The 144,179-nt window shown below is 38.9% G+C and overlaps 1 protein-coding gene across 1 annotated transcript; it reads left to right on the top strand.

Annotated features, from left to right (window-relative positions):
- Nucleotides 1-49,249: 49,249 nt before the first annotated feature.
- On the top strand, nt 49,250-122,279 carry unc5da (unc-5 netrin receptor Da). Its single transcript, XM_056242211.1, has 16 exons — nt 49,250-49,459; nt 63,699-63,842; nt 64,560-64,663; nt 74,558-74,738; nt 79,789-79,956; nt 82,355-82,519; nt 84,247-84,282; nt 85,853-86,041; nt 93,890-94,294; nt 96,059-96,143; nt 104,922-105,093; nt 108,315-108,542; nt 111,772-111,921; nt 113,111-113,275; nt 115,094-115,272; nt 121,349-122,279. Exons 1-16 carry the CDS (start codon nt 49,282-49,284, stop codon nt 121,587-121,589), a joined length of 2,790 nt encoding a protein of 929 aa, XP_056098186.1. The 5' UTR covers nt 49,250-49,281; the 3' UTR covers nt 121,590-122,279.
- Nucleotides 122,280-144,179: the final 21,900 nt, after the last annotated feature.

The following is a 144,179-nucleotide window of genomic DNA, read 5'->3' as shown; positions in this document are numbered from 1 at the left end:
GATGGTGTTAAGTACCTCAGGGGGTAAGTCACCTAGAACCTCCGCGTCCCGTCCAGGGACCAGACATGGAGTTTCCAGAGGTCTGGACGCGGGTGCCATAGGGTGCCCCGTCTCTGAGTCAGAAGATCCTTCCTCAGAGGAATGGGCCAGGGAGGGACTGTCCCAAGGAGCATGAGTTCTGGGAACCAAGTCCGGGTGGGCCAATAGGGAGCCACCAGAAGGACCTGCTCCTCGTCCTCCCTGACTTTGCACAGTGTCTGTGCAAGTAGGCTCACTGGGGGAAACGCATATTTGCGGAGGCCCCGGGGCCAGCTGTGTGCCAGTGCGTCCGAGCCGAGTGTTCCCTCGGTCAGGGAGTAAAACAGCTGGCAATGGGAGGTCTCTGAAGAGGCAAACAGGTCTACCTGAGCCTCTCCGAACTCTCTCCAGATCAGCTGAACCACCTGGGGGTGGAGTCGCCATTCTCCCGGAAGCACAGCTCGTGATAGCTCGTCGGCCACACGGTTGAGCACGCCAGGGACATACATGGCTCGAAGCGACCTCAGATGCTTCTGACTCCAGAGGAGGAGATGGCGGGCGAGTTGCGACATGCGACGGGAGCGTAGACCACCTTGTCGGTTGATGTACGCCACGGTCGCAGTGTTGTCCGTACGGACCAGCACGTCCCTGCCCCGTAGCGGCCTTTTCAGGCGGCTCAGAGCGAGATGTACTGCTAGCAACTCGAGGCAATTGATGTGCCAATGCAGTTGGGGAGCCGTCCACACCCCTGACACTGCATGCCCGTTGTACGTGGCACCCCAGCCGGTGGCAGAGGCATCTGTGAAAACCACAGCATGCCTGGAGACCTGTTCCAAGGGGACTCCTGCCCGAAGGAACGAGAGGTCTGACCACGGGCTGAAGGTCTGGCGGCAGGCCGGTGTGATTGCCACCCGGTGAGTGCCATGATGCCACGCCCATCTCGGGACTCGGCCGTGAAGCCAGTGCTGAAGCGGTCTCATATGAAGCAAGCCGAGCGGAGTTACCGCTGCTGCCGCTGCCATATGCCCCAGGAGCCTCTGAAAAAATTTCAGTGGGACCGCTGTCCTGCCTTTGAACGTGTTCAAGCAGTTCAGCACCGACTGAGCGCGCTGCTCTGTGAGGCGCGCTGTCTGTGCGACCGAATCCAACTCCATACCGAGAAAAGAGATCCTCTGCACAGGGGCGAGTTTGCTCTTTTCCCAGTTGACCTGAAGGCCCAACTGGCTGAGGTGCGTGAGCACGAGGTCCCTGTGTTCGCATAACTGATCTCGAGAGTGTGCTAGTATAAGCCAGTCGTCGAGATAGTTGAGGAGGCGAACGCCCTGTTCTCTCATGGGAACAAGGGCCCCCTCCGTGACTTTCGTGAAGACACGGGGAGACAGGGACAGCCCGAAGGGCAGGACCTTGTACTGATATGCTCGACCCTCGAACGCAAAGCGCAGAAACGGCCTGTGTCGAGGAAGAATCGAGACATGAAAGTACGCGTCCTTCAGGTCGATCGCTGCAAACCAATCTTGGGGACGGATGCATCCGAAAATGCGTCTCTGCGTTAGCATTTTGAACGGTAGCTTGTGGAGGCTCCGATTCAAAACTCGCAGATCCAAGATCGGTCGTAACCCACCACCTTTCTTGGGTACAATGAAGTAGGGACTGTAGTGCCCTGACCTCATATCGGCTGGAGGGACCGGCTCTATCGCGTCCTTCGCCAGTAGGACTGCGATCTCCGCACGCAAGACATGGGCATCGGCTGCTCTCACTGTAGTGGAGTGGATGGCCCGAAACTTGGGGGGACGCCGGGCGAACTGAATCGCATAGCCGAGCCTGATGGTCCGAATGAGCCAGCGAGACGGACTGGGGAGCGCTAACCAGGCTCTCAGAGACCGTGCAAGCGGGACCAAAGGGACTGTAGGCGTACCCGGAGTGGGGCAGCGAGGTGGAATACAGGGACGCGGCTCGGGAGGCTCTCTCTGGGAGGCGGCCCGTAGCAGGGTCTGTGTGTGCTGTGCAGCACTTACCTGGTTCCACGGGGCAGGAGGTGCAGGAGGCGGCTCGGTGGCGTTCTCGAACTGCACACTGCTGCTCACTGGCGACAGAGGAGGCGGATGAGAGTGGTGAGGATTCTGTCCCCCCACTGCTCTCCGGGTCCTCTTCGGACCCAGAGATGGTAGAAACTGCTCTTTTATTGAAATTTTGGGTACCGCTGGTTTTAAGGCCAGCGGCGGAACACAAACAAAACGAAACACAGGATTTTCCACCCGGCCCTCTTCCGGGGGAGGGAGCGATGCAGTCATCGTCTCCTGGAGAGCAGTCCCTTCCATCTCCGGGTCGCCCGTCCTAGGGCCGCTTACCCCTGGCTTTGCCGCCCCTCTTGGCGGGGGCCTGGACGGGCGGGGCGCCCTGCCTGCGACTGGCTCCACGGCGCCGCTTAGGTGGAGGCTGCTGCTGCGGCACGGGAGCAGGGGCAGACGCAGGCGGACGCCCTCGGCGACGAGCAGACTGAGGTGCCGCGGGCGGCGGGGTGGAGGCAGCAGCTGGCCGCCGCGGCAGGATGTGTTTGATGGCCTCCGTCTGCTTTTGTACAGCCGAGAACTGCTGGGCGAAGTTCTCGACCGCGTCGCCGAAGAGGCCGGTCTGGGACACAGGGGAGTTGAGAAACCGGAGTTTGTCAGACTCCCTCATGTCAGCCAGACACAGCCAGAGATGGCGTTCCTGGACCACCATGGTGGACATCGCACGACCCACCGACCGCGCGGTCACCTTCGTCGCACGAAGCGCGAGGTCCGTCGCGATGCGAAGTTCCTGAAGAACTTGGGGATCATGACCACCCTCGTGCAGGTCCTTCAGTGCCTTGGCCTGATGGACCTGCAGCAACGCCATGGCGTGCATGGCAGAGGCAGCTTCCCCACAGGCCTTGTAAGCCTTGCCGGTTAAATCCGACGAGTACTTACAGGCCCGGGAAGGGAGACACGGTTCTCCACGCCAAGTGGAGTTAGGGCACAGTTGCATAGCAACGGCCCGTTCCACTGGCGGGATGCGCGTGTATCCCTTAGCTGCCCCGCCATCAAGGGTGGTGAGGGAGGAGGAGCCACCGGAACGGTTTCTGGCAGTAAAAGGTGCCGTCCACGTTCCCGTAAGCTCCTCATGCACTTCCGGGAAGAAAGGCACTGGGGTGGGTTGCTGAGAACCAGCGCGCGCCACCCCGAGATACCAATCATCCAACCTCGAGGGTTCGGGACACGGTGGAGGATTCCACACGAGCCCGACCCCGTTGGCGGCCCGGGAGAGCATGGCCATCATCTCCGGGTCCGTCTCAGGCACCGCTGGCACCCCCGAAGGAGGCAGCGGTGCCGAGTCGTCGTCCGCAGAGAAGTCTGACCCACCCTCCGATGCAGCGATCGACATCTGGTCACTGGGAGCCCCAAAGGAGACAACCGGTACACACCTCGAGGATGGTCCAGCTTTCTCCAATGGAAGCTCAACTGGCTGCGGAGCATGAGAGGGGTGAGGGCTCCTAGGGGGTTGGTTCCCCGAAGGAGACGCGCTCACCGTGATCCTCAGGTCACCCGCGCCCCCGCCCGAAGCAACCCTCTGAGGAGGATTGGAACGAGGCAGAGGCACGGGGACTCCGCCCCTTTGCAGGAACAGGAGTCTCGACCGTAGCTCCGCGATGGTCATCTTCCCACAATGGGTACATGACTCATCCACAAACGCTGCCTCAGCGTGTTCAATGCCCAGACACACGAGGCAGCGTTTGTGACCATCCTGTGAGCCCAGGTAACGACCGCATCCAGAAACACACAAATAGAAAGTCATCTTTTTCTTTTTAAAAGACGCTCTCTATTTGTGTAAGCTCTTTTAGGGACTGCTCTCACTGGTGCTGAAACACGCAGGGGAACAGTCACTGCGAACACAGACAGGAATGTGCACCTGTCTGTGCGCGATCTCTCTCTCTCTCTCTCGCTGTCTTACCAGCCGTGAAAACAGCTTTTGAGCGCTCGTACGGCGCACCTTACCAGCTGTTACAACAGCTTTTTGGTTTGCTCAACACCACAGACAGGAGAGAGAAAAAGACGACTGTTCGCGCTGCCGTGCTGTAACGCCCGCACCGGGAAGGAGAGGTCCAAAGAAGAGGCTCGCTTAGTAACACTCTGTAGGTTTAACATGAAGCGTTTGGCTCCGAAGCAAAAAGCTAGCGTGCAATCATAACAGCTGCTGTTAAATACCCGCGCTGACGAGGACGCGCAGCTGATGCAAATGATTGCATGCCAATGTGCATTGGCTTGTTTTAGTTTCACTCGAAGTAGATTGGCCTCTCTAGCGAGATTCCTATTGGTCAGTCTGACCTACGTTGTAGTGACTGACCGATAGGGAACTCTATTTTCTCAAGAACGGAAATGAGCTAAGATTTCACGATGGTTTAGTTTGGCATTTACACACAATCAAACTGTCTCTTGTTAGCCTGTGCAAATGATAATGATGGATCTATCAGTGTTATTTAAGTGTTTACTTTTAGTATAGTGATAAAGCGTGCATAAATTTGCATAAATGTTTGTGGAAATAGTGGAATGTTCTGTGAATACTTTCCCTCTGGTGATTGATGGCCTAGTTTCTTGCACTGTAGATGGGAGAGATATTCAAGGAGAGAGATGGACAGATTGAGCTGATATGCACAGAGAGAGAAAAAGAATAAGGAAACTTCTGCCCTGAGTTTGAGTTATCTATCGCCGAGGCTCATTATTTCTGCCTTATATACATGGCCCTGAATGTTTCCCTCAAATAAGCAGTTTTGAGGAAGACACTGAAACTTTAGCTTCCCGAGCTAGTAACAGTCAAGCTACGCTTTTGAAGTAGGTAGTTAGTTAGTCCAGGCTGAAAGATCACATCCCACCACAGATAATCCCCTGCTGTTATCTATCACTTATAAATAATGCAAACTTATCTGCTGTATTATGTAATTGATATATATTCAACCTCAAGCCTATTGATTTTCACTATATTTGAATGTCCTCAATATAGGGTTCCCACATTTTGATCAACGGATTTCCATTTTTTTTTTGTGGAATTTGTTGATTTTTTTTTCCAAAAATTATTTAAATTCAGACCGATTTGTTAATGAATCACAATTTGTTTATCACTTCAACTGAATTCATTGAAAAGAACTGGCTCACAAATCTGACTTCACTATGTCTTGCAGTCAAGAGCAATATCAAGGCTCTTAGAGCAGAGCATAACTACAAAACTGCATATTTACTATATAAATTTCCATTAGATTTGATTCATTTCCATGAGGCCTTGAACACTATTGTCAGTTGTTTTGGAATAAAGGGAACCTTGTAAATAGCACAATATAAATAGAAATGTATTAACCATCCAAACAAACCAGCTCACTAAAATGAATTAAAATTCCAAATAATATATATGAGAGAATAATAGGACTGTGCTTCAACTCGCTCTTGCTTAGTGTTTTGACAGTTGATCTCGTAGAATGTTTCTTTCGCTAGAAAGTTGTTTGTTTTTTCTGTGCTATGAAATCTACTGACCTCCTTTTTTGCCTCTAAATCCTTCACACTCTGCATGAGTATGTTCACGTGTATCTTCACATGTATCCCTCTCTTTAAATTTCAAGGTTACAAGTAAATGTGTGCATGATCCCCCTTTAAAGCTGATGAAAGGTTGCTGACACAGCTCATGATTACATCCCAGAAGACCTATTCCACTTGCGGGAGCAGCTCTCAGAAATCAGCACTAGTCCGGTTCACCAATTAGCCCCGCGAGGGTCGTAATGGCTTCTGTGATCAAAGCCTGAACGTCGAGCTGTGCTGGGCCTGTTTCTTTAAGTCCTCCTGAGGAGCGCACTACAACTATGGGCTAAAAGCTGCCAACCAGCCGGTCACTGGTACAATGAAAGGTGTCAAGATCATATGTATCTCTGGAGAGCTTTACATTAATACGTTACGCACAGCGTAACTCAAGCACACATATACAAGCACTTCGGAGACCTCCAGCACTCCAAGAGGTATTCTTAGCTATACTCTTTTTATAATACACTAACGTCTCTAAGTGTGGTTCATGCTATCTGAGCAAAAGACATTTTCACATTCTCTGGAGGAAGATAAAACCGTTAAAACACATACTGTGTTTTTTGGATTTTTCTATAGCGCTATTTAACATATCTACTGGATGTTGTGAATTAGAGTAGCAATAGCAATGTTAGAATGTTTAATTAATTATCTTTAATAATAACAGAAACAGTTTTAATTGCCATTTATTAGGTTGTTCAGCTTTAAGAAACGTCTACCTATAATGCGTAGTGGGCGAGAGCGCGCAAAAAGAAAAAAGTGAATGTGTAATCCTGTTCATAAATTTCAGTAAGCTGTCCCATTTATTTTAGTCATCAGTGGTCATTACTGCTTGCTAAGAAGAAAAGACACAACACTGTAGGGCTAATGTGTAAGTAAATTATGCAAATTGCACCCGCAGATTAATCTGACAGGCCCGTGTTTTACTCCATCTGAAATCTCACACTCTGACTACTTTTGAATATTGAATGAATTACTTCATGGCCATTAAAATAACTGTATATTAACTGTATCAATAACTGACTAAATTAACTTTTGTGTGGACACATTTGTTGAGAAGGAAACTGGAACAGTATTTCCTAATAACAAAAGTTGTATAACAAGAGAGGTTAAGGAGTGCTTAAATAGGAAGAAGTTGGCTTTTATAAATCAAGATACAATTGTATTAAAATTAGTCCAAAAAAAAAAAGAAATGCTCATAACTAGCAATGACCAACAAAAAACAAACGACTTAAATATTTATTTTCCGCTATTTAGAGGCTTACATACCAAAAACATATATGGGACCTAATGGAAATTCATAGTTTTTGGTAAAAACTTGTGCCAAAGAACTTACTCCAGCATTCTGCACTATTTTTCAGAAATCTTTAGATTCACATACCATTCCATCTTTGTGAAAAAAAAAAATATATATATATATATATATAATTACACCGGAATTGTGATTTTAGACCTGTGGCTGTAATGTTATGATATGCTTTGAGAGACCGCAAAGGTGGCGCTTGCGAGCACCTTGAAACTAAAATGACAAATGGGACACCCTACGGGTCTCATGGACTTAAAGGACATGCGCACGTGGCAGCCATTGTAAGTCCACAAAACCGAAAGTGCATATGAAGTGTGCCATTTTAGGCATTTAGAAGACACCCAAGCTTATGCAAGTTTGCTTTTTGTAGACTTAAGTTCGGCATTTAATACACTTAAACAGCATAATTAGGAAGCTGGTAGAGTTAAAAGTGAATCCTTTTTGCATCAAGTGGTTTTTATTAGTTTTTAACAAATCATACACAAGTCAGGGTCAACCATTTTTATTCGGAGGTGAAAACTTCTAATACGGCGGGGGCTCACACATTTTATTTACATTATACACTGAGTGGTCAGGACAATACCTTTTCCATTACATTTTCTGATGATACAGTAATATTGAGTTTATTGAATAGGAACACCACACCTACACAGTATTTTTCTTAAGTTGCCAGGTTTGTAGGGTGGTGCTATGATGATATTTATTGATTTAAATAAAATAAAGACTGTTGAAATGATCTTCAACCCCAAGTCTGTGGGGGATCATAGCCCTGTAGTAATTCATGGAAATATTATTGAACAGGTTTCTTTATATAAATATTTGCGCATTTGTATAGGCAATTTGTTATGTTGGTCTTCTCACATCAACAATCTGTGTTCTAGATTGCAGCAGAGGCTACATTTTTTTGCGAAGGTTAAAGGAATTTGGGGTAAACCAGAAGATTTTGTTTCTGTTTTATCGATCTGTTTTTGAGAGCTTGAAAATATATGGTATTACAACATGGAATGGAAACCTGACTGTCCAATCAAATTTTAGACTTGCACAACTAGTACATACTGCTCTAAAAATGATATTGGAAAGAGAAATGACCTATACATGAGTTGTACGAGGTATCTTTTTTAAATCAAGCTAAAACAAATGCTGCTGATGACTCATTTTATATGAGAGAATTTAAACATGATACCTCAGGGAGACGATTTAGGGTTTTGAGGCGTAAATCAAATCGTTACAAAAAGTATTTTGTGCGAACTGCAGTTAAATTATTAAATAGAGATTTACAAAACTGAGATTTAGATTGGTATACTGCAGGTTTTTTATGTATTTAGGTGTTGCTTATTTTGTCTATTGGTATGTATTGTGTTATGCAAGCCCAATGTTGTGTTCTGGCAGTGTTATGTCCAAGTCAAATTTCCGAGAAATGGGACAATATTCTGTTATATTCCAATTCAATTCAATAAAACAGTGTGTTCTATATAGGATAAATGTGTAGAATGAATATAATCCGGACGTACTACATCAGTCAAGTTGTTTTTTGCCATGTGACTTACCTGTGTCACTTCATGTGCACGTCAGAATCATATACTTTGCATACTTTTCGCCTGCTGTTTTCTGAATCTCGTGAATTTGGACATACTACTCTTTTCATTACTTTTTCACCTACTATATAGTAGGGAAGTATGCCATTTCAGATGCAGCCTTTGTTTAGGTGTGCTGCATGTGAAAAATTGATTCTCAAAAAAAATCAGGCTAAAATCAGGGTTTTGGTTCTTATCAGTGCCACCTGCTGGTCTGGAGTCCTGGGAAAATTACTGACAGAGTGGAATAGAAAGCACAAGTGACCAAGACTCCTTTAACGGTTTATTTTAGCACAGTTTCATGTTTTTGCCTTAATGTTGAGAAGACCAGACAGGCTAATAATCCACGGCTGTTGATTCTGTCAGGGGAAGCAGGGGAAGCAACATTTTTTGACGGCTAGAAAGGAGTAGGGAATTGAGGAGGCTAAAACAAAGCCATCAGTAAACTTCTAAGTCAGCTTATTGGTGGAGAAGAATGTGTTGGCTGTCACACCACACAGAAGAGAAAAGGCTGAACTGCAGTTAAGGTCAGTGCTAACGCACTGGTGCGGCGCGAGGATGAGGCTGGAGACATGATGAAAGGTCTTCATTGTTTGAGTGTCGTAAATGACAGGGCGCCTGTGAGTGTGTTAGTGTGGACAAAGATGGCTTAATAGAGGTCATACCATGGAGAAAAACAATATTGAATAAAATGGGTTAATGTAGATAGACTTTACATAAATGACAGTGAACAAGCATGTGATTTAGATGTCTTAAAGGTACAGCAAAACAGCTTGTTTTTTAATAAATGTCAAATAGAGTGTGAAAAATAATCAGGTTGAACTAAATTATGATGATTTTGTTGCAGTCTAAACTCTGACTAACATTATAAGTGGACTTGTATGTAGACCTACTGGAAACGTAGGATTCTTTCAGCTCAAATGTTCTGATCTTTAGGACTGATGTGGACATCACTATGTTTCGCAAGTGATAAAATCGAATTAGTTTAGACAGTGTAGTCAATATCTGGTTGTATCTACATCGGTTGCTGTAGTGATGATGTAGCAAAACACCAGGACGTGAGACACACACACTCACACAAACAAACAAACATTCTACATCCTTAATCATACCCAATTCCTAACCTTAACAACTACCTTACTAACTTAATAAGCATTAATTAGGAGTTTGAGGCTAAAGTTGTGTGACCTTATATTTGACTGGTTTTACTGTATTTTTGATCAAATAAATGCAGCCTTGGTGAGCATAAGACTTCTTTAAAAATTCCAGACTTTTGAAAAGTAGTGTAGATAAATCCATGTGTGAATGTTCATTGGCTTCTCCCATGTGTGAACTGTCCAGTGACATGTTTGAACTCAGCTGGCAAATGGTTATATATACTGTATGTACATTTGCATTTATTTGCATATGTATTTTTTTTATTATTATTTCAGAATAAATAAGAATTTTGTCCTCCATACGTTTGTATCCCAAACTACAAAAATAAAATTAATAAATAAATAAAAATCTTTCTCGAAATCAGATCTGCCCAATCAGACTGAGATGCATTCACCCCCCACCCACTAAAAAATGATTTATATTGGGTTGTAAGTGTAACATTGGATTTCAGTAGGTTCAGGCTGTATGTTTCACTCATTTCTCCCTTTTATCCCCCTAGTTTTTATCAAGTTTTTATCCCTTTTCTGTATTTTGTATATTTCGCTTAATGGAATAGTTAATTTACTCACCTTCATGGTATTCCATACCTGTATCACTTTCTTTCAATGATGATGAATGAAGACTAAAGCTGTCAAGCTTGTGCCAAAAGGACACATAAAGCACTATATTCCAAGTATTAAGCCATAGTGTGAGAAAAATGTCCCACAAGATTTTAGCTGTGAGTAAATTACACCATTTTCATTTTTGGATGAACTATCCCTTTAAGGTCTTGCTAATGGTTGGCACTTGGAGAATGTGTGTGTGTGTTTGTGTAAATTGAGAGAATAGTAAGCGAGAGCACTACCTTTTCTCCATATCCAAGTGTGCATTTTTTATTGCAGCCATAACGCTGTGTGTCTGTTTGCAGATGCGGCACTGTTTGAACAGATGGCTCTATAAAGGTTATTGCTGTTTATTAAATGCAGGGAATCTGGAGTTTTTATATACATTTCTCTGTCCCTGAATGTCAATATTTTGCTGAATCAGTCGTCTCTAGTTCAGCAGACTGTAAGCAGATTCTTTGAAGGTGTCAGAAATGTTTCTGATCAAACGGAGGCTGACAGTCAAGCTTAGCAGAGCCCGTATCCAGATTCACGGAATTAAATTCAAACCTCTGGAGAACTTTCATTTTCATTAGTTCAAATAAACTGCTTTCATCATTTCAGTCATTAAAATGCATATCATCGCATTGGATATTTGCATGCCGCTTATATGTAAGAATATGCGACATGTTTACAGTGGCCTTGTTGTGGAGCAATATGAAAATTTGCACATAGCGACAAAATCACAGCACATTAGAATATATTTGATGTTTAAAATACATCTTTTGATGTTTAAATGAATCCAGTGAATTCTCTCAGGGGTGTGACTTCCCAGTGTGTGTCAAAAATAGAAAGTGGCAGTAAACGACTATAATATGACTATAACAAAAACTCTGATTAACATGTCTAACGTTGTTTGTGTCAGGCCTACGATTAATCAGTTTCAAAATTAAATGGAAAACCTGCCCTAATTGAAAGAAAACAAGTTGACAAAAAGATTGAATCTAATTTTTGGTGATAATAGCACCAAAAATTGCATAAAGATAGTTTTTTTGTAGTCAGGTTATTTTTGACTGTGAACAAATGTGACTTTGTTCCATTTTGTACAAAATAAAAGCATTTTACTACAAACTTCCTGGTTAAACATTAAAGCACACTAGTATGATAAATAGTGCCTTTTTTCCATATTATTTTGAATATTGACTAAAATTATCCACAAATAATGCTTTTTTCACTCAAAAACTGAAATCCATAAGTTAACATCAATGAGGCCTATATAGGCTATGTGCACAAGCGTAATTTCGAACTTCCGCTATTGTCAGAAGTCGGCATGTCAGTTTCCGGTTTATGGCTGTTCATCCGCATCCGCTATAAACAAACAAGATGAGTGCTGCTGTTGTACGAAAAAAAAGAGTTGTTAAACACATCTAAGTTTCTAAGAACTGTAGGTGGATCCATCATCTAACGCCCGTTTCACACATACCCTGTTTGCAGTGTGTGTTGCGGTGCAGGAGCAACGCGCGCTATAGTGCAGTTTCACATATGATGCGTTTGCAGTGAATAACTGATCCGCGGCTGTACCACAAACACATACTTACTATTTTTATTTAAAACCCAGAAGTTGTGCTGCAACTTTTATTTCAAAAAAAGTTGTCAGCATTGCGATTCTCTTTGTACACACCCTTTAATGGATGTATGCACGTTTAAACACAATTTAAACAACGCAAGTTAAGGCTATTCCATGCATTACTTATATTAAGTTGCTCAAGCAAGTGGTCAAATTTACTATATTAAAATGTCAAATATTTTAAATTAAAACTTAAAATTGGCAAAAACAGCCAACTCACGTGCCTTTTCTTTTGCATTTAAATTGTAATAGCCTACAATAGATCTTGCATGTCACAAAGAACTTGTTTTTCCACCTCCACGAATGAGACGAGTGTTGTTCATTATGTCGCCTTAATTGTAGTTTTCCTTGATTTACCCCGGTCTTCACAGTCTTCAGATGACTGTGAAAAATAGTAGGCCTAGTACCGGTATATTAAATGCATTTATGGTGAGATTACTACATTTTATTTAATGAAACGCATTTATGGTGAAATTACTACATTTTCAGGTCAATGTTTGTGCATTTTGACCACGAAACATGCGGTGTCACTTTAATGCAGCACAGCAGAAATAGATTCGGTGCAGAAACGATCGCTGCACTGCTGTTATACGTGCCGCATCTGAAACGGTGTGAAAAGTGAAAGCCCTAACCTGTTAACATGGTGCGTTAGGAGCACTGCTGTGTGCCACTTTGCTCTGCTTCAAGTCGCTAACAGCCATTTGAGCTTCCAACGCTTCCCGAAAAACACCAACCTTCGTGCGCAGTGGCTGCACAAAATAGACATTTTGGGCGACGCGCAAAAAAAAAAAAAAGTAAGTGTGTTTGTGGTACAGCCGCGGATCAGTTATTCACTGCAAACGCATCATATGTGAAACTGCACTATAGCGCGCGTTGCTCCTGCACCGCAACACGCACTGCAAACGGGGTATGTGTGAAACGGGCGTTAGATGATGGATCCACCTACAGTTCTTAGAAACTTAGATGTGTTTAACAACTCTTTTTTTTCGTACAACAGCAGCACTCATCTTGTTAGTTTATAGCGGATGCGGATGAACAGCCGTAAACCGGAAACTGACATGCCGACTTCTGACAATAGCGGAAGTTCGAAATTACGCTTGTGCACATAGCCTATATACGATCAATCAGTAAAAAAATAAAAAAACAAAACCTGTACTAATTGAAACAAAACAAGTTGACAAAAAGATAGAATATGATATTTGGTCTATTTTTTTTAAAGGACGGTCATTTTTGACTGGGAACATCAAAGGTGTTACAGGGTTTTCAACACAGCGTAAGGATTACAATAACAGTTTTCATTAAAATATATATTTTAATGCTCTTTATTTTTGTGATGGCAAAGCTGAACTTTCAGCAGCCATTACTCCAGTCTTAAGTGTCACATGATCCTTCAGAAATCATTCTATATGCTGATTCACTTCTCGAGTAACATTTCCTATAATCAATGGTGAAAACAATTTTGCTGATTAATAGGTTTTGGAAACTGCTATACATTTTTTTTCCACACTCCTGCTTGACACTAATGACATTATGATTACTGAGTGTGTGATATTATTCTTAATTATTGATGTTTTGTGGGTTCTGAGCTGCTTGAGTCATATCATATCCACTCCATATGATTTTGTCATCTTCTAGATTCTTCACAGTATCTTCACTATAGACAAGGCAGTTGAACGTCTTATGGCAGAGCATAATCACTTGTCCAAGGGTGTAAAGTCGTGGGTGGAACGGGGGATATGGTGAGAGACTCCACCTGAACCAGTTAATGACACGAAAGGAGAAGAGATTGAGCAAGAGATTGCTTGAGTGCAAATGGAAGGTGAAGAAGGGGTTATCTTGAAGATGAGTGATCTTCAGAGGTGTATATGTGTTCTGATAGGTTAAGAGGGTGTGGAGTGTTTCCCAGTAATTTCTTAGAAAGCATTTTACTCTATCAGGGGATGTTTTTCCATCTGTAGAACATTACAGATGTTCTGATTAAACATCTACATTACAGATGTTCTACAGACATTTACAGACTTAAATCATTACAGACCGAACAGCACCATTTTATAATACAGATTAACTGGACTGTGAATTTACAGCAGTAAACCAGCTAATGCCATTTGTGCAAAAATAGTCTTCTGCAAGTTTCTCAGAAAAAAAAAACTTTTTCTTAACTCACTAAGAGAATGACAACTGTGGAAAGGCCTAAGGTCAGTATCTCCCCCACACACACCTGTAGTCTACCAGATGGGTCTGTTTAATCAGGCGCACAGGGGCTCCACAGTGCAGGAAGTGTGGAGACTCAGCATTGTTTATGTGGAGAATGAGAAATACGTTTTTTTTTTCCTCTTCTGCATGGTTTACTTTGTGTGCCTTGGTCGTCGTGCTTTCTTAAAAAAATATTAATTAAGTTATAATTAAAATGAAATAAAATAAAGAAAAGAAAATATATATATCGAAGATAAGATATATTGAAAGGACTGAAACTTGTTGTGAACACGGAACAAGATGCAACCGACAAATGCTTTGTCTAGCGCTGTCAGGCACGGGAAACCCCTGATTTGTTAAAAGGACAAGATATCGCAGCGGGGGTTCAAATTGATTTTTTATTATAAACGTATAGGACCTGAAGGAAAATGCAGGTAATAATCTCAATCTCTTTCTCGCACACTACTCTACTCTACATAATACAGTAATCAGTTAACAATATCAATGAGAACAAACAAATGTTTACGTTGCTAAGAGTGGTTGCTAAGGGTGTTGTGTAGTTATCGTAGTAATACCAAAGAACGTATATTGACAGAGTAATACACAGAACCGTTGTAAACACAGCCACGTCCAAGTGATCTGAGGGCGCGGGCACTTCGGTCTGCGCAAGCGCCTGAAGCGCGTGTACGTCACTCATTGTTTACACAGAGATTTCGGAAGTGTTACCTTTCACTGTGAAGATCTAAACATATTTAGGAAATCGCAATGGAAGACGATTTCGATATATCAACAGACAACGTTGAATTTCTTTCGCAACCGCACGAGAGATCACTTCCGGCGCTTCCCGGCGCTTGCGCAGACCGAAGCGCCCGCGCCCTCAGATCACTTAGACGTGGCTGTGGTTACAAGAGGTAAAAACGATATAAATACTGTTCGTTTTCTCACACAAACCGCTCGTTTCGTGTCTTAGGCCATCAATGTGTACTTACATTTACGAGTCATTAAATCATGTTTAATTTGGACTTACCTGTGCATGCTCTTTGAGGTGGTGACCATTGACCTGCATTATATGACTGCCAGACAAGAACGGTTTGACCTAAAAATATCAAAATTGAAACTACTGTGGAAACAAAGACACCTACATCTTGGATGCATCTTGGATGCCCTTGAGGTAAGCGAAAACATACCAAAAATGTATTTCAAAGTGAACTATCCCTTTAAATGCTTATTGTATTTCTGTATGTAGCAGACATATTTTTTATGTCCAAAGTGACTTACAAATGAGAACAATAGAAGCAGTTGAACTAACAAAAGAGGAACAATATGCAAGTGCTGTGACCAGTCCCAATTAACGTTAGACTAGCACAGTACTGTACATGTAGCACGTTTTTTTCTTCATGGATATACTGATACAGTACATTTAACGATATGCACGGCCAGAGTAACCTAATGCAGCTGTGCACTAATGAAGTAAGGTGTCAGGACTGCGGAAGACACCCTGAAAAGGGTCAGTTAGCCGCAGTGAATGGCTCCGCTCAATAGCACTAATTGCGGAGTTGCCCAGCAGAGAGGGAATGTGTCCCTCTGACCGTGAGGCAACCTCCACTGGGTCTTCCTCCAATCTCTCTCTCTAATGATCATGTTTAAACGGGAGGTCTTCATTTGCTGCTGCTTTGTCTTAGTAAAGGATTAAACGAGTTCTTTTTTTCCCCCTGTACTGTTAAATTTAATGGCAGTGTGTGGGACATTTATAGTGTAATGATATGCTGTATTCATAAGGTTCATTACGCTCTTGATTACTGTGAGGATGTCAGGCGGGTTTCGCCACAGAATATTTTACTTGTGCAGCACAAAGAGTGTGTGCTTAGGGGTTAGACTAAACTAGAGGGTAGCAGCTAACGGAAAAGAGACAGCGGATATAATGAAATCACCTTGCATGTCTCCTCAACTGTTACTCGCATATAATCCATCAAAAGATGATTTTTTTTCTTCTAATCGCATCTCACTTTTAGATATAACGACTGTCAGTGTCCACATATGCACGTCAGGAGTAAATTCGCTAAAAAGTTGCATTGCACTGCGTTTGAGTGCCAACAGTCTTACTTAACTAGTTGCTCTTATTTAACTAGCACTGTGCCTTATTTAAATGAACTCGTTGTCTTTGGCAAAAATCCTCCTTTCTGTGTAAATTTGACGTTTTGTGGGCTATGCCAGATCACAATCTGCTACCTAGGGCTCAGAAGCGACCCACAAGATTGGGAATTGCTCCATACAAATTGCATTCACCATATTCTGTGGGAGCGTTTGCACTGTTATACAATTTGCATAATTTCTTTAGTGAATTGGGTGCTAAAACAATGCAGACAGCATGTGCAATTAAGCGGCACTTTCAGTTTTCACAGTTCTTTCTTAGTGAGTCCTCTATGAGCTGACTGATATGATTAGAGACAAATTGTGTGTGTCTGTTTAGTATTCCTCCTGGTTCAAACTGAATTCTGTAGCGGTTGGACATGATTAGCTGCAGAAGCCCTCTCTAATATTCAACAGTTTCACAGCTGCCTTTGAATGACCTGCAAACTCAAAGCCTTATTTGAATGTTTCACAGAAGTGGTTAAAGTCAGCTCGTCAAATTCCTGGCTTACAGTAAAAGTCCCTCGGGTGGATTTTAGAAAGACCAGGTACAGAGTTGTGGTGACGGGAGGCATTCTGTTCCATTTGTCCTCGCTTTATGGAACTGGAATCCATTTTCTCTGCTCTATACGAACAAAGTCATAGCACACCGGATCGAAGATGCTTCCTGCTGACATGCAACCAGGGTCACGCTTAAAGATTTATCTTCTGTTGTTGTTTAATTTATTAAGGACTTCATTTTAATCTCATTATTGATGAAGTTGCAAGATATACACTTCAAAAGGTTAATATAAGTCCAGTAACTGACGTAGTTGCTTAGTTTGTTTTTTTTGAGTTTATACCAATAAAGTATTTATTAATGTTTTGAATTAGCTTTTGTTTTTATATTTGTTAGTTTTTAATTTTAGTGCTGTTTATATAAAATATCTAATACAATAATAGTATAAATAATAGTATTTATATTCATTGAAAAAATATTTTATAATATAGTTTTAATTACTGTGTGTGTAAAACATTATGATTAAAATTTGTTCTATTCCTCACTCAAAGCTATTGTATGGCTTGGATGTTGTGCACTAGTTGGATGGACTAGTTTTATGGTGTTGACCAGTGAAACTGTTTCCTTTTACCTATATTTGTGTTTCATGGAAGAAAGTCAAAAAAGTTCTGAATGACACAAGGGTGAGTAATCAGAATTAAATAATTTCAATGATGACTAAAAATTATTATTTGGACTTTTGTGTGCTAATGCATATCAGGCTAAAGTCAAGAAATGGCAGAAAGTCTGATTGCTGCCTCTACTTTCCAGATAGAAAGTAGGAAATAGGGGATAAGGATGAATGGAGAGAGGGAGTAATAGGAAGGTACTGTCAAAGAGAGATAAAGAGGAGGAAAGAGGAATGAAAAGAGAGGGTGTGAATAATAGTAAAGATTGGCACAGGAAATGGTGTGGAAGAAAATGCTTGGTCAGGCAGCTGACCAGCCGAGTCCAGATTTAATCTCCCAGCGGCTCATGATTTGATTACTTTAGTCTGGGATTGAAAACACAGGGTATGTGCACTCAGGCGAACGTCTTGTGTGATGCACCAGTAATAAAGCGAGACCGGGCTGTGAAACTAGCAGCAAAAAAAATGCTCTTCCACAATGAACTCTTGGCCAATATCCTTTTTGGCCAGTGTTTGTACATGTACATGCAAATATTTCTTAAGTATATATAAATAAATATACATTTCTTAAAAAATATATACAAAATAATTAGGCCTGTACTACGGTGGCCGAGACAGCTCAACGCGCTGCAACTGAAGCAAACACATGCAAATAGAAAAAAACGCGTGCAAATAGAAAAAAACCCACATGCAAATAGAAAAAAACACATGCAAATAGAAAAACACGCGTGCAAATAGAAAAAAAACACCTGCAAATTTAAAAAAACATCTTCATCAGTTTCACAACACACATGTGCTCCAAATACAGAAACGCGCTGCAAAAGTTCACAACACAACCAAATACAGAAACGCGCTGCAAATAACACAGACCACAACGGAAATGTTTCCAGGGGAACCAAATAAGTGACGAACCTGGCTGGGACGTACTTATTGCTCGTGAGCTTCCCTATGCCCTACTCCCTTCGAAAGGCAGACGGCAGAGCCCTTAAAGTGGGACTGTGGAGTGAGCAGGGCTCTAGTGTGTTGTAATGTAGCCGTGTGGAACACACTTGATGAAGGAGCAACGAAAGACAACGTAATTTCCTCATTATTTTCACCTGGGATGTTCCCATGACAACGCAGCACGGTGTCCATCAGCTGGTCTTACGACAGTAATATAATGCTATTAACATAACGGATGCAAATACATTTTTATTTTTAGTTTATAAAAAAGCTTTTAAAATATGCGTTATATATCTGTGTCTCAACTTTAAAATTTTGGACCCTACATTACCTAACATTTCTTATGAAACTTTTCTTTATAAAAAATGTAATAACATGAAACAATTTGTACAGTGTAACTGATGTATAGATAAATGTCTTTCCTTCATGTTTTTCTTCTTTATCTTTTTTATTTATTTATTTTAGTTTCCAGCTCATTGTTCTTTTCTCATTTGTATTCTTATGACATTGAACATATTGTTAATACATTTTGTACATTGTATACAAGTTGTATGTCATAATTTTTTTTTATCTTTGTATGTTTTGCACAAATAAATAAATAAAGAAAGTATAGGCCTAATTTTAAGCTGTAAGCACCAGCACGCATAGATTTATGGACATCTATGCCAGCACGTCCCAGCCGGGTTCGTCACTTATTTGGTTCCCCTGGAAACATTTCCGTTGTGGTTTGTGTTATTTGCAGCGCGTTTCTGTATTTGGGTGGTGTTGTGAGTATTTGGAGCTCACGTGTGTTGTGAAACTGATGAAGATGTTTTCTTAATTTACGGGTGTTTTTTTTATTTGCACGCGTTTTATTTTATTTGCATGCGTTTTATTTTATTTGCATGTATTTTTTTTTCTATTTGCACGCGTTTTTTTTCTGTTTGGATGTGTTTTCTTCTATTTGCATGTGTTTTCTTCAGTTGCAGCGCGTTGAGCTCTCTCGGCCACCGTACTGTACACAACACACACACATATATTATGTAAACACAAACTTTTATTTTAGATGCGATTAATCGCGATTCCTCGTTTCGTTTCACAGCCCTATTTTAATTGCATAATTGTGCGGCCCTACAAACAAGCACAGCAAACCTTTTTTTATTTTTTATTCTGCATGTTAAAATCGACTGCATTTTCTTTTAATCAGGAAAATTGCAATTTGATTATTTTCCCCTAAATTGTGCAACCCTAGTACTGGTTAAGTTAAATGCAGTGTGTTTACAGCAAAGTCAACAGTTTTAGTAAGAATGTTTGCTTTCACTCATAGTGAATGTGTAAACCAAACCTAAGCTCTCTCCTGGTCAGTAATTGTGTGGAGCGTCAGCGTTTGATTAAGGCTGATTTGCTTGTGCGTGATTATGCTTGATTGATTATGGTAAAGCCACAGGATTAAAAGGCTAGGAAGATGCTAATGTTTATGCATGGATAGGAAAAAGAGCGTCCCTTTGAGGAAAAGCAAATGATAAAAGATCAGCCACAAGTTTGAACTGAAGACGATCAGTTAAAGGGAAGTTTTCTGACTGTCAGTGGGCTCTGTTACATTCTAAAGCGCATCAGTGTATGGGGATTAGCGGTAAGCCTGGGTATTTGGTGAATGTTAGCGTTAATCGGCATGCGCCACGGACACACACACTTACTCTCTCTATTCCATCCCAAAAGCCATACGCCAATAATAAACTCGAACATTCACGCACACTCATACTTTTCTCTGGGTTTTTTCTTATCCTCTCTTGCCTCACTAAGGATGAATAAACATGAAGCTAATTATGGGTCACTACAGACCTGTCTCATGTTTTTCATATCAGCTTGTGACCTCACCTTGACCAGCGCTGACTTTCCTTATTTTTGTATATCGCTTCGTTTAATCCCTCCTATCAGAATCGAACACTCTTTTGACATATATTACTGCGCCGTCTGTGCTGAATATACATTTGAATTTTATCGCCTATACGTTTATGATCGTTTCCGTTTTAGCATAATTGGATCTGATTCATATCACAGAGCTTCATGTCACCTATGCAAATGTAAATCACCATTAAAACCTTTTTTTAGACTTCGTACTGATATATTACATGAAATTTTTGCTTAATGAATACTTTTAAACTCTCCACTTAAAGCCCGTAGCTATAATTCATCACTTTTTATACGCTGAGCACGTACAGCCTCATTAGAATGATTGAATATAGGCTGCTTATGTGTCATATCCATAAAGGAACCATTCTGTAGGAGACCTAATTGAGTACAAGTGAAAAGAAAAGATGATTTTGTGGATGTTTTCATTGGCTTTCTGCAGTATGACCCTTAATAAACCTCTGAACGTATATTTATGTTATTTTCAGCCTCGTATTTGATGCGTTCAAAGAGAGACGGGCGTTTGCAGAGAGTGATGTATTCAGAGGAGGGTGAACCGTGTTAATGTGCACTTTATTGAACCTGATGCTGAGTGGAACCGAGAGGTGAGACAAGTTATAACCTCTGATTAGTGAGCATTACAGGCTAATGAAGAGAGATGAGGGTTACACCTCTGGGAGAGAGACAGCATGTGACTGGGGAAACAATGGAGGGATGTTATCAGGGAAGAACAGGCAGCTATGTGCTTTTGTACATATATGTTTTGAATTAGCACAAACACTCAATTTCATGGGTAAAATGGGTGAAACCAAGCCTGAAACACTCCAAACGACTGTCGTTTCAGAGGAAATCAGGTAGAAATAACAGTCTAAAGACCTTGAAGAGGAGGTCAAAAGGGAGCACTGTGATTGGCTAATGGAGTGTAATTGATCTACAGTGCAGCACAGATGGCAAAACAGCTTAAAAAAAGGAAAAATAGTCAGGATTTCCCAGAAATTTGAATGTGGAAAAAGACCAGCTTAGACAGACAAACGTGCTTGTTCAATCTGGTTTGATGCTGGTCTAGCTGATGGATCAGCATTGCCATGATGTTCACCAGCAAAACAGATTTTAGCGCTGAAGGGGTTGACTAAAGAAGTCATGCTAGTTAGTTCGTTTTTTTTTTTTTTACGGCATGCTGCTAGAAACCATCTTTCCAAACAACAGTGCCTATCCACTTTTTCTGAAGCCTTTATTATGGAAGAAACTGAAAAATGCTGCCTCCGCAGGCAGGATACGGAGGTAGGAAGGGAACAAGGCACGTCCGAATCCAATGGTCATGTCACATCCTGTCTCCTAAGATACCTTCATCTGATACATTTCTGAAGGCATTATAGATGGATCCTTCGCTGCCTTTGATATCCCACAATCCTGAGCGTTACATTCCCTGACTGTTGAGCTAAAAAAATAAAGATGGCATCTGAAATTTGAGATTAGTGGTCAGTTTGTGTGTAAAGTGTACTTTTTTACAAACTTTTCCCACTTTTGATGACATTTCTAGCGAGAAGTTAGTATTGTAGTAATTAAATATGCATTTGGTTGTCACCAAAGCTCTCTCTGTTTTGTTATTGATCATTAATTTGTTATGCTTCCTCAGAAGTCTGTCTGAAATCAGTTTCGTAAGGTATCTTCATGCATAAACGCTGCCTGCTAAGTCATTGCCTGACAGGGCAGTTTGTCAACGAGTCAGCTGCCTACGTTTTCGGATGCAGCAATTGACTATCACGTCATTCACAGTGCTCCATGGGAGTGGGTGGATTCTAAAGCCTTGTTTATACTTTCGCCTGGCTCAGCAGCGCGAGCCTCCGCTGACTGTGCGCGCACCTCCCCAAATAGTCGAGGCGTTTATACTTGATGCACTCACCGACCGTTGTACTACTCTTTGAAATGACAGAGTGACTCTGAGTAATTGTTCTCTAAAGTTAAACCATCAGGAATCAGTGGTGAGAAGTAAGGTACACAGTACACACGTGACAATGTTTATTTTAGTACTCTTCACCATAACCACACTAGAAAAGAATTTAAACCCAGTAAACCTTGAGATTTTTACTTGTGACGTTAGAACACAATATATGGATATGAGAACATGTATACACCTAAACTAAAGATCCCTTAAATATTTTCTAATTTCACTAAACATTTTCATTTAGTTTAGTGAACATTTTTATTAGACTTTTATTTTCCTTAAAAGGGCTTTTAAATTCCATTGTAAGCAAATTTTTTTAATGTAAGCAACTGATTTAGAGACACGCAAACTGGGCGCCGGTATGGTGAGACGTACATGCTCGGCCAGATTCGGCTCGAAGTCGGAAGCGGAAAGTTACAAAAAATGCCATGCACACCGCCACGCGAAATGGGGTCTTGCGCAGTCACGCGCACTACCGCCTACACCGCGTTGATGTTATTTTTGCCATGCGCACCTTTGTGTTTGTGCAGACACGCCGAGTATAAACCAAGCTTAAAGAGTTGTTTTTTCTCCATGATTTGGTCATCCCAATTTTCTGATTGTTGGAGATTTCTCTGCAGAATCATGGGTAATGTAGTTTTTCACCTGGAATCCCTAAATAATCTGGGCTGCTTGCTTCAACAAAACCATATACCATCAATTAACAATCTTATAGCTCAATGTTTAAAAGTTTTTTTAAGTTATCGTTAAAAATCAATTCTATTATGGATAAAATGAATGCAAAATGAAATGTTACTTTGGTAACCTGACTGTTGCACTCTATATATATATGCTACAATGGCCTTTTTTTTACAGATTACACTTTTTAGCTTTTAGCTTTTTAGCACCTTTTGGCGTTCTTTGATATTTCAGAAACTAATGAAGAGAGACACTCAAACACACATATTAGGACCTCAAATGTCTTTTGGTGATAGTGAACTTATCTTTTTGTGACAATGAGCGATAGTTTGTTATCCAGCACATATTTATTGTGTGTGCAAGCATGTATCCCTCTGCGTTTCAGGGTTCATAAGTTCAGTGAATATGAATTCTGCTCTGCTGAAAATACTGCAGGCTATCACTCAGTCATGTATTTAATACAGACTGTTTCCTTCCTGAAATTACTTTCAGCGGAAAGGGTTTTCGACTCAGATGTCATGAGCCGCTCCGTTAGCTTCACTCTGTCCTTCACTGAAGTATTTTTTTATTCATAGATTTTAATCTCTTTGTATCATTAGAATGTCTCTTTCTTGACTAAAGGCCAATTCATACCGCACAGACAAACGCCAACAAACTATTTCGAATTTTAGAATTGTACGGGATTTAGAATTTTATGAAAAAAACTGTCATGTTCACACTGCCCCAGCAGACACTATTGAACATGTTCAGTCAGGTGAAAACAAACCCCAACAGACGCTGAAATGGGTAACAACACACTGATCCAACAAAACCCAACAATGTGTTTGTTGGCCTTTGTCTGTGCAGTGTAAATTGGCCTTTACACGTCCGTTTTCTTTGTTAGCATCAGGTTTTGTGAAAAGCAATAAGCTAAAGTTGCAATGCTAGTAGAAGCTAGGCATGCTAATGGCTATGAGAATACAATATACTAGATGAAATTCCTTGTGAAACCTGTTGTGGGAAGGAAAAAATGCGCTGAAGTAGTTAGCAGGCGACATTTCTACCACATAAACAGTGGTGTCGTTCATATATAGATTTTTTATGATGAAAGTTTGCAAAAATGTCAAGCGAAATCCTCCAGCCCTCACAGGAAGCCATTAAACTGAGCCATGGCTTTAAACCGCTCTAATCCATGTCTCCGAGTCTGACATTTAAACTTCAGAGCCAGGGCAGCGGTGACCAGAGCCAGCGTTATAAACAGGAAATATCTCTCTGTGTGTAAACACAATTACACGTAATAGTTCAACTGCTGTGACCTTTTAATTCTAACAGACACGATTATTTTTATGGAAGCAGGTCATTTTAGATTGTTCCGAAAAAGACATTTGGAAATCCTTTTTATGGAGGATCACAAAAACGATATGATGTTTATGATATATATCTTTTTTAGAACATTGTATAATATTATATTATCTTGAATCACGGTACATTTACAGATCCATTTTATATTGATAATTTTGGATTATTGAATCATTTCAATCAAATTCCTTTTAGACAGGAAGGGACGTTGACAAATGAATGATTATAAATAGGTTTGCATTTATTGACTTTACTCTTGTGCAGAATTACATGTCCAGTCCAGGTGAATTTTACACGACACGATAAAATAAATAGACATTTCAAATGAATTCCGGTCTAAAGAGACATTTGCGACGCTCTTTCCCTGGTTCTAATTGTTTGATTGATATTCCTGTATCGCGGGACCCTCGTCGCATAAATTGCGTGTCAGTCTTTTACGTTTTTGCCAGTTTGCACATGTCATGTTGTAACTTCCTCAACTGTACCCAGAAGATGCCAAACTTCCATTATAGAGGACAGTGGGGAGTCAGCTAGTGATTTCTCTGTTTTGTAAGAGTCGTTAAAAGCTCTGTCTCACCTTGCTGTAATGATTATCTCAGGCTGTGATGGATTCTGGGCAAAAAAAAAAAAAAAAAGGTAAGACGTGCAAGTTTTATGAGTGACATTTTTCCATATGCCACATATGCGCACTGACAGGAGAATAATGATATTAATAAATTCACCAGAACGATCCGCTTTCGTTCTTTTTGAGGGATATTAACTTTTTTATGGAACTCGGTTCCTCTCTGCTGCCAGATTTTTAATGAAATGACAAAATGACAACATTTAAGGTATATTTTATCTGTTCTGCTCCTAAAGCTGTCTGAGCACTGGAAAGAGAGATTGTAATATATTCTGAGGTTCATTTAATAATGCTATGCAATCGAAAGAGGAGGAGAGGCAAGAAACTCTGTTGGCTCCATTTGGTTCAAGCAGGCAAGAAGGAGAGAGTGAACAGAGGAAGAGAGACATAACTGATTCCTACTCACTTAAAGGCTGTAATTACAAGCCTTTCTGCCTGATGGATGATAAGAGTTTTTATAATGAATGATTGGAGATATTGAAAGGAGAGAGTGAATGGAATTGGCTTGCATATTGTACTCAAAATAACTGTTATTATAGATCTATTATTGCGGGAAAAAAAACATACCTGCAGATTTTATATAGAGAAGTATGTTTTCTTGAGTCACACATTGATCAACTTAGATTTAAGGGTTTTTAAATGTATCAGCATTCCCTTTCATAGAAATGCTGTTAGTTGTTGAAAGGTCCAGTAATAAAACCAACATCTGAATGACTGTTTCCTAATGCTTGTAATCCTGGCAGAAGGGAGTATTTAGGAGACCTGTATGGAATCTTAATGGGTACCAAGTTGAAACAGTGAATGCTTGTAAAGATGCACGTTTTGAAAGGTTTGTGATATTTGGGATTATTGTAGTTTTTAATGTAGTTTTTCTTTAGTACTTTTGGGCTTAGTATTTGTTTTTGGAAGTTTTCACTTACTGTTTCACCAATTTAAAAAAATAAATAAAAATAGTATTAGTATTTAGCATTAATTTTCTCAGCACTGCAGTTTTATTTTTATCTAGTGACATTTTCTTTTTTTTCTTTTTTTTACTGCAGGTGAGTTGTAATGGTTTAAAGCTTTATAATATAGCCCAAATGTTTTGGGTCAGTAAGATTAAAAAATATATATAATAATAATTTTATTCAGCAAGGATGCATTACATTGATTGAAAAAAATGTATCACTGTTTCCAACATTAATAATGATAATAAATGTTTTTTTTAAGAATCAAAACAGCATATTACAAAGATTTCTTAAGGATCGTGTGACACTGAAGCCTGGAATAATGTCTGCTGAAAATTAAGCTTTGTCATCACAGGAATAAATTACATTTTAATTTATATTAAGATCGAAAACAGTTATTTTAAATTGTAATAATATATTGCAGTATTACTCTTTGTCTGAATTTTTTATCAAATAAATGCAGCCTTGGTGAGCATCAGAAATGTCTTTCAAAAACCTTACTGACTTTGAAAAGTAGTGTACAATGTTTCAAAAACTATGAATTTGTGGGAATTGTTAATTGTGACCCTGGACCACAAAACCAGTCTTAAGTTGCACGGGTATATTTTTGGCAATAGCCAACAAAACACTGTATGGGTCAAAATTATCGATTTTTCTTTTATGGCAAAAATCGTCTCGGGTTACGACTGTAACCCTTGTTTCCCGAGAAGGGAAAGAGACACTGCGTCATCGTATGACACTTTGGGAACGCCCTTAGCGTAACGCATCTGAAGCATGAATGAAATCTGTCCAATCCTGATTGGTGCTGCGTCATGACGTAGTAGATGACGGCATAACCGGAAGATACAAAGATACGCTATACAAACACTAGCTCTTTTGCGATAACGCAGTGTCTCGTTCCCTTCTCGGGGAACAAGAGTTACAGTCGTAACCCGAGACGTTCCCCTTCGAGGGAACTCGAACTGCGTCATCGTATGACACTTTGGGAACGAAATACCCACTAAATCATGCCCGCCCTAGTGTGAAGCTGGAAGACCAGGCACACTTAGGACGCGAGCACTCTGGCGCCAGGCGTCACGGGGAGTTGCAGACTGTAAAAACGTATGAAGGTGTGCGGGGTGGCCCACCCGGCCACCTCGCAGATCTCCTGAAGCGAGACGCCAGAAAGGAGGGCCACCGAGGAGGCCATGCTCCTGGTGGAATGTGCCCTCACGGCCATAGGTGAAGGCAAATTGCGCACCTGATAAGCCGTTGCTATAGCCTGGACAATCCAATTACTGATTGTCTGTTTAGATGCAGGCAGCCCTTTGTTAGGTGAACCAAAGCACACCAACAACTGGTCTGACTTCCTCCACTGAGAAGACTTCTCCAAGTAAACCCTTTGGGCTCTGACTGGGCAGAGCAGGTGAAGTCTCCCCTCTTCCGCCGTCCCATGAGGTGGAGGATGGAAGGCCTGAAGAACCACTGACCGTGCCGCACTAGACGGCACCTTGGGCACATAGCCCGGTCTAGGATGTAAGATGGCCTTAACTCCGCCAGGGGCAAACTCCAGGCAAGTTGGTGATGGAGATCCCCCACTCTCCTCAGAGAAGTGATGGCAAGGAGAAAGGCCACCTTGAAGGTCAGGTTCTTTGCCTCAGCCGACTCCAGTGGTTCAAAGGGGGCCTCAGCCAACCCTTCAAGAACCACCGCCAGGTCCCAAGTTGGGACTCTGGAGCGAGCCGCAGGCCTAATCCTCCGAGCCCCACGGAGGAAACGTACAACCATATGGTGCCTTCCCAAAGGCCCAGCACCTATAGGTGAGTGGAAAGCCGCAATGGCAGCCACATACACCTTAAGAGTGGATGGGGAAAGACCGGCGGAGAAACGATCTTGGAGGAACTCCAGCACTGAAGCCACTGGGCAGTTAACTGGGTCCACCTCACGCTCTCACCGACAACACCTGCTGACAGGCCAGCCTCTAGGTACCGAGCCCCCTCAGGGGCCAGACCCAGAGGTTCCACAGCTCTGGCCGGGGGTGAAATATTGTGCCCCCTGCCTGAGACAGCAGATCCCTCCTCAGAGGGACCTGCTACGGGAGGCCGTCTAGCAGTGCTACAATGTCCGAGAACCATATCCGGGTCGGCCAGCGGGGTGCTACTAAAAGTAGGCTGATCCCTTCCCGGCAGACCCACTCCAAGACTCCCGGGAGCAGAGCGATCGGGGGAAATGCATACAGACGCAGCCTCGGCCACATCTGTGTCATAGCGTCCAGCCCCAACCGAGCAGGATACCTGAGAGAACCACAGTGGACAGTGGGACGTCTCTCGAGACGCGAAAAGATCCACTTCCACTGGGCCGAATCTCACGCACATGGCCTCCACCACCTCGGGGTGGAGTCGCCACTCCCCGGGCCTCAGCCCCTGCCTCGACAGGATGTCTGCTCCCTGATTTTGATCCCCAGGGACATACATCGCTCTGAGAGACGACAGTTTCCCCTGGGACCACAGAAGGATCTGGTGTGCCAGTCTGCATAGAGGGCGCGGTCTCAGACCCCCCTGGTGATTCAGATACGCGACTACGGACATGTTGTCCGAGCGTATCAGGACATGGTGGCCGCAGAGGTCCGGGAAAAAAAACTCCTCAGAGCTTTGTAGACCGCCAGCATTTCCAGGCAATTGATGTGCCAGGAAGGGTGCCGGGTCTCCCACAGACCTCTCGCAAAGCGGCCGTCCATGACCGTGCCCCAACCAGTGAGGGAGGCATCTGTTGAAACGGCTTTCCGGCAACATGTTGCTCCCAGCACCGGTCCCTGGGACAGGAACCAAGGTTTCCTCCATATGACGAGGGAACGAAGGCATCTGCGCGTTACCCTGATCATACGGAACGGATTTCCCCTCTGGGAAAATCCCTTGGCTCTCAACCACCACTGTAGGGGTCTCATGTGTAGCAGGCCAAAAGGTATAACACTGGACGCTGCTGCCATGAGCCCCAGCAGTCTCTGAAACTGCTTCACAGTGAGGTTGTGGCCTAGCTTCACTCTGGAGACCATTGCCAGTATGGACTTCACGCACGCAGGAGACATCTGTGCCCGCATCATCGTGGAGTCCCATACAACTCCCAGGAACGTAGTCCTCTGGGAGGGCGTCAACACACTCTTTTTTGTGTTGAGTCTCAACCCCAGGCTCTGGATGTGGGCGAGGACGACATCTCGATGCCGAATCGCCAGATCTCGCGACTGGGCCAGTATCAGCCAGTCGTCGATGTAGTTGAGCACCCTGACGCCCTCGAGCCTCAGGGGTGCTAGAGCTGCATCCATGCATTTTGTAAAAGTGCGAGGGGAGAGAGCTAGGCCGAACGGAAGAACCCGATATTGGTACGCTTCGCCCCCAAAAGCGAACCTCAGGAACATCCTCTAACATGGAAAGATGGAAATATGGAAGTATGCGTCCTTCAGATCTATCGTGACGAACCAGTCCTCGAGCTGGATCTGACTCACGATGGCTGGAATTTTGAGCATTTTGAACCTGAATCTCCTCAGAGACCGATTCAAGTGCCTGAGATCTATTATTGGGCGCAACCCCCCATCCTTCTTGGGAACTATGAAGTACCGGTTGTAGAACCCGGACTCCCTGTCTGGCAGAGGAACACGTTCTATGGCCTCCTTGACCAACAGGGATTGAACTTCCTGTTCCATAACCCGAACCTGCTCTGGGCCAACCACAGTCCAGACCACCCCGTTGAACTTCGGGGGAGGGGAGCTGAACTGCAGCCTGTAACCCTGCTCTACAGTACGCAGGGCCCACGCAGATATATTCGGAAGGCATGACCATGCGCTGAGATAATCTACTAAGGGAACCAGCCTCTCGAGCCTGGCTTCGGGTATCAATCGGGATTCGTTCTCGACCCCCTGAAGCGGATCTCCGGCAGGGTTCGACCGAAAACGATTCTCGATGGGCGGACGCGATTGCTGCCTGGCCGCAAGCCTGTGGGGCAGACAGAGCAGCGTGTGTTCGCTGGAAACCGATGTGTCCCGAAGCGCACTTAGCGGCGGGATACAGACATCGACTTCCTGAGGGCTTCCCTGAAGGGAGGCTCTTTCGGTTTCGTTCTCGACACCCTGAAGCGGAGGACCAGCAGGGAATAATCGAAAACCGTTCCCGATGGGCGAACACGAGCACTGCCTGGCCGCAAGCCCTTGGGGCGGACACTGCAGAGTGCATTCGCTGAAAACCGATGTGTCCCGAAGCGCACTTGATGCTGGATACAAGCATCGATTTCCTGAGGGCTCCGCGGAGGAGCGATTCTCGCTCGTCCCTCCACGGGGGGGATAGCCCTGCTATTTTTGTCTCGTTTTCGACCCTGAAGCGGAGGACCGGCAGGGAAAAATCGAAAAACTATTTTTGATGTGCAGAAGGAACACTGCATGTGAAACACGGTCTGAGTGGTAGGCTGAATTAAAATATCTAACTTCCTTAAAGTCATCATTTTAATTTCTTAAAATTAAATGCAGCCATAATTACCAGAGAATACTGTTTTGTGTTATATGATCTCATACACGCTGCCTCGGCAAACGCGATTCGAGTCATTACAATATATTTTGGCTTTCATCCCTCAAGAAGAAAGTCAATAGGTGCGAGGCTGAAACAGCCGACAGTGCACAGATATACGCGTCGAGATATTTCTCAATGAACAGCTGCCAGCACCCTCAGGAGCTGACTGTGAATGCCTCGCACCCAAACAGTATTATTTCACAGATCGTGTGTGTACCCTTGATTAGAGACCCGTATTCTACGCGCTGCCTCGGCAAACGCGAGATTCGAGTCGTTCACAATATATTTGGTTTTCATCTCTCGAGAAGAAAATCAACGGGCGCGAGGCTGAAACACCCGAAAACGCACGGCTGTGCGCGTCGAGATATTTCTCAATGAACACAGCCAGCACCCTCAGGAACTGACTGTTAATGCCTCGCACACACACACAGAGACTTTAATGCAAAGTAGACCCGTAATCTACGCGCTGCCTCGGCAAACGCGAGATCCGAGCCACTAGATTCTGTATTGCAATGTACGACCTTTAATCTACGCGCTGCCTCGACAACGCGAGATCAAGTCACAGAATCTTTATTGCAGAGTAGACCCGTAATCAACGCGCTGCCTCGGCAAACGCGAGATCCGAGCCACTATAGATTCTGTATTGCAATGCAGACCTTTAATCTGCGCGCTGCCTCGACAACGCGAGATCCCATTCACAGAATCGTTATTGCAGAGTAGACCCGTAATCAACGCGCTGCCTCGGCAAACTCGAGATCCGAGCCACTATAGATTCTATATTGCAATTCTTATGGGACAAACAACACCAAATAAGACAGACAGTTTGACACAGAGCGCTTGCTGAAGAGCAAAAAAGCTAGTGTTTGTATATGCCAGCGTACCTTTGTATCTTCCGGTTATGCCGTCATCTACTACGTCATGACGCAGCACCAATCAGGATTGGACAGATTTCATTCATGCTTCAGATGCGTTACGCTAAGGGCGTTCCCAAAGTGTCATACGATGACGCAGTTCGAGTTCCCTCGAAGGGGAACATTAGGATATTAAGTAAAGATCATGATCCATGAAGATATTTAGTACATTTCTTACCTTAAATATATCAATTTAATTTTTTTAAGTGGATGCAGCACAATTGCCAACAGAAATGGAAACCTTTAAAGGCGATTTTCTCAATTATTTAGATTTTTTTGCACCCTCAGATTCCCGATTTCAAATAGTTGTATCTCGGCCAAATATTGTCCTAGCCTAACAAACCATACATCAATGGAAAGCTTATTTATGCAGCTTTCATGTGATATATAAATCTCAATTTTAAAAAATGGACACATAAGACTGCTTTTGTGGTCCATGGTCACAATTCTATGAAAGTCATGAAAATAATTTTAGTTTACTCATTTTTTTCAGTTATTGTTTTTAATTTAATTTAACGAAAATGTCTTCATTTATTTTTTGTTACCATTAATAGTTTTGTTTGAGGATGTTATATGCATTATTTGAACTATATTTTACCACACCAGTGTGTTATATATCGGATAACTCTTCCTCTAAATGGAACAACGGACTGTGCGTGGCCCTCCTTGTCTACTTGGGTATTTCTTGACCAAAAGCAAGCTTGTGATGTTCTATAGCCAAAGGTTTGTCCAATTGAATATACATGAAATGTAAAAATCATTTTGTGGTATAGAAATCCCACAATTCACATTTTCCCTGGTTGCCTTTCTTTTCTGAGAGAGAGAGAGCAAGTGAGAGAGGGAGCTAGGGATTTGGCTAAGGATCTAAGACATCCAGAAGACAGAGTGAATGCAGCGTCTTCATGATTCAGACAGATGTTTGCCACAGGATGCATTCAGAGGGACTTCCCTTGAGAGCAAGAGAGAGAGAATATGAAACCCGACCTTCATTTAGCAGCCTTTCAGTCCCCGGTTATCCAGCTACCTGAGGAGATTCCTCTGCAATAGCATTTTGGTCCCGATTTCCCCCGTGATTCGTTGATATCGTAGCGCATATTTGAACAGATGGTGAACAGAAATCATCCGTTTATCTGTATGAGCTCCGTACATTCACACTCTTCTATCGAGCCATAATGCCCCCTGCTGCGGCTCACGGTAGGGCTTCAGATCAATCTCTCTCTCTTTACTCTCTTTCTTCTTCTCTCACCCTCTTTTACTTCCTTCTCATCGTCGTCCTCCTCTCCTGCTGAGTTTCTTTCACCTGTCTCCATGTTCGGCTCTGATCAGTGCCTGAATGAGCTATTTACACTGACTGACAGAATGAGACTCCCGCCAAGCTCGATAGAACTAGCTTGTCAGGGTGAGTTTTGTGTAAAGAAAATGAACGGAGGGATGGTCGATCGTTTTTAGTTAGACGGTGACCAGGCGGAGGACATCTCGGAACAGGCAAACTTGACTCTGACCGGTTAAGGTTATCACGGGACTCGTGCGGTTTGGATTCTCGTTGTAGATTCTTGCCTCTTGCTGCTTGATGCCTGGGAATGAGGCGTTCATGAAGCGTTTTCGAAACGAGGAATCTGCCATCTATTTATAACTTATGAAGCTCATGAATTTTTACTGATGCTGCGGAGACGTAAGATGTTATTTCGGCAGGATTATGGTAAAGGTGCTTTCTTGAACTCTCTTTCCCTGCACTTGATATCATCTGAACACTCACCCTGATGTTGTCTGAACTCTCTGTACCCCTTAAAAGCAGTTCTGCAAGGAAACGCTTCTGGAGCTGTAGGTTTGGAGACTGCGTGTGGGAAGCAGTCGTGTTTCTCTCTCTCTCTCTCTCTCTCTCTCTCTCTCTCTCTCTCTCTCTCTCTCTCTCTCTCTCTCTCTCTCTCTCTCTCTCTCTCTCTCTCTCTCTTCTCCGTCTACTACCTCCATTTCTTCGGTGTCTCACGGCTCAGTGTGATTCATGATTAATGTGCCTGTCATGCTCATCAAGAGCTCAGAAAAGCCTTTTGGTTGTTCATAGTCCCTCTGTTTCTTTAAGCTCTTCTCTTCTCTTCTCTTCTCTTCTCTTCTCTTCTCTTCTCTTCTCTTCTCTTCTCTTCTCTTCTCTTCATGTTTTGCCAAACATCTTTTCTTCTCCTCATTTCTGTTCACCTCTCATTTCTTATTGCCTCTTCTCTCATCTGTTCTGATCGCTTTTCTTCTCATTTCTCATCAGTTCTCTTCGTGTGTTGTTTTTTTCTTTTTCTTAAGTCTCTTCACTTATCTACATGTATCTTCTCATCTCTTCTCCTATTTTCTCTTCTAGTCTGGTCTCATCTCTTTTCTCGTTTCTTCTTTTCTTTCCTCATCTCTTGTCTTTTCTCTCATCTTTTCTCCTTTCATCTCCATCCACATTTCTTTTCAGTTTTACTTCATTTATGCTCGACTTGTCCTTTGTTGGTCCATAGAGAGGGATGGACAGAATACAATATGCGATTTTGATTCCTAAATTCTATGGATCATGCCAAAATCGGGCTGATATCTTGAATGAACCCGGCATATTACTCTGTAAACTACAGCTGTGTAAAAGCAACCCAGTTAAAGAATCCTTTCTTATTATTATTATTATTAATGTTGAAAACAGTTGTGCTGCTTAATATTTTTGTGGAAACTGATGATACGTTTTTGTTTTGTTTTTTGTTCAGGATTCTTTGGTGAATACTAGCAAGTTCAAAGGAATACCATTTATTTGGAATACAAATCTTTTGTAACAGTGTCTTCACTGCCACTTTTCATAATGCATCCATGCTGAATAAATGGATTAATTTCTATCAAAACTTTTGATAGTTAAGTTTATATCATTGTTTGAATGAATGTTGCAGGGTTATATGCTGGAGTGTCATCCATGTCACGGATTGTCCCAGGGAACACAGATACTGAAATCCATTTATACCTTGAATGCTTTAGATAAAATTGTCTGCCAAATGCATTAATGTGGGTCAGTAGAGAAAGGTTTAAAAAAAAAAAAAAAATTGTTATACACTAAGTGAGTGTCTCCAGAAACTTTCCACATTGCTCTGGGTTTGGCTGGTGCTTAATAGCTTGGTTTTAGATTTTGGATGTTCTTTTGGCATTTACCAGAAGATTACAATGAACTGACCACTACAAATTTAGCATTGAATTGATTGCCGTGGTTTACATAAGAATCTTTTAGAATCTTTTCACAATTTTAGATTAGGGTACGATTCTCACTATTAACTAACAATTAACTACGACTTTTGCCTCAATAAACTCCTAATTACTAATAGTTTAATATTAATAGTTAGGAAGGTATTTATACGTTTAGGTATGAGTAGGAATTGGGTATAGGAATGTAGAATAAGTTCATGCAGATTAATAGTCTGGGAAAACCCAGACAACTTCCGGCAAATTTAGATTTGCTCTGAAAGTTAGTCTGGCAAAGAGCTCATTCAAGCCCATTTCCAATCCGTCGAAATCGGGGCACCAATCAGAAACGTTGGGGCGGGCTTTACACGATGACGACAGCGCTGGGATTTTGAAGCAGATTTTGTAGCCTACATTACAAAGATGGATGCCGCCGTCGAACATCACTCGTTCGAATCAGCTATCGCGTCTGTTTTAAGCGATTTGAACGTTTGAAAGAACAACACTCGGGAGATGTTTATCGGCCGCTCTGCATACGTCATCTCCTTCATCGCTCTGATTGGTTTTAGGTCTATCCGCGACGTCCGTTGGTGACGCCCCTCTGGAAATGATTTGTCTATGACGCTTTGCCAGACCATAACTCAGTTACAACTGAGAATGGTCTGGTTTTAACCAGGCTAGCAGATTAAGGCATTAATATGTGCTTTATAAGTACTAATAAACATCCAATATCCTAGTAATATGCATGCTAATAAGCATTTAGTTAACAGTGAGAATTGGACCCTAAACTAAAGTGTTACCGAATCTTTTTAGGACTGTTTACACATAAACAGCCAGCAAAAGATTTAAAAAAAAATGTCTTTCCACACTTTTCCGGTGATCAAATGTCAGTCACCAAAGTGCAGATTGTACTTAAATTTCCATTTTCGTTTTGCAATATAGTGTAACTAAAGTAATCCCTAATGTGAGTACTTGCCTACATCACTACTTTATATACTTGTTTTACATACTTCATGGTGATGGCTGCTGATCTTTTCTAATGCTTTTTGCGTGCCTGAAACAAGTATTACAACTAATGCAATGGTTCGCTCTCTTTTTCAAAGGAAAAGGAGATGTGTGAACAGAGCTCTGGGGCTTCCTGGGAACTTTGATCCCGTGGGACTGCGATTAGAAAAAGAAGCGACTCTCAGTAATATCACTTAGTGTAAAGCTCTTTGGAGACGGATGAAAAAAGAGAGAAAGTCTTCGATCTAGAGCACTCCGGAAGGACCCTTGCTGTCTGTTCGCTAAATCTCTTCCACACATCCAACAATCCTTTCAAAGGAATTTCATACCATCTGAAGTGCTCTGAAAATGATAGGAGGCATCTTCTGTGTACTTCTTGTGTTCCTTGAACCATCATGCCAGCAAACTTTTATGCGCTCGACCGTCCAGAAGTTTTCGTGGTTTCGTTCCAGCATTTGATGTAACCGTCAAACACGTCTCATAATCAAATTGCAGCACATTAATAATGACTGACCGTTAAGAGTCTGTGAGAGCATTAAGCTGCATCACAGGGGACGAGATCAGAAGCAAACGAAATTCGACAAAACTTTACCCTGTCCTGTTAATTCTACCATCTGAGACGGCCTAATTATATTCAGCCCAACGCAAGTACATGCACAAAAGCGGCACTTCCTAACCTTTTCTGAAATGTCACTGTTACTTAAGGATGTTTTGTTTGTACTAATTAGCTAACGACTGTGGCCCTGCATTTGAATTTTGAGTAGTGCTGTAATTACACTTGTGCTTTGTAAATTTATGTAGTAGCAGCTGTTTTATTCTAAGTAATGATATTTAGGATCAGCTTTAGAGACAGCAGTATATCTCTCTCTCTCTCTCTCTCTCTCTCTCTCTCTCTCTCTCTCTCTCTCTCTCTCTATATATATATATATATATATATATATATATATATATATAACTGGTCTGTTCCAAACCTGTCCATGGCAGCATGTAAACTGAAATGGAACTTCATACTTTAAGGGACTCATTTGGAACATATGCACAACTATATGTGTCATTTACAAAATACTCAACTCATTGATTTTAATAAAGGCATGCAACAAGAGGAATTTTGTTTGGAAAGAAATGGATACTTTTATTCAGCAAGGATGCATTCCATTTATAAAGTCACAGTAAGGCATTTGCAGTGTTCCAAAAGATTTCCATTTCAAATAAATGCTAAACTTTCCATTCATCAAATAATCCTGGAAAAAGTAAGTAACACAGTTTCCGCAAACATATTAAGAAGCACAACTTTTTCAATATTGGCAATAAGAAATGTTTCTTGAGCAACAAATCAGCATATTAGAATGATTTCTGAAGCATCATGGGACACTGAAGACTACAATAATGGCTGCTGAAAATTCAGCTTTGCCATCACAGGAATAGATTATATTTTAAATACATAGTGAAATAGAAAAGAGTTATTAAAAAAAAATAAATGCAGCCTTGGTGAGCATAAGAGACTTCTTTTTAAAAACTTAAAAAAATCAAATGACCTCAAACTTTTGAATAGTAGTGTATTGCGCACACAATTTTTGGGAAAATGTTTGTTTTTTTAATCATTCAAAACTTTTTCCTATTTTTTTTTTTTTTTTTTTTTTTTTTTTTGTGTTTAATGATTTATAAGTATATTTACACATGACTTTATCTACTAAGGATGCCTGCAATGGTTTTCCCCTTAAATTTGTGATGAAACAAGGAATCATAATTAATTGTCCTACCTTTTAGAATAGCATTCGTGTTGAGATTGCAATTTAAAATGTTGCATACATGGGTAGCTCTTTGGTTACTCTGATTTGTCCATGTAAGACGTGAACAGTAAATATAACCAATTAACATTTGATTACTGGGCTTTGACGGGCTGCTTTTGTAATGAAGCATTATGGGACATCTTTATTTTCCCATCAGCAGTAATCCGGAGCCCAATCACATTAGCTTTTTTTTTTATTCTGTAATTTTACATCAATCTATTGTTGTGTTTCCACACTCTATTTCCTAAACCTTCATCTCCCCCTTCCTTTATCCCTCTCTCATCTTTTTCTTTCCCTCTCTCTCTGTTATCCAAACACACGTTAGATGCTTTAATCTGGTAATAGCACTATGGAGGAATTACAGAAATCCCAGAATGCTACACTGCAGAGCTGAAGCATTTAAAGTGATGGTTCAGCCACTGTTGTGTGTGTGTGTGTGTGTGTAAGGCTGATCTACATGTGTTATTGTGGGTGAGCTGTATGTGACTCGGGTTCATCACCCTGCTGAGAACTGCCATTATCGTGATCTCTGTACCAGCAGTCTGTCAAAACTCCTCAAGGTGCACCTTTCTCTCTTTCTCTGTCTGAAATGCACGCTTTGCACCATTTTCCACAGGATTTGCAGAACAGAGGAAAATACAGCTTACTTTTGTGCAGAAGCTCATATTTTCACTGTGCATGGCATGCAGTGAGGTCCAAAAGTCTGAGGCTACTAGTGAAAAAGCTTCTCTTTTGTAAAGTTTTCTTAATTGAATGCCAATTTATGTTGTTACAAAATGTATTCAGCATCACAATTAAGGGGGGGAAAATACATTAATTTTAGGATTTCTCTTAGTATCTGCTTTGTTTCTGCTTTAATGGCAGCAGTCGAGCTGCATGAAGTTTGTGTAAAACCTGATGATCATGTTCTCCAACATACAGTATGATTCAAAGAGCATCTTGTGTTTCAATGGAAGTCGGAACATCTGACCTTCTGTACAAATTAGTTCACATTTTTGCTAACTTGATTAGTGACCTAAACATTTCTTATTTATTTTGCACAATAACTTTTCTGTCAAAATGTTTCTAAATAATCTTATTTCTGGTTTGGACTCAAGTCTAAATAGAAAGCATATAGTCTGGTCTTGTTCTTCCTTTCTGTGTATTTATGTACCAGTGATGGGGATGCAGAAGCTTTGTGTAAGTCGTTTTTCACAGAATATCTTATCCTCTTAAATGCTTATGTGTGCTGGTGCATATTTAAACAAATCATGACAAAAGAACCAATGGTGTTTGACATCAGTGACTTCAAACCTGCCGCAAATAAATATTGTAGGCGAGTATGTGAACTGAAGATATAATTTATGTTATTCCTAATACTAAATCTTGCTAAGCTTTTTTTTTTTTTTTTTACTTTTTTATTCTATTAATTGCACATTTAGGTTTGAAAACTGCTTCCTCAACACTATACTAGTCACGTCTGCACTCAAAATTGACTTAAACACTAGATGGAATCTAAACATCAGAGCTTGATTCCTTTATCACTTCTAGGTCAGAATAGTTAGCATGTTTGTATTTCCTGTGTGTGTGTATTTTGCAGCGTAGACCTCTCAGTGTGACAGACAGGTGTGTGTGTGTGATAAACTTATTGCTCAGAGCTGATGGCAATGACATCTTGTTTTGCTCCCGTAGCGCGAGATGTATCTAGCGTCCGCGGTTATTGCCGGGGTGGCCCGCCACTCGTATATCATTGCTGTGGAAACCTGCTCGGCCCTGACAGCGGAGGGGGGATTGAGAGGATGCGGTCGGCCATTTTGGTGTTTCTGCCGTGTCACGCTGTGGATTTAGAGAACAGATCGGTGCTTTATCAACTAATGCAAATGGGAAACATTAAATAGCTGTCAGAAGACTTGATACAGGGAGGTTTGGAAAACACGCATACGCTCAATCACTGAAATCATCCTCTCGTTCTCTCACTCACTCTCTCTCTCTCTCCTCACGCACATACACACTGTTCAAAAGCCCTCAGAGAGGCAGTCAGGATTGTGTTATTGTGTCTGAGCCGTGATTGCATTAGGATGTCATGGTCACTTTCGTTCTATCAAGAACTAACACTACATAACAAAAGCACCACCACAGAGAGAAACAAGTGGAAAAACCCAGGTCTCCTTGGATCGCACGCCAGCAGTCTCTTAAAAATAAAAGCTTCAAACCAAAACAGTTTTCACTCTGATGCCACAAGAGAGCCATTTTGACTTGCATCATATTTGTTTAAAGAACTTAGTAAAACTTTTTTTAATTCGAGAGAAGCATAGTCAGAGTCAAAAATGTGTAACATTCTACAGGTACCAAATGTGATTTAATATTTGATTCGATACTACATAAATGTAGTTCCCCAGTTGCCCAGCATTTTTATTATGCACAACATTATTACTTTGTATAGATCAAATTTTAAGAATGATAGTCTGACTCTCATGATTTAAGCTATTTTAGCGATTCAAATCAAACTGTCTACTAAAGAAAACAGTTGAGCAAACTCATTAATAATACATTATTATTATTAATGGTAAAAATGTAATTGTTCGATTTTGGGTTTATTATTATTTGTGGTGAAAATTCAATTGTTCAATTTTAAACAACTTTTATCGCTCCTAAAAGTTGACAAAACAATCAACTTTTTAGCATACATATTTAAAATGTAGAATTTTTTTAATCTCTGGATAATGGACAAAAACAAAGTCTTTAACAAATCTTTATTTTCATTCCAGGGAAGCGTAAGATTGATTGTTTTGCTCGGTTGTTCTGAAGTGTGTTTCTATGTGTGTTAACACTCTCAGAGATATATATATTTTTTTTTCTGTCAGTAACAAACATATGGTCCTTCCCTCAATAACAGATATCGTTCTCTATAAATCAGTCTGCATACAGATGTGAACACATCCACGAGTCTAAAGAAGCTCTTTCCACCCTTTCTCATTTGCACTTTCTCTCTCTTTCTCACTCTTTTTCCCTCCCCCCCACTCTTTCTCGCTATCCTTTCATCTGCAGCTCAGTCGGATGACTATTTTTCCCTTTCATCAGACTGCCATCATGTCAAGCACTCCTGAACATCTGTGATGGTGGCTGGATAAAAGCGTGTGGTGTGCGAGTCCAAATGTGTGCGCTTGTGTTTGAGCGTGTCGCGATTGTGTATTTGCTTGTAAATGTGAATACATTTGTTTGTGGGCGTGCAAAAAATGTAAGCTTTAGCGTTAAGTTCTGTCAGGAAGACTCAATTGCTACGTCACTTATTACCTTCTCATCTATCCAATCGCGTCTAATACTTGCGGTATAAAAGACCAGTACTTACACATGTTTGAGTTCGCAGATGCTGACGCTTTCATTCACCTCCATCCTCCCCACCACCACCAGGATGGTCCCTTCCCCTCCATCCTCCCCACCACCACCAGGATGGTCCCTTCCTATACCTCACAGGGGGTCGGCTGCGCCCCTGCCTTCGTCTTCAGGCAGGAAATGCAGAGTCCGGACCCTCGGATTGCGAGCTATGGACGGGGCCTACGCCAAAGAACTTTATTGCTTGCTGGGCTATTAATAAATGTATTTATTGTACAGTATTTATTCTCCCGAGTCTTTCTGGTAGAAATAGCATTAGCACACATTACAGTATGGAGCTTCACGGTCCAATATGTTTGTCCATGTTTTTGAATATGGATGTGTTCACACTCCTACCTGGTGCTCTCTGTGTGGGAGTATTCATTCTAAAAAGAAGCATGAGCACAAAGCATTGGGATGATACAAACAAGAAACACTACCATTAATTCTCTTATAGAACATAATGTGTGTTTTGTTTACATGTCTGGAACGAAGAGGAATGGGGGTGGAAGATGGAGAGAGAGCCATTGGAATCCTTTTAATATCTCAATTGTTTCTCCTAGACAGCACTGAAATGAAACAAATGGAGGGCAAATGGAGACTTTTCTCCATATATATATATATATATATATTAGGGGTGGAACGGTACATGTATTCGTACCGAACCGAAACGGTACGGGCGTCACGGTTCGGTGCACGAATTTACACGGAGAATACACGGTATAAAAATAAATAAAACTCGCGTGGAAATTAATTAATGTAATGCGGAACTACTGTTAGATACGCGGGTTCTTTAGGGACACATAATCTGTACCATCGGCTTAGCTCTGAACGCGCGTTCACTTCAAACGTTGGCTTATACGCGCGTCCTATTCGCTTTGGACTAGCGTCGAACTAGACGCGATAGACGCGAATTTAACGCTCTATTCGCGTTTGGTGTGACCACATAATGAACAGGCTGCGATGTCAAGATTGCAATGCTGGAGTGTGTGTGTGTGTGTGTGTGTGTGTGTGTGTGTGTGTGTGTGTGTGTGTGTGTGTGTGTGTGTGTGTGTGTGTGTGTGTGTGTGTGTGTGAGAGAGAGACGCGGCCGCGATCGAACAGTGGAAACATAAAAAACATACTCCGTCATTTTGTTCATACAGATCATTAAACCTGCAAAGTGTTTACTTATATTTGTGTACACTCGCAATAAAACACAACATTGTGCTTTTGTCACACTGTAAACTCTTGTCAAACTGTAACCTACAACTGTCACCCAACCAAAATCACACACACACACACACACACACACACACACTGTTTTAAAAGCAAAACATATTTATCCAACTCCATTTCAAAACAGTCTGTGGGTCCCATCTTTTGGACATTCATCATATTGCATTGGTTTTTATTTATTGTCCTTGGAGCACTAATCTTACACATTCTACATTGATTAAAAAAGAAAATCGAATGCGTTTTTAATGGTAGTATTATTTTATACAGAAATCAATTATTTATAATTCAGATGAGAATAATGTTACATTGTTAATTAATAATGTTAATTAAAATTAAGGAAAACAAATATATTTATCTGAAATATAGCAAATTAATTTTAAATTCAGGTACAATTACCAGACATATCGCAAGGTCTTTTTGTCTTTTTATTAATTTAATTAATAAACGAATTATATAAAACTATTGTCAGTGCACTACAAATAAACTGGTTCTATGCCTTTATTAATAAAACTTATTTAAAAAATACAATGCCTTCTGCATTTTTGTTTTGCTTTTCCCTCCATTGTACCGAAATCGTACCGAACCGTGATGTCTGAACCGAGGTATGAACCGAACCGTGACTTCTGTGTACCGTTCCACCCCTAATATATATATATATATTGCATATATTTATGTTTTCTCCTACTTACCAATTATTTTAGAGTTTCAAAAGAGATCTCAGTAATATCTCAAATGTTGCTGTAGCTTTACCAAGATACCAAATAGATTCTAAACATTTGTGTCAGATTTTTCTGACACGAACTATGTGTTACACAACATTTGGTCTTGGATGATTCAGACCGAAAATACACTACTTTTTAAAGGGGACATATCATGCTAAATCCATTTTTTTTAGCCCTTAAATGCATTTTGTTGTATATTTGGAGTGTTAAGAAGTACAGAAAAGTTTAAATTATTCTCTTCAGGTGCTTCGTTGATATCTTTATATATTCTGTTTTGGTCATATTTTTCAACCTGTTACGATTTTTCCCAACATTATGAAGCTGCAGACTTGGAGCCTGCATCTACAGTCCCCCACCCAGAGTCCCGCATTCTCAGACCCCTTGTTTTTCGAGACAGCGCCTCCTGCTGTTCGGAAGATTGTATAACACCCCCACCCAGAGTCCCGCGTTCTCAGACCGCTCGTTTTTCGCAAGGGGGTAATCCATCGACCGGAAGTTGAAGCCGGCCGGGTGCCGCCATGTTGTAGCAGAACTTCACTTGCGTTAGCATTTCCATTGACTCCCATTCATTTTGGCGTCACTTTGACAGCGAATAACTTCAAGATTTTTTTAAGAACAAGGATTAACGTTGGCAATTTTCACGCACAGCTACTAGAAGATTAACGTCTGTCAGACAGGTTGCTCACGTCATCAAGCTTAGTTTGAGTCGGTTTGAGTCTGCGCGTCAGGAACGGAAGTGCTCAAAAATCCCTAAAAATGGGCTTCAACTGTCTCAACTGAGTTCCAATGAGATGGCTCTGTCCACTTCTTATACTGTCTATGGTGGAAACACAACGAGCGCCAAGTAGGCAAAAATGGACCGTGGATAAAGAGGAGCGCCTTGTCGAGCTTGTCATCCCATTAAATAGTCAACTCTTTAAATGTTCACATAACAATGTCTAATTTGATGTTTTTTCATTCCTGGAAAAGAAAGTGATTTATTGTAATTAAACAATATAAATTAACATTTTTTTACTCATCAAACAAAAAATATGCATAAAAATGCCCATTTTAATGGAAGAAAAAATTAGGACCCCTAATAACTAGTGATACCCCCCTTTGTTGAAATTAATTCAGTGAGGTAAAATGGTGGAATGGCTGATGTCAAAGTCCTTTGATATCTTTTTAAATCCTTTTCCACACTCATAAGCAGTGTGGGGGAAATATATGGGGGGTGTCGTAATTTATTCCTCCTCAAAAATTGCATTCTTTTAAAATTACATTTCACAGAGAGTCTTAAAAGGCCTTCCTTATTTTTAAATAGTTTAGTTAAATCACTGGGTACTTCAATATTGTTAAAATTGTTATTACATGTCCGTATGTTGAAAAATAGACAGGCTTTCATGGTGTCCTATTTTTTTTCACATGACTGTATGGTTGCCTTTATATAATTTAATAATAATGATAATTTATTATTATTTTTATTATTATTTAATGATGATAATCACATAATTTGGACAGTGACTCCCACCCCGTGCAGAACACCATCACTGCACTGTTTATTTATTGTATATATTGTTTACATTATTATTATAATATATTTTTTTTAACTATCCACTGTGCTGCTGCAACACTGAGAATTTCCCCATTGTGGGAATGTAAGGTCTATCTTATCTTACATACCACCACCACTGTAGGCCTGCCTTCAGAAATATTTTGGATCATACAACATAATGTGATACAGTAGCTAACTGTAGCTGCTTCTCCTCCATTTTTGTTAAATCACTGCTGAGCATGATGGGAGGAATTTGGTGGGAATAAAAAGCTAAAATAATCTAGTTGTAGTCCTGTAAATAGTGTCACTACAAGATTCAGTGTTTGTAAAATCTTTAGTCTGAGACTAAAACCTGTGAACCCAAGTCTTTAGATGTGAGCTGATAATCTTATAAAGTCTTTTCTAAATCTTTTCAAAGTCTTTAGGTGTACAGAAAGCATAACAAATTACCCAGTAGTTATTTTTTGAGCATGGGTGTGTAATTGAAATAAAATTACTGATGGAAGGGATACAATTACAGATTGAACTATCTTCTGAAAAATATTATGTGATATTGCTACAATGTTTTTTTTTTAAATTAAAATTCCAATTTTTCTTTCAGTTCAACCTATAATGGTCTAATTAACATTATACCATGCTAACATTACAAAACCTGTTTTTTTATATTTTGAATGTGAAGCAAAACTCAAATAAGAATAGACAAAACACCAATAATAAACAATTCTGTACTTTATTTAAAGATCACCTAAACATCATCTTGCTGTAAAGAAAAAAGGAAGAAAGAATTGTGTTAGTGACTTTTCGTCTTCAATTGCATAAAAAAAATCCTCATTTATAAGTCGCTTTGGATAAAAGCGTCTGCTAAATGAATAAATGTAAAATGTAATGTAAATGCATAAGGTAAAATAATTACTTTCTGGTAGGTGAATGTTCCTTCTTTTTTTCATTCTTTTTGCAATCGCTCTGTCAAATTCCTCGACTTCACTAAAATAAAAGATGAATGCCATTGTCAAAAATATTGTGTAATAATAAATAATATTTTTTTCTGCAAATGCAAATTACAAGCATACCTAGGGTGATAAGTAGGGCCACGGAGGAACACCTCCTCAGCCTCCTGCCAGGATAATGCCTGCATCTCACATAGGCCATGAATGATGGCCTGTCCATATAAATAAATTAATGAATTAATTAATTAATATAAAAAAAACATTGCATATATGGCAATAATAGAAACAATCCAATTCAGCCAGGGTAGTGACACTTCGTAGAATAACTTCGTTGGTTTAAAATAAATGGGGGCACAGAATGGGCAGTGAAAATCACTGCAGCATTTATTACATTTCTGCATTTTCTGGAAGTGAATTCCCTCGTTGAATTGTTATATCCATCTTTAAAAAAAAAAAGAGAGAGAGTTAAATTCAAATTTTAAGACCAGCCCACAGAGCCCATACAGTCAAATTTCAGTCAATACAAATTAAAACAAGGAAGGCCAAATGACACATTCTAGCTCACATGTTAATACTATAGACTGGTTAATACATAGTGAAGGCATAGTAAATTTGATTATTAGGCAATTGTATGAGTTGTAAATGGCTGGCAACAACTTCATATCACAGTTAAATTAATATTGATTCATTTTAATACTTACGTTTTATAATAACTAATTTAAGTACTCTACATAAATTATATAAAGTAAAATAGTTACTCCGGCATTAATTAATTCAATTTATAGTTTTAGGAGAAAAGGTGCGGTAATTAAAAAAAGGTCAAATCTGCTTAAATAATTAATGATGACATTCTTTGATATTAAATTTTTACAATGGCTTGTCTATAAAAAGTCCAAGGTTAAATGCTAACTTTAGCTATCAAAAATTGTTGGGGAAAAAGGGCGAAAAAACATACATTAACGGCTCAAATTTTGTTACAAACTATCTTTACACATATTAAATGGACTATTCATATGTTGGTGTATCGATGAACTATAAAGTAGTTTTATTAAAAAGAAATTGAATGAGTATGATTCGCTAAATAAAATTGACGATACTCACGGTTCGGCTTAAGTTCTTCACATGTTTATCCGATCCAATTTGATAGGAGGCGCTGTCTCGAAAAACAAGGGGTCTGAGAATGCGGGACTCTGGGTGGGGGACTGTAGATGCAGGCTCCGAGTCTGCAGCTTCATACTACTCGGTCTCAGACGCACATCAGAAAAGGGGCCTGTGGAGCTATAATAACGAGGAATTCAGACCCAAGCATTGCAGTTCCGCTTTATATAGACTACAAATATAGGATTTATATGTAAAAAGGAACGATTTAAAAGCATGATATGTACCCTTTAAAAGTTATTCTTTTTATTTTATTATTTGTCTTCGATTTGTTAGAATTTTTTTAAAAGTATCTGATGCTCACAGAGGCTGCATTTATTTGATCAAGAAAAATATACAGAAAAATACTTTATTACTTTTTAAAATAACTGTTTTCTATTTTAATATATTTATAAATATATTTTTCAGTATCGTTATGCCAGTCTTCAGTGTCACATGATCCTCCAGAAATCATTTGAATATGCTGAATGGTGCTCAAGTAACACTTCTAATTATTAATGTTGAAAACAGTTTTGCTGCTGTCATAGAGTGGGATATTTTTTATATTTGTGTGTGAATTGTGATCAAATTTCTTTAAAAGCAACAGAAATGATTTGAAATATTTTTGTGAAAATTATGATTATTTTTTTTATTTTTAAAAACAGCATTTATTTGAAACAGAAGTATTTTGTAACAATGTAAAATTATTTACTGTCACTTTTGAACAATTTAATGCATCCTTGCTGATTAGAAGTATTCATTTATGTCAAAAAAAAAAAAAATCTTACTGAGCCCAAATGGTAGATCTATTATGACATGATTTTAGAAAGGGTTAAATAGTTATTTGTCTTTTGGTTAACATTATTTCCCCTATCCTTGGTTATGTCAGCCTAAAAAGAAAGTTATGGTAGTGAAAGTTCATGTTGCTGAAAGATTACAATGGCAATTTTTTTGTGGTGATGAAATGTTCACAGTAAGACCAGGAATGTATATTAGAAAAGAACATGTTGACTTTAAGTCTACTGAGCTATGAAAGAAACACTTGAGTGATAAAATTGTCCTCTGGTGTGAGAGAGACGGTAAGAGAAGGAGGGGCAGGTGCAAGGGCTGTGATTTTCTCAGTGTGAGCAGCACACGCAGGCATTTCTCTATTCATTCTAATCAGGATGAATCAGGTATGTTTGCCAGAGGATTACGCACCTGTGCGCGCACACACACACACACGCACACACACACAAAGTTTACCAGGGAAGGATTACAAGTCAACAGAAATCTCTATTATGCTTATTTCAGTCAGGGGAAATCGTTTCCAAAATATCCCATCCAATTACGTCTGTGACAGTTTTATTAGTGAGGGAGAGTATTGTGTGTGTGTGTGTGTGTGTGTGTGTGTGTGTGTATACACACATGCAGTGACAGAAAGAGAAATGGAGAGTGAGCATGAGAGAAACGTGAAGAGCGAGGGAGAGGAGTGCTTTAAATCACTGTGTGCTTTGAATCACTGTGGATATTTCAGCTCCTGTCACTCTTGTGTGGCTCTTTTATCCATGAGACACTTTTAGACCCTAAATCGTTCTCCAAATATCCCTGTGTGAAATGGAATTTCACACCCGTACGTGGTCGATTTCATGGGGCATGTCAGAACAGTTTTCCAGTTTTTAATAGCCATTTTATTATAGATTTACAGTTCTTTTATTTGATTTTTTTGGCTTTTGACCCCTTATTTGACGGATACAGTGGAGAGTTACAAGATATTTTAGGGGAGAGAGAGTAGAGAGAGAAAAAAATGAAAGCACAGTATGTGTCTGCCTGTCTCCTGCACAATTTTTTTTTATTGTTCTTTCTCATATTTATACATTTTTCTCTAGATTTCTTTTCATTCTTTAATGTCATCAATTTTATATTTCTTTGTATACTTGTATTCTTTTATATTTCTATTACCGTCAGGTTGCTTTGCACTTTTTTCATTTTTCTGTTTCAGTTGTATGCTGCAATGTATAATTTGTTTTTATTGCTTTTATTGCTGAAATAAGACTTTCTTTGCCTGCGTTTTGCTGTGAAAGGACCTTTACATTTGCCAAAAATACAACTTTTTTTGTTATTAAAAACAAACAAGCAAGCTCAGCCCAGGTTAGAAAAAGTAACGCAAAAGTAATGTAATGCAATTGGTGACTTTTTAAGGGAGTAACAGAATATTGCAATGCATTACCTTAAAAAGTAACATTCCCTAACACTGCTAACCATGGCACAACACTTCAGACACAGATTTTTTGTTTTTGTTGTTGTTGTCTGTGTTTATTGCAGAATAATGGTTTTCTTGTATAAAATGGAACAATTTTGGTTTTGAGCACAATCATAGTATAAAGGTGTAATGAAGTGAGAGCTTTACCAAGAATTTCACAAGATCAGCCTAGTCCAGCTATTGCTGTGACCTCAAATGCTCACAGAAGCCGACTCAACTGTCACATAGACTGTGATATAGCACATATATTCACCTACAATTATCGTCCTAGAATTTTGTAAAAGCATGAATAATGTTTATGAATCTGTCTAGCGTATGTTTACATTAAAAAAAGAATGTAAAAGTAGCACAGTGAAATTCAATATTCCCTTAATATTTAAATATTTATTTATAATCAAATTTTTTATCATGATCATTACAGTGAATGTTGGGATTCCTGGAAACGTGGTGCTGCCTTAGGACAGTCAAAAATTTGGTATTTTAGGAGGCAGCGTAATTAAGTTACCCAACTTTTGGAGAAGTATTTGCGTTGGCAAGCGTGTATATGGTGCCTGAAAATGTTGCCTCCATTAGCAGCTTACTAGGTTTTGGAACAGAGCAAATATCTGCATATAATGTGAAGCTACAGAGCCAAGAGGAGCTGTCCACGGTCCTGAAAATGATTATGTTATTGAGTATCAGCTGGCTGCTGTCCCTGGTGCTGAAATCCACCTTCAGCTGCTTTAGGGCAGTTTCTACTTTATCTCTCGCTGTCACCGGCTCATGTGGTGCTCGTTTGAAAACGTCATCCAACCTGAGAGCGCTTTTCAAAGTGATTGACAGGCCAGTTAAGGAGTGAGTAAGCTTGCTTTCAGGGAACCCTGGCTGATATGTCTGATTATAGGAACTCGCAGATAGGTAGCTGTCATCCGAGTGGATTTGCTCGGTTAGACGTTCTAAACTAACGTTTCTCCTAAAGCTGACGCCTTATTCCTGAATGTTTGTTGCAGGGTCACGTGATGGTCTCTCAGCGATGTCTGGAACGCTGCCTCACTTCCTGCAGGAGCCCGATGATGCGTACATCGTCAAGAGCAACCCCATCAAACTGCGTTGCCGTGCACGGCCCGCCCTCCAGATCTTCTTTAAATGCAATGGGGAGTGGGTCCATCAGAACCAGCACACTTCCTTGGAACACACCGAACTAGGAACTGGTAAATACACACACTCTGTCCTTCACTTTAGTGCACATTCTGTCTGTTTCAAATACAAACATCTTGATGGGAGGGTTTTCTAGAATTTCAAATCCTACACCAGCAGACATTCGGCTCAACTTCTCCCGCCATTTCATCTTTCAGTTCACTGCCCATCAAACATAGTGTGCTATCTGTAAGAGCTTGAAAGAGACTGATTGTTGCATTTAGTGTTTGCTGGTGCAGATTTTGACAGCTGAATGGACTGATCCAGTGATGCAACACAGTGAAATATTACTTTCATCCCCCCTGTCAGATCAGTACTTGACCCAGCTGTGAATTGCTGCTTTATATTCAAAAACGTTTGAAAAGCAGCCTAGCTCATTTCAGGCATGTTTTTACCTTTTGTACTTATTTCTTTCATCTTTATCTGTTATTGATAAAAGAGACAACTGTTAGTGGCTGAAAAGATTTACAGATTTTGAATGCAACCTGTATTGAAAGCTTTCAAATAGACTGCTAGCGAGGACAAAAGCTGACTTTTTGTTGCTTATGTTAGACAATAGACCGGACGTCATTCACTTCCGATGGAGAGTTCAGTGTCAATGTGAATATTTTACACAGTATGCAATCATCATACATCATATCAATCAATGTGCAAACAGTGAAAGTTGTCAGTACATTTAAATTTACATTTAGCAGATGCTTTTATCCAAAGCGACTTACACATGAGGAGAACAAATGAGGAGAACAACAGAAGCAATCAAATCAACAATATGCAAGTGCTGTGACTAGTTCCAGTTAGTCTAACACAGTACATGTAGCAAGGTGTATATATATATATATATATATATATATTTTAATATTAATTATAGAATAATGAGTGTTAGTATTAACGGGTCACGTGTTGACGAAAAAGCTTGCAAGCTTCTGGAGGGCACATCTGAAGTAGTGAGTTTAGGTATGGGGGAGCAGTGCCAGTGGTCGTTCTGTAGGCACTAGACGAACATTAGTGCCTTGAATTTGATGCGAGTGGCTATTGGCAACCAGTGCAAATTGATGGAGAGGTGTGACATGCTCTCTCTTCAGCTCGTTAAATACCACTCTTGTTGCAGCATTCTTTATCCATTGCAGAGGTTTGACAGTACATGCTGGAAGGCCTGCCAAGAGAGCATTACAGTAGTCTAGTCTGGATAGTTCAAGAGCTTGGAAAAGGAGTTGTGTTGCATGCTCCGATAGGAAGGGGCTGTTCTTCCTAACGTTGTACAAGGCAAATCTACAGGATGTCTGTGAAGTTTAACTGATCATCAATCACATCTCAGAGGTTCCTGGCTGTCTTGGAAATAATTATGGATGACAAACCTAGCTAAATGGAGAAGTTGCGATGAAGCGTTGGAATGGCAGAGATCACAAGCAGTTCTTTCTTTGCCAGGTTGAGTTGAAGGTGGTGGTCCTTCATCCAGTCCGAAATGTCTGTCAGGCAGTCAGAAATGCGAGCAGCTTCTGTCAGATCATCTGGCTGAAATGAGAGGTATTGTGTGTCATCAGCACAGCAGTGATAGGAAAAGTCATGTTTCTGAATGACAGATCCTAGTAATATCATGTAGATGGAGAAGAGAAGTGGTCCAGGCACTGAGCCTTGAGGCACCCCAGTAGCTAGATGTTGCCACTCAAACACCTCTGCCGTCCAAGACTCCCTGAAGAACCCAGGTAAGACTTGAATCACTAGAATTACGATTCCTGAGATGCCCATTGTCATGAGGGTTGAGAGGAGGATCTGGTGGTTAACCGTGTCAAAATCAGCAGACAGATCCAGCAAGATGAGTAGTGATGATTTGGAAGCTGCTCTTGCCAATCTCAGAGCTTCAATTACAGAGAGCAAGGCAGTCTTGGTTGAGTGGCTGCTTTTGAAACTAGACGGGTTGTTGTCCAACCAGTAGAGACTTGTTTGAACACAACTCACTCAAGTGTTTTAGCAAATGGAAGAAGGGATACTGGTCTTTTATAATGGATATAATGGATATAATGGTTTAAAATAATGGTTTACAAAATAATATATAATGGATGGTTATGAATGAGGTCAGAATTATGCTACCGTTGAGAAGTTTGAGGTAAGTTCGATTTAAAATCGATCGGTTTTGTTCATTAAATGTGTGCACTGAATCGATCAAAAGAGACCATAAAGGCATTTATAATGTTTATTTATAATGTATGTGGCTAGCTATACATTCATCTTACCAGTCAGTAAGTAGATGGTTACTCTCACTTTTCGCGTCATAATAAGAGGAAAATAAAAATAATACCTATTGTTTTTCCTGGTGAGAGTGTGTTTGCAAACAAATTGAAGTTATTGCTGCCACTACGGGGTGGATTGTGCATTGTCATATTTGTCATTTTTCTCATATTTATTGCTTCACTTAGCGATTTGGCTTTTTTTGGATGAAAATGTGGTGTTAAATTAGATTTCATAACATTCAATATCCATATTTACATTATTTGATTTAATTTAAAAGAAAATACTATGTAACCTAGAAATCACTTTATTTCCTTCATTATTTTTTCACATACTGCAGTGCAGTGAAACAGGTCTTATGGTGCACTTATAACAAGGACAATCACCTGGAGTTACATGGGGTTAAGTGCCTTGCCACAGGCACAATAGTGCTTGGATTGGCCCTTGTGGGGTTCAAACCTACAGCCTTTTCGTTATTATTCCACACCTTTAACCACTAGGCCACACCACCCCATTGTAAAGTAGGAGGAACCTACTGCTTATAAATATAACATCAGCTCACATGCTGAAACCCCCTAGGCTGATCTCGGATCATCTGCTAAAATAAACATCCACCTCAAATGTGATGTTGCATGTGCCCAGCTTGCTATCTCAGCTTCCTCTTAGCACACTTACAGAGATCTTCTATCCGTGCCCGGCATTGACTATTGAGTCTCAGCAGGTTGTTGGACTGCCTAATCATCTCTGTACATCTGTGAGGCTCCGTTGATTAAGACCAGGCTCCCTCGGTCCAGCACAGATACGCTCAGATCGCATCTCTCTGGCGGCAAAGCCGATAAATCAAACTCGGAGAGCAGGAGCAGCGGTGTCCTTGGACTACCTGCGTGCCTGCTCGGATTATTTGTCCTGCTAGGCTGAATGGAATCACTCACGGATGGATGGTTGGTAAATCTGTCAGTACTTTTGAAGTGATGCACTTTTGTGAAGACTGGTAAAGACTGTAAAACCACAGTGCGGGACAGGACGAGGTTGGTGCGGTCAATGTGTCTCGGAGACTTACATATGGACATAAATAAACCCATTTTACCTGCCTAATGTTAACAAAAGGGGTTTATGTGAATCAGTTGCACAAGTGCTGGATCATAAAACAGTGTCGTTCACGTTACAGTAAATATCACCCAGGGTTTGTTTGTTTGCATCATTTCAAACATTTGGGTTTGGCTCTGATTCCAGAACAAAGAATTACAGGCATTAATAGAGATGTAAAAGGAAAGCTCCGGCTTTACCGCCTCATGTTCAATGAACGCCGTCAGGAAGAGCGGCCAGCTTGCAGGTCTGCAGCTTTCAGAATCAGCCAGCTCTATTTCCTTTCTGTGGCCAAACACACAGACACAGCAGAGCTGGCTAACAGGACTGGACACCACTGAGATTCTCTGGCATACTAACAGAATCACGCAGAAGCAGGACAGTGTGATCACCTCCCAAGTTCCAACGTCATTCACAGCTCTGTTTGCTACTAATGCAACTCTGTTTGATCATAAACACAAGCTTCAAAACCTGTTACTACAATTGTAATTTAATGTAGAAATGTTAAAGAAATTGTTCACCCAGAAATGAAAATTGTCACCCTCATGTCGTTACAAACCTTTATAACTCTATATCTTCTGTGGAACACAAAAGAAGGAAGTTTGGGATGGAATGAGGGTGAGTAAATAATGACAGAATTAAATTTTTTTGGGTGAACTACTTCTTTAAAATCGGCATGATTGCAGCGATAGATTTTTCTTCCCCATTGTGACGTATATCTGAGTAAAATGGTTTCTTGAATAAGAAAAAATTGCCTGTGAACATAACAGAAGAGATGTTGTTGCAAGTTGGAGGGGAAGTTCATTTTAATAAAGATTACTAGGGCACGTGAATTCAAAAAGATGCGCACAGATTAATCATTTATAATAAATACTGCAATATTTGGTTTTTTTTTTTGTCCATTTGGTCTTGATTTAGGTGTGCCACTTTTTTCTGCACATCTTTAAAAATATAATAGGTGGCCTTTGTAGATTGGAATAAGAATTGTTAGCATTGTGCGTGAGCTAAGAGAATGACGATGAGTGGTTTTTTTTGGGTGACGACTGATGATCGTCAGGTGTGCGACCTTGCAGACACACCTCAGGTGATGGCGGTTCACTATGTGGTCAATGATTCATAATTCAGTCATGATGTGTTCACTGAGAGTGTGCATCGTGCACCTGTGCCTGATAAAATGTGCCGGTTTCTTTAATAATTATGAGGACTGTGGTGGCTTTTATGCTGGAGCTTCATGAAAATGTATTTGAGAGTGCTCTGTGAGCTGCAGAGCCCGTGAGGTTTCAGTTGCTCGTGTTGCCTGGGGCGATAATCCTCTTGGCTGCAAATGACTGTAATGTTAAAGGTATTGTTCTGACATTATTTACTTGGCTGCTGTATTCCAGGTCTTTTGAAGTTATTTGATAGATTTGTGTGAGTAACAGACTGAAATTACATCTTTATTCCCTGACAATATCCCTTCCATTGAGTTGATGGCACAAGAACAGTTACCAGTGATTTGAAAATGAGAAGCGAATCAATGAACGTTAATTTTGTTCATGTATCAGACTGATTCAGATAATTTGCATACTTGCTAATTCATTGATCTATTTACTGTGGTTCTTGAGTTAAAATTATTTCCCACACAACTGCTATTATCTCCTGTACGAGTGAGTTGAGTTGAACTTAAGAGCTAAATCAATGAATGAACCATTCTTTTGAGTCAGTTCTTTTTAACGAACCAGTTGATTTTGTTCACAAATCAGACTGAACTTTTTTAATGATTGATTCTCAAATTAGACTAATTCATTCTGCAATTGGAAGTTGAATTGTTCAGCTTACTGATTCATTGATCCGGTTACAGCAGTTCTCAAATTCAATGATTATATGTTTCTCCTTTAAGTGAGTGAGCTTAAAGGGGTCATATAATGCCATTTTTGTACAAGCTAATATGATTATTTAGGGTCTAAATTAAAAGTTTGTAATATTATGGATTATGAATTATATTGAGAACGTCGTACATGGAAACCATGCCGTAATGTACCCTGAGTGTAAACCTTAGACGCATTCATCGTGAAGCGTGCAGCTAGCAATTTGCAAAGATATAAATATTAATATAAAGGTTAATAAAACGTTACACTCACTTCAGTTGTTCTAGAGGTTCAGCAGGAACACGAATAGCTGGTACAGATCCTTTTTTTCATGAGCAGCTTCTTAGCAAAACCAGCTTTATACTGACCCTCGTTTATAAAGCAGTCTGGTGAGAAATGATTCGCGCAAACATGAAAGCATTGACGTTCCTCGTGGGGAATATTCCCTTCGAAAACAAACTCAGCCACTGCGTCTTCAGCGGTTCGGATTTAGGAACATTAAAATGACTGCTGGGTTCCTTATTGCACCCAAGAACAGAACACCACAATCGCTTAGATGCAATTCTGCTCATAGACAGTGCTCCAGCATATCAACAATGACCGCGCCGGTCCGCGCGGACTATGATTGACAGCTGGCTCACGAGCGAGGGCGGGTCTGTGTTGAAACGCTGCTGTCATTCAACAATCGCGGGAGGGGCGTCCAATCGTGTGACGTCACACGGTCGAACGGCTCGATTTGAGGCAGGGGAAAACATATAAGGAGATTAAAACAAAAACACTGGATGGATTTGTATCATTTTATGATGGTTGTGTACAGGCACTGCCAACACACATTTCAGTACAATCAACTTGAAGAAGTGCATGTACCATTATATGACCCCTTTAAGAGCTGATTCAATGAATGAATCATTCTTCTGAGTGGGTTCATTTCAATAAATCAGTTGACTTAGTTCACAAATCAGACTGAACAATTTGTTAATGAATCAGACTGATCAATTCTCAAATTGGGCTAATTCATTCTAGAGTTGGAAGTTGGATTATTCAGCTTACTGATTCATTGATCCTGTTCATAGACTGTAAAAAAAGATGGACGACGCCCCTTCACTCTCTTCCATGGTGAAAACTGAAGCCGTCAAAGTCCTAATATGGTGCTGAGATCTTGCGCAGATTTGGGACCTGCTTCTGCGCAGTAGTGAGCGCGGTACCCAAGTCTGTGCAGTATTGAGCAGAAAGTAAAGCCACGATATCAAGGTCCTGTCCTCACTCTCGCAGAAACCGTTTTGACTCGCAGAACAACTCATTATGTCAGTGTGAAATAAACAGTTATGGTCATGTAGAATTTAAAGCTGAAGCTCCAATCCCCTCCCGAAAATCCCCCAAAAAGTCAGTTGGTGCCTAAGTGACTACTTCATTTAGAGAAGCTGTCAATCATGATGTCACATTCCCGTTTTTAGAGCATCAAATAACTAACTAAGACCAAACTTATTTTAAAAAACAAACACATAAATTGACATCAGCGTGAAAAAAACGACCTAAAATGACAGAAAACATATTTGGAAAAAATTCATTTGAAGTGTAATTTGATTTAGTTTCCATCTCGTTCTTTTGACTTGAGGCGGGCTTTATGACCTATACTGGGACCAGGCACCGGCGGGCGATCGAGACACTTTGGCTTCACTTTTCAGGACTTGTGCGGCACGCTTGATCCCGTTACAGAGGTTCTTGGGTTCAAAATACAATTATCTATGTGATTATCACCAAACTGCTGAGAGTTGGACTTTAGAACTGAATCTTTTCTTTTCTTTTTTAAGTCTGTTCTTTTAATGAACCAGTTTTATCCTTTTCACAAATCAGACAGAATGACTCAATTTTCTGGGTGAACCGTTCCTTTAATAAAGCCCGGAGCTGAAATCATGTGTGTATAGATATTCAAAAAACTGAATGAAATATTTTCTTTTGGCCACCACAGGAAGTGCCTCACCGGCCAACACTCAACCTGTTGTCATGGTGATGGAAATGGGCTGAAAGAGAGCAGGAGGGCAGGGCAGAGCAGAACAACAGTCAACCAGAGCAGCATAACCCCACTGCTCACTGATCAATACAGATCACACGGCTAAAGCTTCTGATCCTACTACCACTGAGAAAGAAAGATAGACAGACTGAGAGGAAAAAAGAAAAGAGAGAGGAGAGATTTATTTGGAGCGCGATAACGATAGAGATCTGCCAAAGGAGAGATTTAAGGAGTGGAACGAAGTGATGGGCGGAGAAAGATGGAGGGTGAGGGGGAAATGAAGGGAAAAAGGGTGACATTACTGAGATTTAAGGGGAAGAGGGTGCAAGAAGTGGATGAAAAGACTAGGAGGAAGAGTTAAAGGGGTAGTTCACCCAAAAATGAGACTTCATCTTCTCATCCTCATGTTGCTTCCGATCCTGTATCACTTTTTTCTTCAGTGGACCACAAAAATTCAGAAATTCTTAAGAATGTTCATAAAGCATATTGTGATTAAGGTCTTGTCAAGGTCATAAAAAGTATGCAAACGCACCATAAAATAGTCCATACAACCATTTCCAACAAATTTTTTTTGTGCCTTTTCAGAGCTTGACAGTATCAAAAAGTAATTTAAACACCGGTGTTGTGCTGAATTCTGTGACCCACTGAGTTATGTGACCCTAGTGGCCGCTGTATTGATCTAATCCTAATCCCAATCCTAGCCCTACTGTCCTTACATTATGTGTAAATAAACTTGCGACAACACCAGTATTATCGATAACACCAGGGTGGGGGGTTGTATATAATTTATTAATATGGGGGTATTGAAATTGCTTTCGAATTCACGCTTGCATAAACTCTGTGTATAGGGAGTGGCTTTACTGACTGCACATTTTCAGTTTATAATTATACCGTCTGTTGTCCAACTGAACTAAATGTTTTTTATTTCTATGGGGGCAGTGCCATGGTGGCCAAGTAATGTAATTGGTGTACATCCGAACACGGCGTAACACCGGTAACACCTACTACCGCAGCATGCCTAGCATAAAAAGTCTAAGAAATATCTGCTTCTGTGTTCCACCTAAAAAAAAGAAAGTCAAACAGGTTTGGATCGACATCTGGGTGAGTAAATGATGACAAAAATGTTCATTTTGTGGGTGAACTGTCTCTTTAAAAGGTCACTGTATGGTGAACATCCAGTGGGCTGATGGGTAAACAGGAGATAGATAAGAGAAGACACTTGGAAGGCAACTACAGAGGGAGGGAAAGAAGGGCACAGCTAGAGATGGAGAGTGAGATGGTCCTCACCTGCTGTTCGGCGACTGCAAGAGGGATTGACGTCCAGCATTCTGCATTAAGATCACAGCTAGCCCACTGCGCCATATCATCTACCGCCAACAGAGATAGACAGACACAAGACCAGATGCATTGAGATCAGAGAAGGACAAAGACGATGAAGAAAAAGAGAAGAGAGGGAATTCGAAAGAGATGGAGGAAAGGAAAAGAAAAAATGCAAACCCTTACGAATCCTCGGGGCTGAATGCGCTATACATGAGCGAGCGAACAACATCAAAATGAGCTGTAGCTGCAATCCAGGATTATAAACAGTAACTGTTTAGACTCCTCACAGACATGTTAACAAAGGGCTTTGATTCAGGATTAGCAGTTGCAGTGTCAGTCAAGACTTCTAAAAGGGATTTGAGCACGTTTTCAGTGTCACGTCGCACAAATACGTCCGTAATGCAGTTTGAAGCACTTCCCGCATGTGTCACTGACTAGCATCATTCATCTACGTGGTCATTTGCAGTTGTTTATCCTTGAAGTGGCCACATATATATACTCAGACTTACATACACACTGTGTGTCTAGGATCAGAAGGTTCACAGGGACGGCACAGATCTCCGATGGCTTGAGATTGAGCTCAAAGCCAACAGACGGACAATATCCACACACACACACACACACAGCTGCAGCCCGACAGCTGCCAGCAGTAGGAGAGGGATCAGATATGTTGGTTTCTGCCAAGCCCTAGGAGAGAGAGGACACTTTGGATGAGGCATCTCTGGACGTGCGGATCCAGACACTGAAACATTGTTACTGTTGTGAGAAGCAGATTCGGTTCTCCAAATCTCTCCCAGGCCTCTCCACTGCCACTCAGCAACAAGCCACAAGCCAGATCTCGGCACTGACACAAACACTGCTCTATCTCCAAATGCTGGAACAGGAAAAGAGAGGAAAGGAGGGATGAGGACCATGGGCGAGCAAACACCAACAAAGCTGCCACTGACTCTCTCGGAGGCTCCAACTCTGAATCTGGTGTGAAAAGTACATTGAAAAAAAGTAGGATGAAGACGAGAGCCTGCTTGGAAAGCGGAGAAGGAATACATGGAAGCTTTGGGACCAGGAATTAGAGGAGGAAGAAAAGAAAAAAAAAAAAGAGGAAATTGACTTATTTTTTCTTTCTCTTGGATGGAAAAAGCTTCAGTGTTTTCAAGGTCAAACACAGTATAATAGCAGTGTAAATTTGGCATATGAATCATTTTTTGAACCGGCCTTTTTATGTTTGAACTGAATAGATTTGCAAAGCATGAAAATGTATATATTTTTTTAGAGTAATAGAAAACATTTTTATTTTATTTTTTTCCGATATAAAAGTGTTTCAGTTTTAAAATAAGAAGGCTTTACATTTTCCACACTAGTTTACATAAATCAGTGGTGGGCTGTATTTAGTGTATTTAACTTAATTGTATTTACCTTTTTTTTTTTTAAATCTCTTACCATCTTCATTTCCAGAAACCATTGAACATTGACACAGCACTGGAGCATTGACACTGCATAAGCCTGACTGCTTGTCAAACATAATGTTTTTTAATATTGCATGAACAAATCAAATAAGACATTCCCAGCGATGCATGTAATCACAAGAAGGAGAATTCCGCTTAGAACCAGCACAGGATGCGAAAGAGCTCTGTTCCTGATGGATGCTCAGACATTTCAGCAGTTCATTGTTGGCACAGAGCTTGGCGCAAGTTCAGGAATACAAGATGTCTGTGTGTTTACATGTACAATACAAAGAAATAAATAAATAAAATAACTGAAACTCTCTGAAGAAGCCAAGTGTGTATTAGAGCCACTCCAGAGAGCACTACAACAGGGTTTTGGAAGCACTATAGATGTGTATCTGTAATCCATGGCCTCAAGGTCTTTGGCAGCCATGACGGGATGTCACATTTGGTTGGTTTGTTGGAGATTTTCTTCTTTCTACTCTAATGGATGCATCAGAAACAATGGGTTTACTATCACATATGCCAGGGCCTATGTGTTGCCTGTAAGGCCACACACAACACTGGCATCAACTCCTGCGCTCTCCATATGCCTCACATTCATAATCATTAGTCATGCTTTACTGTTTTCTACTTTTCTTTGTCTGTATACACACACTCTGTCTCTGTCTGGGGCCTGAAATGATGATTTATATGGTTTATTTAAAGTCAACGGTGCCTCCAGTGAAACCGTTTCCTCAGTGGCAGCACTTTGTCCGAGCAGTCACACTCAAGCTTCTTGTTTGTGTAGTTCCAAACTTGGCTTGGGCATCTCGATTCCTCTGAGTATCTGTGGACGAACGCTGGAAGGTTCCAGTTTCTTGGCTGCATCCCCGGGGGCGGAATTGGATGCGACAGAATCTGTATCTGAGGTGCTGTGTACATATCTTCTTGCCAATAGCAATGAATTGAGAAAATGTACCAGCCATAAATATTTCTTACAGGCTTTGAAATATATATATATATATATATATATATATATATATATATACTGTATATCTGTGTGCATATACAGTACTGTGCAAAAGGCACGTTAGTATTTTCACCCGGAAAAAAAATTGGTTTTAAGGCAGTTATTTATATCTTTTGCTATAGTGTGTCAAAAGGAAATATCAGTTTACATTTCCAAACATTCATTTTGCCATTGATTGTAATAATCCAGTGAGATTTTTGTATCCACAAGGAGTCTTACAACAGCCGGTGCTCCACCCGGAGATCTGATCTCATCGTCATCGAGTCTTGTCTGTAATTAGATGAAGAAACTGAGACTATTTTTTATTTTTTTTTGGTGATAGGATAGTATCAGATAGGATAGGGCTTTATTGTGATAGGATAGTAAGTGAGGTGGGAGACTGATTCGGTTAAGGTCCACGAGCCGGGTTTCAAACTCGGGTCGCCTGAAGTGCAGCAACGCTATATGTCGGCGCGCTGCCCACGAGGCTAAACGTTATTATTATTATTATTATTAATTATTATTATTATCATTGTTGAAAACCTTTGTGCTGCTTAATAGTTTTGTGAAAACCTTAATACATTTTTGGGACTCTTTAATGAATATTTAATGCAATTTATTTGAAATCATTTGTAACATTAGAAATGTTGTTACTTTTGATAATTGTAATGCATCCTTTCTGAATTAAAAATATGCACATAACAGAATCATTTAGAATACAGTTCAAATGATTGACTCAAAACAACCTGGGAGCAGAACTGAGAGACCATTAGCAAAGATGGCTAAGCATTGCTGAGCAACTGCCATTGAGACAAATGGGAAAGCTGACAGACATCTTTCTCCTGGTGTTATAGACCTTCCTGATCTCAACAAGTTATTTAGAGGTCTACTTTCTCTCAGTATTTACAGCCTGTATAACCCAGAATGCAGCTGTACAAGTGTTTCATTTCGTATTATCCACAGGAGACTTGACTAGGTATTGCAGGCTATGTATTCGGCAACGTCACATTATCCTTTGTATGTACTGCTCTCTATCGCAATAGTCAGCAGGGGGATTGTATTGGATGTTTTGGACAGGTATCTGGAGCTGGTGTGCTTTATTCAGGGAGTCTGCCGCTGCTACTACTGTCTTTTTTCCTCCTTTTGGCACAGGAAGCTCAGTTTCTGTTCTGCCAGTTGTGTTCTGTTCCCCACAGTCCTGTTTGAAAGATAATGATTCAGATTTAAAGGATTATAGATGCTTAGAGTCCTGACCTGACTCAGTCTCCCTTTATTTAGCAATACCCTTTTCATTTCAAATCCTCTCCGTCTCTCTCTCTCCCTCATATCTCACAGCCAAGCGTGGTTCTCGGACTGAGCAATTCCGAATTGATTTTCCATTGCTTACCTTAATATCGTTAAAGACGAGTCTCATTTTCTCTCAGCAGAGCAAATACACCCACAGAGACCCACACAGAGGCTTGCATTAACGCCACCGTCTGCGTCAGAGTTTCATACTCGTAATTCTCCCTCCGCTCACCCTTAATATAATTGTCTCTCTAATTCACAGTACGGTTTAATTTAAAAATGTTTTCACTTTTGTAACCATTATCTCGCTCTTCCATTTCGGGTCTCTCTTTTGCGCTGTGTGTCTTGACTCAACGCTCACCGTTAGGGGAAACATTGCACTGGCTCATATATTTTGGTTGCATTTTTGCAAAGCTTTCTGGGTTTTGGCTGAGAGAGGAGTGTAATCCACCACCTCAAACGACGCCTGCATAATTTAATGTTTGGTCGGCTCGACAACAGTACTAAAATTAGGCTTATGACAGGAAGAATACATTATAGAGCATTTTGGGATGAGAGCAGCCAGGTTGGAGAGGAGCCTGGGGAATGCTTTTAAGAACTCAGTCAAATTCTCTATTGGAAAATGTGCATTCTTCTTTAATATTTCCCTGTAATCCTGCTTTCTGACTCATACCATCTATAAGGTCTTTAATCGATTCCTACCTGGTCGTGGTTCTTGCAGAATCACAAGGGCTTGGTAAGTTCATTAAGGTTTTGTGATAAATATCCTACAGAATTCTACACAAAAGAAGCCCTTTTGGTCTTATGCAATATTGGAATTTGAAGGAAATGAGCGTTAGAGTGTTGCGGTACAAGCAAAGCTGTTTATTTGGAGCACCAACCCTCTCAGGGAATATGGCTTAACTGGCTTTTAATTTTAGTGTCTGCTATTTGTTAAACTCCATTTAAAGCTACTTTGAAACTTTTCATGTGGTAAGCTTTAAAATTCTATTACAATTACATTTAAGAGGTCATGTCTTTTTAAATATAATACCATCTGATGATATCATTCATTTCTTTCAATCAGAGTAGTGTGTATATGGGACCAAAAAACATTGGGGGTAGTTCAACCAAAATGTACTCGCCCTCAAGTAGTTCTAAACCTGTATGGATTTCTTTCTTCTGTTGAACACAAAATAATACATTTGGAAGAATATGGGTTACCAAACAGTTGATGGATCCCATTGACTTCCATAGTATGAAAAAAAAAATACTATAGAACTCAATGGGGTTCCAACACACACACACACACACACACACAAAGAAAATACCTAAAATTCCATCTAGTGTTTAACTGTATATTTTGTTACAACGCATTCTCACCCCAAGGCGTCACTAAAATGACAATTTTGACCATGCTTCAATATTCGACGCTTTAGGCACCCTTTAGCGTCAGTTACATGACGCGATCCTAGGGCGTCATCTTACTGACGCTTTACCTAAGCGTCAGTTAGATGACGCGGGTAGGTTTAGGTCTGGGGTAGGGTTAGGATTAGATAGCGTCATCTAACTGACGTTAAAGGTAAAGCGTCAGCAAGATGACGCCCTAGGATCTTGTCATGTAACTGACGCTAAAGGGTGCCTAAAGCGTCGAATATTGAAGCATGGTCAAAATGATTCCCAAGGCGTCAGTTTCATGACGCCTAGGGATGAGAATGGGCTGTTTGTTACTAAAAAATATGCAAAATGCCTTACATGGACTTCTGCACAGAGCCTTGAATCAGTGAATCGTGCGAGAGAGAAGCGTTAAGGAAAAGTTTTTGATTATTCAGTTCTCTGTGCAAACAAGATCAATAATTTTAACAGGTTACACTGCTGCTCTTTGGGAAGAGTAGCTCATTGCTGGAAATGCTGCATTGTTTTGGAAACAGTTGAGTTGCTGTTGCTGCAAAATGCAGTTAAGTAGTAGTAACACTGATTAGTACTGATTTACACAGCTTACACACAAAATTTGAATCAAGTCGATTTTTTTTTCTCAATCCTTCGTTTTTCCTTTCTGTGCAGGGCTGAAGATCCGTGAAGTGACGATAAATGTGTCCAGACAGCAGGTGGAGGACTTCCATGGACCAGAGGACTACTGGTGTCTGTGTGTGGCCTGGAGTCATCTGGGCACCTCCAAGAGTCGCAAAGCCACTGTCCGCATTGCATGTCAGTCTAATCATAGTCGGTTTTTTTAAATCACTTCCTTCTTTGAATTCTTACATTTTTATGATATTTAAATGAAATAGCTTTTTTGTACAGCACAAAATGAAATTGCACAAATATCATCTGCTATTGGTAAAAATAATCAGATAGCACCAGTGTTATTTTTAGTATTATTTATATACTATTATAGTATTTATTCATATTTTTATTAGCTTTTATATTAAGTTTGTCATTTTTAAAAGGGGTCATAGCATGGATTTTTTTTAACAAAAAAAAAAAACATATATATATATATATATATATATGGTAATCATTTTGTTCTATATATATATTGTGTGTGTGTGTGTGTGTGTGTGTGTATATATATAATATATATATAGAGAGAGAGAGGGAGAGAGAAAAAAAAACAAGATTTGTTATTTCAACCTTTATACCTTCAACCTCCGTTAAGCGACTGAATGCCAGTGGGCAGGACCCATAGTTCGATGATGAATAACTATTCGTCATGTCTTGCTCCTGAGGCAGTCATATGCAAATATATTTGCCCATCTGACATCACTTTAATAGTTCTATAAAGCTTTAATTTCTTTCTATTTCAGTTTTAGTTTTAGTAATTTTACCCCTGGCTTCACAGACCAGGTTTAAGCCTAGTCCCAGACTAAAATCCATATTTGAGCTGTTTTAACTGAAAGCAACTTTCTTTTTCGTTTCCATATATAGACCTGAGGAAGAATTTCGAACAGGAGCCACAGGGGATGGAGGTGCCGATCAATGGCATGATTGTTCTACACTGCCGCCCACCCGAGGGAGTGCCTGCAGCTGAGGTGAGTGGGTCACAGGGCCCCCTAACTGTCTGGATGTGTGATAGTTTATTCTATGGAACCAATTTTAAAAATACAAATCAATCAGTCAATGTTGATATTCAGTGCTCTGTTTGTGTTTTCATGCCTTATAGGCATTTGATGAGTATGCTTTCCCACGTATTAGGGATTGGTGGGGTTGTATTTATGAGAGAGTACGATGTGTGCATTATCATTATCGTAGTCAGGGTTATGGAACGACATATTCAAAAGTGCATTTGCATGCTCTGCACAGGCTCTACTATGCACATGGGGAGAATGGGTTGATGATTGGGGGGGGGGGGGGGGGCCTTCTCATTGCATTAACTTAGAAGATGTTTTGGGTCTGTTTTAAGAACTTTCTCCTTACTTTCTGTGTTTTTTTCCTTCTGTGTGTGCTTTTCAGAGCAAAAACTGCCCCCATGCTGTTCAGTTTCAGCTAGAGATAAAAGATTTACCTCAAATGGACAATTTGTGTTACTGTAGGGCCCTCGTCTTTCACTTGCTGGGTCACTCGCAAGGCCTTTTCTTTTATATGCATGAATGCCACAGACTTTGAATAATGCAGGCCGAATTCTACCCTCTGAACGGCTCTATCTATCTATCTATCTATCTATCTATCTATCTATCTATCTATCTATCTATCTATCTATCTATCTATCTATCTATCTATCTATCTATCTATCTATCTATCTATCTATCTATCTATCTATCTATCTGTCTGTCTGTCTGTCTGTCTGTCTGTCTGTCAGACATTGTAAACAAAAATCTCTGTTCTTGTCATAACTTTGGAATCTGCATTGGAGTTTGCAGAAGAAAGTGATACAGAATTCTGTGAGCATCAAAGAAATGTTCTGAGAGACCGCTCTCATGTTAATCTCAGTGACTCCAAGTATATAATATCGAACCTCCTACAGAGTTTTGTGACAAGCTAAGGAGAATATCCATGTGCTTAGTGGAAATCAAACTGGCAATTGCTTCTCATAAACCCAGTGTCATATTATTATCATCCCCCACGTTCTTGTGAGATGTTAAGTGATACCGCTGCGTCTGCCTCTCTGAGGCTGCTGACAGATTCCTTGTTTTTTGTTTGTTTTGTTTTATGTCCCTCTGTGTTCTTTGTAGTAGTTTCAGCAGAAGCAATACTTAAACTAGGCCACCATGAGCGCATTTCAACATCAGCTTTAAAAAAAAAAAAAAAAAAAACATATCAATTCGTGCCATCTGTCATGTTGGAAACCTATCCAAAATGGCTGATGTCTGTGATCTGGAGGGAAGCAGCCGTGCACCATCGCTACAGCTAATCAATAGGTACTAGAGCCAACATGGCGCTGCTGCTGAAAAGGATAGTCAGGCTTAGGCGATGTTTGAGACGGAGCCAAAATCCGGGTCCAGAGGTCTCTATGCCAGAAGGGTTTGTCGCTGGAGATTACAGGTTGGCAGCTGAACGCTCCCTCTGTAATCATCGCTGCTCAAAGTCTAAAGGTCGAGCCGAAGAACTCTACCACCGGTAGACATATGAGCCAAGATGGCTCCCCTGTCGGCTGGCTGATACCATCTTTGGACGGGACACAAGTCTGGCTGAGACTGGAAATTGATCAAGGGCTCGGAGAGCGTTGGCAGGTCGTGGCTGACACGCCACCTCTGCGCTTCTTACGGGTTAATTATTTTGCTCTTGATTCTGGTTGAGTGAAATGTGAAAACTTGATTAAATCGCTTGTATTAGATTTTTTTTCTTCTTTTTTCTGAAGACATTTGCGAAAGGTCACAGGCTCATAACAATTTTGTCATTGTTTATTCTGGCATATGTCATCCTTGTCCTTTGTTTGTTTTACCGCTTGAATGGAAACCTGTTTAGGAATTATCATTTCCCTGGAGCTATAAGATCATCCCTGTTGAATAATGAACGTAACATAATTAAAACAATTACACCAACAAGGAAATGAAAGTGCGATATTAACTGTCAAAGTAAAGTTCATACAGATTACTCACAGCTAAGATGGGAGAAAAAAAGGCTCTCAATAACTTTGAGAGACCAGACCGATCATTAAGCTCATATTAACTTCACAATCCTCACCCAGCGACGCAATTAATCATTCAGTCTGATGAAGCAAAGTCATTTAAAGTGCTTAAAATTTAATTATTCAGCAATAAACGCAGCACGGCCCGCGCTGTCAAGAGCAAGATGAGGAAGAAGGACGCGTCCGGCCCGTTCTACGCTCGCATCCGAAATAGCGCAGTTGGATTTGGAAAGTTCATTTCTTTAATGTGATTCGGTGAAAGTCACCATAGCGTCCATAAGGGGCTGCAGACTTGATTGAAGCAAAGTGATGCAAAGGGACATTAATGAAACTGGAACTTAATTGAGTAGGATTGAACAAACCCGGACGAGACCTCCTTTTGTAATTGCCTTCTTGTCACTTTCACTTTCCGTCTAAATGAATGTAAATCTAGAGGGTGATTTTTGCCCAGAATGACGATGTTATGAGGTGTTGTACCCGTTTCAGGGCTAATTGGATTGACCTGTAAGAGACGTGCCGTATTCAGTGTTGAGAATGAGTCTGTTTTTGGACGTAGCCACCCGGAAAGTGTGTTCATGTTGTTGGCCTCTAGAACTTGTCAGCATAACAATATGATTAACTGCAGTTGTCACCAGTGTTTATTTTTACACTTTTCCGTCTTGACAAGAATGTAATCAATATCATCATGTTCATTAATTTTGGTCCATTTTACTTGGACTAAAATGACTTTTAAAAAGTTTAGCCAATATTTTTTTTAATGATAATTTTTGCCAACAAAAATAAAAACATTTTCCAAAATGAATTGCTTTAAACATGTATTTGAGTTTTCTGATGTATTAGCTACTCTTTAGAAGTTGTGTTGTGAGTTCTCCATGCTTCAGAGAGTGCAATTAATTGTAAGTTTTTTTTACAGACTGTTTGAACTATTACATGTACCATGTTATTAAAAAAGTTCAATCTAAAAAAAATCTATCATAAGCATAAAATTTTTGACCATAAAATGGTAGAAATAGGGTCCAAAACAACTCTAAACATCTTTTACTTTCATTGCAAAATAGACATTTTTCTAATATTTTCTTTTGTGTTTTACAGAAGAAATAAAGTCATAGGTTTCTGATTAGCCATTTTAAGTTCAATTTACTTAATGTTCAACAATTTGTTAAACTGAATTGTAAAAATCTAGAAATTTGCATAATTCATATACAATGCCTTTGTTACTCAGGAAACCCAAGTTAAGAGTAGGCTACTTGATTGGTTTGAGTACCATTTTGTCAAGAAAAAGTTTTTGAGTTGGGGCAATTCAAGACTTTTCAATCATTTCCTCCACTTGTGCAGTTATCATTCTCCTTAGTTGCATTTACTCATTTTCTAAGTCATCTTGAATGTTGAATTGTCAACAACACTAGAAATTTTAAGAGAACATCACATAAGTTGCCTTTATAAATTGATGTTGATGTCCTAATGGTAAAACAGTCTCCATTATGGTGATTAGTGTTCCATTTGGTTGGGCTCTTGGAACTTCATTTATATCACTAATTCTCTTCCTCGTGATGCAGTGATGCAGAAATCACAGTTAGGCTATTTGTGGTTTCAAAGGAAGAGAAGTAATAAATATGTTGCTTTTGAAAGATGACCTAACTTCTCACTAAATCACTAACTAATCTACATTTCATGTTAAATTATGGTCTATTAAAATTGTATTGCCAACACATCGTAAACACCATACTATTTTGAAATATCAAACATTAGGGTCCTTTTGGGTCAACCTTGCTTGAGTCACACACATACATCGATATTCACCATGCAAAGCTCAACAATGGTAACCATTAAATTCATTTTTAAATGAATAAAACTCTGAGGATTACAAAACAGTTTATTTGTTGTATTTATTGTGCTAATACTGACACAAGACGGCAAATAAAATTGTCAAATAAAGCCAAAAAAATAATAAAACAAAGCAATTGCTTAATTTATTCATGCCGCAATACAGAGTAAACTGTTACTCAGAAAAATTATTAAGTAAAACTCAGAAACCAAATTATGAAAATTTCCCTCACTGAATGAATTTTTCCACCACAGAATGCTATTAACCCTCTGGGGACCAGAAACGCGCCGGCGCGTTTTGCTCGTTTTTTTTCACATAGCAGAAAAATAGACTTAAAGTACTACCATCATTTCTGTTCATATAGAGTTAAGAAATATGAAAAAATAATCTGGTAAATGTCTACTTTTTTATGTGCCCACATACAATCGAAATAAAATATTGTGCTTTTGTAAAATAAAGAAAATAAACAGGGTGTGCGTTCTGCCTCTCAGTCACCGTGAACTTTTTTTCTGGAGCACGTCTCTAATCTTCAACACAACTCAGCTAATACTATTCACCCAGCCATAAGCAATATATCTTTTAAATCATTTGAGTTTGTACTTTTAAATGATCCGATTCAAAACTAAAATGATTATTCTCCGTTTATGTCATCTATATAAAAAGAGAGACGTGTCAGCCCGTCTCATTATCGTTCTCTCAGCTGATTATCTCTGGTAATGTGACACGCCCACGGAGAGCACGCGCTATTCAAACGCAAATATGTGAAGCAACACATTGAGACGCGTTAACGCCCATAAACTCTGAAAACACACATTATTTTTTAGTCAGATTAATCTACTGTCGTCTTGCGCGGCTATATGAGGAACAATCCTGGGACATTTACCACTGGGTTTATTTTCACTTCGAGGATGAACAGATTCAGCTGAGAAGTAAGTGTTTTTTGCAAGTGCTTTGTTCTAATCGCGATATGGAATAATGTTAGTGTCTGTAAACGGAAAAATAGCATACTGTTTAAAATGTGAATCATGTGTGTGTGTGTGAATGAATGAATGAATGAACGCACAGATACGCACTGTTACAGACTAAATAACAGACAACATTTCGTTGACTCGTTTTGGATAAAGTTTTTACTCTAAAATAGACATCAAATAAGCTTTTTTTTGGAGTTTCTGCTCATATGTTAAATATATAGTATGTTTTGTCAATAAACTAATCAACTAAGATGTTATAGTGTTTGTTCAAGCTATATCAAAATAATGAATCCTCAACTTTGAAATATGTATGATCAAACTAAGACATTTATGGAGAAAGACAATTTTCTTTTCAAGATGTTTCCAACTCTAACTTTGAACTTTGAACTGAAATAAAACCATGTCTATATGGTGAAGGGTGTGTGATAGAAGTGCCCAGACGTATGCACCCTGTATTTTCCTTATATAAATCCAAACAATCTAAAAGCCATTCTTTTTTAAATCTCCTCATTCTTTGTGCAAGGCTCCTGTAATGATAGGGCCTGATAGCACCTAATAGGGCCATTATGGGGAGGGTCTTTGTCTTTCTCAGGTGTGGAATGCCACACATATTAATGAGAGATCACGCCTCCTGCATAAAGCTTTCTCAAACAAAACACGTCATTAAAAATGTAAAAGACTTTATTGACTTATCTGAATGAGTAGTCAGGATGATTCTCACATAGTTTTGGAGCAAATATTCTAGGCTATGTGATACAATTTTCAAAAGTCTTGTGAAGAAATAATCAATATGTGTTTTGTGGTCTTATTTCAGCAACTTTCATTTTTATTTTTTTCAATAACCACGCATAAACATTATTCTATTAAAAATACAAACATGTACATACATGTTGCTCAGATATCATGGTAGCCAAGTTTGTGCTATATAGAGTGAATTTACACCTTTGCCATTAACATGTTTATAAATAACTGAAAAAAGCACAAATGTCAGTGCATGTCAAAACATCTCAAGGGCCTCAAAAACACTCTGGTCCCCAGAGGGTTAAGCACAATACATTATTAGAGATGTGCTGGAATTGACACTGTGAGAATATTCATGACTTTCAGGGGGAATTTTTTTTTTTTTCCTGTTAGACATTGTTAGACAAATTAAACTAATGAGAGAGGGAGGAAAAATGTACTTTAAGAGAGTTTATTTTCTGAAAGTGCACGAGGTCAAAAATGCCCATAGATTATGAAGAATCACCTATATTTAGGATACATTTGACTGAGCTAATTAAACCGCTATCATAGCATTTCAGTTGAACACTGTTCAGCTCAAGCTGATTTATTTATTTATTTCAGTTTCTATTCATTTCTCATACTATTAACCTCCATCTTTAGAATAAGGTCTTAGATTATATTTTTCAGATTCCCAGACAATCCCAATTGCCTATAGACTCTCAAAGCTTCCGTGTCCTTGGAAACTCCCGCAAGTGTATAACCAATGTAATGGTGGTCTTTTCAAAGGATGATTAGAAAGAGGTTCAGTTAGCGTGACATCAGAGGTTATCTGTGTCGTCCTTTGAGGGTCTTAGTCGGTGGACGTGGCGCTGTGGCCGTCCGTGTTCACAGGGCTTTAATTGGAACAAATGTGCTAATTAAGCAAATTCATTTCCCTGTTCCCTGGCCGGAGGCTTATCACACCCATTTGAATCTGTCCCTCAATGTTCATCTGTTCTCTCATCTCTCCATCTCCCACCAACCCAATGCTTCCCCCCGAGAGGCCCAAAGCAGACCCAGAAACAGCCTGCGATTTGAATACAAAACACACACACTCATACAGAATGAGAGAGAATTTCCCCCCCAACAGACTCTTATAAAGGAGATGGAGGCATTGATAGAGGAAAAGCTTTAGATTGGGTCTCAGATAGAGAAATAATTAGAAAGAAAATGAAAGAGTTTAGATAACAAGTAATACGGATCCTCATCATGAGAGTGTGTTTTGGAGGTAAAATGCAGGCTCTTTGTGGTGCTTTTGAACTGGTAACACAGGGTTAAATGCACATCATGATAGTCTGTGAGGGAATTTCATGGCTAGACAGATTATGTCAATTAATATTGATACTCAATAAACCAATAAATGATTGTAGTAGGTTTTATTAGCATATTTTATTTTGCTGATAATTTTGCTCCTGTACACGGATGATCTCCCTCTAATATCTTATAATAGTCTTGATAAATAACCCCACAGTATAATCTTTCCATTCACTAACTCTGGTAAACAAAAGGAACAAATCGCACTGTTCCTTTTACAGACAACAAAACAGATTTACAAATGAATGAAAAGCCCTGTTCCACCTTCTCACCTCGATTTATATATGGCCTTGATGTCTTTCAGGTTTTCGCTTGTTTTAAGGTCCTTCAAATATTTTATCTTAATTAGAAAGTCACTCTTTTCACCTGTTGCATTTCAACCACAAGCAATTTTTTTTCTCCCTTTTGCAGGCACATTATGTTGAAAACAAAGACATCTCTTATTGGTCAGTTTACTTATTAAATGAGTATTAAAAAACCCTTAATGAACAGCAGTGTTTATTTGTTACATTGTTTATTTGTTTTTGTCTTTTATACATTTCACAATTTTTCTTCATAGATTTTTAATACATTTTATGTATTGAATAAATGTTATGAAGTATTAGCTATTTTAGTAAGTTTTTGCTTTAGAGATTGTTATTTCATGTGTTTGAGGATAGTTCTCTCTCATCCATGCGCTGTGTGAATATATTTGTTTATTGTTTATATACAATGTTACAAAACAATTGTAGTTCAGATATATGCTATTCATTTATTAAGGAATCTTGAATTTTTTTTAATCTATGTATATATATATCATTTTTTAGGAGTCTATTCCTTCCCTGATGCACTTTATTTGCTGAAAGGTCTGTGGCGTTTTTTTATTTTTTTATTGGAGCGAATAAGCTTTATGGAGTCAAAGAAGCAACATGACTGGATTAGCTATTGAGGTCCAACCGTAAACACAGAAGGGAGGGAAGGAGAGAGAGAGAGAGAGAGAGAGAGAGAGAGAGAGAGAGAGAGAGAGAGAGAGAGAGAGAGAGAGAGAGAGAGAGAGAGAGAGAGAGAGAGAGAGAGAGAGAGAGAGAGAGAGAGAGAGAGAGAGAGAGAGAGAGAGAGAGAGAGAGAGAGAGAGAGAGAGAGAGAGAGAGAGAGAGAAAGAGGACAGATGCAGTCACCGCCATTCTGGGAGCTCTGGACTGGAACGGAGAAAAGAGTGAAATTAAAAGCATATGATGAAAGAGTTCTCTCTGGCCATCACGAAGATGAGAAAGAGAGAGAGAAATCTCTCACACATGACAATCTGATGGCTGATATATTGATTTTCCTCCCTTCATTATTCTTCTGGGCCTTAGAGAGAGAGTCCAGCAATTTTACTCGCCCCACGTGCGTGTTTCTGCCGTGGTGTTCCAGCGCAGAGGGCGAGAACTTTACACATAAACAGAGATTCCCAAGGGGCGTGCTGTGTTTTTAATCTGCAAACGCACAGTGACATAAATCAACCCGCGTCCCCACGCCCTGACGACTGCCGCCCCTCTGGACCGACTTAGAAGAGGTGGCTGTTGCCAAACGTTTGCAATTTACGCGACCATCCATGCGAGGAGGGCGCGTCGTCACGCCATTGCTATGTTTGTAAATCCTAATGAATCAGACCGTCAAACATCAGAACTGAATAAATAACACTATAGGCTGGGCTTGACCTTGCAGTCACCTCAAACTGAAATCTTTGGATGAGCTGTGACCTTTGATCCAATCTGAACGTGACTATGCAGAGCACCTGAGAGAATGCATGATCTATCGCAGAGCATGCTTTTTATTGCGCTGTCAGACTTTGATGGGTCACTCAGAGGTCACTGTGAAATGCTTGCTGTTGCATTGATACAGCTTGTGTCTTATTTGACAATGTTTCTTCACTTTAATTGTCTGAGCTGATGTGGGGGCGATGTTTGCTTCAAATAGGCTGTCAGGAACGGCCTCATGCTGTTTTGTGAATATCAAGAAAAGGTTGGCAAAAAAAAAAGGTCACTCAACCTCTACAGCCTCCTCATGAAAATTGTAGATTGGTTCCAGGACAGGGGGAGGCGTTTTCATTTCATTGCATTGCTTCTAGTTGGATTGACAGTAAACTGTCTGGATTTACTTGTGGTATGCTGAGTAATTGTCATTATAATTATCACAGTTTCTTATGTATTTTTGTGATTTTCATGTTTTTCTGCTTTAAGGGATTATATCTATATGGTTATTATCATTGTTGTTTTCATCAAAATGCTTGTTACAGATATTTTAGGTTCTATAAAAAGAGTTATTGTTTTAAATGAATACGATTTATTATTGTAGCTGGAGATGGATGTGTGTGATTGGTTATATGTGCATTGTGTACCTTTGTAGAGGATGTTCTCGCGATACGCTTCATTCATGGTAAAGCAACAGTGAAGAAGCATCGATCGCTTTTGTCATTTAATATCATCCTTTACAGGTATGAAATGTACAAAATGCGCACCATCCTTGTTCTAATCGAGTTATAAGAAAGACTGTTCACTATATTTATTGTTTTACGATGTATATGTGAGTGTTTTGTCTGTAAACTGTATTTAGTGTTAATGATCGGTTCTGAGCACATGGTTAGCATAAATGTGCCTCGATTAGCATGCACACTGGTGATGCTGAGATGATTGAAGTACAGAGTACATGTAGTGTTATTTTATGCGTTTCATGTTATCTTGTATTTATTAATTCTGTGTGATGGGTTTATTTCGTGCTGATTCACTGATAGTGTGATGATGCACAGTATATGACGTCATGAGTATGTAGTCGAGTGAACTTGGATGTAAATACTTGCCATTAATTAAATTAAAGTGTTAACATTACCAGCATGTAATTCAAAGCTTAAAGCAACAGGGAAGAAGCATCGCTTGTGAATGTGTATTCATTTAATATCATCCTTTGCAGGAGTATTATGATACTCACAAAGGCTGGTTTAACCTGTTAAATCTGCCTCTTTATGCAGGTGGAGTGGCTGAAGAATGAAGAGCTGGTGAGTTCTCTTGAGGACATCAATATCGACACTCGAGCTGACCACAATTTGATCATCAATGAAGCAAGGCTGTCCGACTCTGGAAACTACACCTGCCTGGCCAGCAACATTGTTGCTAGGAGACGTAGTGCCACAGCAACGGTCATCGTGTTTGGTATGGAAGCATATTTTCTTTAGAATATTAGTTCATACATTTTACTCTAAAAAGTTTTTTTTCTTCTTTTTTTCTGTGACTTATTTCTGCAGGTTACATAGACACTGAATCAATCACAACAGATTTGTTCAGAAACACTGATTCATTCAGGAACAAAACAAGTGATCGTCTTTATGGACGAGTCATTGAATCATTCACAAGCTAGGCCTATTCTTTCAGAAACACTCTTATTAAGGGATAAAAACAAGTGAGCGAGTCTCATTTTGAAGGCTTTGGAAATTGCATTTGTCAGCTGTTTGGTTTCACAACACTTAACATTCCAAAGTAAGAAAGAAATTATAATAATTTAAGTCAATAAGTCAATTTTATAATTGTTACTTTTCTGAAATGAGACATCCTCATTGAGGAATGCAAGAACAAGTCAACATTCAGCCGATTCTTTTAGAAACCCTGATTCATTCAGGAACAAAACAAGTGACTGTCTTTTTGAACTAGTCACTGAATCATTCACAACCGGTTCTTTTCGAAACACTGATTCATTCAGGAACAAAACAAGTGACTGTCTTTTTGAACTAGTCACTGAATCATTCACAACCGGTTCTTTTCGAAACACTGATTCATTTAGGAACAAAACAAGTGACTGAAATTGCATAGTCTCTGTGTAGGTACTTTTTTATATATATATATATATAAAGTAATCACTTCGACCTCTAAAATAGTATGGTCAATCTATATAGTATAATTGTGTGAAGTATGTATTCACCATGTTTTCATTGTCATGTGACCTACCAGCACCAGTTGTGTCAGTTCTCTGCCAAACACAACTCCTCTCCTGTGACCGCATGGGATAGTAAAGTGTCCATTAGGGGTGTAACGGTACATGTATTCGTATTGAACCGTTTCGGTTCGAGGCTTCCGGTTCGGTACGCATACAAACCGAACGATTCCTTGGACCATTTTTCCTACCGACAAAATTCGCGCTCGCGCGACCACCACAACGTTGCGCAACATCAAATGGCAAGCGTAAAGAAAGCGGAACGAAACTGCGCTACTCATGTGCTTCACGGATCGTTTATCAGTTCCGAGTTCGGACCAGCAACATCTGTGCAGCGCGAGCCGATCTCGATCAAGCGACACTGTCACTACACAGCGCTAAGAGATCCAGTAAAGAAAACATTTGAATTCGCCACTGAAGTAATAACATCGCTGCGAGATCTAGTGAGAAGCATTCACATTTCTCCGTTATTAACCGTAGATCTCTATTAGATCAAACAGCGCTGACGTGGACACCAGGAGAAATATTGTGCCGTGAATGAACTAAGTTAGTAATACTTTACGTCCACAGACCAGCAACATTCACCATAACTGTAACCAGTTTGGCTGGAATAGTGAAATGCTTTCAAGTACTTCACACATCTTTTTCCAGCACTTCAAAACTCAAATATTATATAAATAAATATATGAAGAGTTCAGATGCAAAAGCCTCTAAGTGCCATTTGAAATTTTCTTCTAGAATGATCATTTTTATGAAGTATATTTAAGTTCAGTAATTTCACTCAAATGACAATTAATAGGTAATCTTCATTGCCATTTAAGTGAAATTACTGAACTTAAATATACAAGCTTGATAAAAATAAAGAAAATTTCAAATGGCTTTTGCATCTGAACTCTTCATATATTTAAATGTTATTTTTAATGTGATGACCAAAACATTATTTGTTCATCCTTCAAAGATGACACCCATTTATAAACCTGAAAGTTTCAAGATGTAGGAAAACTCAACTTATTTAAAAAATATTTTTTCTTTTAACAAATAGGAAATTTCTCTGGCATTTTTTACTTTTTGCTGTATCGAAAACGTACCGAACCGTGACTTTAAAACCGAGGTACGTACCGAACCGTGATTTTTGTGTACCGTTACACCCCTAGTGTCCATCAGATGCACAAGTCAGAATTTTGCCGGACGTAGTTGGTCGTCCCTGCACTTGTTGCCTACTGTTTAATGAATACTGTAAATTCAGACATAGCCTACTACTCACTAATACTACTCACATGTTGTTTTTGCCTACTATATTCTGTAGTTGGGAAGACAGAAATTTTGATTTTTGGAGACAGAAAGATTATATATCATCTCGAAGTCAGCAAAAGGGCCTTAACTATGCAAATGTTGTGCTTCAATATGTAATTAATGGTTCATGATCAAATTAAATATGTACAGGTCTAAGTTGCATACGTTTCCAGGACAAGCCTTTTTACCATCTTTACCAAGAGTACCTCATCATTAGTTTGGTGCTACTGTATTTACATGAATCATTCAGCACAACATTGTTAACATTTGTTATCTCGGTTATTTACAGATACGTTAATGAAGCTAAGTGACATGATGTACAACGCAGCTAGAAGCTAACGTTAACGTTTTCTAAAGTTAGGCTAACATTAGCCTAACGTTACGTTAGAGATGTTGAAGATAACGTTCAAATACGTTGTTGACTTACCTTAGAACAGATGTAGACATCCTTGTTTAATTTATCCACGTTTAGTTGGTGTTGTGGTCTACCGCATAACTTAATCCAGAGCAGACACTTATCTCGGTTGAGATGTGGCTTGGGAAAGGATAAAAAATACACACCGTCGCCCTGCCTCTCGGGATACCTAGTGTCGGAGTTGCATGTATCGTGTCGGAGTTGCATGCACACCGTTTGACCATTTTAAACTTAAAATGACAAGAAAAAATGAATGAAAACTGACTAACTGCGATGCATTTCAATTGACATGGAAGCAGAGAATGTCCGAGTGTATTGGGTTAGCTTGAGTGCAAGTTCCCGAAAAATTTCATTTAAAGATCTGGATCTTACAAGAGTTTGTAAAGCCCGGCTCGATCGATCCAATGGCGGCATTCGATCAGCACGTGAAGGTCTTTTCTCGTGGCAAAGTATTTTGATTAAATGCAATACATTTTTTATATGTATTCTCTCGTTATTTCATCTGACTCCATAAAATGAAAAGCTTTTTAATGATATCTGTGCATCATTAAATATAAGCGAACGTTTGACTAATTCCTTTTAACTCTAATGAAATAATATCAAAGTCAGTTAGAATCATCAAATGTAACAATTTATTATGTCAGGTAAATTTATCATTCCAATTTCATAATCAGTTAAAGATAATCAATACAAAACATAAAATGCTCTGGAATAAAGAGAAGACGAACCCGACATTAGGAAATACGTGAAGCTGAGAGATTGGCCTCTCAGCCTCACGGGCTCATCTGAAATACAGAAAAGGCCCTGATCTCTAGTTGCATTTCATTATATAGACAGACCTCATTTCATATGTAAACATGAGTTCACAGTGGAAATTTACCTTGAACACTGTCCCAGACTTACTGGGGGTAGAAGTTGACCATTGACCATTTGCTAACAGTGGGAGTTAGCATTGAGTTAACACCTTCTGAGAGCAGGAGGGTTTACCCATCCACCCTCCTTTGTGTGTATGTTATCTCTAAACTCTTAAAAACCTTATTACCTTTTGTTTTACTTATTTGGAAATGAGACATTTGTACCAGTCGCACTGAGACATTTCAAATGATACCAAACATGTATAAAACTGTATGATAATTGTTCACATTAAAACCATGTAGATTCTTGTGTGAGTTTGGGTTATCTCTGCAAGAGTGGGGGACGAGGGGAAGAAGTGTGTGTGTGAGATAGTTCAAATGTTAATTTGCAGCAAGGTCCTTTGTCCACTCGAGGAGTGGTGGTTCCTCAATCAGTTTTTTTCACTTTTACAAGTTTGTGTAGATCACAATGTGTGAAAGTTTGACATGCTGCAGAATTGCGCTGTGCATCTATAGTCACCTACACCGACCTTCAGTCTAACAGTTTTAAAAAAACGATCACCTATAAATCACCATCCCGCCACGACCCATGGCACAGCACCCTCATTTTTTAAATCTTCAATAATTCATCAAGCGAGACGTAATGTAGAAATACACCGTTTCATCATTTCTCCAGACCTGTGTCTGCGTGAGGCCATCACTTAGACGCCCGGTATGGGTTCGATTATCTATTTTTGTCAACACATATAATGAGTTAATGATTCTTACGCTCCCTGTGTGGCCAGCATTGCCATGGTTGAGGCTCCATTAGCCTAATTGACATGGTCTCCTAGTGCTTTATCCTCAATATTTTGATGGTAAGGTAATATTGCGCTCTCTCTATCTCCCTCTGCGTGCCTTCTGGGAGTCAGTCACAGATGAGGGCTGAAGCTGGCAGTTTTTAGAGGCTTGATGAAACACTGAAAAGCTTTGACACGAGCTGTCAGAAACAGGCAGTACTGATTGATCGCTAGTTGACTGATCCGCAATTAACGATTAGCAGCTAGCGTAGCATCTGCAATGTAGCATGACTCCCAGCAGTCCCTGAGGCTTAGCAGACTCAAGAGAATTCACTTGTGTACTTTTATTTAAGGGAATGCATTGTTTGTTGGTTTTGATCATGTTCGTAGTGCAGTGTAAATGAGATGACGCCTATTATTCGGCGTACCTCTCATTTTTGGAAGGTGTTGTACCCTCAAACGTGCGAAATTTGTGAAATCAATAAACAGAATGTAGTGTGTTTTAGCAGTAGTTCAAAATAAAACCCTTTTTATGTTCAAATGAAACCAGCACCATTGGTTATTTTCAAATATATCTGCCCTTCATATGTCCGCTTCATTAATTTATGAGAATCTATCTTAGTCATTTGTATTCCTCATTAAGTCCTCAGCGTGGCTGTCAGTGCGTGTCCAAGACAAGTTTATGGCCATTATGGAATGGCATCTATCTGTATAATCCATTTTCAATCTCTTCTATGTACCAATTAAATGATCAAGTCACTTCTGAGTTGATTAGATTGAGTTACGTAGAGCAGTGTGTCGTTTTAGCCATGTAGCATGCATGTATACATAGATTGTACGCAAACAGATGATATTTGTGGGTTTGAAACTCCTTTCAAATAATGCAGTAAACAATACGGATAATGCTAATTAATCTTATTTCTCTCTTTGTCAGTGAATGGAGGGTGGTCATCCTGGACGGACTGGTCCGAGTGTAACGTCCGCTGTGGAAGAGGAGTCCAGAAGCGAACACGGACCTGCACTAACCCCGCTCCGCTTAATGGAGGGGCTTTCTGTGAGGGAATGTCTGTTCAAAAGAGCACCTGCAACTCTCCCTGCCCAGGTTAGAGACACAGAACAGGTAGCCAATGAGAATATGATGAGAGAGGAAGACCAAGGTATCTCAAAAACAAATCTTTACATTGAGTTGTCCTCAATTTATACATAAGATTGAACAAATCTTATTAGCCTTATGAGCGGTACTTTTGTTACTGATTTGAATCTGTCTGCCGATTCACTCACTTGCTGAATTGTTACTGAACTCGCTGAAAAAATAGAGATATTTGCTTTTAAAGAAATCGTTTTTTAACAACTTCAGCAAATGGCTGGTTGGGACTACACGAGATTCTCCCAGGGTTAGTGACATCACTAACCCTAAAATTTACATAAACCAGCTGCTAACACACACATGAGCTCTTGAAGCTCTACCCTCTGTGCTGGGAGCAGCAGCTCATTTGCATTTAAAGGGACACACACGAAACGACGCGTTTTTACTGACCCTCAAAAGGAACAATTTGAACATGCTGTAAAAAATGATCTGTTGGGTATTTTGAGCTAAAACTTCACATACACACTCTGGGGACATCGGTGACTTATTTTACATCTTGTAAAAAGGGGCATTATACCACCCATTTAAACGTTAATTATAGCCATTCAACTTTACAGTGTAATTGAAATCTATCTGTTTTTTTTTTTTTTTTTTTCATTTATTAGGCTTAAAAAAAATAACTTTTAATTTAAGTGAACTTAAAACAGTCCTCACATAAACCCATAAGTTACTAAACAGTCTGCACTGCATAAATTATAAATTAAATATAGATTAATCCTTATTAAAGCTACAAAAGTTATTTTAGTCAGGAGCAGTGAGACATTTTCTGTTACCTTTGTTCTTTGATTAACATTAATGACAGACTGCTGTCACATTAAGATCTGCCGCTGCCGCACATGACGCGGATCTCACAAGCTTCACAATTTAAGACTGTTCTTATGAGGATACTCTGCAAAACTTTGCCAAAAAAAAATTAAATTGGCATAATTGTGTTTGTTACTGCTTGTTCAAGTGCGAAAGAGAACTCGATTCTTTCTGTGCGTCGTGCGTGTCACATATAGACAGGCACAGGGCATTGACAACGCGTTCTTTTTTGTCTTATCACGCTTAAAGGTTTTAAAGCATTTTTGTGAATAAGAGCCTGATCATAAAGTATAGTAATGAGGCTAGCCAAAGGATGACAGAAAAAATGGATGCTGCGTTAATTGCGTTAAATATTTTTAACGCATTAAACTGGAAAAAATGAATCGTATGCATTAACGTTGACAGCACTATTATACAGTAATACAGTAGCTCTTCTGTAAATCTGCCTGCATTAAATGCACTCTTTTCTCTCCAGCTCTTTGTTCTTGAAAACCCAGAAGTGCATTTTGCCAGAAGATTCAGTTCAATCAAGTTCAATGCTGGTCAGTCAGGCGACGTGAATATGTCTCACTGCTATGGCTTGTTAATTAAACATGCTTTCTGAACAAATTGATAGCTAATCCATCTGTCTGGGAGGCTGCATATAAAGTAGGAACTTGACAGTATGTGCTGCGTTCGAATTGACCTCAGTGACAGAAGCCTCTCGAGTTTTACATTTGAAATGTGTCTACGTTCTGTTAATGTGGTGCCTGTTTGCTGTCTGAAGCGAAATACCGTGCTTCTCGTAGCGAACAAGAGAGATGGAGCGAGACAGATAAATGGGGATGAAAGAAATTCATAAAGACAGACAATTGAAAGAGAGCGTGTGTATGTGACAGAGATATGGCGCTAAGTGAAAATCTGGATTCCGAAATTCCATAAGTCGAAGTTTAGGGAATCAAGAAAGACATATGAAAGGAGAAAGGCAGAGGGGAAGAAAAGAGAAACCTGATGGAGTGAAAGAGAGGCGCAGAAGAAGAGAGCTATCAGTCGTCGGGTCCTCGAGCTCTTGCGCTGACTAAATTTATGGTTTCATTGGAAGCACCAATCACATGGGAAACACTAGTCATGTTGGGGGGAAAGGGAAAAGTTATCTGAGGAAGGCACCAGTCGCTCTGCCACAGAAAAACTTAATCTCGCTCTCCAGCCCAGCTCAATCCCAGTACCCCACTCAACAGACACACAAACACAGCATTTGCATTTAGATTAGCCGAAGAGAAAACACCAGCAGGCCATGGAGTCGTTAGGGTAAAGGGGAAAGCCTGATGGAACAAGACAAAAGTAAATTGTCTTTTGCTTTTGTCAGAGACAAACCTTGAATCCTGGAAGTATAGGAACACCACCTGCAAAAAAAGGAAAACACAATGAGTGACCATTCTGAGAGAAAGTTTGTATCAGATACATAAGTTTGTTCTGAGAGGAAGAATGAATTCCATTTTTCCAAACTCTGCATATTAAAACTTTTTTGTGCTCTTATGAAAATGTGTATCTTTGTGTGTGTGTGTGACAGTGGACGGTGGCTGGGCCGAGTGGACTATGTGGTCTGTGTGTAGTTCTGAATGTGAGAGGCAACGCACTAGAGAGTGTACAGACCCGGAGCCAAAACATGGTGGCAGGCTGTGTGATGGAGCTGCCCTGGACACGGACAACTGCACCGGAGACCTCTGCATTCAAGGTGGGGAATCGGTACCATCATTGTTGCTATCATCATCATCATCATCATTACTATCATCTCCATCATTTTCATCACTACTATCATCACCACGTTGTGCGCAATTCAACGGAATTGAAAATGCTTCTTAAATCCAATTTAATTGAAGTAGCAAAAAAGGATGCATAATTGCAGTTTGAATTTGATTTAAATTGTTAATTTTCAATATTCAATAATGAAATTCAATAAGTAAAACAAACTATATATATATATATATATATATGTAGTTTGCATTTTTAGTCATTTCGTTATGTTCTTTTGTCATTTTTTTTAAATATTTTTATATTGCTATTTAGGTTTATTTTTTTAATTTCAGTTTTAGTTAGTTTTAGTTTTTATTCCCAGTTATTATTTTCAGTGATTCAACTTATTTCAGCTTGTCAAGGCAACATTTCTAATGTTCATATTATTAATTCTAATTTTGTATAATTCATTTTTCATTTTATTTCAGCTTTATTTTAGTTTTAGTTAACTATAATGATAGATAGATAGATAGATAGATAGATAGATAGATAGATAGATAGATAGATAGATAGATAGATAGATAGATAGATAGATAGATAGATAGATAGATAGATAGATAGATAGATAGATAGATAGATAGATAGATAGATAGATAGATAGATAGATAGATAGATAGATAGATAGATAGATAGATAGATAGATAGATAGATAGATAGATACACTTCCTTTAATTGACCTGTTGTCATCTTTCACCACCATCAGCATCACCACCAGATCAAATTAGACTGACATTTTTGAATCAGGTAAACAGGAAAAAAATACTTTTTTTTTTTTTTTGACATGAAGTATTAACGAAAAGACATGTGGATGTTGTGATGCTTTGTACATTACATGACGCTGTGTGTGGTTGTAAAATGTTTAAAGAGGCTCAATATGCTCCTGATTTTCTGTTATACAGCTCATCCAACTTCCTCAGTGCAACACAGACATAGAGCAGTAAAAAAAAAAAATCATCTCACTTTTGTTTAGATCAGTGGAGACAAGTGCTCTGTGGAAGGCTGTCAGCGCCTGAATGAAACCAGTCAGTCAAACCCTCAGACGAGCAGCACTTGACAGGCCGTTTTGTAATTCCTTGGGAGAGGCAGAAATCTTCTGTTTTAATCCTCCTCGCTCATCATCCTGACAGTTCTTTAATCAATCTTTCCTGCCTCCATCCCCCGAGGGAGGAGGGTGTACACCTCGCCATCCTCTGCAGATGAGTCTAAAGCCCAACGGTGATAGACATCCCTATCAGAGACCAATTTCCTACACCTAATACGGACACACACAACCACGCACACTAATGCATCCGTAACCTTCTTTCTGTGTGAACGTGGCAATTTTGTGTAAAAGATTTGACACTGATTCCAGATTACATGCCTGTCATTGACCATCATGCACGTATGTAAATCTGTTTTTAGACAGTTTGATTCATTGTCGTCTGTTATTTACCTCCTACATAATTCTCGAAATTCGTCTTTTGTTAGAGCTAGGAGGATTTCAGAGGTTTCTTCTCACATTCTGCAATGGCGCAACTTTGATCAGTTCACGCAACGTCACACCAAATGGGCCTTTTTTACATCTCCGACGGATTCGTGCAACTTACAGACATGCCTGTGTGTGCATGAGCATCTAAAATTGCAGCATTTGTGCGTCTCAAAGCATGTTATACGTGTCTGTTTCTGCAGACAGGAAGCTGCTCCATGATGTGAAGGTTCCGCAAGGTGAGTCGCTGCCACTTCACCTTTCATCTGTGTTTCTTTTCTTTTTCGCTTTGATTTTTTTTTTAACTTTAGTCTCTTAGATTCATTTACATGCATTCCATTACTTTTGAATATGCTCACAGGCATATGAAGCATGATGTAATAAAGCCACATTGCATCACAATCATCCATCTTAATATTGTCGTTCTGTTCATCGTGCCTGTATAATTAACCCCTTTTACTGTTATCATCATTCTGAGTCAACCTCGACAAACAACCTTATTGCAACCTTTACATAAGCTCATTTCCACACTGACGTTGTTCAACATTGGGTTGATGCCCCGTCAATTAGGTTTCCAATGAATCATGCATTACGCCATTTGAAACAACCTGGAAAACCAGTTTAGTCTATGACATTTTAAAGACAGCTTTCAGAGTGCTGACTCAATGACTGAAACGGTGCCACATTAACTCGACAATGACGCAACAGGAACATTAAACGTCTTTGACAGGTTTCCGCTTGAGGAATGTCAGTGTCCCCTGCATCATCACGATTATAACACGGCAAAACAAAACTCAGTCAGCTTAACCTGTTACTTAACCTATACCATTTAAAAGTTTGGTGTTGGTAAAATATTTTTAAAATGTTTTTGAAAGACTTATATTATTGCAATTGACAGTACCTGCTGTATATTGTGAGATGTAATTTATTCCTGGGATGGCAAAGCTGAATTTTCAGCAGCCATTACTCCAGTCTTTAGCGTCACATGATCCTTCAGAAATCATTCTAATATGCTGATTTGGTTAGTATCCTGTTTCAGTGAAGGAAAGAAAACTCCATATTACCTGAGAAAAAGAACGTGGGGGTTACAGGGGAAAAGTAAAGGCAGCAAAAGTGAGCAAATACACAAACACAACTGCAAAAGAGATTCATTAGCCTGCCAAAGTTTTCCAGAGCTCCCAATTAACCTGCTCTGTTTGCTGTTAGTGCAGCTCCACATGTTTCTGGCTAGTGTTTTCATAGCCGCAGGCTTTGTCTGATGTTCCCTACCCCGTCTGGAGGCTTTTGAATGCTCAGGAACGACATGCTAGCTTTTCTTTGTTCTGTCTGTTGTTCATAGAGTCCTGGTTGAATTGTTAGCACAAAGGAGTCAGCAGATAGGGCCTAATCACTACAGATGAGATAATATAATGAGCCGCGTTGTCACGAAATCCCTGTGGAAGGTTTGCGGTTTTTGCTTTGCCAGATTCTGTGCGTGTGTTCGTGTTGAGAGTCAGGTGTGTGGTTGAGGGCTGATTGTAATCGCCAATCGCTAGAGAACTTTCATTAGTGCTGGAGGTCTCTGGGAATGTGGGAGCTTTACAAAGACTGAGAGAGAAAGGGAGACTTCTGTGATGAAAGTGTTTTATGGTTATGTCGTTTTATTTGCTGCGTTTTGTGGCTTTGTCACATCTGTGTACATCAAAATGAGATCCCTGAGCTATTTGAAATCTGAGCAAATAAACAAATACCTATAATCCTTTTTAAAGAATCACAGTCATTGTTTTGTCATTTTGTATTTCTCTTTATAATAATTTTCTCTTCTTCTAGCTGATATGGAGAGCAATAACGATGTTGCGCTGTACTCTGGTCTGGCTGCGGGCGTAGTTACCGTCGTCGTGCTGGTCATCGCTGTAATGCTGTACAGGCGGAATCAGAGCGAGTATGGTGTTGATGTCATCGACTCGTCTGCGCTGACCGGAGGATTTCAGTCCTTCAGCTTCAAAAGTGCCAGGCAAGGTGAGCGAAAACATCAACGACAAATTGATCCAACTTTATTTATGACTCATGACATAATTACAGTGTTTGCAAGGATTTATGAAACAATTCTCCACAATTTCCTACAGTTAATTCAGCTTGAACTGTTTAACCTGCAAACTTTATTCAAATGTTAAAGAAGTTTTGAATCACGTTTATTTTTTATAATTATTAACCCCAGTACCATTTTTCTCTTTCTCTCTGAAGTATATACACTCACCGGCCACTTTATTAGGTACCCCATGCTAGTAACGGGTTGGACCCCCTTTTGCCTTCAGAACTGCCTCAATTCTTCGTGGCATAGATTCAACAAGGTGCTGGAAGCATTCCTCAGGGAGTTTGGTCCATATTGACATGATGGCATCACACAGTTGCCGCAGATTTGTCGGCTGCACATCCATGATGCGAATCTCCCGTTCCACCACATCCCAAAGATGCTCTATTGGGTTGAGATCTGGTGACTGTGGAGGCCATTTTAGTACAGTGAACTCATTGTCATGTTCAAGAAACCAATTTGAAATGATTAGAGCTTTGTGACATGGTGGAAGTAGCCATCAGAGGATGGGTACATGGTGGCCATAAAGGGATGGACATGGTCAGAAACAATGCTCAGGTAGGCCGTGGCATTTAAACGATGCCCAATTGGCACTAAGGGGCCTAAAGTGTGCCAGGAAAACATCCCCCACACCATTACACCACCACCACCAGCCTGCACAGTGGTAACAAGGCATGATGGTTCCATGTTCTCATTCTGTTTACGCCAAATTCTGACTCTAACATCTGAATGTCTCAACAGAAATCGAGACTCATCAGACCAGGCAACATTTTTCCAGTCTTCAACTGTTCAATTTTGGTGAGCTCTTGCAAATTGTAGCCTCTTTTTCCTATTTGTAGTGGAGATGAGTGGTACCCGGTGGAGTCTTCTGCTGTTGTAGCCCATCCGCCTCAAGGTTGTGCGTGTTGTGGCTTCACAAATGCTTTGCTGCATACCTCGGTTGTAACGAGTGGTTATTTCAGTCACTGTTGCCCTTCTATCAGCTCGAACCAGTCTGGCCATTCTCCTCTGACCTCTGGCATCAACAAGGCATTTCCGCCCACAGAACTGCCGCTCACTGGATGTTTTTTCTTTTTCGGACCATTCTCTGTAAACCCTAGAGATGGTTGTGCGTGAAAATCCCAGTAGATTAGCAGTTTCTGAAATACTCAGACCAGCCCTTCTGGCACCAACAATCATGCCACGTTCAAAGTCACTCAAATCACCTTTCTTCCCCATACTGATGCTCGGTTTGAACTGCAGGAGATTGTCTTGACCATGTCTACATACCTAAATGCACTGAGTTGCCGCCATGTGATTGGCTGCTTAGAAATTAAGTGTTAACGAGCAGTTGGACAGGTGTACCTAATAAAGTGGCCGGTGAGTGTATATATATATATATAAAGTGTGTGCAGAATTATTAGGCACGTTGATTTTCTGATCATATTCTTTTTCCAGGCACATTTTACCAATTCCAAACCACATTAATCGTAATAACTACTATTCGTTTTGTATTTAATCATTTATAAGTGATATATAATTGTTCATGGAGGCTGGAAATGAAAAACGCCTTATATTCAGGTGCGCATAATTATTAGGCACGTTTTCTTTTACAGATAAAATAAGCCAAAAAAGAGATTTCACTTAGACTGAAAAGTCAAAAATTATTAAATGCCCATGAGAAGAATGCAATTCTAATGCAATACTAGAAGTTGCAGTTAAGGCGTGACCATCAGGGACCCTCAAATCTCCAGCGCCACCATTTTCCAGAACTGCAACCTACCTGGAGTCTACAGAAGGGCAAGTAATGATGAGTAAATTATGACAAAATTCACATTTTTTGAGTGAACTATCCCTTTAAGCACCTCCTTTTACTGACCATTTCCTAAAAAAGAAAGTTTTGAGTATCAGACTTTATTTTGTAAGACAAAAGATTGATGCCTTGCCAAAAAGATTTTTTTTTTTTTCCCCTTCTACAAACTTCTTGTAGAACATTCTCTCACTTTACTCTGTTTCTTGTCTCCTTGCGTCTCTGCTCTGAACCAGAGCTAGAGGGTGTTAGTTGATTTACTTTCCATGTCGCTCTTCTCTGCTGCTTTGGCCCATCTGACGCCCCCAGAAAAAGAGATTGATGTTGATGGAGGGGTGCAGAGAGCAGAGCACTAGTTCTCTCTTGCTTGTCTGTTCAGTAATAGGGCCTGTTCGCAGTGCTATCACTCTCCTCGGCCCACTAAACACCACCATCACTACAGACACACAAAAACACACGCGTATCACCAGATGTCTCGACAGGAAGTTTCAAAGTGCTCATTGAGGAACTGAACACAGTGAGGTGATAGACGCCACAGTGTACCCTTCAAATGCTTAAAACACATCAACGAAATGATGGATGGATTAATGGAAAAAAGGATAGATGGATGCAGGGCGCTTAGGAACGATCCAAAAAGTGGGGGAAGAGACATTATAAACCATATCAGTCTGGCTCATGAATATTAATAAGGTGACAACAGATACATAACTGATTTTCTGAAAAGCAATTATGATAGATGGATGGATGAATGGATAGTTGGATTTACTGGATTAAAATGTGCTTGTTGATGCAGTTACTTTAAATACATCTGAAAAATTTGCCCAGAGATCTTATCACTATTCTTGACTCGTTCGCTTATGCATTTATGACTCCACAAAACTGTTGTAATATCATTGCAATAGCCATGTTGCCTAGGCGACAGATATTTGGCAGCTCTGACAATACACGTACAGCAGCGAACGACTTTGATAGACACTCGTATCAAGCAAGACAACTGTTGTCATGGAGCTCAGAACCTTTAGCCTTGCGTGACAACTCGCACACATTTAGATTTTGAATAGATCTGCCAAAGGAGAGGTTTCAAGTGCAAGCTGCAGTCTATCCTCCTGGGCCTCAGTCCAATCTGTGAAAGAGAAAATGAGTCCCTCTCACACCTCTTTTCACCACCTCTCTTAGGGAAGTGCTCTCGTTCAGCCATTGCTTTTCGATGAATAAAACAGATTGAGGGGTGTCTGTGTGAGTGTGATGCGTATTCGTGATCTGTCAACGCTCTCAGCAGAGCTCATAATGAAACAAGTGGGATCACTTCACACTGATGTAACAGCTGGTTCTAATAATCGAAAGATTGTTGTTGCGTTTGTCTTGATAGTTCAGTTTGAAAACTGGAGACATTCAGTTCAATCATAATTTTAAGCAATGTTTTTGACTCAATTTTACGCTAAGAGTTTTATAAGGGCTACACATCAAGGTTTGGCTGGTTACCATGATCCAGTGAGACCCTGCTGGTAGATGCCGCCCACCATCTGGAAAGCACTAAAAACATCTGTCCCTTATACTGTGTCTCTTGCTAAATATAGTGTGTGTGTTTATAGTGCTGTCAATGTTAACGCGTTAACGCATGCGATTAATTTTTTACAGTTTAACATGTTCAAAATACTTAACTCAATTAACGCAACATCAATTTTTTCCGTCATCCTTTGGCTAGCGTTACATTTTATGATCATGCTCTTATTCATGCAAATGCTTTTAAACCATTCAAGCGCGACAAGACAAAAGAGAACGCGCAGCCTGTGAATGTCCTTTCTATGTGACACAAGGTTGTTGTTTTTTTGCCAAAATTTTATACATATATATACACAGTATGTGTATGCATACAGTGTATATATATATATATATATATATATATACTGTATATATATATATAGTTTTAAATCTGTTAAAAGTTACTGAGAGTTATTTGCCCGTATTAGTAACTGAAAGTATTATTTAGTTGTTTAATGCTCAATAAATATTTAATGTCCGCTAAATATTAAATGATTTAATAAACAAACATGCAAAGCCCAGGGATGTAGACAACTTTTTGAATGATGGATTTTTTTAGTTTTCAGTTGAATTCTGCAGGCTCGGATACTGTGAAGGTCTGCTCATCAACATAAAGGCAACATCATTTTATGTTATGATAGATGGGCCTAGATCATGTAATATGATCAAAAGTTCCAGCACTCAAAAATGTAGCCAATAAAAGCCCTGCAATTTGTTTCAAGCTGTCCGTGTCAATCCAAGGATGTCTAAGATGATGATTTTTTTCTTTTCTTTTTTTTGTTATTTCGTTCTTTGTAGTAGTTGGCTTTTATACATATTAAAAAAAAAAAAAAAAAAACTTTTGTACTATGTTTAAACAAATTTTTGATTGAATGACTAAAAAAAATATTAACAATACAGGAAAAAAGTAAATCATATTTTAAGTAATAATGATACATACTTTTTTTCCAATCACCATGAATACATGTGAGTGGACATGTTAATCATTATTTAATGTAAGTTTTATTTATTTACAGTTTTTCTCAAATGCTTCTGGTCAATTCTGGCATGAGATTTTTTTTTCTTTTTTTTTTTTTTACAAAACTGACATATTGTAAAGTGTAGCAAAATTACCTCACAAGCGTATAATGGGTTTTAATCAATGAAACTACGAATACATACGACTACACTTAAACAAAGAATACATAAACAGAATAACAAAAGGTAAAGAAAGAAAGAGAGAGCAGATCACAGAATGGCAAATGACACAAACGTTAAACTTTGAGAGCCAGCAAAGAATCAAATCACCTTAAGGCAGGGGCAAACAGTCTTATACACATCTAAATATCGAAATAATACTTGCATGGATTTTTGGTGCTGAGCAAGAATGCGTGTGTGTGTGTGTGTGTGTGTGTGTGTATCCTTGGTGTGTCCGAAGAGCGCAACATTCGCGGAAAGTTTAAAAGGTTTACTTGAGAGCAAAGTTGCCGGAAAATCTGGAAAAGTCAGTTTCACCTGGAGATAGAAATAATGAGCATGGAAGAAAGACTAAAACAAGGCAAGACCAAAAAACAAGAAAGAAGTGGGCATGACCTATTTGTCATCGTCCTATAAGGACGATTCCATCCACACCTATTTTGGGTGAACTGACCAGTCAGCAACTTTTAGCGGGAGAAAGTTTCTTTGTCCTTCCGACAGCCTAATTTGCATGTTTTATGATGATGTCAGAATTGGTCATTTTTACTCCAAAGGATGGTAAAAATAGGAAAATAAATTGTATTGTAACCTACTACATATATTTAGCTAAGGCAAACCGAGAGGTTTAATTCGGTACCAAGAAAGATATGGTTGGAGGATACAAAAGTAGAGAGAGCCTACGTTCTTACACTTGAATATAAGCACTTAGAGTAGACTATAACTAACACAACTAAGTCATTACTAGGCTTATGTAAGGTGGGGAACATACATGCACACAGGAATATATCGTATACATTCGGGAATGACTTATATTATTAGTTAAAAGGAAAGAATATTTGTGTATGTACAGTGGGGAGAACAAGTATTTGATACACTGACGATTTTGCAGGTTTTCCCACTTACAAAGCATGTAGAAGTCTGTAATTTTTATCATAGGTACTCTTCAACTGTGAGTGATGGAATCTAAAACAAAAATCCAGAAAATCACATTGAATGATTTTAAAGTAATTCATTTGCATTTTATTGCATGACAAGTATTTGAGCACCTACCAACCAGTAAGAATTCCGGCTCTTACAGACCTGTCAGTTTCTCTTTAAGAAGCCCTCCTATTCTCCACTCATTACCTGTATTAACTGCACCTGTATGAACCCGTTACCTGTATAAAAGACACCTGTCCACACACTCAATCAAACAGATTCCAACCTCTCCACAATGGCCAAGACCAGAGAGCTGTGTAAGGACATCAGGGTTAAAATTGTAGACCTGCACAAGGCTGGGATGGGCTACAGGACAATAAGCAAGCAGCTTGGTGAGAAGGCAACAACAGTTGGCGCAATCATTAGAAAATGGAAGAAGTTCAAGATGACGGTCAATTTCCCTCGGTCTGGGGCTCCATGCAAGATCTCACCTCTGTGGGGCATCAATGATCATGAGGAAGGTGAGGGATCAGCCCAGAACTACACGGCAGGACCTGGTCAATGACCTGAAGAGAGCTGGGACCACAGTCTCAAAGAAAACCATTAGTAACACTACGCCGTCATGGATTAAAATCCTGCAGCGCACGCAAGGTCCCCCTGCTCAAGCCAGCGCATGTCCAGGCCCGTCTGAAGTTTGCCAATGACCATCTGGATGATCCAGAGGAGGAATGGGAGAAGGTCATGTGGTTTGATGAGACAAAATAGAACTTTTTGGTCTAAACTCCACTCGCTGTGTTTAGAGGAAGAAGAAGGATGAGTACAACCCCAAGAACATCATCCCAACCGTGAAGCATGGAGGTGGAAACATCATTCTTTGGGGATGCTTTTCTGCAAAGGGGACAGGACGACTGCACCGTATTGAGGGGAGGATGGATGGGGCCATGTATCGCGAGAACAACCTCCTTCCCTCAGTAAGAGCATTGAAAATGGGTCATGGCTGGGTCTTCCAGCATGACAACGACCCGAGAAACACAGCCAGGGCAACTAAGGAGTGGCTCCGTAAGAAGCATCTCAAGGTCCTGGAGTGGCCTAGCCAGTCTCCAGACCTGAACCCAATAGAAAATCTTTGGAGGGAGCTGAAAGTCCGTATTGCCCAGCGACAGCCCGGAAACCTGAAGGATCTGGAGATGGTCTGTAGGAGGAGTGGTACCAAAATCCCTGCTGCAGTGTGTGCAGACCTGGTCAAGAACTACAGGAAACGTATGATCTCTGTCATTGCAAACAAAGGTTTCTGTACCAAATATTAAGGTCTGCTTTTCTGATGTATCAAATACTTATGGCATGCAATAAAATGCAAACTAATTACTTAAAAATCATACAATGTGATTTTTCTGGATTTTTGTTTTAGATTCCGTCACTCACAGTTGAAGAGTACCTATGATAAAAATTACAGACTTCTACATGCTTTGTAAGTGGGAAAACCTGCAAAATCGGCAGTGTATCAAATACTTGTTCTCCCCACTGTATATTGATGCGTCTCTCAAATGTCCGTCCGTGGGAGGCACGAAAATCTTCTAAATCTTTTTGATGCTCACGAAGGAGTTTGGAGGTGTTTCTGTCTAGCCTCTGCCAGGCCAACAATGGGGCAATTTGATCCAGACTCATCGGCGCTAGGCCTATGATTTACATGAAAAAAGGCCAAAAGGTTAAAAGCTTTCTGAGGCTTCGAACTGAATAATCATTGTGATTTCGTCCAGACGCTACAATAGTATAGAAAGGTGTCAGTGTCAACAAAAAAGTAAAACAAACATGAAATTTGAAAAAAAAAAAATTATAATTCCCGGTGAAAAAATATTTTGACCAGAGTGACTCGCACGATGACAAAATGCTTGTTATTTTGGTGGCATTGGCCAATTTTTTGGGTAAGTTACTACATTTTGCAGACATCCAATAGAGTTCTGACGTTCCAACAAACAGTTGTGACAGTGGCACTTGCCAAAGCCGTTGAGAAAAACAAATTATTTTTTACAAATATCATATTTTTGAATCATGGTTTTCTTTATCAATATTAATCATATTTTACAACAAAACAGCTTCACATTTTTTTTTTTTTTATATATAATAAAATAAAAGACTATGACAATTTTGTCTGTGATTTTTTTTCCCCGAGCCTTTTAATGAGACTCAAAATGAATTTTATTTCACAGGTTGACATGTTAATAAGAAGATGTGTACTCAAGTCATTCTATGTTTGAATTGCATTTGAATGTATATTTGAAAAGCTTAAAAGATCCAGTCGAAACAAATGATCATCATGTCATTTAGCAGTCTACCATACTTTGTGTTCCAGGAAACCCTCTGTTAATGAACTCGTCCATGCAGCCAGACCTGACCATGTCACGGACCTACACCAGCCCCATCTGTTTCCCTGACTCCATGGAGAAGGAGCTCATCCCTGAACCTGCACTCTTTGACCCCCTCCCTGACCTCAAGGTCAAAGTTCACAGCTCCTTCATGGTGTCTCTTGGTGTGTCCGAGAGGGCGGAGTATCATGCAAAAGCCCCTTCCCAAACGTTTCCTCGTGGCGTGGTGCAGGAGATAGGAGGTGGAGGGGGCACGCTGGGTGGGAGGGGGAAGAGTCAGCTGACCCCTGTCCAGCCAACGCTGGTCTCTAGTATGACGACGGGCAAGCGGCCTCTCAGGACCAGTGGGGTGTTCGGGCATGGCGGAGGACGGCTGGTGGTGCCCAACGCAGGTGTGTAAATGTTTTTGCACTTGTGTTTAATGCATGTCGTAGAAAGATTAAAGAAGAAGCAAGAGAGATTCAAACACACTACACGAAGGAAAAACACACAAACAACTGCAGTTGAATAAGCAAGCGGCCAGTTTCAGTTCACAGCCCACACACAGGAAATCTGATGCTTATTTCGAATATTAGAAATTTAGAACTAGCTTTCAAATCATCAGGTAGAATTCGAATTGAATTGTTCGTTTAAAACTGTAAATTTGAATTTGTAATTTGAATTGGAGGAATTCACATTATTATTTTTATTTGTTTATTTATTTTATATTTATTTTGTTTAAAGTTTAGTTCCATTTTTTTACAGTTCTGGGCTAAATTAGAGCATTCTGTGAGAGTAAAGTTTGCTTCCATCATGGTCCATAAATTGATAATGGTCCAGTTAAAATATTATAGACTACCATTTAGAAGTTTGGGGTCAGTAAAAATGTATCTTATGCTGAATAAGGCTGCATGTATTTGATCAATATTGATTAATATTGTGAAATATTTTTACAATTTAAAATAACTCATCTGTTGTAATATATTTTAAAATGTAATGTATTCCTGTGATGGATAAGCAGTATTTTCAGCATCATTACTCCAGTCTTCAGTGTCACATGATCCTTCAGAAATCATTCTAATATACTGATTTGCTGCTCAAGAAACATTTTCTTGTTATCATCACAGCTGGATTTTTTTTTAGGATTTATTCTATGAATAGAAAAAAAAAAGATAACCATATAAAAGTCTTTAGCATCACTGTTGATAGTTAATGTGAAGAATAAAAAGTATTCATTTCTTTAAAAAAAAATATATTCTTACTGATCCCAAACTATTAAATGGTAGTTCATAAAAATAAATAACACATAATTGGCTGTTTACATGTCATGTCTAAGTTGCCGGTTCATGGCCAAGTCTTTGTAAGTCTAGGGAGAGACGAGCTAGTATGCCCACGCACCAGTCTCTTCTTTATTCTCTCTCCAGCTTTCCTTTCTTGTCTTTCTCTCTCACACACAGTATATCCAGTGGCTGTGCTGTGTGTTAGAGAGGCTGTGCACACAGCACCCAGCGGCTGAGAGAGCGGGCGCCTGACAGAGAGACCAGCAGGGCGGCATTGATTTAGGAGTCTCTAGGGTCCATCTCTCTCTCTCTCTCTCTCTCTCTCTCTCTCTCTCTCTCTCTCTCTCTCTCTCTCTCTCTCTCTCTCTCTCTCTCTCTCTCTCTCTCTCTTCCTTCTTTACTCTCCCTTGCTCTTTTTGCTCTTTGCTCACATGCTGTAAAAAGTCTTGACAGGCTGGCAGAAAGTGTGTGAGAAAGGTTAGAGGCTAGTGCATCTGTTGAAGCGTGCTGGAGTTCTCGCTCAGCCTTTTTAAGACCTTTACAGCCGAATAGTGACTCTAACAACTCTACAGGCACCTTGTCACTTCACAAGGTGTGTGTTCGTGTGTGTTGTACACAGTCTTTCGTAAGGGGGGTTTTGAATTGATTTTTAAGACGACATGTTGTCATGCACGAGTCCCACAAGAAAAATGTTCTGCTTTTTCACGATTCCAGGCTTGCATCAAACTATTCATCCCACTGAAAGGGCTTCTGGGAAATTAAGGGTATTTCCAAAAGAGCAACTTTGTTTGTTCTAGTTTAGCATCCAAGTCCCATTCATCATGCTGTTGGATCTTATAAATTGTTTGTGTGTGTGTGTGTGTGTGTGTGTGTTTTGCTACTCTTATCTTTTGCTAGGTGTAAGTTTGCTGGTGCCTCATGGTGCGATTGAAGAGGACACAACCTGGGAACTGTACATGAGCATTACCCAGCAGGTCTCCAGGTAATATATCCAGGATACTGACGCACAAAATCGAGACTGCATTCAACTCACTCTTGTGCTCTGTTCCAAAACCTAGAAAACTGCCTATACGGAAATAGAATTTTGAAGCATAAGGCCCGATGCTGAGAACTTAATTATGCTGTCTTGTAAGATAACTCATTTTTGCTAAATTCTAAGACTATTTGTGGAGATTTGCAACAAACTTAGTGAAATACACCCAAGATGGCAGCTAAATCCGTATTAATCATTAAATACTGAAAGGTGTCAATAAAATTATTAAAAACTAATTATTTTACCCAAACAAATGACTGTAAAGGCCCCAATATGCTTCAAACAATCATTTTGAACAAAATCAAGCCAAAACGAAGTTCGTTTGGAGATTGTTTCTGGAGTTCGAACTTTGGAACTTAGTTTGAACTCCATAGAAAACTTTCCAGGAAAAGTTCGCTCTGGCTGGTGAACAACTTCAAACTACCATTGGTCCGTGCCGATGATGTAATAGGTAGGTGTGCTCTGAGGCTCCGCCTTTTTTGATGTGGAAATCTTCTCTGGTTCGTTTCTTCTGTTCAGTTTGTCTAGGTCAGATATGAGTAAAATCATAAGCACACTGGAGAGCTGCTTTTTATTAGAAATTGAAGTTGTAGTTCTAATTGAAAGTGACACTAGGCAAGTTTCCATCCACTTTTTGCGCTGTTTTGTTATCGACAACGTGAATATGCTCACCAGCATCCAAAACACAACATGCTGATGTTATCAGTAGGGCATTTTTCTTTTTATTCCCATTTCTGTAGCTCAATTTTCCTTTCTTACCCTCAGTCTCGCTCCCCCTTGCTGTAGTTACTGCAGCAGGCCTGTGTATTGAAGGTGTATAAAAAGGTGTACTTTCATAGCGTTAGTATGCTGGGCCTGTGTGCGAAGAGTGGTTAAACACATCCAAGTTCAGCAGGTTATCTGCCAGCTGTGCCATCCTGTCGCAACAAGGGAAAAAAAGATGGCGACTGAAACAATGGCACTGTACTCGACCCGAGACCTGCACTGTAGACATTACACTACGGTGTAAGCATGATAAATCGATGCTTCTCAACCTTTTTGACTCCAAGGCCACCCACTGTTCACAATAACATTCCAAAGCCCCCTAGCTATTTGAATCTTGTTTATTTTAAACATTGCATATTATAATTACAATTTAAATGATTTTATTTTTTGGATTACAGACGTTTTTGGAACTGAATGTTCTTCAGGGAACCCACTGTTTTTAAATAATGAATCTACATTTCTCTTTCAGTTGTTCATGATTTAGAGAATAAAGATTAAGGATAATGTTTTTAAGAAATTCACAATTTCTACCTGATCAAGTATTTTAGAGCTAGACACATGTATATTCATTAGAAAAAGCTTTTAAGGTTTTATTAATTTACATGACATTTCCATGTATAGAAATCACACTTTTAACATTAAGTCGTATATCTATATACTGTCTGGAACTCAAAGGAAACAAACAGTTGTTGAGGGGTTGAATTAAAATAAGAAATATCTTGACTTTTTAAAAAGTTATTTTAGCTGATTTTATATGCTTGTTGTATTACCAAACCATTTGCCACCAGTGCCAGTCTCAGGTCAAGTCCATTGCATATGAAAGGATGATAATTTATATCAGAATTATTTACACAAGTATTATATATAATGTTTTCATATCTCAAACTTCTAATCTGTGTTTGCAGTCTGTTTCAATTGAACACATTTTGTCAAGTACAGTGAACTTCTACAGATATCCCCTGCTGAGTGTTTAGGGAGCAGTGAAAACTGTGTAGGGATGCTTTAAAACGTAACGCAGCTTGTATTTCCAGTGAGGAAATCTCCCAGAATGCCACTTGCTTTGTTCTGTTGAGCTGCTTAACTCTGGGATTAACCCTCCAAAAATGATGAGCAAACTTCCAACGACCAAGGATTTCAAACTAAAGTTGTACAACTCACTATAATGTCACCTCGAATAAGACAGAAGACACTCTCTCTTCCCTCCCAATCCTCAGTCGCAGTTGTAGGCTTGCTGGGATGGATAGAGATCAAAGGTCATGAGTGTTCAGAGACTCTTCAACGCTCAAAGATGAAAACCTCAATCTCAGCAAGTTCGCAGATGAAGGTACCTGCTAGCGTCCGATAAGCTCAGAGCTGTTTGCTTCCCCGTCTCCCGTCCGACGCGCCAACACCACCGCCGCGCAGCTATCTGTCAGTCAAATGTTAGCTGCTCAGCCCAACTGTCAGTCAAAGCCTATCTTTTGACAGTTGTGGTGAGTGGCAGGGAGAAATTCAATCCACAACACTGCAATCTGACCAGAAAGCATCTACAGAAAGTGGAGGGAGGGGGGTTTAGAAGAAGAGAGAGGCAGAAATCAATCTGCAGAACCTCCTAAATTTAACCGCACAATCTCCAGAGTCCTCATAACAGAGGCTATAGAGAGCAGAGTCATGAAAAAGGATCAATCAGAGACTCTTTTTATTTGTTCACAGTGATAGGATTGAGTTTGCTCAGACCTCTGGGCTATTTGCAGAGCTTAAAGCTCTCCTGTACCCTTCCCTGTGGATTCACCTGGACATCACACGGAACATTTTGTATTACTAGGAAATGATTCATACTGTGTTAATGAAAGCAGACTTGTTTTTTTTTTTTTTTTTTTTTTTTTGTTATCCTGCCGGATATTAAACTTGTAAATCAATAGGTGATGTATCTCCTTGTTATTAGCGCTGCATCTCCGGCTCCTTAGATTTGATGAACCATGGGAAATGAATAATGCCTGGACCTATGCATGCTAGCAGTCACTTTTGACAACTTTTTAAGGGTTGTTACACTGACAGGACAAAGCAATGCAACAGTAGACGTGTCCAAGTCTTTGACAGCATTAAAATTGTATGCAAATAAACAGCTGACTTACTGTAGTTTAGTTTAGTTTAGACATGATGGAAAAGTCCACATAGAGGGACATAATAATAATAAAATGTTTTTGTTGCTTAATATTTTTTCTAGAAACCATGACAAAAGTTTGTAATAAAAATAAAAAGAGAGAGAGAGAAATAAAGTAATGATTCAATTCTGCAAGGATGCACAAAATTTATCAAAAAGTGACAGTAAAGACAATAATGTTACAAAAGTTTTATATTTCATAAATGCTGTTCTTTTGAACTTTCTTTTCATCAAAGAATCTTTAAAAAAAGGTATTAAACTGTTTTCAACATTGATAATAATAGGAACTGTCATTTATAATTGAGCCCCAACAATAATTGATAACTGAGCAACAAGTCTGCGTATTAGAATGATTTCTGTAGGGTCATGCCACTTAAAGGAACACGCCGACTTTTTGGGACTTTAGCTTATTCACTGTATCCCCCAGAGTTAGATAAGTCTATACATCCATTTTCATCTCCGTGCGTGCTGTAACTCTGTCTGACGGAGTGATTAGCGCAACACTCTGAGCGAACTCTCTGCTCCTCACCACGGTGCGTCTCAGGTGCTGCGAGCAATCACTCCGCCCAAGTAGCAGTGCTTCGCCTTCTGAGAATCTAGTTCCCAGTATGTATACGATGGTAAAAGATGGCTGTGTCTCATATGACCTTGTTATTTGTACACACTGTGAGTATACAAATCACAACATATAAATAGGAAAATGTTGGCATTATCTTATCACTTATTGGGAGCAGTATGCTAGCTGGAGCCATTTACTTCCAGTCTTTGTGCTAAGCTAGGCTAGCGGTGGGTGCGTCAGACAGAGTTACAGCACGCACAGAGATGAAAAGGGATGTATGGACTTATCTAACTCTGGGGGATATGGTGAATAAGCTCCCCAAAAGTCGGCGTGTTCCTTTAAGTAATGGCTGCTGAAAACTCAGCTTTGCTATTACAGGAATAAATGGTATTTAAAAAATTTCAGTTCTTTTAACTTATAATAATATTTCACAATATTACTGATTTTACTGTAGTTTTGATCACATAAACGTAGCCTTGGAGAACATAAGATACACATTACATTACATTACATTACATTACATTATTTCACAATATTTGATAGATAGTGTATGGCAATTAATGCACTTAATCATTGATTGTTCAACTTTGATGGTATGATGTACTGTATTATGTGCCTGCTGAAATGTTCATAAAAATATTCTCCTTCAGAATGATTCGTTTTTAGCTGCAAGGAAACGCATTCCTTGTCAGAATGCAATGAGCAGCGATATTTTCAAAAGTTTACCAGTGTAAATAACATTAGGGCATCTAGCTGTATAATGCCTTCTAGCGAGCGACCAGAAATACAGCCTGATGGGATACACATTATTTCGACTGTCCACTTTAGACATTCTATAAGTAACTTTGCAACATGTCAACTAGGCTGTTAGTAGAATAAGTTGACCTGTAGCTGCAAAGATATTTATGGTCAGTAGAATGTCTGTTGGGGGACAATGAAAATGAAGTGTTAGCAGATATTAAGCAGAGAGTCTACTAATACTCCAAAGACTGCCTTGTTGACAGTTGTTGGAAAGTTATAATTATGAGTAGAATGTCTAAAGTGGACCATCGAAATAAAGTGTTACTGCCTGATGACCTCTCATGTCAAAATTCCCGTTAGTGTGAACAGGGTTTTATAGTCAAATACTTCCCTTCTCTTAGACACTGTGATCTAAAGGGGATAATTGTTCATATTGATCAGGCCATAATGCCTGTGGCACAAAATGCAATGAAGACGCTTGTTGAAGTGGTTTCCTCAGGGAGCCGTTTTGGTTTCAATTTGTTGAAGTATGGTCTCTAGGCTTGTGCCTGTACGAGGAGGAAAAAAGGAGAAAACTAAAGAATCACAATCTTGGCGTTGTGGCTCACTTGGTGCTCTAGATGAGATAGGCTTAACATATAACCAAAGGACAAAAAAAATGCTTTTTAGCAAGTTACATGTTCATTTTGTAATTATAAGACATACTAGAGTAGTGATGAACTAGACACAGGCAAAATATATTATTTTCTTTTTAGTAAAGTACACAAGTAATTTTAATACAACTGAACTTGCCAGATGCATTTTCATTATATGGAAACAAGTAGCTTAAAAAAACAACTAATAGTTTGATTTGATTTTGATAGCTCTTTGTTTTCCACAGGGGAAAAGGGTAATATGAGCTTGGAAGGTGGATAGTTGTTGACTGGATTTTTATCTGCAAATGTGAATGGATTGACCAAATTTACAGACATGAATGAGTGATTTATTATAGTTTTAATTAATATATCGAATTCATTTTTTATTTTTATGTTTTCCATTTTCATTTGAACGGTTTAGTAATTTAGTCATTTATAGTTTTTTGTTTTTTTAAGTCTATCTAGCTTTTTTTATTTATTTTTTTATTTAGTACATTAAGTTAAACTAAATGAAAATGAGAAATGTTGTCTTGGCAACTAGCTGAAATACAATAACTTTAAAGTTAAACTATTTATATTTTAGTTAATGTGTGTTAATGTGTTAACCCTGCTGCCAAAGAACTTTAGAGAACAACTTTTTTATCATAGTTATTTAAGGTACTTTTTTTCTGCATTCAAAATCCACATCTGAGGGAGCGTGAGGCTTTTGTTCGCAATCAGGTCTCCACATCATTTTAATTAATAATTAATAACTCTGTTATTTGTTTGAAAAGCATGCGGGGGTCATCCACAGATTCAATCAATATGGATGCCCCTTCAACTGTTTTTCATTTGTTTACTGCTGTTCCTGATATTTCAGCAAACATGAGACATTTTGTTCCAGTTGATATGTGTTTGAATGTTTTTCTAGTGTTTGCTGGAGTTTCAATGAGCGACTGTAAATGTCAGGTAACGCTCTCTCTCCTCTCCAGAATGGCAAAACAAGCTTAGCTGCTTCATCAGCGTTAATTGCTTTTATTTCAGACACAAAAGAGTTTGGATGCAATGCCAATAAATGGAGGAAGTTGGGAGGAAACTGGTAATTATTCAATATAAATAAATCAACATGTAAACAAACAGTGCAGATGGAGTGAGACAGCGATTAGAAGGTTGTTAAGTGACTGGCCTGTTGGTACGATACAGTGTCGAACACTGTAATTGGACGGCTGTCTCAGCCTGCCACCTGCTTAGAATGAAAAACGGCTCCGGTTGTAAAATAAACACTTACGTTCCCGTATGTTCATCAGAAGCATCATTACTAGCGAGTTGTTGTCAAAATCCATTACCTTAAAGAGATAGTTCAACCAAAATGAATATTCATTCCTCATTTACTCACCCTTTCTTCTGTGGAACAAAAAAGTGTTTTTGTCCAGGAAGTCAATGGTTACCAAAACTATTTAGGTTACCAGTATTCTTCAAAATATCTTATTTTGGGCATTTAAGTGTTGAAATTTGGCCTGTTTGTGCTACAAATCTAAATGATTATAACAATTGCTTATTAAGGAAAGCTAAGCTATTACTTTTCTAAGCAATTAGGACATTGGATTTTTTGGTAACACTTTAGTTTAGGGTCCGATTCTCACTATTAACTCGTTGCATATCAGCATGCATATTACTAGGATATTGGGTTTTTAATAGTACTTATAAACCACATATTAATGCCATATTCTGCATGACCATATTCTACATCCCTTAATCCTACCCAATACCTAAACTTAACTTCCTTACAAATGATTAATAAGCAGTAATTAGGAGTTTTCTGAGGCAAAAGTCATAGTTAATAGTTAGTTAATAGTGAGAATTAGACCCTAATCTAAAGTGTGACTGGATTTTTTTCTTTTCTGTCGACATTGAAACATGGAGATTTGAGCTAGTTACAATGTAGCAAACACCCTAGCAAAACTATTGAGAACACCTTAGCATCATGGTTTCACGTGGACAAACACCACTCAGTGTTAAAATCTAGTTTGAATCTCTGTGCACAGAGTAATGAATGGTAAATCATCCTGGTTCTGTTGACAGCAGGTGTCTGGTTCATGTAATCTGCTGTGTCAGTGTGTTTTCCATGGCGCCACCCAGGCTAGTGTGAACTCCCCCTGCTGTAGATGACTAATCCTTGTTGAGGATCCACAGCAGTCATATCGATCGACGCTAACACGTCCAAACTGTCACAATATGTCACCAGGCTCCTCAGAAGGCACTTCAAACAACACCATCGACCAGTGAACTCACACACACACACACACACACACTTACTGATCCACACCCGATCAAGTCCAACTGCCCTCCGGAATCACTTCAACCAGCACAAAGTACAATATATCTGTATTAGCGCTGAGTCTGCAGGCTAATCTGTTGTGTTTGTGTTTGCATGGAGAGCTGTGTGGCTACTTGACATGTTTCCATTAACAAATCTGCTTGTATTTCTAGCTAATGTTTGTTCGTGGTGTAATCGCAGTAACTCGCCCTCGTGTTTATTAACCAAACGAATTCCATTTATTTTAACGTTGGCATCTTCTGGTGAAATCAATACTGTTATTTTGACACTACAGCACATATTGAGCGAGGATTTCCCATGAGCATTTCACACAAGTTGTTCTCTTGATCTGTAATTTATTTTAATAGTGGACAGGAAGTTTCAATTTGGGGAAAACCTTTCAGAAAAATTAATTCACCGGTAGTTTCACTGCTTTAACGCATACCATTATTATGGGGTGAAATAATTTCTAAATGATTATCTTCACACAGGGAACGTGATTTCACCAAGTGCAACATGTTCCTGGATCAACATTCCAATCAACTAATCAGATTTGAGGGACATGTTTACAGTTTGTCAAGATTAGGCTTAAACCAGGGTTAGGTGCTTCAACATCAGTATTATTTAGCTATCATTTCTCTCTGATTTTAGGGATAAGTTTGGATTAGGTTAAGGGGTAGGACTAAATTTTCGGACAGGAATGTTGTTCCAGGATCAACAAAATATATCTTATTTAGCAAAATTATGGGAGTGTGCACATAAACATTGTTTATTATAAGCGCTTTAAATGCTGAAGCTGAATTCTGATTGGCTGTTAATGTTTATCGTTCATCAGCTGCAAAAAACAATGTCATTCCTCGTTATTGTTATGGCTGTCGTGTGGACTTATTAAAACATATGTATATTTATCATTATGGTTAACATACTTGAGTGTGAATGGCGCTTAACTGACCTTACGCTAAGTCCCGCCTTAAAGCATCACTGACTAATCCTGCCTTAACAACTGTTGCTGACCTCTAGTTTAATTTCTTTTCTATTGGAACTCAGTGTTTGAAACGTTTAATATGTTTTAGGGAGACTATCCAAAAATATCATTTAATGTTGTTTCCAGGTCACTTAAAAGTACCCAGAGAGGACACAAACATTTTTTTTTTTTTTTTCACATCTTGAAATAAATGTCACAATTGATTCCAGCCCACGTCAGGATAGTATCCAATCAATTTGAATACCTTATGAGCAAGTTTTATTGAAAATCATACTAAAATCTCTAGTTCATTCTCATGGGATCTTTTGTAATGCTTGTCAGAGTTAGCAGCTGTAACCAAGGGGGGGTGGAGCTTAGCAAAACGTCAATTCCAACCTTTTAGTGTTGTTGTTTTTTTCTGTGTGTGTGTTTCCATCTGATCTATAGTGCCAATTAAGTAGAATCAGAAGCATTACCTTGTACATTTATTCGTTTAGCAGATGCTTTTATCCAAAGTAACTTAAAAATTAGGGAAAAAACACAGAACCAACAGTATTAGCAAAGCCACAATACATTGTTTTTAACAATATCAGTTAATCTCTCTTTCTGTCTCTTTACCTGCAGTGCTTTGTCTGATGAAGGTCAGGAGATACTTTTGAGTCCTGAGGTAACGTACGGCCCTCCTGGCCTGACCCTTTCCTGCCCTGTTGCCTTGACGATAGCCCACTGTGCAGATGTGAGTTCAGAAGACTGGAATATCAAGCTTAAGAGACAAACCCAGGACAACAACTGGGAGGTAAGGCTGACATAAGAATAGTATTTATTAAACCCTTCAAATTAGTCTTTAACCAACGTGCTGGACAGGAAAGCCTTGAATGAGTGCAGATGATTTAAACTCTGAATGATGTAGTTTAATGGGAAACAGCAGTGTGCTGGCAATTATAAAGAACTGAAGTGTCATTCTCAAGTAAGAATGCTGAAGGTCACCATGTGACAAAATCAATAGATATGCCCTCTTCATCGTAGACCGATGTTCCTACATTGAGTGCACTTTAAGAGCATCTCTCTGTGTCTCTTATTAACACAGTCCTTTCCCATTGATATTTTGCTGTTCTTTATAAGAGCGGGATTCATACGCGTTGAAAGAACTTCATCAAAGTTAAGCTGGAGCTCACTGACACAAGCCGACCCTGGAGAAACCGTCTCTGTTTGTATTAGTGCGGTGCAGCAAGCGTGTGTGTGCGACCTGACATTTCAGCAGACTATAATCAAACGCAGACTCTCTAATTCAAAGACACATCACAATACCAATCAACTCCTTTTCTTTCGGTGCAATCGAGTCATTTTGACGTTGTGTTAAAAACGCGGAGACCTTTGACAGTTGTTTGAAATAATGAGCTTTTTCAAGCAGGCATAATGTGAGAGCAAGAGATAGGCGGGTAGAGAGTTAAGTCCCTGCAGAATTGAGAATAACACCTTTTTTGTGCATTTTACTGTGCGTGTGAGTGAGTGAGTGAGTGAGTGAGTGAGTGAGTGAGTGAGTGAGTGAGTGAGTGAGTGAGTGAGTGAGTGAGTGAGTGAGTGAGTGAGTGAGTGAGTGAGTGAGTGAGTGAGTGAGTGAGTGAGTGAGTGAGTGAGAGAGAGAAAGAGAAAGCACACTTTAATGTGCACCCACTGATTTGTGGGTAATAGGCAATGGTTTCTGTGCGATGGTGTGTTTAGACATGAAATATCAAGCTTTCCGCCATCACAAATGGTTCGGGTCGCTTCAGGGGGCAAAGTTATGCTTAGCTTCAGCTATATTCAGCCGGTGAAATGGAGACCCCGGACTCAGAGTTCCTGCTGGCCGCTACACACCCACTGTTCCTGACATTCAAATACCAGATGCATATAATAATAATCAAGCTGTGCTTCCATCTGCAGAGCTATAAAGAAAAGGGAAGCATAATTTCAGCTAAAGATCTTCACCTTTCTCTAACATGTATATGTACGTTTATGCTGACCGAGGATTTTATAAAGTGAAGCGGCCTGTGAAAAGCCTCAGGGTTGCCAAATGTAAGTAGCTGTCAGTGCTTATGACAACGAGGCATACTTTGCATTAAAAGCAATTGAACCATGTTCTAGAAAAGAAAACCAGTCGATCAGCATGGATATTCTTGGATGTTTCTATTAATCATACTTGTACTATAAACATTACAGCATATCTTATAGCATGTCAGTGGTGTTGCACTTAAGTGAAGGTAAACAATTATGTTTGTTTTCAAGATGGGGACGGCAAATCAAAAAACAATAATTCTAACACTAATTCGCCTTTGGCTAAGCCACACCCTAGAATGTAGATTGACCAATCACAGCGCAGCCAAGAACGAGCTCCCACAGAGGTCCGACACTTTTTCACAGCGCTCCATTGACTTTAACACAGGCGTCTCATATTTTTGGTCTCGGTAGTTTTATCAAAAATATGGTTAAACGTTGTTCCTGGGGCATTTGTAACACAGATACGCGTTTCCCAGAGAGGTTGGAGGGGGGTGTGCGTTTTTTTCCCTTCCCAAACCCGAAGTCAAATCCTGACAAGTGTCGTCTAGCACATGCTGCTAATAAATACAACATTATACTCGCGTAGTCCGTTTGCTTTGTAATAATGATTATAGAAGTGAATAGAGACCTACCCAGCTTTGCATGAACAGTGTTGCTCCTTGATATTGTTAGTCCCAGCCTCCGTCTCGATTAGTAGGATATGCGGTGGTTCATTTTTTGACTGTGACCGGTATGCTTTTGCCTCTATTTGGATGCCTTGTTGTTCCTTGCGTTTCACCTGTATGTCATAAATATAGCCTTCGAACGTATATTGCAGCCCCTTTTGCCTACTTTTATCGGACAATTTATTTTTGCTTTATAAAAGTTTGATAAAATGTCAGCAGGAAGAGCAGTCACAGCATAAGCCATATTGATACCAGAGCCCAGATGAAGTTTGTTTGTCGGACATAGCAACAGTAACTAAGGGGGGCGGGGCTTAGCCAAAGGCGAATTGAAATCAAATGTTCTGAAACATTTAATTTACAAATAAATACATAACAGGTTACACACCATCTGGTGGTTTTCATGGATTCTCACCCAAAAAAAATCACTTAAAAACCCTAAGGAAGTTTAATTGTAGTTCATTAATTTAGTGTAGATTTTATATTGCAGTATTTTTCCTGTAAATGATTATATCAATATTAAAATAATAAAATATAAATTAAACAAAATACTAAAATAAATATAAAATGATAAAACCATATATCTAAATGTATAATTCATTAAAATTGTATGACATTTGATCAAATTTCACTTTCAGACGCAAAATTTATGGGCGGAATTACTAAGGTTTGCTCTAGTCAATTTACTGGTATTTGTGCCATTATGTAACGCCCCCCAAAAAAGGTTGTCTTAAACCAGACGCTAATTTGCGCTCCTCTTGGTAGATTGCGTTGGTCTTTATGGAAATGATCTGCGTTTGTGTTCTTTAATTTGCGCGTCATCAGTAGATCACGTGCAGAATTTTCCACTCCCATCTGCGTTTTTTTAGAATTGCGCTCTCACGCTAATTTGCCCGGTTTACTAAATCTGGCCCTTAAAATAGCGAAACCGGTTGTATTTTATTTTGATAAAGTATCCCTTTAGACATTCTGTTGTTGACTATAAGTAACATTGCTCTTGCATGTCAACTCACTCTCATTAGAGTATTAGTTCAGTATTAATAGACTGTTAGGGGAAGGGTTAGTAGAATAAGGTGACATGTACTTGCAAAGTTACTTACTTATGTCTGTTGATGGACCATCACATTAAGTGTTAGCAGATATTAAGCAGACAGTCTACTAATACTCTAATGAGAGAGAGTTGACATGTAGGTGAACAGAATGTCTAAAGGGGACCATCAAAATATAGTGTTAATCGCAGTCGATGTTGCGTAAGAATTTTACATATGACTCATCAACAGTTGAATTTTGACTGTGAGTGTATGTATGTTTCTGACAGGAGGTGATGACTGTGGAAGAGGAGAGCACTTCTTGTTACTGCCTGTTGGACACTCAGTGCTGCCACCTGTTGGTGGAGAGGCCGGGGTGTTACGCTTTAGTGGGAGAGGCCCTCACGCAGGCGGCTGGGAAGAGACTCCGACTGGCTGTGTTTGGAAACATGGAGCCCAACTTCCTCAACTACAGCATTCGAGTGTACTGCGTCGATGATATGCCCCATGCCTTTCAGGTGTGTAAAGACTTTTAAGTTTGTTTGTGTGTGTACATTTTTGATAACCACACATGTTGTCTCGGATCCTGACCCGCTAGCTAAGCCCAAAGTATACTTTGTTTTTTTGTACGCTCACATTTGTACTCATGACATGTACACGTACACAGGCGGCCGATGCATGCGCATTATGACAACTTGTACTACCCCTCCTGTGCAATCTCTCGCCACAAGTAATAACCCATCTTTAGCATCTTTTAGGCTGAATTTGTAGAAATGCAGACGCTTTCTAACCTCCTCGCACAATCTCTCATCCACATAGCCATCCATAGTTGTTGTAACTTACACACGTTTCTGTCTCTTCTCGGAGATGGTCTTATTATTGGGAGATACGTGGGTCCGTGGATCTACCATTGGAGAAAATGTAACAGCTAACTTGGATCACATGTGCCTTAGTTGATAACCAATGACATTACAGTCTTGACGTCATTGTATTTTGTTCAGTTGTGCGACAGTCAATCACTGTTTGCGGATACCATAAAAATGAATGAGAACTGAATCACACCTGTCCCCCAATTGTCCGTGACCTCTCTTATAAAACACAATTTTTTTAATGTAAACTCTAAAAATAAATGAATCCAAAACTAATTATTAAGAGCAAACATGTTGAAGATTAGTCGATGGGTTGTCGATTCATTCAATGTTAAGACTTTTTCCCTCTCCTCCATTGACATCCACTCAAAAAACTGCCTCTGGTCTCCTTCCCTTCTTAACACAGCGTTAGTAAACGTTTCGCCTCACTTTTCTTTTTTTGTTTTGCTAACATTGCAAGCTTGCCTACAAGTGGCTTTGTCTCTTCTGTTTATTCAGCATGCGCATACTGAGTACACTCACTGTACGGTACAACGTAAAGTACACTTTGGGCTTAAAGAATCCAGCATTCATTCAAACCAGCATGGAAATTCATTCATTCCACTGGGAGTGTTTTCGGCCTTCACAGATGTAGGCTTCTTAAATGTCAAGATACATATTCCCTTCATACTGCATATGACATTAGATGGAAATCCACAGCTTATTGGATATTTGCATTCATGGGGCAGCATGTTATGGCTAGCCGTCATGCCCTGTGGGTACTCTGGCTTTACGCTCCACTGAAAGTCAGCTGGACCAATCTCATACACACACACATCTCCTACTAACTGATAGAATGGCTTCTTAAATTACAAAGACACGGTGAGCCACTCGCATACTTCATTCGTTCACTACGTGACTGAATATTTTCTGAACGCAAATTAAAAGTGATTTACGTTCTGTTAGGCGTAACGTCTAGCTGAGCAGACACGGCTTCAGAGAAGTCTTAGTTGTACACACGCATAACTTACAATCTCTTCACTTTATGAAGAAAGAATAATATGTCATTTATATTTAATGTCTCACATGGATCTTTTCTTCTCGGTTACGGAGATGTGGAGATGTCTTTGTGTGGTATTGAAGCCTCAAGACATACACAAACTGAATTAGTGGTTCTATTTTTCTCTCTCTCTCTCCCAAACTCACACACACAAACAGTACTGACGTCTGGAGTGTGTTTACGTTCAAGCTAAATGAATAAACTTCAATATATGTTGGGATATTATTATGCCTTCATTAAAGGTTCCAGGGTTGAAGGTTTTGCAGTTTAGTTTGACATCACAAGCCCTGTGTTGAAGGCTGTAAAAAACTATAAGGTGCTTCCTTCTACATTTTTCAGTTATCAGTTGTGAACCATAAAGAATTATTGTAACATGGTTGACATTTTTAGATAATTTTTACTGGCAATTGTTTCAAAACATAAAATAAAGTGAGAAAATAAAGAGTTGAACCAGGGCTGAATGTATAATTTTCTTTTTTGGTCCAGACCAAAAGAACCAAACTACAACTGTGAACACACCCTTTATGATCACTTTTAATCAATTTAATGCATCCTTGCTGAATAATATTGTTTTCTTTCTTAAAAAACCGACCCCAAACGTTTGAATGGTAGTGTATGTGTATACAAGGGACACCAATGTATCTTGTACAATGACCTGAATAATGTCTCAACAAAATAAGAGTTAATTGAAGTGAAAAGACTCAATATATCTCAATATAAAAACAATTGAAGTCAATTGTGTGTGTGTGCGCGTGTCTATGTGTGTGTGTGTGTGTGTGTGTGTGTGTGTGTGTGTGTGTGTGTGTGTGTGTGTGTGTGTGTGTGTGTGTGTGTGTGTGTGTGTGTGTGTGTGTGTGTGTGTGTGTGTGTGTGTGTGTGTGTGTGTGTGTGTGTGTGTGTGTGTGTGTGTGTGTGTGTGTGTGTGTGTGTGACAGATCTCGGCTCTGTGAAGTCTTCTTTCCCAACAGGACACACTTACGAGTGACTGGTCAAAGATTGTATTTCTCCACACCAAAGCACTCTTCCACTTTGTTTACCCAGCCGTTCACCCAGCATTTTTTCTCTTCTTTTGTACTCTTTTGTTGTCAGTGTTGTTTGCATTTCACAAAACAGCAAATGAATTCCTCCCTGGAAACTGAACGAATTCAGGCCAGGATCGATCAGCAGCCATCACAGCGAGAGACTATTTTCCTGTCTTTTGTGATGGAGAGAGAGAGAGGGAGAGCAGGAGAGAGAGACCTAATGCTTTTAATGCTACTATGCCATTGTCAACAATTCCCACAGAACAGATGCAAAGAGCACAAAATCACCCGTGCCTTTCATCAATGCTGATTCTATCCATCCAGTGTCTCTCGCTCCTGTTCTGCATGTCACTTTGTGTGTGTGTTGCATTTGTGCAAACAGGAAAGGTAGGCGACGTTCATTGTATTTGACCGAGTTGGTAATTGAAGGCAATGTACCTTTAGAATTATTAGTTGTTGTGTTTCCAGATTTAATTTTGTGGGTTTTTTTGTTTTTGTTTTACCCAGGGTGTTATTGTAATTCCATTCTTGCAGATGAAAAATGCAATGCAGGCATTTCTTCGACCTGTTTGTTGGTCTATGGGTTGGAAACGTCAGCCTCGCGTTAGATGCAGGTTTTTAATCACTTTCTGCTTCATCTTCTCGGGTTACGAAGATTAAAGGTGCCGCTAGACCCAGGAAATAGCTGTTGTGTAACGTGGGAGGGCTGTTTTTCACCTGAATAATTTAAACGTGCGCAGCAAGTTGAGTTTTGTTCCTGTTGTAGGGTATTATATGTGTCAGTGCGTGTTTATGCATGAACGTCTCTTCCTCGCAGGAGGTGGTATCCGTGGAACGAGGTCGAGGTGGGCGACTCCTGGAGGAACCCAAGACCCTGCTCTTCAGAGCGAACTCTTTCAGCCTACAGGTCTCCATCCAGGACATCCCCCAGTTCCTCTGGAGCATCAAACCTTTTACCACCTGCCAGGTGCTGTCCTCATAAATATGGATACCAGCTCCGTATGAATATGCATGAGTTGTGTTAATATGCATATGAGCTGAATATTAATAAGATGTCAAATTCCAGTGTTCATTTGACTGGTCATATGAATATTAATACAGCTCTGTTTAAGGTAGTTTAGAATTTTGCTGGAGATAAGGATGTCTTTTCACCCTGTATGGTTTTTAACAGGAAAGTGTCAGTTAAATATATTTTTTTAAACTATTTAAATGGACAAATTGCACAACTGTGGTATATTGCTGTTGTTTTTCAAAGCCCCTAATCCTGAGTATTATTACTTTGGTGCTTAATACGTTTACACTTTATATCGATAGTCCACTAACTATAAGTAAGTTTGCAACTACACGTCAACTAACTCTCATTAGAGTATTAGTAGACTCTTAGGTTACGGTTAGTAGAATAAATTGACATGTACTTGCAAAGATACTTATAGTCAGTGGAATTTCAGGGGAGCATCCAAATAAAGTGTTTAAGCAGACAAATTATACTCCAATGACTGCTAGTTGACATGTAGTTGCAAAGTTACATAGTTAGTAGAATGTCTAAAGTGGACTCAAATCATGCAGCTTGTTGAGGAGAGGTGCTCAGATGCATTTCTAAGCAATGTTTCCTTACCAGAAAATAAAACAATCCCCAAAAAATTGCACTTATATTGAAGGAGAGACCCAAACCATATCTAGAGCCCTTCATAGAGCTTATTTTCACTTGGACCGTAGCAGCACCCTATCACTACATAGCATTAGTATCATGGTGTCAGGTTGAGCAATGGGAAAGCAGCACTCTCTATTTAGTTTTATTTGCTACACCAGCACAGCTATTTGTCAGTATTTGTATTATTTTATCAAATTGTTTCTGTTTTTGGATGACACATTCTCAAGAGTGTGTTTTTCTCAATGCTGTTTACCCACCATTCCTTTCTTCGTAAAGCTTTATGACCGCAGGCACATTTTTATCCAAATCATACCCATAGCAAGCCCTGTTTTTTCATACTAGGCTGTGTTCTGGCAGGGCCGTCAGTGACATGACACTAAGTAAATTAGCTTCAGCGGCTCCAACAGCAGAATAACAATAAGGAGTAGGAGAGGAGACACATATACTTCCTATTGGTTCGTACTGAAATATTCACTCTTTCCTCCTCCTTCCTCTTTTGGTGCAGGAATTCTCCTTCTCTCAGGTGTGGGCCAGTAGCCAGTCTCCTCTGCAGTGTGCCTTTTCTCTGGAGCGCTACAGTCCAGCAGCCAATCAGCTGTCCTGTAAGATCAGTGTTCGGCAGGTCAAAGGTCATGAGCAGATCCTACAGGTCTACACCACCGTTGCTGAGGTTTGGAAGACAAAAACTCATATATTAAAATAAAACACAAAAATATTGACAAAGCGCAATAGACTAAGATATTGTCTTGTTTTTGGAATATTGATGGTCCATTATTTTTTTATATATATAGAGTGGACCTTTTTTTTTAAGTGGGTAAAACCTTAAATCTGGAGGTTCTGGTGCCAAAAAAGCATATCATATTTATAATTTAATGCAAAAATCATGTTTTTCAGCAATCACATTTTAATTTTTTTTATTAAAACAGATAAATTAATATCAAATATTTACGGAAGCCCTGAACCGCAACGTAAAAAAAAAAAACCTAGCATTTTGAGATTAAAGTCGAAATATTTTGAGATTAAAGTCGAAACATTTCGAGATTAAAGTCGAAACATTTCGAGATTAAAGTCGAAACGTTTCGAGATTAAAGTCGAAACGTTTCGAGATTAAAGTCGAAAAATTTCGAGATTAAAGTCGAAACATTTCGAGATTAAAGTCGAAACATTTCGAGAATAAAGTCGAAACATTACGATAGCCTACAGTCTTCCATAGAAGTGTGTGCATTCATAATAGTGCGCGTCCACTGGCTCAGAGCGTGCACGTGTGTGTGTGTGTGTGTGTGTGTGTGTGTGTGTGTGTGTGTGTGTGTGTGTGTGTGTGTGTGTGTGTGTGTGTGTGTGTGTGTGTGTGTGTAAAGAAATGCACTTGTGAAGTCGAACTGCTATGGATCAACACAAAATATTTGCTTTTTACTTTTATCTGGGCTTTCAACAAAATTCTACACAGGTGCTAATCTACCAACAAGAATTACCATGGCGTTGCCTATAGACGAGCGCACAGACTCCGCCGGAGTAGGTATCACAATCTGCTCCAAACTTTATGTGGCAGTGTTTTTGAGGTGTTTTCGTGCTCGTAGGCAAAACTATCTGGGTCGAGAACACAACAGTAACCGTTCTGTCTCCCTCTTCACCGTAAATACGTTCTGGATACATTTTAAGTGCATCATTCTGTTTCCAATTATTTGGCCGAATCCCGTGATTTCCTCAGATTTAAAAACCACTAATGGTGGTTGAGGAGAGATTCTCTGATATGATTGTAAAGCGCTTTGGCCTAGTAGACATATGAAAGCGCTATATAAATGCCCCATTCATTCATTCATTCATAAAGCTGGATATCTCCATCCAGTCTGAAAAGTGTTTTTTCCTATAGGCTAAAGTCTATTCCGGCCCAGTATATTTTATAACGTACTATAATGGTAGCCTAATGCTGGTAGATTGGCACCTGTTGAATTTCCTTTTGTTGAAACAAAACACACACACAAAACACACATAAACACACACACACACACACAAAGTGTGAAACACTTGCTATGCACCATTATGAATGCCTGTTTGTGCGGCAATGTGAAACAATGGCAAGCACACACGCAACTTTTACGGAAGACTGTATCTCGTACTCTCGAAATGTTTCGACTTTAATCTCGAAATGTTTCGACTTTTAATCTCGAAATTTTTCGACTTTAATCTCGAAATTTTTCGGCTTTAATCTCGAATTTTTTTTACTTTAATCTCGAAATATTTCGACTTTCATCTTGAAATGCTAGATTTTTTTTTTTTACGTTGCGGTTCAGGGCTTCCGTAAATATTGAATGTGTTGATCCAAGTGATATTATTTGTGCTTTTGACACTAGTGGACTTGAACAACTGGATTTTCAAAACAAAAACACTTTTATTTATTTAATCAAAATAAACCATTCCGGGTTGTTCTAGACCAATTTAACCCCTCTGTAAACTCGAATATGTCACTGCAATACTTTTTTCCCTTCAGAGTGAAAAAGACACAGTGCCATTCTTCACACAATCAGACTGTACCATCACCTCCCAGACGGGGTCCAGGGCCTTCAGAATCCCCCTGTCCATTCGCCAGCGAATCTGCGCGACCTTCGACACAGCGAATGCCAAGGGCAAAGACTGGCAGCTCTTAGCGCAGAAACTGCATATAGACAGGTGAGAAATTAATGCAAAAATACACAGCAGATAAACATGGACATGCTTTGTCCATAAGTACACATACGGACAGTGACATACATGCTCAAATACAAACAAACCTGGACCTCAACATACGGAATCCCAAACATCTAATTGGCTCCATTTTCCTCGAGCACATGGCCACATTAACCATCGGCAGAGCCACAGGCAGTAACTGTAGTGCTGTAATGAGATCTCATGCATCCTGCAAACCCCGGTTCTAGGAGAACATACCTCATATCTATGATATATGACATAGATATGCACGTCTTTAAAGGGACAGTTCACTCTTAAATGCAAATTCTGTCATCAGTTACTCACCCTCATGTCATTCAAACCTGTTTAACTGTGCCATATTTTGAATAGATGTGGATGTGGAAAGTGAAGGACTATATTGCTTCTTGGTCTGTTTGACACAAAATTGGTGTATGGCTTCAGAAAACTTTAAATCTAATGACTATATTGAATATATAGTCATATAGACCAGATTAATGCTACTTATATTGTGTGTGTGTGTGTGTGTGTGTGCATGCGGGCGTGTAAGGACAGTACAGACTTTTACATGGTTACAAAAAAAACCCATTTGAAATAAATTGCTATTCATTTGAGCCTTCTATTTATCAAAGAATCATGAATTTTCATTTTTAAGTGAACAATCCCTTTAAAATAGTTTTGATTGCATTCATGTGTAACTGGATGTGTTTAAACATTCATTATTCATTCAAATCCTTTCCTTATTAAATTACTTTTTCTGCTCTTTCTTTGCTTTTTTTTTTTTTTTTTTTAAACATCTAGCTGAGTCTTTTTTTCTTTTTCTTTTTTTCCTTTACCATGGTGATTTCAAAAATGTTTAACAAAAACATTGTGCAAAACAGACTCTGCGATCAAAATGTCCAAAAGGTTCTCGAGTTTAAAATCATGTTTATTCGCTTCACTGCAGCGGAGGTTGAATAAAACTTTCTTTCGTGATGTGGGTTTATTTTTGTAATATTTTCACCAGGGATAAAAAGACAGAGTTGTTTTTGAAATGAGGATGGAAGAGTCGGACAGAAGGATTTAGGGGAATTTTCTAGCTGGTCAGAGCCCCAGGCAGTGTGTAATGAGAATGTCTCCTCCTTGTTAAGCGGATTTCTGCAATTACCTTCTGAGGATGTGCAAGCTCGTCTAAACAGCGCAGAGGGCAATTACCCAGAGAGCTGTGGTGCAGGAGCTGGCGTAGCGCAACACTGCCCCCTGTTGGAGTCCCAATACCCACAGAAAATCAAAGAATGACCGTGTTTACATCGCCCCATCAACGCTGACATATTGTTGATGGACTGGTTAATGGTGAGGTTAAATATCTTGATGAAAAGACCAGCATGGCATGTTTTGTGACCTCACCAGGCTGTTTAAATAGCGAGTGTTTTCTACAGCAAGACCATCATAACCAACTCAGCAGGCAACATTAGCTCACTGAATGATGGTTATTTTTGATTTGATTTTTTACAATTGTAGCTGTTTGAACTTAATTGACATTGATATGACTCATTAAGTGCATCCACAATCACAATATGAGCTACTACATTTGAATTTGAATTTACTTCGCGACCGTTAAAAAAGTATGTTTTGTGTAGTATGAATATGTGTAGAATAAAATTCAGACGCATTACATCCCCCATGTTGTTATTGTCATGCAACCTTCCTGTGTCAGTTGCGTCGCTTCACTGCCATTCATAAATCCTCTTCCTTGGCCTCATGGGATAGTAAAGTGTCCATCGAATGTGCACACTCCAGAACCTCAGTGGAAGTAGTTGGTCATCTGTATACTTTACGCCTACTACTTTCGTTTTTTCGAACACTATGTTTTCAGACATACTATTGTTTTCACATACTATATAGTGGGGAAGTATTCAATTTCAGACACAGAGATTGTTTTCTAAAATAGTGCCAATGGAAAGTCAGCATGAGGTCAAAAGGAAGTTCTTCTGCCATTTAATGCAACCCAGTTGCATTAAATGTGGAGGCAGAAGATAGTCTGCTTCTTTAAGACACACACCTGCAGAATTGTGATTTCCTTTTCTGTGATTCAATTATGTCTCGAAGATGGGTTGATTTTCTTCAAGCAAAACTTCTTTAATATCCTTCTCGCTTTTATAAACTAATTTAACCATTTTGATATGTTGTTGGGGCATACGGGCATTAGGATAACATTATTAAATTGAAAGTTATGCAGACTGAGAATCCTTGCAATAGAGTGTAATAATTCAGTGTCTGAGCGGAATAATATGAATTTATATAACCAATCTTGTGGGTTAGAGCATTAAGAATTTAAAATAAAAATATACAGAAACACTATGCTTATTCATGCATTTAAAACGTTTAACTTAACAGGTCATTTTCTTCAGCATTTATTCATTTAGGTAAATTTTTAGTTAAAATGTTAAATGTTCATTCATAACACATTAACTATTATTATTTTATACAACTTCAAAATAAAATAAAAACTCAATAAAATAAGAAATTAACTTTAACCTAGATTAATAAATGCTGTAAAAATATTGTCCATTGTTGGTTCATGAGACCTACATAAACTAATGTTAATAAATTGAACCTTATATTAATGTGTTACCAGTATTTTCTGATTTGAGATTCATGTTCACTCATGAATATGTAAAAGGTTGGTTTTCATGAACCAGTTATGAACTTAAAATGATATGAAATACCAATGAAAGTATATTTAAAATGCTTGTTTTGCAAATACAATTTCATTAGCATTTTACTTCTCCTCACCATGCACTTGAATAGTCTTAAAAAATTAAGAGTTATCATTTCATATCTGTTCCTGCTTTCTCTTTGAGGGACCTTGTTAACCCTTTGATGCACAACATGGGTCTAAATAGACCCGACTGAGTTTTCATTTTCTATATCTTTGCAAGAAATTAATTTCATCATTCAGTATTCCAGGTATTCCTCAATTAACTTGTTTTAGATCATTACAAATCCTTATTTAAATTTTTCCTTTCTTACTTTTCGAATAAAAATCGTTTTTGTGTCACTACCCTTCTAATGCGCAACATGGGTCTAAAAAGACCCGTATTCATGTTTCTTTGCTGAATATTTGAAAGAAATGTATTTTATCATTTATTAATCCAGGTATTCATTAAATATCTTGTTTTTGATTTCCACAAATCATTATTTTTATTTTTCCTTTCTTACTTTATAAACAAACACGGTTTTTGTATTTCTACATCAATTTTACACACATGGGTCAAAAATGACCCATATAGGAACCTTTGATATTTATAAATAGTATAACTATATTTACTGCAGAAAACTATTCACCTGCCACACATTTCACAATTCAACACGGCTGTTTTGTATATTTCATGCATATAAGTTTTATTTAATACATTTTTTGTCACAGAAAATATTTGATATTTTGTGAAAGACATCTAGATATAGCCTAAAATTTGAACGTTTAGGCTAAAGTTACCTTGACCTTGAAATCCATTACTAGTGCAAAAGAGAAACAGGTCCAATACTATTAGCTAGTTTGCGGTCGACATATTTTATTTTATCTAATGTTAGCTAGGTCAACAAAATAAAAGTTGCAATAGAAAGTTATATATACAAGTAGGCCTATATATTGGTAGCCTAGAAATCTAGACGCACCCTAGCGGCAGCGAAAATTATTTCGCAGCCAGTGTGGTCTAGCAACTCTCCATAGGCTTTTGAGCTGTAAAAACCAAAAACTGGTCAGGCCAATCACATCGTGTATAGAGTCGGCGGGCGGGCTTAACACAATGACGGCACAGTTCATGACGTTCCGCGTGATTTCCATAGGTGATTTTCCTGCTACTTGAAAACAATGAAGATGCAGCGGTCTTTCGAATCGGCCTTGCCCGCGACTCTGGAGGACTTGGAGTTAAGAGAACGCCACTTAAGTCATTCTTAAAAAAGGAAGATGTGTTCGGAGTTTTACCGACCTGATACGGCAAAAGTTTAATATATCAATTAGCTCCGCTGGTGGAAAAACGCATGGGACTCACTCATCCACAACCGTTCGTTGCTCTGGTTGGTTGTAGCGTTATCCTATTGCGTGCAGAGGGATTTTGAAAGGTAACCGTTTATCCCGCCCCTCGGATTGAGGTATGTCAATGGAGAGTTCCCAGACCTAACATCTATTGATGTAGGTCTGGCATGCCAGGCTAATATATTGGCGCTGTTGGGCAGAAACCTTACCTGCGCAGTACCTCCATATTAATTTTTATTTGTGGTCATAAATCAATGCTATCGGTCACATAAGCCGTCGTGTGGTGGCGTTCTGGTGCACTATGGCTGCTGTCGCATCATCTGGGTGGATGCTGCTCATTGGTGGTGGGGAGATCCGCCTACAGTTGCACTACACTACAGTTCAATTTCAGTGTAATCGGTTATATGTGTGTTATGCGTGACAAAGTGGCCAATAAACATATTTCAAGTGTTACAGTAAATGTGTTGATCTAAACAACTGTGACAATGGTTATTTTAACAAAAAGTTTTCTTTATTCTTTTGTTTTATCACGCTTGCATAGATGGGTCATTTTAGACCCATGTGTGTAAACTTGATGTATTTACACAAAACCTAGGAAATATTAAAATATGAATTTGTGATAATTGAAAACAAGATATGTTGAATATTCATAAATCATGAAATTTATAGATCATGAAATATAAAATGCTCAAATAAAGTGATTTCAAAAGGTGAAACAAAAAAATGCCGAGCCATGCATGAAATAATGAATACGGGTCTTTTTATGGTGCGTTCACACCGGACGCGAATAGCGCGTCAGGCGCGAGTGATTTCAATGTTAAGTCAATGCAAAGACGCGTTACGCGCGTAAAAAATTCCTGCGGCGCGAATGAGGGGTAGAGCGCGGCGCGGTAGACGCGAATACGCCTCATTCGCGCGTCAAGTTCGCGCGAATTGAGCGTCTGGCGCGTTACGCGCGAATGATTTAGTTAGTGCTATTTGTGCATTCACGCGTTTGACGCGAATTCGCGTCTGCCGCCCGAGTTGAAAAATCTGAACTTCTGCGTCAATTCGCGCCGCGTTAACCAATCAGGAGCCTAGCTGCTTGCTGCTGTCACGTGGTGAAGTATCTGGATGCTTCAATAAATTATTTTGTAATATATGACTGTGGTTCTAATGCACAACAAAGCAAATATTTTATCACATAAAACTTGATTTCAATATATGAGACATATTCATTTTGTATTGAATGCTATTTATTCCATATCTAGATTATATGAAATATTATTATAATGTAAAGACAACCAACATATAAGTTAGTGTCTGGACAGTGATGTGTGAGAGAGAGAAAAAAATCACAGGACAGATTAATCACTTTTGGAGGCTGGCTTCGTTTATTATCAAAACAAAAATAAATGACAGATTAGGTGGATGCGGATGAGGGTGAACCTCGCGCCGGGCTGTAGAGCGCGGGCTCGACAGGCATAGACCACTCGAGGCCGAGGGCTTATACGGCCTACGCTGTCCTCGTCAGCATCCTCACCATTAGGTCCACCAAACCTAGCTCCTGGAGCAAATTGTGAAACTCTTGAAACCCTCCGGAGGTTCTGGTGGACCCGAGTACAGCGACGATGTCCCCTACGCAGCTGTTTCTGCTCTCCAGAGCATATACGAGCGGTGACTCTCTCGAATAATGCTAATGCTCGATAAACATCTAAAAAGATGGCCGCCAACGGGTTTCGAAACTTTCGCCTCCGGATTTCGCCTCTGACGCGCGTAAATTTCGCTTCAAACTTTTGTTGTTACGCGCGTCAATTTCGCCATTGACACGCGAATTAACACAAAGTGGTCAAGCGTCAAACTAGACGCGGTAGACGCGAATTTGACGCGCTATTCGCGTCCGGTGTGAACGCACAGTTAGACCCATGTTGTGCATTAGAGGGGGTATCCATAGCTTGCGCATCAAAGGTTTAAGTCATTGTTGAAATTGTATTTTTGTACTGTTCAGTGTTCAGATTGTGCTGTTAATCCAAGTTTGTCCTGAATTTTTTTTTCCCCATACAGAAACCTGGGTTATTTTGCGTGCCAGACGAGCCCGTCCGCTGTCATTCTCAGTTTATGGGAAGCTCAGCACCAGGAGCGGGGGGATCTGGACTCTTTGGCCAGCGCTTTGGAGGAAATCGGCAAAGTTCAATCTAAACACTCCACCAGCGTCGACACTCTGGACCGCATCAGCAAAACCATCCCCTCTGGCGACTCTACCACAAACTGCAGCAGTGAGGAGCTAGACTCAAACCACACCTAAAAACTGTTTCCTTGGAAATGAAGACTAAAACTGTCCTTATCGGAGATAAGGGGGTTCAACAAACGGAGAGAGGAGGCAGCACTTGAGTTTGCCCCAGCCCTGCAAAAAAGTTGCTCCTCCCTCTCCTTGACTAATAAAAACAGGGTGTTAAAGATGGGTTGTGACCAAATAAACAAGCTTCAGTGAATCACAGAAACTCTCTCACACACACACACACACACACATGCACACAGTATTCCTATCAAGCAACCTTAAATGCATCAGAACAAACTGACTTATACACTGAGCATGTCTGATGAAAATTTGCAGCTAAGGATTGTGGGTATGCTTTCACGATCATTTGTTTCCGTAAAGGCGAACTGAGAAAGTTCGACAGCCTAAATGTTGACTTGCGATCACAAGACCGGGCTGCCTCGATGCTTCAGTGTTGAAGAATGTGTCGTCGTTTTCGTGGGACACTTTTGTTTTGCGTCTTTCCACAACGGTTGTCTGCATTTCTGAGTAACCTTCTGATTGCAAATAGATTAAAAAAAAAAAAAAAAAATCTGTACTATTGAATACTATTAAAGCCTGTTGGATAGCAACCAGTGTAAACTGAGAGATGTACTCAAAGATAACCAAATCAAAATGTTGTTACACACCATTTACTTTTGCAGCTTATCAAAATATATAATTATTATTATTGTTTTTTTATTTGATTGTTTTTGTCTAAAGGAAGAAATATAAAAGAAGAAAGCCGAAAAGGACTAATGCTTAATGAGAAAGTGTGATTTGAGGTTAGGAATATGATCATTAATTTAAAGGGACAGTTCACCTAAAAAAAAAAAATCAAAATTATTTCAAATGAAAAAGAAGTCATAAAAGTAGTGTATGTAGTGCACTGTGTCCTAAACTTCTAAAGCCATAACTTTACATGAGAAACAGACTGAAATCTCCCGTCCCCATTCTCTTTTATTATGTTAAAAAAAAAGCAACAAGTGCATTATTCAACATTTGTTTTTTTATTCTTTAAACAAAAGAGACTGGTAGAACGAGGGCGAGAATGATGACAGAATTGTCATTTTTGGGTGAACTATCCCTTTAAATGTGTCCAAGCTGACTGCTGATTGGTCTAAATCCTTCTCTATCAGCTGTTTCTCAAAATGACGAATGATGGACAGCTCTGTGTAAATTCATCAGATAACCCAGTAAAAATCCATCAAACATATTTTGACAGGAACCTCTGATGGTTTGATCTGAATGTAGAGAACACGTACTCGTATCAACCGAGTGATTTCCATATGTGATTTTTTTCCCCCCGTTGTTTTATCTTTCCTCATACATCTAGTACCAGATTGTGACCTCATATTGGCCCGATGGAGTCAATGATGACAATTGAAAAAGCATTTTTAACACATCTCGCCTGCTGGAAACCTACAATGTGCTGACAGGTGCAGATGCATATATGAATAATGATGCATATAATCAACCTCACATGGGAACATAAAGCGTACAGTATCTGCTGCACTCTCATCTCATCCCAGGTATCGCACATCACTTCGTCTGAGCGAAAGATGAGCTGATAATGCTAGATTATCATAAAACTGTGAATATGTGATGAAATCGTCTGTTGCATCAGACTATAAAACGCGATTGTGCTTTTTGATATGTGAAATTGTTAACAAAACCTTGTATGTGCTGTGTCTGAGGTACAGTAGGGAGGGAATGAGAAAAAATGAGGAAGGGAGACGAAAGAGGAGATTTAAAAGAAATAGAGAGGAACTGAGAAATGAAAAAGACTGGAAGAGGAAAGACCAAGAGAGAAAAGTGAGGAGATAGAAAGTAGACGGGATAGAAGAGGAAATGGGGAAAGGGAAGAGCAAATAGGAAGGAAAAAAGGGGAATGAGAGGAAATAGGAAAATGGAAGAGAAGGGGAAATGGGAAAGGAAAAAAAGAGGGACCAGATAAAAGGGAAGAGAGGTGAAATGGTGGAAAGGAAGAAGATTCAAAAGATGGGCAAATGGGAAGGGAAAGCAGAGAAACAGGAGGAAATGGGAGAGGGGAAAGGGAAGATTAACAGGAAATGGAAAGAGAAGAGCAAATGAGAATGAAAAGAAGAGAAATGGGAAAGGAAAAAAGGGACCAGAGGAAACTGAAAATAGGAAGAGAGGCAAAATGGGAAAGGGAAAAGAGGAAATGGGGAGGAGAGGGGAAATGGGAAAGGGAAGAGAGAGGGGAAATGGGAAAGGGAAGAAGATGAACGAAGAGTGAAAGAAAGGTGTAAATGAGAAGGAAAGGGAAGGAAAAGAGAGAGGAAAATGAAATGCCATGATGGCAGTTTTAATGACAGGTTTACGTCCCTGTCTGAACGTACAGTAACAGTACAGTAACAGAAAAGACCCTGTTATTAATGTTGCTAGTCGAGCAGAGAGTCCTCAGGCATACGGGATGTAGCGCGTGAGAGAGAGAAACAAAAACGTTCTGATAGATTTATTTTATTGGGTTTACAGTTCTGTTCGTGATGGTATATGTTGGCTTCTGAAAGATTATCAGTCAGAAAAAAAGAAGGAAAATTCTGTTCTTCTTTTTTTTCGAAAGAGAAAGGGTGCTAGTGCCAGTGTCATTTGAATAAATATTTATTTATTTATTGGCAATGGGAAGAAATGTCTTCATTACTCCTTTATGAATGCATTTGCACTGATCTGCATGGGAGCAGCGCAGAATCACAAGAAAAAGTTGTATTTTTTTAATGTTGAGATAAAATCAGTATATGAAACATATCCGAATGCGTACCATGTGGTATCTAAAAAGGGCATGTCAAATATGGAGGATGTAAGAATACGCAGTAGCCTATTCATGAAACAGGCGTGCCATATGCACACTTTACTGTCCCATAATGCTATAGGAGCTGAACGGATATCATATTTAAAATATTATTATTATACAAAAATGTTGAACTGTAAGCTGGATGACTCTTTTCAAAAAAATAAGTGCTATTATTAGTAGTAAGAAAATTGTTCCTTGTGGTAAACTATCCCTGAATCCGATTAAAAATGTAAATTGGTATTTTTATGAATAGCGTGTGAAAAGGTCATGTGACAAAGATTAAGTTGCCTGATTTTATTGTTACATAATGTGTTTTGTTTTTCAAACCATTATAAATTATGGACTGTGTGGCAGTACTGCGTGGTGTGCAGAACGCTAGTAGGCCTACTCCATTCATGGCCTGTGATGTGTGGTGATGCAGTAACAGATTATCGACAGCAGAGGGCGGCAGATAACTTGATATTTCCTCGATTTCTCTATAATGTTTACAGCTGGTTCTCAGTTCTCAGCCCTTTTTAATCCAAGGCCCTCCGTTGTCCACAACAATATTCGAAGGCCACGTGAATTTCCCAGCTGTTCGTGATTTACTGGAATTAAAAAATTAAAGATAAGGATTTTAAATATATATATATATATATATATATATATATATATATATATATATATATATATATATATATATTTAAATAATAAAAATGTAGGCTTTACATGAAAAAATATTCTAGAAAAATGTATAGACCATGTGGATGTTTGCAAACATCGATGACGTGTTTTGTGGGCGGAGCCTACCTGGTGGCAGAAAATGACAGCTCTGCAGTAGCAGTTAGCACTCCATGGAAGCCACGTAATAAAAACAATAACAAGGTCATTATATAAAGTTCAAAATATAAAAAGTCAGTTCTGATTCACAAAATTATTTACTAATTGATTTATTTGTTTATGTAAACTGCATTTATTTGAGACAGCATTTTACACTTTAGATCAGTGTTGTGAAGCAGGTATTGCTTGACACAATGATGTTTACATTAAGGAAGGATGCCATTCCAGATGTTACAGGCCTCGGCCAGTGCCGACATCTCCAGCCTGGGCCTCTTACACTCACCAAAAGTAGCTACGCACTTCCCTGGAGCTTCACACTCCCCCTCAAAGTCTTAACCTAAACAATCCAGTTCAGGGTTTGTGTGTGTAGCGATGACTGCTTTACACAAGCATCTCAGTCACCAGTCCCTTATAATTCCAAAACTGTTGCCAATCCCCTAGAGTCTCCACACTTCAGTTTCAACTGTTATTGGACAAACTGATGGTTCCTGTGAAGTTGATGTCCTCCCAGTAGAGGGAACCGCATATGTCCTGATGAAAAACTTCCCTTTTCCTTTGTGCTTCGAGGGGCCCAAATCAGATATGGATCAAGTCACAAGACGCGACGGGGGAATAATTTACTCAAGGCCTCAGGCGTTTCAGGAGGTTCTAGTGCGCTAAACCGCAAACATATCCACCGCACGGCACAAGTCAGTAATTACAAAACTACAGCTCAGTTTTAAAGAGCCGGTTCTATCCCTTTAAGCCAGGCCCGAGGTTGCACGTACTGTAGTTTAAAGGCTTTTTCGGGGTGTCCTCATTGGTTTTTGTTCATTAAATGAAGGTTTTACTGTATTCACAGTGTTGTGTGAGTGGGACGCTTTGTCCCTGCTGTTCACAGGGGCAAATGAGCCTGTGACTCGAATGAACACAGCATGTCCGCCAGATGTCAAACTCTACAGGGCAACCTCCACCCTGCTTTTTCTCACCGACTAACTGCTGGGACAACTGTTCTCACTCAAATGGATAAAAGATGACTGTCTCTTTTCCTTTTTTCTTTTCTCTTCTCTCTCTTACTCACTCTCTCAGGGCCGGATGAAAGGCCTCCCAAACACCCACTCCATTTGCATGCCATTCAGTCCAGAACACACAGGGAGCCTGTGTGCCGGAGAGAAGGAGAGAGAGGGAAAAAAGAGATAGATGAAGAACGAGAGGGAGGGAGGGAGGGAGCAATGCACAGAGCAAGAAAGGTCACAGCTAACTGTATAACTACAGCAATTTCAAGCGAGAGAGATAACTAGATAATGCTCAAGTGCGCAGCTTTGTGTAGCTAGTGAAAGAAAGCGAGAGACAAAAAGAGGAGCAGGGGAAAGTGGAGTCATGTGAAGCTCACGAGGGCAGACCTTTCGAAAAAGGTCTGAATTGTTGTTCACTGCCTTGTTTTGCCGTTTACTTCCTGTGTAGCCTGGATACAAGCGCGCACTCGCTCTTTCTCTCCGTTTTATCACTTTTGTTTCCATTGGGAAGCGATCAGGGATCAGTTGTTTGTTAGATGCACTTAAGGAAAGTAAAAAATATTGACGGAAAAAACATGTAAAAAGGCTGCATAAACAATGTTTATTGGTTACCCTAATTAAAAATGCATAATATATTTAATAGGACAACAATATATGTAGTTTTACTGCAAAATACTGTTAAAAAAGAATAGTTTATATTATATTAATATTAGGGCTGTCAAATGATTAATCGTGATTAATCACATCCAAAATAAAAGTTTTTTTTTACATAATATATGTGGGTGCACTGTGTATAATTATTTTATATATATAAATACACACACATGCTTGTATATATTTAAGAAATATTTTCATCTATATACTGTATATAGATTTATATATAATTTATATTATATATAAATATAAATATTTTATATATAAATAATAATTTTTTCTTAAATATACATGCATGTGTGTGTATTTATATATATACAAAATAATTATACACAGTGCGCCCACATATATTATGTAAAAAAAACTTTTATTTTGGATGTGATTAATCACGATTAATCATTTGACAGCCCTAATTAATATATGTTTAAAAAACACCTTATAATTTCCTAATTTTCCCAAAAGTCCCTTATAGGGTGCATCACATTTGATGTGATTGTCTTGTTTTTGTTATAATTTATGCACAATGGTGTTTTGTTGCATATAAATATAGGGTAACACTTTAGGGTCCAATTCTCATGCATATTATTATAGGATATTCTTATAAAGCCAGGCGTATTCTGCATGACCATATTCTACATCCCTTAATCCTACCTAATTCCTACTAACTATTAATAATCAGTAATTAGGATCTTATTGAGGCAAAAGTCATAGTTAATGGTTAGTAAATATAGTGAGAATTGGACCCTAGTCTAAAGTGTGACGGTAGGATTTTATGTTGTTTATGTTCTGCAATCCTACAGTAAATCTACTGTAAAACACAGAGTGCAGCAATGCAGGAAATGTTTACTGTAATTTTTGTGATATCTAGATCCCCCCTCCCCCTCCCCCTCCCCCTCCCCTCCATCTCTTCATGGCTGGCTTTTCCATTTCAGCCCTGCTGTGCACTCTTCCATGAGTTCATAGCTGAAGATGTGGAATATTATTGTCTGCAGCAGACTTCATGCTGAAATGTAACCCGGAGGAATGTCTTTATGAATCCTACTCCATCATGATCAAACGTTACGAAAATGTGTGAACTCGGAACAATGAAATAATGGAACCTAAAATCGACAACCAATAGCTTTGGTTAAATGTGACAGTCTAAGCAGGCACAGGGTTGCTTTTCTCTCTTTTGGGATTAATCTTACTTACAAAAAAGTACCATGATGTTGCTTTGGTTTTTAATGCAATGATATTTGTTCACGTACTTTGGAGTAACATGCCAGCAGTGATGTCCAAAAGCCTGAAACCATGCACTATAGTTGCAGTTCTTCTATGTCTTTATTCAAATGTAAACAATTCTTCCTCCAAAGTAATATATTTATTTAATCTACTGTAAAAAAAATATATATATAACGGGATATAAAATATTTGATATATATTAGTACATATATGTATTATATTATTTGTATAACAATATTGAATAATATATACATAACATATGATTTATTATAAAAATACTTTTCTTATAATGTTGAATAATATAAAAACATAAATAATAAAATTATGCTGAAAAATTCTAAATAAAAAATATATACACAATTATATATTTATATAAAATGATATACAGTATCTAATGTAAAATTATATATATATATATATATATATGATCATAACTTTTTACATTAATACATTAAAAAATACTCTTATGTTGCTGTATAGTACATTAATACATATCTGTATTACATTCATTAGTGAGAATCTAATGAGAATCAACAATGTGCATAATGAGAAACAAATCTAGAAAATATTCTCGCTCATGCAATTTTTTTTTTCTTTGGATTTTGGGTTGATATTAGCCTGGGAAAACCCAGACAACTTCCGGCAAATTTAGATTTGCTCTGAAAGTTAGTCTGGCAAAGAGCTCATTCAAGCTCATTTCCAATCCGCCGAAATCGAGGCACCAATCAGAAACGTTGGGGCGGGCTTTACACGATGATGACAGCGCTGGGATTTTGAAGCAGATTTTATAGCCTACATTACAAAGATGGATGCCGCCGTCGAACATCACTCGTTCGAATCAGCTATCGCGTCTGTTTTAAGCGATTTGAATGTTTCCTTTTAGTTAAAAACCGAGCAAAGAACAACACTCGGAGATGTTTATCTGCCGCTCTGCATACGTCATCTCCTTCATCGCTCTGATTGGTTTTGGTCTATCCGCGACGTCCGTTGGTGACGCCCCTCATTTGTCTATGATGCTTTGCCAGACCATAAGTCAGTTACAACTGAGAATGGTCTGGTTTTAACCAGGCTAGGTTGATATGTGACCTGGACATGTTTTCGTTAGATTCATAATTGTGATATAGATACAGCCATAGCTAATATAGGCCTACAGTAGGCTAGAATGTGCAGTCACAGCAACAGCATTCAATTTGCAGTCAAATTTTCAGTCAGAACTAACCATTTTGTATTCCCCCAGTTACGATTTTTGCTTCGAACATTTAATGGGCATCAGTCCTTCTGAGGGTGAAGCTTCAGGCATAGAGCTGGAACACAGACTGTCTTATACGAACGGTAACTAGCAATCATAGTCAGCATGAACACATAGGCTACTAGTAATTTCATCACCTGTGTTGATGAGTAAGTCTTACAAGGGACCTTGTTTGTTTGAGTGAATTAGTGTGTTTCTGGAGGTGACAGATGCATACTCTTTGACTGCAGCACACACACACACACACACACACACACACACACACATTCTCCCCAGCCGACGTCAAGTCGCATGCTTTGAATTACTGTACATTTACGCCTGGGAAGAAGCCAAGGGCCAACTGCCTTAGACCGGATCAGACAACAGTCTGGATCAACTGTCTCTCTCTGTCTCATTTTCTTTTCTTCTATGTATCTGTCAGAGCTTTTTTTCATCTATATTTGCTCACTGTCTCCTTCTGTCCTTCCCTCATTTATTACGTTCCTTTTCCCCTCTTTCTTCAACTCGTCAGGCCTGTTCACTCTTTACATTGGCATTTAGTCCCCCGTCTGTTTTTCTTTATTCTTGTCTCTTTCATTTTTCCTCCCTTTATTTTCTCTGTGTCTATTTCACTGAGTCATCTGTGTCAAACTGTGCTGATCTCTTTTTTTCCCCAGAATAGTTGCCTCTGTGGAATGTGAACATTTGAAATCGGCTTCTTTTAAAGGGATAGTTAAACTAACATTGATATTCTGTCATAATTTACTCATGTTATTCCAAACCTGTATGACTTTCTTTGTCACAAATATGATATTGCACAACTGACCCCTTTTTTCAATGCAATGGGGACCGGAGCTTTCGAGCCCAAATCAGACACATACAGTATACATATATATATTAGAAAAGTGTTTTATAATAAATTATATTATATAATTATTTTCTAATAATATATATATATATATATATATATATACACTGCATGCTGTTCAAAGGTTTTGGATTATTAAAAATCTTTCGGTAAGATTTTTAATGTTTTTAAAAGAAGTCTCTTTTGCTCATCAAGGCTGCATTTATTTGATTAAAAATAAAAAATAAAAACAGTAATATTGTTAAATAGTATGACAATTTAAAATAACTGTTTTCTATTTTAATATATTTTAAAATGTAATTTATTCCTGTGATCAAAGCTGAATTTTCTGCATCATTACTCCAGTCTTCAGTGTCACATGATCCTTCAGAAATCATTCTAATATGTGGATTTGATGATCAAAAAAACATTAATTATTATTATTATCAATGTTGAAAACATTTTTCTTTGATGGATGGAAAGTTAAAAAGAACAGCATTTATTTGAAATAGAATATTTTATAACATTATACATGTCTTTACTGTAACTTTTGATCAATTTAATTAATCATTGATGAATAAAAGTATTGATTTATTTTATTTATTTCCCCCAAAAAATAAAATAAAAATTCGTATTGACTCCAAACTTTTGAATGGTAGCGTTTAATGTTACAAAAGCTTTCAATTTCAGATAAATGCTGTTCTTTTGAACTTTCTATTCATCAAACAAAGAATCCTGAAATATTCATGTAAATAACTGTTTTCAACATTGGTAATAATGAGAAATGTTTCTTGAGCATCAAATCATCATACTGGAATGATTTCTGAAGAATCATGTGACACTGGAGTAATGATGCAGAAAATTCAGCTTTGATCACAGTAATAAATTATAGGCTACATATTCACATAGAAAACAGCTGATTTAAATTGTTATAATATTTCACAATATTACTGTTTTTTGTATTTTTAATCAAATAAATGCAGCCTTGGTGAGCAGAAGAGACTTTTTTAAAAACATTGAAAACCTTACCGATACAAAACTTTTGAACGTCAGTGCAGAGGTCGCTTTATGCACACAAAAAAAAAAAAAAAAAAAAAAAAATTGCAGTGCAAGAACATTCTGAAAGCCGTCCGTAATTTTGACAGACTACACTGGTGATATAGTGCCATGATTTGTATTCTACTATTTCTAACTGTTATTCTCACCCTGTCGACTTGGTGGAGAGTGCGCTCTTGCTGACTATCAAGTTAATTGTCAACGCCTGGCTTTTCTGAAGTAGGCCTACCGTAACATTGTTTACAAGCTGCTTTATTGGCGTCTATCTGCAGATGAAATGAAACACCGGTTGAGCGATTACGTGACAGACATGATACGGATTTCGGTAAGTCGGACTGTATTTTTCAAAATATTTTCTGATGTTTATTTCGTTCTGTAACTTAGTAAAGAGGAAGGAATTGATCGCGTTCACTCGAGCTCGCTTCGTTTGAACTCAGGCGCTACAGTGATCTCGCGCCACATTAAAGAGCGTCAAAACGTTGTTTATTGTTGGAATTTTTTGATAAAATGGACAGAATGTGAAAGCTGAGACTTTGTTTCATATCAAAAGTAACAAAGCGTATTGCGATTTTTTTTGGACAAACATTCATGTTGCAACCTGAAAAGTGATGCAGGGTCTCTGTTCAACTTTCTCTGCATAAATTTAAATAAATGGGTAATTGTCCTGTAAGTTTGTGAATAAAAATTATAATGTGAACAAAAACAATTAAAGCCTTTTAAATGGCTTATTATCATTAAAAAATTAAAACGACCGGTAGTAGGCTAATAGGCTAATAGATTGACGGAATTTTACGACCCTGCCCTTCAAAATGACGGACCATGCGGTGTATGTAGGCCTAGGCCTATATGATTTGGGCTACACATAATTCTCATTTCTGGGTGAACTATCCCTTTAAGTGTCTGCCTTTCTTTGTGATTGAGAAAGAGTGGTAAATCTTTAATCGCCTTGTGTCATCAGTGTCAGGTGACTGATCAGACCACATTTCTACTGTATGTTTGTGAGTTGAAAGTGAGTCTCCACCCATAGCCTACATGTATTCATGCCCAAATCAACAGCCAAACCGGTGATGTCACACACACACAAACATCCTCTCTCCTGCTGTTTACTCCTCTTGTTTGAGTCCCTCCACCCCAATTCTTGACATCATTATGTTTTCTCTTTTCCTGTTACTCACCGTAAACCCACCCACCTGTTCTGTCTAACTAACCAACAATACAGTAGCATGTTTTTAGACATGTATTATGGTAATACTTTAAAGTACTTTTGAGTGCCATATACATTCTACGTTCAAGAAAATTGACTATTTTCCATCAAATATCAAAGTACCTTGTTTTTGGACTATGCTATGGCACTGTTTTTGGATATTTACCATGTTAAAAACATGGTATTCTTTGAAGATCTTTGAGTGACCATGTAAATACCATTATAAAGGAATATGATCATCAATACGCTGATTTCACGCAGCCGCCATTTTGAAAAGGCTCCGGTGGGAAGAAAACCGGAAGTGCCACTTTTAATCATAGGAGAGTCGCGTATGCGATGGCGTATTGTTGTGTTTAATGTAGAAATTAGTTATTCTAAAAATGTACATGCATTTCTTTCATACTTTAGACTATATACAGTGAAATTCATTTAGAAATAAAATAATTTTTTTATATAGGTACAATTCAGAATGTAAAAAAAGAAGCAGGAACGAACTATATACATACCCTATATTGGACATTAACATCAATAGTGTAAATCGCGGCAGCAGCTTCAGGTTGGTAGTCCAAGGCATTGTTGTCTATCTGTACTTCCGGGGTTCTTCCCACCGGAGCCTCGCTTTCGATTTCAAAATGGCGGCTGCGTGAAATCAGCGTATTAGTACCATGGCGTACATTAACATACCATGTATTTTTGTCGTTTTACCATGGTAACTTTGTTGTTTTTCTGAACTTACAATACCATTTAACATTTTGCAGTAAGATTTTTCTTTATATTAAGTCTATTTGGTCAAAATACAGTAAGGAAAATAATAGTAATATTGTGAAATATTATTAATTGTTTCCTCCCTTTATTTTGAATATATTTTAAAATGGTAAAGTATTCCTGTGATGGCAAAGCTGAATTTTTAGCATCATTACTTCAGTCTTCAGTGTCACATGATCCTTCAGAAATCATTTTATTATTATGCTGATTTGGCGCTCAAGAAACATTTCTTATTATTATCAATGTTGCCCAGGTGAAAAAAAAGTTCACTAAAATACATTTTATTTAAGTGCACTTAGTACACTTCCATAATGTACTTAAAGTGCTCTATTTTCGCGCACTAATTTTGTACTTAATATACTAAAAGCTTAACTTTAGTACTTCTTAAGATAAACTTAAGATCAATTAAGTGTACTCAACTGTGCTATTTTGACACACACTGAAGATGAACTTAAATATATTTTTAATATACTATTTCAACCTTTAAAAAAATGTATTTTGTTACCACTTTTAGTATATCTAAAACCCATTTTTAATGCATTTTAATTGTACTAATAAATTATTTAAAATATAATAATGATATATTATAATGTATGCTTTTAACATACTATTTCAGCTTTAATTTTTTTTATTTTGTTATCCCTTTTAGTACAATTGAACCCATCTTTAATGCATTTTTAAATAAACTTATAAATTATTTAAAATATAAGAATATATAATATATACAAATCATATTTATGTATTGCTCACATATTTTTTATATAGTAAATAATTTATTTCAAATATATTTTAACTATGTTAACAGTACCTTTATAAAACAATTAAATAATGGTTTATTTAAAAAGTAGTCAAGTACACTAATTACTGTGTTATCAGTAGCATTTTCTGCCTCATTTATGCTAAAATTATACTTGATAAAATTATATTTGATAAAAGTAAAAGTAATTCATGTAAATGTAAACACCCATAGTTTAAAAGGATACCACACAATACAGCACAGGTAGGCTATGTAATGTACAAACAAACAGCATCGCTTTCTTGAAAAACACTTTAATTTTTTGAGACGTTAATCACGAACAAGTCCAAACAGACCTTATAGTAGAGGCGGGGGGAAAAGAACACAAGTGGCAAGCTTAAACTAAAATTATTAAACTACAGCATACAGTAGGCCTACGTATCTTAAATATGAACAAAACACGATTTTCTTTTCTTTTTTAAATTTTACAATCCTTTTCCAAACAAACCTTAGGGAAAAAACAACAACAAAAAACAACCAACAACAACAAATAACTTAACAGTGTTTTTTTCCACGACACAAACCTTTCGTTATTGCATTTTCTAACAAGGGTAATAAAGGCAAATATTGGCTAAGAGACCCTTTTCACAGTCCGTGTGTCATCATATCTGATTTGTAATGTAAAGGATGGCTACATTAGCCTACTAAAGAATTCCGTTAATCTTCGAAAGAAAAACTGAGATATTGTAATGAAACCCGAGAGATTTATATCCCTCCGATAAACGATTCACCAAAACTGTTCACGTTTGAAAAAGTTAATCGCAAAAAAACAACACCTACATATGAATCGCGTGGTTTCCTCCAAGTCCTCTAAAGAAACACGATCGCTATTATACTTTAAAAGTTTAAATGTAGACTTCTAAATCTAATCACATTCAAGGAACATACGCACAGCAACTGAAGCTCGAGTGAAATGAGCTCATAATCATAAGAACCAATCACAGCCGTTCAACGGCTCTGGAACCAATCAGGACTAGTCACAGGTGTTATGCATATTGTTCAAATTTAAACAAGTTCAACATCTTTTATGAAAACATTTAAACATCTTTGGAAAATGTATCTATGATGCATTTCAAATAATATGATGTTAAAATCCTTGTGGGAATTTCAGTTGTATAAATGTATCGTAATGGACAACAGCCTTTTAAGTAGCCTTTAATCAAGTAAAAGTGAACAATATTAATTTTAAGTAGGCTTATTGCAATGCTTAATAATAGTTGACAAATGTTTATAATACATTATAATGTGGTACATTATAAATGTAATTTTCCCCCAAAAATATTAAAATGATAAATATATAAATATTAAAATATACTGCAGTAGGCCTAAGTGTTTAAAAAGTACTTTAAACATACTAAAAGCTTAACCATTTTGCTATGTTCTTACACAAAGAGCAACATAAGTATGTTTTCTTTAAATACAATAAAACTTCACAAAAATTGTATAATTTAGCATATTTCTTAAAAGTATAATTAAGCATATATTTATTAGTGCATTTGTTAGAAATATATTAAAATTATGCTTGTGTTTAGCATATTTCTTAAAAGTATAATTAAGCATATATTTATTACCAATGTACTTATAGTGCATTTGTTAGAAATATATTGAAATTATGCTTGTGTTTAGCATATTTCTTAAAAGTATAATTAAGCATATATTTAATACCAATGTACTTATATTGCATTTGTTAGAAATATATTAAAGTTATGCTTGTGTTTAGCATATTTCTTAAAAGTATAATTAAGCATATATTTAATACCAATGTACTTATAGTGCATTTGTTTGAATATATATTAAAATTATGCTTGTGTTTAGCATATTTCTTAAAAGTGTAATTAAGCATATATTTATTACCAATGCACTTCTAGTACACTTGTTAGAAATATATTAAAATGCAAAAAAATTGCACTAAAAATACATTTAAAATATCAATGGTATTTAATATACTTTCGCAATTACACTTAAGTACTACTTAAGTAAAAATATACTTTTAATTAGTGTATTTATAGTGCATCATTTTTACAGTTTTCTTTAGCACAAAAAGTAAGAATATACTACAAATATACTTTCTTGTATTTAAGTGTTTTTTTAGTGCACTCAAGTACACTTTTTTTTCACCTGGGTGTGCTGCATAATATTTTTGTGGAAACTGTGCTACATCCATGATTATTTGATGACTAGAAAGTAAAAAAACAACAGAATTTTTTAATTTAAAATCCTAACGTTATAAATATATTTACTGTTGACTGTTGATCAATTGTGTCCTTGCAAAATAAATATATTAACTTAATAATAATAAAAAAAACACTGCCTCCAAACTTTTGAACATTAATGCATGCATTGGTATATTAATATTATGGATGCTTCTGAAGTAACTCTGATACCAGTGTGCAAAGGCAAATGATACCATATCTGATACTATACCTGTACCACAGTACTGCTTCAGTTTTTTGTAAGTGTATCTCCCATTCACCTCTCATCTTCCGTGCTTCTCCTTTCCTATCATTTTCACCCACCCACATAAGCGTGTGTGTGTGTGTGTGTCTTGAGGTCGACTGGGCATAGTGACCCATGTCTCATTAAAGACCTGGTCTCAGTCTTGAGCCCTCGGGGAGGGCAGACATTCAATAGCACACAAACACAAAAGGGAGAGAGAACAGAGGGAGGGAGGGTGCACAGGGGTCAAGGCCAACGAGGAGGGCTTCAGCAGTGTTTATGAGTCTGTTCACTGATTCAGACAAACCACTATTGCATACACAAACACTTTAAACACACCACCTGCTTCAGTCTTGCACAGTGCTTAATGGGCCAATACTCTTTGTGGTAATTAATTTAGAAAGGACAACTTCAAAATAGTTTACTGACTTTTTAGAAATATGTGTGTGTGTTTGTGTGTGTGCTCTACGATGTGATTACTGAAAGATTATTGGAGCTGAAATACTATTTCAGTTCTACTTCAAAATTTCATGTTTAATTCAATGTGTTACTTGCAATTGTTTGTTCTGACTGAAATTATTTCTACATCGTATTATGTATAAATCCCATCCTATGTTGTGAATAGTGAGCATACTTTCTGAGGTAACATCAGTCCATTATGTAGCTTTTCTGAGGCTTTAGAAAACATTTAATCATGTCTACTAAATTAAAACTCTGACAAGCTATCCTTTAGGCAGGGGTCCCGCTGAAAGCTAAATCACAGGCTGATATTCGACATCTGGAACTGCTAAAGATTCCTCGCATATCTGAAGAAATATTACTCAGTCTTTTTCTGAAAGAATAGCTATTAACACTAGTGACTGTATTGGATGCTTAAGCTACACCCGGTAATGTATGGATATCATTGCATTAACAAAATATCAATAGCTTTTCAGCACAAGCACTTTTCTTCAAATGCGGGCATTTTTGGCCCTGTAACCTTTAAGAACAAAACCCATTTTCAAACTTTATTTAGTTTAGTAAATTTGTATTATTTTAATTAAATTGCCCATTAAGAATATCTTATACTGGATGCATCATTCACAACAGAGTTTTCTCGTAATTTTCATCACATCTTAAATCACCATTGATTCTCAGGTTGAAATGACAAAAAAATGTCTCCTTTGTCTATAATCTAATAACTAGCATTTTAAAGTATGTTTCCCAAATACACACTATTAAAACATTGCATAATTTCATACACAAAATACCCTGTTCACATATTTAACTTGATATTTACTGTTTTCTTGAGACGTCACTTGTACATATATAATATTGAAAGGGTTATTTATTTGACTTTAGGTTTTGAAACGCTAGTCTAAGTATTATTTGTTTGCAGTTAGCTATTAGCTATGGCAATAAAATTAATGCAGTTTAAGTGTGGCTTAATTGTCCAAATCCTTTCTGGGTCCATCCATAGTATTTAGATAATGACTGCAAGAATTAAATACTTGGAAAAAGAAAAACGGTTTTAGGAAGAACTAAATTAAGGACGACATCCAGAATACTTGAAGGCAAGCAGAATATTCAAACTAAAGTTAACACGTTATTTCGATGGTCCACTTTAGACATTCTAGTTATACTGTATGAGTAAGTTTGCAACTCCATGTTAGCAGTCATTAGAGTATTAGTAGATTGTCTGCTTAATATCTGCTAACTCTTTATTTTTATGGTCCCCCAACAGACATTCTGTCTACTAATACTAATGAGAGTTAAATGTAGTATAGTTACATGACATTTTGCGAAGTGACTTATAGTAGAGTGTCTAAAGTGGACCATCGAACCAAACTGAATAATGGATTCTTTTCATATTCCTTGACCCTGTATACAGACAAAGTAGGAATTGTAGACAGCGAGCGATTGATATACTCTGCTCTTTTGCTCTAGACTGTAGAGAGAGAGAGTGGAAGTGCATTTGTATTTTTAAAGACAAAACACAAAGACACAGATCATAAAAGAAAGAGACAGGGAGAAAGTGATACGGGGCGCAGACTAGTGCTGGGGTCAGGAGAGCATTATCCTCCAGTGATCTGAATAGACAACGTGACACAGGAAAAATACACGCCCTTATCACCGGCAGCCATACTAAATTACCGGATTTACTCTTAGATAATACTTACCTTGTGAATATACATGGACCTGGCTTCTCAGGTCTTCTTTGCTTAGAATTGTGGTACTTGACCAAAAAGGAGTGTCGAGGAATCGCATTCAGATGGTTTAACTGTCCCTGGGAAAGCCCTTGAATTCTTTGTTTGTGTTTTGCGATTGTTTTCCAGTGCTGTGGAGTTAGCATGACCTATTTTGAACCGTTTCAGGGTTTGCAAATTCCACTTCTGCAACCACAGAGCTCCGGAAAAATGAAAGGAACATTCTGTCTGCCGAGATCATTTTCACGGTGAAAGTTTCAAGTGAACTATTCTGCGAATAACAGAATCAAATTCAGACTTTTTACTTGTTTCTGGAAAGTTGGAAAGTTCATTTACTTTTAAGAGCACATAAACGGACACTGAGAGCTTGTATAATGCAGATGACTCAATGAAATCCTTAGGGAGCCGTTGGGCTTTATTTTTAGGCCTGTGGCCGTGTCCGGCTTGTTTCTCAGTGAATTGTCGGTGTTGATGATTGTAAGAAGGGGGTAAATGAGGGGATGTGTGGACGTGAAGACTTGCTGGAACATTCTGTAGCAAAATGGAGAGGTGTTTCAGAGATATTTGACATGATGAATTGAGCACATGACCGTGTTTCTATACGGTTCTGAACGGAGCCGTGGAGTGTCACTTGTAGACAAACATCTGTCACATGGGTAAATTTTGCAACAGGAACTCATTTTATCCGACAGCGAGTTCACAGACGCGCAACTATAAACATATCAGCAGCTTTCACAGCAGCAAGTTCAAGTCTGTGTCTCTTTCTGTTTTAAACACTTGAGAAACAATGAGAAGGCGTCACTGGAGCAGCCTGTGACGCTCAGGAAGTTTTCCTTCCCTTTATTTTCACTCCTTTTTCCTCTTCGGCTTCAACTCCAGTTCAGAGCCCCCGTTTCCCCCTCCTTGTGTCATTTCCCATCTGTTCTGAGAGAAAACGCAGCCGTTTAGTTTATCAACAGGTCATATGGCCTCATCTGATTAAAATGAACAGGATCGTATAAATTAAAGACCTAATAATAGTAGGCTATGTGTTGTGGTTGGTTGCTGGCAAAATGTAGGAAATGATGAGTGAGTTTTGTGCTTTCATGCTGTTTCATTTCCACTCACGTTGGTGTATTATGGATCTGTTGTTCCTCATATGATACGCTTTTGGTTGTGGATGTCTGGACACATACATGATTATGCAATAAACTTTGACTATGTGGTTTGACTGTGTGTGGGTGTATCCGGTCTAGTAAAAGTAAAGGTGTGCCCAGGTGTTCGTGGGTTGTTCATTAGTCAGGTGTGTTATTGTCAGGCAAGATTAATATGAAGTCATTTCCGGCTTTTGAGAATATCCCATGAACCCACACACATATATGTGAAAGCAAACACAGGAAGGAATGTGAAAAGACAAACACTCAGTCATAATTTTCTTTGAGCTAGGAAGAGGCAAACAATGACCGCGGCCTTCATACTGTCAGGTTTTACATTAACATGATGACTATTTATTTGACAATTTAAAAATCTATTATTTGATTGTTATATTTGACTACATGTGAAAACATTAATTAAATAAAAAGTTTTACATTTCTATTTATTTGTCAATTTTTGTCAAACAATTACTTAATCTTTTTGTTTAACAACTTTAAAAAAATTCAAACGGTTATATTAATATATCTATTAATTTGTCAATTTGTTATTTTTTTTTGTTTGAATTATTAAATTGATAATTTATTTCTTCAATTTTTTTTCCAATTTTTTTTTTGTAAATACTCATGAACATATATTTGTCCAAATTAAATTGTATCATTTAAATATTAAATTAAAATTGCTATATTAATGTAGTTTTTAAATATTTTTTTGTTGTTGTTATGGAAATGTGACACATAGACAGAAACATGGAGATAGAGAAAGCCCATGGAATCAGATTCAATATCTCTCAAGTGTTGCAAATAGGGCTGCACGATGTATCATTTTAACATCGATATCGCGATGTGCGCATCCACGATAGTCACATCGCAGATATGTACGATGTCAAGTATGGATCGTAGTTGATGGTGATTCATGATCAGTAGGCAACGTGCCAGCAGCTCTCCGGCCCGTAACGCTTGTGATTCGTGGATTAATTGCAAAGTTCAACCATCATAGTGTGAGAGTTTATCAATTTGCAAGTCCTGTCAGTTTAAACATAAAGCGCAAGAAGACTGGAACTTGCGCGCTGTTTTCTGTCAGCCTCTAAAGCGTATTTTTGTCCCGCCAAAGTTTGACCGGTGACTGATGTAAAGACTGACTGCTGCGCTTGTTTAACTGAGAGAGCGAGCAGAGAGAGTGAAAGCCCCGGTCGCGCGCGCGCACTCTCACCGTCTTCAAACTGTCTTTCTCGCTCTCCCTCCCTCGCGCATATTAATGAATTGAGTTGAGTTGACTCAGTGATGGATTTCATCCAGTGATGAAATGTTTTCTGTGTTGACAAATCTTGTGCGATGTGGTCCGTTAATGAAACGTCCGATTCGCGAACTAATGACTCATTTGAACCGATTCACTTTAATGAATGGTTAAAACAACTGATCTGTCCAACACTGAACTCAAGAGACATAAATCAGAAACACTTTACAATAAGGTTCCATTTATTAAAGTCTAGTTAACTACATTAGTTAACATACTATTAATATTAGTTTCTATGCAGATTTACTCCATGACAAAACCACCCAAGTCATTCTAGAATTATTCATTCTTTCCAAATAGAGCTATTTAAGTAATCTGGTGAAATTGTTTTTATATCGCAATATATATCGCAGAAAAATAAAATATCGCAATGTGATTTTTTACCAATATCGTGCAGCCCTAGTTGCAAACATTTGGGACCACAAATAGAGCCATTTTCTTTATTGTTCTGCAGACACACTTTTGAGGAAATTTGTGTGTATTCTCATTCTAAAACAGTTTTTTTTAAATAAGTAGTTTCTGTTACTATTCTTATCCCAAGTCTGTCTCTAGGAATCTGTATTATGTCCTATACCGATGTTGCAAGACTTTCAGGTTGTTTAGCCAAAATCCCTGTTTAAACATGTTGAGGATCCACTCTGTGAAGTGGCATGAAACTGATTATGCCAAATAGATTAAATGTACACTCCCAGGCAAAAAAAAAAAAAAAAAAACAGAAAAAGAGCCCAAAATGGCATAACATTAAGCTTTTAATTGTCTTAACCACAATTGATTGGTCAAGAAATTAGCCACATTTAAGCAAATGCAATACTTAAAAGCCATTGCTGTCTCAGAAAAACATCAAAGACAGAATGTTTTTGGCAGAATATGGGAAGTTGTGTGTGTGGAGTGATGAATCACAATGAAACACGAGTTGCATGGTGAAGCTCCAGAGCTGTGTCTTCGAAAATCTGGTGAGAAATATAATAATAAATGCATCTTTACCACAGTGAAGCATCGAGGAAGAGTGTCATTGTGCGAGGAGCCTTTTTAGCTGGTATTGGTGAGCTACTTCACTGTGAAAAGTCATTTAATACTTTGGAGTAAAGCAGAATATTGCAGAATGGCTTGCTTCCCACAAATGAAAAGTCGTTATCTAAAGAGGAACGATCCAATGTTATTTTTCAACTAGACAATGCTCCTGCCAAATTTGCAAAGACAACCAAGAAGTGGCTTGAAAACAAGTCCATCAGGCTCATATTTTGTCTCACATTAAAGGGATAGTTCACCCAAAAATGAAAATTCTGTCATCATTTACTCATGTTGTTTCAAACCTGTATGACCTTCTTTGTTCTGTTGAACACAAAAGAAGATATTTTGAAGAATGTTGATAACCAAACAGTTGACGGGCACCATTGACTTCCATTTGATTTCCATTTTGTATTCAACAGAACAAAGAATCTCATAGGTTTGGAATAACGCAAAGGTGAGTAAATTATGACAATTTTCATTTTTGGGGGTTACTATCCCTTTAAATTCCAACAAACTGGGAGACATTTTTCAACTACTCATGAACTGTTCGAAGCCATTAACATTGAGTGGAACAACACTCACTCTTCTTCCTGTAAAAAGCTGTCTGCAAGTTGGGGAAGGCTATTCTATGCTAAGTTATTCTATGCTAAATTAAGCTATTGCTAGGCTAGCAATTCTTGCTAATTTCCCGACCAGTGATTTGTGATTAAAACGGTGAAGACCATTCAAAGACTACTAAATATTTGGCCATTTTTGGCTTGGCCCATTTTCGCCCAGGTAGGTAGTAGGTATACGCAAATATAACAATGAATGCACATAAAATAAATATTCAGTTATTTCATTATCATCCAGCTCATATTGCTGTTAATGTTATTTGTTCAGAAGTGGTCACTATAAAAATCTAAAGAATGTGAAAATTCTTTAAAAAAAAAAAAACCTTTTTGTGTGTTCCACAAAACAATAAACAGCATGTGTGTCTCCATGTGTTGTGACATAAATAGACAATCTTCTCAAAGAGTCATGCTTACAATCTTGATAGTAGCTGTACTAAATCAAAACTGTTTCCAAGCATTTGTCAGTGCCATGTGCTGAACATCCTGTTCACTTGTTCTCAAAAATGTATACACCAATATGATTTATAGAACACAAAAATATGATTCTGCTTCACATTTACCCGAGCATGAGGCCACACAGATCATTGCTCTGAATTATGGGACACATCCTGCATCCCAGACGAGAGTATCCTGGTGTCAACCGCCACCATCCTGTATTTTGTCAAACATAATCTGCGTTCCTCTGACTGCATACTTCTGCTGCCTCTTCAAAAAAAAAAAAAAAAAAAAACCCTTTAGCCATGCGAATGTTTGTGCAAAATCTTCCAGCATTCCAAACAGTGTCCTTGGACTCACCCAAAACCCTTCCTCTTAAAAATAATTAAATAGAGAGGAGGAGGCATGGAAAGAATCTCTTCTTAAATTAGTGATGGCAAAAATATGTGATAATTAGGCCTGTCCAGCGGTAAATCCACCATCAGGCATGAGTTCACTGTCTGACCCTTCCATGTACACTTTGAGCTCCAAAAACAGTAGGAATAATGACTTTTTGCTTTGTTTGTTTATGCATGTGGGAGTGAAAGAGAGATTTTGAGGCGAATAGCGCAGACTTGGTTAATTAAGCTAGTGTGAAAAGTAACAGTCAGATGCCTGTAAGCAACACTTCCATGCAAAGTTGACCTTAATCCAGTGGAGTGTGTGAGAGTGGCATTCTCTGCGGCCGGCCACAGGCATTACTCATAGCGCTATGCTGAGGGAGCCCTTCCCACAATGTGAACAATAATGCCTCTGCGGTGTTTTCCAATAGATTTCAACTCAAAAAAGCAGAAGGCATTCCCAACTTGTCATCACAGGCTCGCCACAGCGCTCGTATATGCCTTTTTTTTTTTTTTGCGCAAAAATGTATTTCTCGGATATAAAGAATTTGCTATGGTGCCTGCCACTATAAATTGATTTATTATTATGTATAATATGGATTTTAAATTCGTAAAAAAAAAATGGTGTCCGGGTCATTCCTACAGTTGGGTGGATTGAGCAGGTTTGTTGAAAACAACAGTTTTGAAGTTCAATAATTTTTTTAGTCTTG

The sequence above is a fragment of the Rhinichthys klamathensis genome, unplaced genomic scaffold, assembly GCF_029890125.1.
Source record: "Rhinichthys klamathensis goyatoka isolate OS25496 unplaced genomic scaffold, OSU_Roscu_1.1 h1tg000709l_1, whole genome shotgun sequence".
Taxonomy (NCBI): domain Eukaryota; kingdom Metazoa; phylum Chordata; class Actinopteri; order Cypriniformes; family Leuciscidae; genus Rhinichthys; species Rhinichthys klamathensis.
This window is presented reverse-complemented; position numbering and strand designations above follow the sequence as displayed.

Excerpts from the sequence above, each read along its gene's own strand:
- unc5da (XM_056242211.1), top strand. The coding sequence starts at position 49,282 with ATGTCTGGAACGCTGCCTCACTTCCTGCAGGAGCCCGATGATGCGTAC. Across the intron at positions 74,739-79,788 it reads AGCAACGGTCATCGTGTTTG|TGAATGGAGGGTGGTCATCC; the intron begins GTATGGAAGCAT and ends TCTCTTTGTCAG. Across the intron at positions 105,094-108,314 it reads CCCAGGACAACAACTGGGAG|GAGGTGATGACTGTGGAAGA; the intron begins GTAAGGCTGACA and ends TGTTTCTGACAG.